Source organism: Neovison vison, chromosome 2 (assembly GCF_020171115.1).
Source record: "Neovison vison isolate M4711 chromosome 2, ASM_NN_V1, whole genome shotgun sequence".
NCBI classification, from domain to species: Eukaryota; Metazoa; Chordata; class Mammalia; order Carnivora; family Mustelidae; genus Neogale; species Neogale vison.
Window position 1 is genome coordinate 121168854 of NC_058092.1, and position 144179 is coordinate 121313032.

Below are 144179 nucleotides of genomic sequence, written 5' to 3' on the forward strand. Positions count from 1 at the left end.
AGCACAGGGTTTTCCATCTGGATTGTGTGTCCAGTATGGGTTGGGAATGCAGGTGTGGTCTCATTGGTCCATGGGAGACTTTTCCTCTCTAAGGATCCTGGTGGCTCTCCATAGATTGTTGTCTTTTTCGGAGAAGGGAAGAGTGCTCTTTTCCATCTTAGGGGTGCCGCAAAACAGGGATTCCTGAGACGGGCTCTGGGTCTGGGCTCCTGCAAAATCCCACCATATGTTAGGATTTGGGCCTAGGGCGTACCAGGCAAGCAAAGCAGGATCCCGGTAGTGCAACTGAGAGGGCTTGTTTGAAAGCATGCTCAGGTTGAGGGTCACAATGCCTGTTTGTGCCCAGGCCAGCCCTCAAGAGTGTGTGTGGTCTTATTGTCCATGCAGCTTTCTCCCACTTGGAGAGTTGGACGCCCATCCCAACAGCCAGGCTTCCTGCCATGGGAAAGAAGAGTTCTCTATTGTTCTTCAGGTACCCTCATTGGCAGTGTTTCCAGCGAAGGTCTGGGGACAGGTGCCTGAATACCAAGGATGTGTAGAGATGACGGACTTGGGCCATGGCCTGTCTCACATGCTGGAAATGGGACCCACTCTCAGTGTGGCTGACACTATTTCGGGGCTCATGCTCTGTCAGACACAGCACTAGTGGCAAGGGCACCCTTTTAATTGGGGTTCCCTCGAGGGCCAATCAGATGATCCTCATGTGGGGTTTCTGGGTAGATTCACCAGGCACTTCTTTCTATAGGGCAGGCAGAATGTTACGTTGTTGCTAAAGAATTCCCTATCAAGAGGGCTAGGGGACCAGTAGGGTGAGGATGGATGTGTAAACACAAGCTACAGTTCAATTCAGTGCCATGCGGAATCCACTTCCAATGTGCAGCGGCTTATTGCAGATATCCAGCAGCCGAGTAAGGGCGGATGTCAGATGTTTGCTTCCACTGGAGTTTGTGTCTATGATGACCATCAAAAGAGGGGTGGCGTCATTAACCCATGTAGGATTTCCCACACCAAGGCCTGTGATATGCTTCAAACTGCAAGGTCCTTCTCCTTGAAAGGTGGAGTCCAGTTTCTTTGCTCCAGGGTCACGCAAGTGGAAAGTATGGGTAGCAGAGTTCTCCCACATGGATGCCTGGAAAGCATACCTTCATTGACCTTTGAAGCTGAGGAACATGACAGGTTCATTCTGGTGGCGCTGGGGCGAAGATCCAAGGCCTTGAGTTGACATGGAATCTCTTGCAGAGGGGTCACAATGCTGGATCGTTAGCAGGGAGATCATAGAATGTGCTGGTGGCTAAGGTGCTGTGCAGGATTCTCCTACCCTGAGGGTTTGCAAAGGTCAAAGATCATGGTTTCTTTCTGGGGACAGGAGATGTTCTGGGGTGTGGCTCAGAGAAAATCTGTTGTATTCCAGAACAGGCCTCTGAGGACAGATGCCTGAACACCTAATCTAGGGTTCCAATGAGGTCCTGGGGGTATATCACTTTCAATCCTCTAAGGACCATTGATTTGGTTGTCTGCCTGGATGTACGTAAGCAGGGTGATTCAAACTACACATTTGCATCCAGAGTGGCCAACAATATTGGGGAGGGTTCAAGCGCCTTGCAGGTTTCTCCTAATTTGGAATGTTTGGGCAACTGTGACGGGCACAGTTTCCTTGGGAATGGCAGGCAAAGTACTGTGGTCTGGCTCCAGGGACCCTATCCTGGAGGGCATGTGAGCCATGGTTTTGAGAGCGAAGTCTGTAAACAAAAATTCAGTTTAGGGTTAGTGGTGAGGTGATCACAGGCCCAATACATAGACATGGAAGGCATCTTGTCAGGAATTGTAAATCGGATGACTCAAAGATGGTAGCACAGGCTTTTGTATCTGAATTGTGTGTCCAGGATGGCCTTGGAATGCAGGTGTGGACTCGGATCCATGGGAGATTTTTCTGCTCTAAAGATCATGGCACCTCCCATTTTTTGGTGGCTTTCTTAGGAAAGGGAAGAGTGCTGTTTTCCATCTTACAGGTGCCCCAGAACAGGGATTCATGGAAGGGCTCTGGGTCTGGGCCCTTGGAAAATCTCACCACGTGTTAGGATTTGGGCCAATGGGCATACCAGGCCTACAATGCAGGGTCCTGAAGGTGCAACAGAGACCGTTTGTATGAAAGCATGCTCAGGCTTCGGGTCAAAATGCCTGTTTGTGCCCAGAGCGGCCCTCGTCAGTGGGCGTGGTCTCATTGGCCATGCAGTGGCTCCCACTCAAAGGGTTGGACACCCTTCCCAACAGTTAGGATTCATGCCATGGGGAAGAAGGAGTTCTCTATTGGACTTCAGGTTCCCCCATTGGCAGGGATTCTGGCAAAGGTCTGGTGACAGATGACTGAATACCAAAGATGGGTAGAGGTGATGGTGTAGGGCCATGGCCAGTCCCACATGATAGATATGGGTCCCGCTGTCTGGGTGGCTGAGACTAGGTCGGGGCTCAAGCTCTGTCCGACACAGCACTAGTGGCCAGGGAATCCTTTAGGCTGGGGTTCCCTCTAGGTCTGAACAGATTGATCCTCATGTGGGGTTTCTTGGCAGACTCACCAGGCACTTCTTCTTTCATGGGGAAGGAAGAATGCTGAATTGTGGCTATAGAATTCCCTTTCAAAAGGCCTTTGGTACCAGTAGGGTGAGGATGAAATTGTAAACACATGCTATGGTTCAACTCAGTGCTAAGCCGAAGGCAGTTCCAATGTGCAGCAGCTTATTCGAGATATCCAGCACCTAAGTAAGGGTGGCTGTCAGATATATGCTCACACTGGAGTTTGTGTCTATGATGAGTGAGAAATGGAGGGGTGGCGTCAAGAGGTCATGGAGGATTTCCCATGCCGAGGCTTGTGAGATGCTCCAAACAGCAAGGTCCTTCTCCTGGACAGGTGGAGTCTGGTTTGTTTGCTCCAGTGTCCCCCATGTGGAAAGTATTGGTAGGAGAGCTCTCCCATACAGATGCCTGGAAAGCACACCTCCATTGTCCTTTGCCGATGAGGAACATGACAGGTATGCTATGATGGCTCTGGGGTGATGGACCAAGGACTTGAGTTGACATGGAATCTCTTGCAGATGGGTCACAATGCTGGTTTGTTACCAGGGTGTTTTTAGAATGTGTTGGTGGCTAAGGTGCCTTGCAGGATTCTCCTACCCTTAGGGTTTGGCACAGGTCAAAGAGCACAGTGTCCTTCTGGGGAAAGGAAATGTTCTGTTGTGTGGCCCAGGGACAACATGTTGTATCCTAAATTGGTATTCCAGAAAAGACCACTGAGAACAGATGTTTTAAATCTTAATCTAGGGTTCCAGTGCTTTCCTAGGGGCACGTCAGTTTCAATTTTCTGACTCAGTACCATTGACATGGGTGTCAGTCTGGATGTAGGTCATCAGGTTGTTTCAGACTATGCATTTGCTTCCAGAGCGGCTGCCAATATTGGGGTGGGCTCAGGGCTCTTGCAGGTTTCTCATAATCTGGAAGGTTTGGGCAACTGTGACATGCACAGTGTCCTTGGGGATGGCAGCAGTCCTATGGTGTGGCTTCAGAGACCCCATCCTGGAGGGCATATGAGCCATGGGTTTTGGAGAGAAATCTGCAATCTCAAATTCCGGTTAAGGTTAGTGTCGTGGAGGTCGCAGGCCCAATGCATAGACCTGGAGGGGATCTCCTCAGGATCTGTAATTAGGGTGATGGGAAGGTGGTAGGACAGGCTTTTCTATCTGGATTGTGTGTCCAGGATGGCCTCGGTATGCAGGTGTGGTCTCATGGGTCCATGGGACACTTTTCCTCTCTAAGGATCCTGGTGGCTCCCCATAGTTTTGTGGCTTTTTCAGCGAAGGGAAGAATGCTGTTTTCCATCTTAGGGGTCGCGCAAAACAGGGAATCCAGAGACTGGCTGTGGATCTAACTCAGAATTCTGCATGCCCCACAGAAAGAAGAATTGTGTGGTAAGACTGCCCAGAAACCCCACATGGGGATCCACCCTCATGGCCCTCGATGGCACCCTAATATGATAGGCCGCCACGAGCACTCAGGCTCTGTCTGACACAGCCTGAGACACGACCTATAGTCTGGCATGTGGTCAGTGGGCCCCATAACCTGCTGGTGGGACCTGCCTTGTCCCGATGCCATCACATCTACTCAACCTGGATATTCAGGTATCTCTCCCCAGACCGTAGCTCAAATTCCTGAGTATGGGGGAAGCTGATGCACAAGAGTACTACTCATTCCAGATGGCAGGAAACCTGGTGGTTGAGATGGGTGTTCAATCCTCAGAGTGGGAAACAGCTGCATGGCCCATGAGACCATGGCCACTCTTGGTAGCCACCCTAGGCACAGACATTGTGACCCTCAGTGTTTGCCTGCTGTCAAACAGATGAGATCGGGCGCGTTCAGGGTGGTATGGCCGTCGACTGCCTGCTGTCAAACAAATGCCCTCAGTAGCTAGACCAGGATCCTGCCAAACGTTCCTGCAAGGTCCCTAGAGCCAAATCCTCACCCTCGTTTGTGTTTCATGGCACCCAGACCCCGAAAATGTCTCTGGAATCCCACATTTGGGTATTCCCTGAGACGGAAACAGCAATCTTCCCTTCCACTAGAGACACCAAAGTCTTAGGAGCTGGGCAGAATCCCCATAGACAAAAAATCTCCCATGGCATCATGAAGCCACCCCTACCATGTGCGACCATCCTGGACATAAAATCCAGACAGAAAAGCCAGAACTACTGCCTCCAAGACACAGTAGTTTCAGTACACTATGCACTGCCCTCAGGGCCTGCATATTGGGCCTGTGATCACCTTGGCCCTCACCCTAACCATAGTTCGCATTTTCAGATTTCTGTCCCCAAAGCCCTGGCCCACATGACCTCCAGGATGGGGACTCTGGAGCCACACCAGACAACTGTGCCTAACCTCCCGAAGGAAATTCTGCCCTTCACTGTTGCCCAAATCCTGAAGATTAGGAGCAATGTACAAAGCCCCTGAGCCCGCCACATTTGCGAGAAAAATTCTGAACCGAAATGTGCATTCTGGCACAGCATGAGCACCTGCCTCCAGGCAGACATCCATGTGAAAGGCCTTGAGTCAGAAGATTGACCCTGACATGCCCCGAGGACTTCATCAATACCATAGATTAGATTTTCAGGCACCTGTCCCCAAACGCTTTTTCTCCAATACCAACTTATATTCTAACATGTGGTCCATGAGCCACACAAAAGAACCTCTTCTGTCCCCAGTAGGATAGCTTGCTCTTTGTAGTTTTGTCCAAGACTCAGTGTAGGAGAATCCTGCATGGCCCCTGAGCACCCCAACATTCTAACGTTTCCCTGGATACAAACCATCCTTATGATCCAACAGTATGAAACACCATGTCACCTCAGGCCACTTGGAACTTCGCCCCAGAGCCTCGAGATCGACCCTGCCATGTTCCTCAACTGCAATGGTCTGGAAGTGTGCTTTCCAGGCATCCATTTTAGGGAGATCTGCTACCCAAACTGTCCATACGGGGACCCTGGACCAAATAAACCAGACTCACCCTGTCCAGTACAAGGAATCCTTGCTGTTTGGAGCATCTCACAAGCCCCAGCGTGGGAAATCCTCCATGGCCTCGTGACGCCACCCCTCCATTTGGTGATCATCATAGACACAAAGTCCACTGTGAGCAAGCATCTGACATCCGCCCTTACTCAGGTGCTGGTATTTCGAATCAGCCGGTGCACACTGGCTGCCTTCCACTTGGCACTGAATTTAACCGTAACTTGTGATTACAATTCCATCCTCACCCTCCTGGTCACCAAGCACTCTTGACAGGGAATTCTGGACTAAAAACAAAGCATTCTGCTTACCCCAAATACAGAAGACATGCCTAGTGAGTCTGCCCAGAAAACCCACATAAGGACCCACCTGCACAGCCCTTGGTGGCACCCTAATATCATAAGCCGTCATGGGCACTCAGGCTCTGTCTGACACAGCCTGAGCCATGACCTCCAGACAGCCACGCAGAGAGTGGGCCCCATATCCTGCAGGTGGGACCTACCATGGCCTGAAGCTGTCAGCTCTACTCAACATGGGTATTCAGGCATCTGTTCCCAGAACGAAGATCAAATCCCTGCCTAAGGGGGAACTTGAATCACCAGAGTACTCCTCCTTCCCAAAAGCAGGAAACCTGGCTGTTGAGATGGGTGTCCAACCCTCAGAGTGGGAACAAGTTGCATTGCCCATTAGACCACAGACACTCATGGGAGCCGTCCTGGGCCCAAACAGGCATTGTTACCCTCAGTGTGAGCCTGCTTTCAAAAAATCCCCTCGGTAGCTGGACCAGGAGCCCGCCAAGCAGGCCTGCCATATCCCAAGGGCCAAATTCTCACACTTGTTCGTGATTTCCTGGTGCCAAGTCCAAGAACTTGTCTTTGGGTTCCCTCTTTTGGGGCTCCCTCTTTTGGGGGTCCCCTGAGACGGAAAACAGCAGTCTTCCCTTCCCCCAGAGACACCAAACTCTTGGGAGCTGGGCAGTATCCACAGAGACAAAGAATCTCCCATGGACCCATGAAAACTCCCCTATGTTTTATGGCCGTCCTGGACACACACTCAGAAAAAAAAAAAAAAAAAAAAAAAAAAAAAAAGTGTGTGCTACCGCCTCCATGACATCTTAATTTCAGTATACTATGAGCTGCAATCACGGCCTGCAGTTCGGGCCTGTGATCACCTCAGCCCTCACCCTAACCCAGGTTTGCGTTTGCAGATTTCTGTCCCCAACGCCCTGGCCCAAATGCCATCCAGATGGGGCCTCTGGTTCAACAACGAGTGAACCTACCCTCCTGAAGAATACTCTGCCCTTCACTGTTGCCCAAACCATGAAGATTAGGAGCAAAGTACAAAGCCCTTGAGCTGACCTCAATTTCAAAGAACGCTCTGGACCCAAATGTGTGCTCTGACACACAATGAGCACCTGAGTCCAGGCAGATATCTAAGTCAAAGGCCCTGAGTCAGAAGATTGGAACTGACAGGCTTCTAGGACATCACTGATAGCCTAGTTTATGTTTTCAGGCACCTGTCCCCAGAGGCCTGTTCTCCAATACCAACTTATATTCCAACATGTGGTTTCTAAGCCACACAACAGAACCAAACCTGTCCCCAGAAGGATACCTTGTTCTTGGTAGCTGTGTCCAAGACACGGTTTAGGAGAATCCAACATGGACCCCTGACTACACCAGCATTCTCACATGGATACCAACATACATGCATGGTATCCATGCATGTATCCATGGATACATGCATGGATATCAACCAGCATTTTGATCCAACAGCATGAAACTCCATGTCAATTCAGGCCGCTTGGAACTTCACTCCAGAGCCACCATATTGAACCTGCCATGTTCCTCAGCTGCAATGATCAATGGAGTTGTGCTTTCCAGGCATCGATAAGGGGGAGCTCTGCTACCCTAACTTTCCTTATGGGGGACCCTGGAGCAAACAAACCAGACTCCCCTTGTCGAGTAGAAAGAAACCTTGCTGCTTGGAGCATCTCACAAGCCCCAGTGTGGGAAATCCTCTATGGCCTCATGACGCCACCCCTCCATTTGGTGGTCATCAGAGACACAAACTCCAGTGTGTGCAAACATCTGACATCCTCCCTTACTCAGGTACAGGATATTTCGAATAAGCCACTGTACCCTGAAACTGCCTTCCGCTTGGCACTGAATAACCGTAGCTTGTGTTTACAATTCCATCTTCACCCTCCTGGTCACCAGATCCTCTTGATATAGATTTCTGGAGTAATGACACAAAATTTGCCTGTCCAACAAAAAGAAGAAGTGCCTGGTGAGTCTGCCCAAATACCCTACATGAGGATCCACCAGCATGGCCCTCGATGGCACCCTAATATCATAGGCCACCGTGGGCACTCAGGCCCTGTCTGACAAAGCCTGAACCATGACTTCCAGTCAGCCATGCAGACAGTGGGCCCCATTTCCAGCAAGTGGGAGCTGCCTTGGCCTGAAGCCATCACATCTACTCAACCTGGATATTCAGGCATCTCTCCTTAGACCGTAGCTCAAATCACTGCTTATGGTGGAGCCTGAAGCACAGGAGTATTCCTCTTTCCCAATGGCAGGAAACCTGGCTGTTGAGATGGGTGTCCAACCCTCAGAGTGGGAACCAGCTGCCTGGCCCATGAGACTACTGTCACTCATGGGAGCCTCCCTGGGCACAAACAAGCATTGTTACCCTCAGCGTGAGCCTGCTTTCAAACAAACCCCCTTGGTAGCTGGACCAGGAGCCTGCAGAATGGAACTGCCATGTCCCTAGGTCCATATCCTCACCTGCGTTCGTGTTTTCTAGTCTTCCACACCCAGAACCTATCTCTGGAATCCCTCTTTTGGGGGTCTCCTGAGACGGAAATTAGCAGTCTTCCCTTCCCCCAGAGACACAAACTCGGGATCTGGGCAAAATCCCCAGAGACGAAGAATCTCCCATGGCACCATGAAGACTTCCCTACATTTTGTGACCGTCCTAGACACACAATCCAGACAGAAAAGCCTGCACTACTGCCTGCATGACACCTTAATTTCAGTACTCTATGAGCTGCCCACAGGGCCTGCAGATCAGGCCTGTAATCACCATGTCCCTTACCCTAACCCTAGTTTGCTTTTGCAGATTTCAGTACCCCACATACCCTCTAGGTTGTGGCCTCACTGGATGACTATCCCTACGTTCCCAAAGGAAATTCTGCCCTTCACAGTTGCCCAAACCCTGATGATTTGGTGCAAATTCAAAGCCCCTGCGCCCAGCTCAATTTTGAAGAATGCCCTGGCCCTAATGCACATCCTGACACACAATGAACACCTGTCTCCAGGCAGACATCCAAATCAAAGTCTCTGAGTCAGAAGATTGAAACTGACATGCCTCGAGGACTTCATCAATAAACTAGTTGAGATTTTCGGGTGCCTGTCCCCAGAGGCCTTTTGTCCAAAACCAACTTATATTCCAACATGTGGTCCCTCCGCCACACTACAGAACCTCCTCCAGAACCCAGAAGCATTCCTTGCTCTTGGTAGCTGTATCCAAGACTCAGTGTAGGAGAAACATGCAGGGCTCCCTGACCACGCCAACATTCTAACGTCTCCCTGGATAACAACCAGCATTGTGATCCAATAGCATGGAACTCCATGTCAACTCAGGCCACTTGGAACTTCACCCCAGAGACACCAGATCGACCCTGTCATGTTCCTCAGCTACAATGGTCAATGGAGTTGTGCTTTCCAGACATACATGAGGGAGAGCTCTGCTACCCAAAGTTTCCATATGGAGGAACCTGGAACAAACAAACCAGACTCCCCTGTCCAATAGAAGGAAATCTTGCTGTTTGGAGCATCTCACAAGCCCCAGGGTGGGAAATCCTCAATGGCCTCTTGACGCCCTCCTTCCAATTGGCAGTCATCATAGACAAAGTCTCCAGTGTGAGCAAACATATGACATCCACCCTTACCCAGGTGCTGGATATCTCAAATCAACCACTGCACACTGGAACTGCCTTCTGCTTGTCACTGAATTGAACTGTAGCTTGTGTTTACAATTCCATCCTCACCCTTCTTGTCCCCAAGCCCTCTTGATAGGGAATTCTTGACCCACAACACAGCATTCTGCCTCCCACATAGAAGAAGTGCCTGGTGAGTCTGCACAGAAAACCCTCATGAGGATCCACCTGCATGGCCCTCGATGGCACCCTAATATCATACGCCACCATGGGCACTGAGGCTCTGTCTGACACAGACTGGGCCACAACCTCCAGACAGCCACTTAGGCAGTGGACCCCGTATCCTGCAGGAGGGACCTGCCGTGGAACAAAGCCGTCACATCTACTCAACCTGGATATTCAGGCATCTCTCCCCAGACTGTAGCTCAAATCCATGCCTATGGGGGAACCTGAAGCCCAGGGGTACTACTCCTTCCTGATGGCAGGAAACCTGGATGATGAGATGGGAGTCCAACCCTCAGAGTGGAACCAGCTGCATGGGCCATAAGACCACGGTCACTCATGAGAGCCGCCTGGGCACAAACAAGCTTTGTGACCTTCAGCATGAGCCTGCTTTCAAACAAATCCCCAAAGTAGCTGAGCCAGGAGCCCACAGAGCAGGCCTCCCAGGTTCCTAGGGCCAAATACTCACCATCTTTTTTTATTTCCATGCTCCGACCCAGAACCTGTCTCTGGTATTCTCTTTTGGGGGTCCCCTGAGACTGAAACCAGCAGTCTTCCCTTCCCGCAGAGAAACCAAACTCTTGTGAACCGAGCAGAATCCCCTGAGACGAAGAATCTCCCATGGCCCCATGATCCACCCCTGCATTTTGCGACCGTCCTGGACACACAATCCTGACAGAAAAGCCTGTGCTACTGCCTCTGTGACAGCTTAATTTCAGTACAATATGAGCTGCACTCAGGGCCTGCAGATCAGGCCTGTGATCACCTCGGCACTCACCCTAACCCTAGTTCACGTTTGCAGATTTCTGTCCCCACATGCCCTCAGGATGGGGCCTCTAGACCCACACTGGATAACTGTGCCTATCCTCCCGAAGGAAACTCTGCCCTTCACTGTTGCCCAAACTCTGAAGAGTAGGAGCAAAGAACAAAGTCCCTGAGCCCACCTCCATACTGAAAACCTTCTGGACCCAAGTGCGCATTCTGACACACAATGAGCACCTGCCTCAAAACAGACATTAAAGTCAAAGGCCCTGAGTCAGAAGATTGAACCTGACATTCTTCTAGGTCTTCAATGACACCCAAGCTTAGGTTTTCAGGTGCCTGTCCACAGGAGCCTGTTCCCCAATACCAACTTATATTCCAACATGTGGTCCCTGAGTCACACTAAAGAACCCCTCCTGTCACCAGTAGGATACCTTGCTCTTGGTAGCTGTATCCCAGATACAGTGTAGGAGAACCATGCATGGCCTTCTGATCAATCAACATTCTAATTTCTCCATGGATATCAACCAGCATTGTGATCCAACAGCATGGAACTCCATGTCAGCTCAGGCTGCTTGGAATTTATCCCCAGAGCCACCAGATCGAATCTACCATGTTACTGAGCTGAAATGGACCATGGAGGTGTGCTTTCCAGGCATTCATCTGGGCGAATTCTACTACCTAACTTATCACATGGGGGACCCTGGAGCAAACACACCAGACTCCAACTGTCCAGTAGAAGGAAACCTTGCTGTTTGGAGCATCTCACAAACCCCAGTGTTGGAAATCCTCCATGGCCTCCTGAAGCCACCTCTCCATTTGTCAGTCATCATAGACACAGACTCAAGTGTGAGCCAACATCTGCCATCCTCCCTTACTCAGGTGCTGAATATCTCACATAATCCGCTGCAGATGGGGACAGCCTTCCACCGTGCACTGAATTTAGCTGAAGCTTGTGTTTACAATTCCATTCTTACCCTACTGGTCCCCAAGCCCTCTGGATACAGAATTCCAGAGTCAACATGGTATTCTGCCTTCCCCATTGAAGGAAGAAGTGCCTGTTAAGTCTGCCCAGATAACCCACATGAGGGTTAATATGAGAGGCCCCCGAGGGAACTCCAATTTATAGGCTGCCCTGGCCTCTCAAACAGTGTCTGTCAGAGCCTGAGCCCCAACCTAGTGTCAGCAACCCAGAGAACGGGACCTGTATCTAGCACGTGGGACTGATCATGGCCTTACTCCATCATCTCTACTCATCCTTGGTATTCAGGCATCTGTCCTCAGACATTTGCTGGAAACCCTGCCAATGGGGGAACCTGAAGCACAGCAGAGAACTCCACCTTTTCCATGGAAAAATCCTGACTGTTGGGATGGGTGCCAACTCTCAGAGTTGGAACCAGCTGCATGGCCAATGAGACCACAACCACACATGTGGGTCACCTAGGACCCAAACAGGCATTGTGACCCTCAGCCTGAGCATGCTTTCAAATAAGCCCTCTCAGTTGCACCACCAGGATCCCGGTTTGTAGGCCAGGGACACCATAGGCCCATATCTAACCCTTGGTGGGATATTCAAAGCATTCAGACCCAGAGCCCGTCTCTGGAATTCCTGTTTTGGGGCTCCTGTAAGATGGAAAACAGCACTCTTTCTTTCCCCGAGAAACCCACCAAACTATTGGGAGACGCCAGGATGCTTAGAGAGTAAAATCTCCCATGGACTCATGGGACCACACCTGCATTCCGAGGCCATCCTGGATACAGGATCCAGATATAAAACCCTGTGTTACTGCCTTTTCATCGCCCTAATTACAGTTCCTGATGAGCTGCCCTCCAGGTCTACGCATTGGGACTGTGATAACCTCGCCATTATCCCTAACCCGAGTTTGTGTTGCAGACTTCTCTACATAACCATGGCTCACATGCCCTACAGGGTGGGGTCTTGGAATCACACCACAGCACTGTGCATGCCAACCCCTAGGAAACTGTACACGTCACAGTTTCCCAAACCTCCAGATTCGGAGAAACCTGCAAATCCCCTGAGCACACCGCAATATTGGAGGCCGCTCTGGACGCAAATGCACAGTCTGAAACACTCTGATCACCTACATCTAGGCAGACACCCAAGTCAACTGTCCTGAGTCTGAAGATTGAACCTGACATGCCCCAAAAACTTCATTGGAACCCTTGATCAGGTTTTCAGGCATCCGTCCTGTTTTGGAGGCCTGTTCTGGAATATGAACTTATGATACAACATGTGTTCCCCGAGCCACGCAACTACATCACCTGTCCCAGAAGGGGACACAGCTCTTCGACCTGTGTTAAATCTTAAGGGTAGGAGAATCCTGCATGGCACCTTAGCTACCAGCACATTCTAAGAGCTCCCTGGTAACAAACCAGCATTGTGACCCATCTTCAAGAGATTCAATGTCAACTCAAGGCCTTGGTACTTCGCCCCAGAGCCACCAGAAGGAACCTGTCATGTTCCTCAGCTGCAGTGGATATTTGGGGTGTGCTTTCCAGGTATCCATGTGGAAGAGGTCTGCTATCCATACTTTCCACTTGGGGGACTCTGGAGCAAACAAACCAGACTCCACCTGTCAGTAGAAAAAACAACCTTGCTGTTTGGAGCATCTCACAAGCATCTGCATGGGGAAACCTCCATGGCCTCTTGACGCCACCTCTCCATTTGTTGGTCATCATAGAAACAACCTCCAGGGTGAGCAAACATCATTCATCTGCCCTTATTCAGGTGCTGGATATCTTGTTCATTGACCATCATAGATACAAACTCCAGCGTGAGCAGACATCTGACCTCGCCCATACTCAGGTGCTTGAGATCTCGAAGAAACCACTGCACATTGGAACGGCAATGTGCTCGGCACTGAGCTTAAATGTAGCTTGTTTATTCTGACTTCTGTCCTCACACTCCTTGCTTATATGCCACAATGCAGCCTTCTGCCTGCCCACCAGAAAGAAGAAGTGCCCTATGGGTCTGCACAGAAAATCCACATGAGATTCCACCTGCATGTCCTTCTATGGCACCCCAATATAATAGGCCACCCTGTGCACTAATGCTCTGTCTGACATAGCCCAAGCCCCGACCACCTGGCAGCCACACAGATAGCAGCCCCCATATCCTACAGGTGTGAGCTGCCTTGACATGAGCCTTTCATCTCAAACCAGCCTGGGTATTCAGGTACCTGTTCCAGAACATAGCTCAAATTCCTGCCCATAGGGGACCCTGAAGCACAAAAGAGTACTCCTCCTTCCCCATGGCAGAAAAACTAAATGTTGAGATGGATGTCCAACCCTCAGATTGAGATCCAGGTGCATGGAGCAAGATACAGCACCCACTCAGGATGGGGATCTGGGAACAAATAAGCATTTTGACCCTCACCCCATGACCCATTTCCAACAAGCATTAGCGGGAGCTGAACCACGACCCCACAGAGTGGGACTGTCAGGCCCCTAGGCCCAAATCCTAAGCGTTGGTGGGGTTACCCAGGCACCAGGACCCAGAACCCATCTCTGGAATCCATGTTTTGACAGGAACCCTGACACGGTAAAATGCTGTCTCCCCTTCCCCAGTAAGACACCAAACTCTTGGGTGCCAGGCAGAAACCCCAGATAGGAAGAAAGACCCATCGGCACATGAGGACACCCACCCATTCCGTGGGCATCCTAGACACAACCCAGACAGAAAAGCCTATGCTTCTGCCTCCCAGCCGCGCAAATTTCAAATCCGAGGAGCTGCCCTAAGGGTCTGCAGATCAGGCCTGCCACCACCTCTCCCCTAACTCGTACCCAATTTTGTGTCTGAAGATTTTGGTCCGAGAGCCCTGAACCACATGCCCTCCAGGATGGGGCCTCCAGAACCACAGCACATCACTGGGCCTGCTCTCCATAGGAAAATCTGCCCTTCTCAGTTGCCCAAACACTCCACATTAGGAGAAACCTGCGAGGCCCCTGAGCTCACCCCAATTTAATAGGCTGCTCTGGAAAAAATGCATTGTCTGACACAGCCTCAGCACCTACCTCCAGGAAGACACACACGCAGGTCAATGGTGCTGAGTCCGAAGATTGAATCTGCCATGCCCCTAGGACCTCAGCAGAACCCTAGCTTAGGTTTTCAGGCCTCTGTCCCTAGAGGTCTGTTCTGGAAAACCTATATGTGGTCCATTCTGTGTTCCGTGAGCCATACAAGAGAACCCCTCCTGTCCCGAGAAGGAAACCTTTCTCCTGGGAACTGGGTCTAACACTTAAGATAGAAGAATCCAGCATGGGCCCAGGGCCTCCGCCACATTCTAAGGTCTCCCTGTTCACGAAGCTGCATTTGGACCCATTAGACTGAGAACTTCCGTCAACTCAGATCACTTGGAACTTGGAACCAAAGACAGTGGATCAAGCCTGCCCTGTTCCTCGGCTGTAACGGTAACTCGAGGTGGGCCTCCCAGGCCTCCATTCAGAGACCTGTGCTATCAAATATTCCATATGGGGGAACCTGGAGCCTTCTAATAGGACTTCCCCTGTCCTGAAGTAGGACACCTTGCTGATTGGAGCAGCTCACAAACTCCAGCATGGGAAAACCTCCAAGGCCTCTTGAGAAAACCCCACCATTTGTTGGCCCTCATGGATACAAAATCCAGCGTGAGCAGACATCTGGCTCTTGACCATACTCAGGTGCTGAAGAACTCGAAACAGCCACTGTACATTGGAATGGCCATGTGCTCGGCACTGAGTTTAAACATAGCTTGTGTTTTCAGGCTTCTGTCCTCACAGTCCTCGCCTGCAAGCCCTCCATATTGGGAATTTTGGAGCCACAATGCAGCCTACTGCCTGCCCACCAGAAAGAAGAAGTGCCCTAGGGGTCTGCACAGAAACCCCACATGAGGATCCAGTTGCACAGCTCTCAATGGCACCCCAAAATCATAGGCTGCCCTGTGCCCAAATGCTCTGTCTGACACAGCTCGAGCCCCAACCTCCAGTCAGCCTCCCAGACAGCGGGCCCCATATCCAGCAGGTGGGTTCTGCCTTGGCCCGAAACTGTGATCTTGAAGCAACCTCGGTAATCACGTACCTGTCCCAGAACTTAGCTCAAATTCCTGCCCATGGGGGACCCTGAAGCAGAAATGAGTCCTACTTCTTCCCCATGGCAGGAAATCTGAATGCTGAGATGACAGTCCAACCCTCAGAGTGGGAGCAGGGTGCATGGCCCATGAGAACATGCCGACTCAGGATGGGCAGCTGGGCACAAACAGGCATTGTGACCCTCACCCTAAGACCCTTTCCCACAAGCCCCCTCTCGAGCTGGACCAGGAGCCCACAGAGCGGGCCAGTCATGCTCCTAGTCCCAAATCCTAAGCCTTGGTGGGGTTATCGAGGAGCCTGGACACAGAACCAATCTCTGGAATGCCTGTTTGGAGGGGAGCCCTGAGATTGAAAACCGCACTCTTCCCTTCCTTCAGAGAGACACCAAACTCTGGGGTCCCAGGCAGAATCCCCAGAGAGGTAGAATCTCCTATGGAACCATTAGGACACCCCTCCATTTCCTGGCCATTTTAGACACACATTCCAGATAGAAAAGCCTGTGCTCCTGCCTCCCAGCCATCCGAATTTCAAATCCTGAGCAGCTGCCCTCAGGGTCTGCAGATCAGACCTGCCATCACCTCCTCCCTAACTCTTACCTGAGTATGTGTCTGAAGACTTTGGTCCCAAAGTCTTGACCTACATGTACTCCAGGATGGGGCCTCCAGAACCACATCACATCACTGGGCCTGCTCTTCTGAGGAAACTCTGCCTGTCTCAGTTTCCCAAGCCCTCCAGATTAGCAGAAACCTGCAAGTCCCCTAAGCCCACTCCAATTTCATAGGCCGCTCTGGAAAAATGCACAGTCTGACACAGCCTCATAACATACCTCCAGGAAGACATGCAGGTCAATGGGAAGGGATGAATGCCCTAATACCATGGTGGGGTGATGGTGCCTGGTGTGTGGCTAACTGTGTCAATATCTGTTGGAAGGTCTGGGCTCAGGCTATGTAAGACAGAGCATTAGTGCTTAGGGTTGCCTATGCAATTGGGGTGTTGCCGAGGGCTGAGCAGGTTGATCCACCTTTTGTGTTTCTGGGCAACGCCAGAGACAATATATTTCTTCCAGTGGTCAGGCAGAGTGCTTTGTTTTGGCCCCAGTATTCCCAATCAGGAGGGCTTGGGGGCCAGGAGTGTGAGGACGAAAGTCTGAAAACAAGCTAGGGTGCGGTTTGGGGCCAAGGGCACGGCAAGTGCACTCTGCAGAGGCTGAATTGAGATCTCCTGCATCTGAAGCCATGGTTAGGATCAAACATTGGCTGAGGCTGGAGTTTGTGTCCATCATGGCCCCTTCATGAAGCGGGGGCCTGATGAGCTAAGGAGGTTTTCCCACGCTGAGTTTGTGAGTTGCTCCAAACCACAAGGTTTCCTTCTGCAGGACAGTCGAGTCATGTTGGATGGTTCCAGGACGTCCCATAAGGAAGGACTGGAGAGCAGGGTTTGAAGGTTGGATGCCTGTACAGCATACATCATATTCCCATTGCTCTTTGCAACAAGACATGTTTGAACTGCTGGCTCTGGGTCGAGCTACCCAGGGGGCTGAGTTGAAATGGACTCTCCTGAGGATGGGTCATAATGTGGGTCCATGGAGACCTTAGAATGTGCTGGTGGCTCAGGGGCCCTGCAGAATTCGCATGCCTGAAGGGTTTGGTACAGCTCCAGTAAGAAATCACCCCATGTGGAGATGAGAGAGGTTCTGTTTGGTGCCTCAGAAAAGCACCATATGCTGGACTTCGAAACCAGTCCTCAGAGGAGTCTCGACTCTCGAAAAGACTCGAGAGCAGGGGTCTAAGCATGGATGCCTGGAAACACCACCTCATATTACCATTGACTGGTCGGGATAAGGCAGGCTCAATCTGCGTGATCTTGGGCGAGCTACCCAGAGGGCTGACTTTTAATGGACTCTCCTAAGGATGGGTCATAATGTGGGTTGATGGCCATGGAGACTATGGAATGTGGTGGTGACTCAGTGTCTTTGCAGGATTCTCCAACCCAAAGGGTTTGACACAGATCCAACGGGGAAGCTTCCCATGTGGAGAAGAGAGCTGTTCTGTTTGGTGCCTCAAGAAAGCCCCATATGCTGGTCTTAGATCCCAGGTCTCTGAGGAGTGACACCTGGATACCAAAGCAAGAGTTCAGATTAGGGCCTAGGGGCCTGTCCGGTTCGATCTTCTGTCTTTTTGGACATCTGTCTGCGTGTCTGCATGGAGGTAGTTGCTCAGCTTGTGTCAGAATGCCCCTGTGTGTCCAGGGTGGCTTATAGTAGCGGGATGTCCTCGGGGACCTTGAGGTTTCTCGTATTCTGTAGGGTTGTGGCCAATGGAATGGGTACAGTTTCCTAGGAGAGAGCAAGCACAGTCCTGTGTTGTGGCTCCAGAGACCCCAGCCTGGAGGCTGTGTGTGCCAGGACTGTGGGGACAGACGTCCAAAAACACAAACTCGGTTCAGATTTGGGACCGAGGTTATGACAGGCCTCATCTACAGTCCGTGAATGGATCACCTCGGGATATAAAAGGGGGGCGAGTGGGAGGCGGTCACTCACAGTTTTGTCTCTGGATGTTGTGTCAACGATGGCCGTTTAATGTAGGGGTGTCTTCATTTGCCGAGGAAGAATATTCACTCTCTGTTGATTTGCCCAGCTCCCTAGCGTTTGAGGTCATTCTATGGGAAGGGAAGAGTCCTGTATTCTGCCTCAGGTGTCCCCCCAATAGAGGGATTTTAGAGCAGAGCAGTGGGTACTGAAAACTACACTACCTGCCCTCTGGTAAGGCCTGGGGGCCTATGTGCATGGCAAGCCCCATATGCGGGCTCTTGGTCCAGCAACTGAGAGGTGTTACATGAATACGGGAGTAATGCTGAGGGTACAATGCGTGTCTGTGCCCAAGGCGGACCTCAAACACTGGCGTGGCCTCTTGGACCATGCAGGTTTTCCTACACTGAACATTGGACAACATGCCAACCACAGGTTTCTTGCCATGAAGAAGGAGGAGTTCTGATTTTGCATCATGTTCACCCCTGGGAAGGGATTGGAGATAAGGTTTAGGTTCTGAAGCCTGAAAACCGAGGTTGGGAAGAGATAACAACCTATGGCCATGGCTGGTCCAATGTGTTCAGTTTGGGACCAGCTGTCTGGAGGTCGTTTGGGATATCTGGTCTCAGGCTGTGCCAGACAGGGCATTAGTACACAGGGTAGGCTCTATAATTGCTTTACAGTCGAATGGTATGCATAAGATAATCATTTCGGGTTTCTTATTAGCAGCATAGGGCAAAGTTTTTCTACTGGAAGGTAGGCAGAGTGCTGCACTGTGGCTCCAGAATTCCCAAACTGGAGGGCTGGTGAGCCAGAAGAGTGAGGGTGGAAGTCTGAGAACACAAGCTAGGCTTAGGTTTTGGTGCAAGGGCACAGAAGGTACACTCTGCAGAGCTGAATCGAGATCTCATGCATCTGAAATCAGGGCAAGGATCAGACATTGGCTCAGGTTGAAGTTTCTGTCCATGTTGGCCCGTTCATGAAGGTGGGAGGGTTCATTATGATGCCATGGAGGTTTTCTCATGATGGGAGATGTGAGATGCTCCAAACCGCAAGGATTCCTTCTGTGGGACAATTAAGACCTGTTGGATGGCTCCAGGATGTCCCATAAAGAAGTTCTCCAGAGCAATGTTCTAAGGATGGATGCCTGGGCAGCCGGCCTCACATTCCATTTGTCTCCTAGCGACAAGACATGTTTCATCTGCTGGCTCTGTGGTAGCAACCGAGGGGGATGGGTTGAAATGGACTCTCCTGAGGATGGGTCATAATGTGGGTTTGAGTCCATGGAGACCTTGGAATGGGGCAGTGGCACCAGGGCCCTGAAGGATTCTTCTAACCAGAGGTTTTGACACAGCTCCAACGAGCAAGTTTTCCATGGGGAAATGAGATATGTTCTTATTTGTGCCTCAGGAAACCACCTATGCTGGTATTGGGAACCAGGCCTCTGAGGAGAGATGCCTGGAAACCAAAGCAATGGATCGGGTTAGCGCCTAGGGGCCTGTCTGGTTCAATCTTCTTCTCTGGGACATCTGTCAATGGGTCTGATTGGAGCTGCTCATCTGGTGTCTGATCACCCCTGTTTGTCCTGGGCGGCCTACACTATTGGGATGGCCTTGGAGACTTTGGAGGTTTCTCCTAATTTGCAAGGTTGTGGCCAATGGAGTGGGAAGAATTCCCTTAGAGAGGGAAGGCACAGTCCTGAGGTGTGGCTCCAGGGACCCTAGCGTGGAATGTGTGCATGTCAGGGACAGAATTCTGAAAACACAAACTCCACTTGGGTTTGGGGACGTAGGTATGTCAGGCCCGATCTATAGACCGTGAGGAGAACTATTTGGGATATAAACAAAGGAAGAGTGTGAGGCACTTGCTCAGGCTTTTGTCTCTGGATTATGTGCCACTGATGGCCATCGAATGTCGGGGTGGCCTCATGGGCCATGGACGATTCTCCCTCTCTGGGAATTTTGCATGATCACAAGAGTTTTGGGTCTTTCTGTGGGAAGTGAGGAGGCCTTTCTGTGTTTTACCTCAGGTGTTCCACCAAAAGAGGGATTCCAGAGCAGAGTCCTGGCAAGGGTCGTCTGGACAACCTGAACTCTGGTTAACATTGGGGAACTAGGGGCATGGCAAGCCCCATATGCGGGCTCTTGGTCCAGACACTGAGATGGCTTCTTTGAGGATAGGGATCACCAATGCATATTTCTGCCCAAGGAGTCCCTCAAGCCTGGACGGGGCCTAATGGACCATGCTTTTTTCTCCTACACTGAACATTGCACAACATGCCAACCACAAGGTTTCTGGCCATGGGGAAGTAGGAGTTCTGATTTCTGCATCACGTTCATCCCTAGACAGTGATTGGAGTTAAGGTCTAGGTTCTGAAGCCTGAAAACGAAGGTTGGGATGACATGAAGACCTAAGGCCATGGCGTGTCCAATGTGCTCCATGTTCAGCCAGCTGTTGAGTGTGGGTCAGGAGTTGCGGGCTCAGGCTGTGGCAGACAGGGAATTAGTGCCCAGGCTAGACTGTATCATTGGGGTGTAGTCGAGTTTCGTGCAGGTTGATGCACATTTGTGGTTACCGGGTAGCCCCAGAGAGAAACGTTTTTCTTCTGGAGGGCAGGCACAGTGCCACAATGTGGCTCCAGAATTCCCAAACTGGAGGGCTTGTGGGCCAAGAGTGTGAGAAATTCTGAGAACACAAGCGAGACTTAGGTTTCAGGGCGAGTGCACGGCAGGCACTCTGCAGAGATGCCTCTGCAGAGATGATTCAAGATCTGGTGCACCTGAACACAGAATTAGGATCAGACGTTGACTCAGGTTGGAGTTTCTGTCCATGACGGCCCCTTCATGAAGGGGAGGGTCTCAAGAGGCCATGGAGGTTTCCCCACGATGGGAGTTGTGAGATGGTCCAAACCGCAAGGATTCCTTCTGTGGGACAGTCAAGACCTGTTGGATGGCTCCAGGACGCCCCATAAGAAAGTCCTCCAGAGCAGGGTTCTAAGGATGGATGCCTGGGTAGCCCGCCTCACATTCCAGCTTTCTCCTAGCAATAAGGCAAGTTTGATCTGCTGGCTCTGGGGGAGCAACCGAGGGGGATGAGTTGAAATGGACTCTCCTGAGGATAGGTCATAATGTGCGTTTGTGTCCATGGAGACCTTGGAATGGGGTGGTAGATTCGGGTGGCTGAAGGATGTTCATAACTGGAGGTTTTGATGGAGCTCCAAGGAGTACTTTTCCTATTAGGAGATGAGAATTGTTTTGATGAGTGCCGAAGGAATATCCCATATGCTGGTATTGGAAACCAGGCCTCTGAGGAGAGATGCCTGGAAACAAAAGCAGTGGATCTGAATAGGGCCTAAGTGCCTTTCCAGTTCAATCTTCTTCTCTGGGGATATCTGTCTACGGGTCTGAGGGGAGGTAGTTGCTCAGCTTGTGTCAGATCGCCCCTGTTTGTCCTGGGCTGCCTATAATATTGGGATGGCCTCGGGACTTTGGAGTTTCTCCTATCTGTAGGGTTGTGGCCAATGGAATGTGCAGTATTCCCCTGGTGAGGGCAGGCACAGTCCTGAGCTGTGGCTCTAGGGGCCCCAGCCTGGAGGGTGTGTGGCTAGGCCTTTGGGAACAGAAGTCTAAAAACACAAACTCTGCTTAGGATTTGGGACATAGGTAGGGCACGCCCAATCTACAGACTCTGAGGAGAGCTCCTCAGGATATGAAAAGGGTGAGTGTGAGGTGTTTGCTCCGGTTTTTTCTATGTATTTGTGTCAACAAAGTGGGTGGAATGTTAGTGTGGCCTCTTGGGTCATGGACATTTTTCCTTCTCTGAGGATTTGGCCCGATCCCAAGAGTTTGGTACATTCTGTGGGATGGGAGGAGTCCTTTCTGTTTTTTTTTTTTTCTTTTTTTTAGTCCTGTGTCCCACCAAGAGGGATTCCATAGCAGAGCCTTTGGAGGGGCAACTGGACAACTCTGGTTACGTTTGGGGGCCTAGGGGCATAGCAAGTCCCATATGCGAGCTCTTGGTCCAGACACTGAAAGGCCTTCCTTGAGGACAAAGCTCCTGCTGAGGGTCACAATGCCTATTTTTGCCAAACAAGACCCTCAAGCATGGGTGAGGCCTCATGGGTCACCCTGGTTTCTTCTACACTGAACCTCGGAGAACATGACAACCACAAGGTTTCTGCCCATGGGAAAGAAGGAGTTCTGATTTCTGCATCACGTTCACCCTTAGACAGTGATTGGAGTTTAGGTCTAGGTTTTGAAGCCTGAAAACCGAGGTTGCGAAGTGATGAAGACCTAAGGACCTGGCATGTCAGATGAGCTCAATGTGCGGCCAGCTGTTGAGTGTAGGTCTGGAGGTGCAGACTCAGGCTGTGTCAGACAAGGCATTAGACAGGGTAGACTGTTTAATTGGGGTGCAGTTGAGTGGCGTTCAGGTTGATCCTCTTTTGGGGTTTCTGGGTACCTCCATAGGGCAACGTTTTTATTCTGGAGGGCAGGGAGAGTGCGGCATTGTGTCTCTAGAATTCCCAAACTGGAGGGCTTGTGGGCCAGAAGTGTGAGGACAGAAGTCTGAGAACAGAAGCTAGGCTTAGGGTTCCGGGGCAAGGGCACGGCAGGCACACTCTGCAGAGTTGAATCGAGATCTCATAGGGCGAATATCAGACGTTTGCTCAGGTTGGAGTTTCTGTCCATGACGGCCCCTTTATAAAGTTGAGCGTCTCATGAGGCCATGGAAGTTTTCCCATGATGGGAGTTGTGAGATGCTCCAAACCACAAAGATTCCTTCTGTGGGACACTCGAGACCTGTTGGATGGCTCCAGGTTGTCCCATATGGAACGACTCCAGAGCAGGGTTCTAAGGATGGATGCCTGGGTAGCCTGCCTCCCATTCCAGTTGTCTCCTAGCAACAAGGCATGTTCGATCTGCTGGCTCTGGGGAGAAACCAAGGGGATTGAGTTGAAATGGACTCTCCTGAGGATGTGTCATAATGTGGGTTTGTATCCATGGAGACCTTGGAATGGTGTGTTTGATCTGGGGCCCGTAAATATTCTCCTAATTGGTGGTTTTGAATGAGCTCCAAAGAATACGTTTCCTATATGGAGACGAGATTTTTCTGATGAGTGTCTCAGTAATCCCCCATATGCTGGTATTAGAAACCAAGCCTCTGAGGACAGATGCCTGGAAACAAAAGCAATGGATCCGATTAGGGCCTAGGTGCCTGTCTGGTTCAATCTTATTCTATGGGGATATCTCTCTGAGTCTAAGTGAAGGTAGTTGCTTAGCTTGTGACAGATCAACCCTGTTTGTCCTGGGTGGCCAAGACTATACGGATGGCCTCGGGGAGTTTGGAGATTTCTCCTAATCTGTAAGGATGTGGCCAATGGAATTGGCAGAATTCCCCTAGAGAGGGCAGGCATGGTTCTGAGGTGTGGCTCCTGGGGCCCAAGCTTCGAGGTTGTGTGGGCCAGGACTGTGGGGAAAGAAGTCTGAAAACACAAACTTCGCTTAGGTTTGGGGATGTTTGTAAGAAAGGCCTGATCTACAGACCGTGAGGAGAATTTTTCAGGCTATGAACAAAGGGCGAGTGTGAACCCCTTGCTCAGGATTTTTTCTCTGGATTTTGTGACAAGGGTGGCCGTGGAATATCGGGGTGGCCTCAAGAGCCATGGACAAGTCTTTCTGTCTAGGGATTTGGCCCGATCCCAAGTGGCTGGGGTCATTCTGTAGATGGGAGGAGTCCTTTCTGTATTTATTTATTTATTTATTTATTTATTTTACCTCAGGCATCCCACCAAAGAGGGATTCCAGAGCAGAGCCCTGAGTAGGGGTGACTAGACATCTCAAAATATGGTTGATATTGGGGGAACAGGGACTTGGCAAGCCCCATATGCGGGCTCTTATTCCAGTCACTGAGAGGTTTTACTTGAGCACAGGGCTCACTCTGAGGGTCGCAATTTGTGTTTGTACAAATTGTGACCCTCAGGGATAGGCGGGACCTCATGGGCCACACTGCTTCTCCTAGGTTCGACAACATGCCAACTACAATGTTTCTGGCCATGGGGAAGGAGGAGTTCTGATTTCTGCATCACGTTCACTCCTGGGCAGTCAATGGAGATAATGTCTAGGTTCTGAAGCCTGAAAACCAACGTTGGGTAGAGATGATGACCTAAAGTCATTGTGCATGCAATGGGCTCAGAGTACGGCCAGCTGTGTGGGTGTCGGATGGGAGGTCTGGGCTCAGGCTGTGTTAGACAGGGCTTTAGTGCACAGGCTAGACTGTATAATTGGGGTAATGTCGAGTGGAATGCAGGTTGTTCCTCATTTGGCGTTTCCGGTTAGCCCTATAGAGCAATGTTTTTCTTCTGGAGGGCAGGCAGAGTACTGCATTGTGTCTCCAGAATTGCCATACTGGAGGGCTTGTGGTCAGGATTGTGAGGATGGAAGTCTGAGAAAAAAAGCTAAGCTTAGGTTTCGGGGCGAGGACACGGCAGGCACACTCTGCAGAGCTGAATTGAGATCTCTTCTGAATTCAGGGCGAGGATCAGACTTTGGCTGAGGATGGAGTTTCTGTCCATGATGGCCCGTTTATGAAGGTGGGGGGGCATCATGAGGCAATGGAGGTTTTCCCATGGTGGGATTGTGTGATACTCCAAACAGCAATGATTCATTGTGCGGGACAGTCGAGACCTGTTGGATGGATCCCGGACGTCCCATAAGGAAGTTCTACAGAGCATGGCTCTAAGGATGGATGCCTGGGTAGACCACCTCGCATTCCAATGTCTCCTAGCGACCAGGCAGGTTTGATCTGCTGTCTCTAGGGGAGCAACTGAGGGGGCTGAGTTGAAATGGACTTTCCTGAGGATCGGTAATAATGTAGGTTTGTGTCCATGGAGACCTTGGAATGGGGCCGTGGCGCCAGTGCCCTGAAGGATTCTCTTAACTTGAGGTTTTCACACAGCTCGAAAGAGCAAGATTCCCACATGGAGACGAGATTTGTTCTGATTAGTGTCTCAGGAACCCCTATAAGCTGGTTTTGGCAACCAGGCATCGAGGAGAAATGCCTGGAATCCAAAGCAATAGATCCGATTTACACCTAGGGGCCTGTCTGCTTCAATCTTCTCTGGGCAAATCTGTCTATGGTTCTCAGTGGAGGGCATTGCTTAGCTTGTGTCAGATAGTCCCTGTTTGTCCCGGGTGGACTACACTACTTGGATGGTCTCAGGGAATTTGGAGGTTTCTCCTAATCTGTAGGATTGTTTCCATTGGAATAGGCAGAATTCACATATGAGAGGGCAGTCACAGTCCTGAGGTGTGACCCTAGCTGTCTGGGTGTCGGTCAGGAGTTCCGGGCTCAGGCTGTCTCAGACAGGGCATTAGTGCCCAGGATAGACTGTATATTTGGGGTACAGTCGAGAGGCATGCAGTCTGATCTTCATTTGGCATTTCTGGGTAGCCCCGTAGGGCAAACTTTTTCTTCTGTTAGGGCAGGTGGAGTGGTCCATGGTGGCTCCGGAATTCCCAAACTGTAGGGCTTGTTGGCCAAGAGTTTGAGGATGGAAGTCTGAGAGCACAAGCTAGGCTTGTGTTTCTGGGCGAGGACACGGCAGGCACACTCTGCAGAGCTGAGTCAAGATTTCGTGTATCTGAAGTCAGGGTGAGGATGAGACGTTGGCCCAGGCTGGAATTTCTGTCCATGATGGCCCATTCATGAAGGTGGGGGGGGCATCACGAGGCCATGGAGGTTTTAACGTTCAGAGTAGGAGAAACCAGGATGGCCCATGTTGCCCCGCCCATGCTTGAGAGCTGCATTGGGCACAAACACGCATTGTGAAACTCAGCGTGAGTCCTGTCCTCAAGTAAGGCCTGTAAATGGCTGTACCAAGAGCCCGCATATGGGGTGTACCATGCCCCTATGCCCACATTCTTAATCAGAGGTTGGTTTGTCCATTCGCCCCTCCCCAGGGCTATGATCAGGTATCCCTCTTTTGGTGGGACACCTGAGGTAAAAAAAACAGAATGGACTCCTCCCATCCCACAGAATCACCCCAGACTCCTGGGATTGGATCAAATATCCAGAGAGGGAGACTCATCCATGGCCCTTGAGGAGACCTCGACATTCCACGGCCACTGGTGACACAAAGTCCAGAGACAAAAGCCTGAGCAAGCTCCTCACTCTCACCCTTTGTTCATATCCCAAAGAGTTCTCTTCACGGTCTGTAGATTCGACCTGCCATACCTACGTCCCCAAACCTATGCCAAGTTTGTGTTTTCAGACTTCTGTCCCTACAGTCCTAGCCCATACACTCTCCCGGCTGGGGTCCCTGGAGTGACACCTCAGGACTGTGCATGCCTTCTTCAAGGGTATTCTGCCCATTGCATTGGCTACAACCATACAAATTAGGAGAAACCTCCAAAGTGCCTGAGGCTATCCCAATAGTGTTGGTAACCCAAGACAAACAGGGGTGATCTGATAACAGCTGAGGAATTACCTCCACTCAGACCCATAGAGAGATGTCCCCTGTGAAGAAGATTGAACAAGACAGGCCCCTAGGTTCTAATCGGACCCATTGCTTTGGTTTCCAGGCATCTCCACAGAGGACTGGTTTCCAATACCAGCATGTGGGGGATTCCTGAGGCTCTGATCAGAACACATCTTGTCTCCACATGGGAAACTTGCTTGTTGGGGCTGTGTCAAATCCTCAGGTTAGGAGAATCTTTCAGGGCCCTAGTGCCACCGCCCCATTCCAAGGTCTCGAGGGAAACAAATCCATATTATGACCCATCCACAGGAGAGTCCATTTCAACACATTTCCCCTCGGTTGCTCCTCCAGAGCCAGCAGATTGAACTTCTCTTATCCCAAGGAGACAATTGGAATATGAAGAGGGCTGCCCAGGCATCAAATTTTAGAACACTGTTCTGGAGTTGTTCAGTATGGGACGTCCTTAAGCCATCCAAGATGTCTCAATTGTCCCGCAGAAGGAATTCTAGCAGTTTGGAACATCTCAAAACTCCCACCAAGGGAAAAACTCTATGGCCTCGTGTTGCCCCACCCCCAATTCCTGAAGGGGCCATCATGGACAGAAACTCCAACCTTCCAACATATGATCCTCGCCCTGACCTCAGATGCACGAGATCTCGATTCACCTCTGTAGAGTGTGCCTTCAGTGTCCCCACCCAAACCTATGCCTAGCTTGTGTTCTCAGACTTCAGTCCTCACACGCTGGACCCACAAGCCTTCCAGTTTGGCAATTCTGGAGCCATTATGCAGCACTCTGCCTGCCCTCCAGAAGAAAAACATTGCCCTATGAGGCTACCCAGAGACCCCATATGAGGATCAACCTGCACACCACTCGACTATACCCCAATTACATAGTCCACCCTGGGCACTAATGCCCTGCCAGACACAGCTTGTCCCTGGACCTCCCGACCGACACCCAGACAGCTGGCCGCACAGTAAGCACATCAGACCCACCATGGCCTTATGTTGTCATCTCTTCCCAACTTCGGTTTTCAGGCTTCAGAATCTATATCTTATCTTATCTATATCTTATCTCCAGTCACTGCCCAGGGGTGAACTTGATGCAGAAATCATAACTCCTCCTTCCTCATGGCAAGAAAACTTCTGTTTGTTATGTAGTCTAATGTTCAGTGTAGAAGAAACCAGCGTGGCCCTTGAGGCTTCACCCATGCTAGAAGGCAGTGTTAGGAACAAACATGCATTGTGACTTTCAGCGTGAGCCCTGTCCTCAAGTAAGGTCTCTCAGTGATTGTTCCAATAGCCCACATATGGGGCTTGCCATGCCCCTAGGCCCCCAATCTTAACTAGAGCTTGGGTTGTCCAGTTGCTCCACTCAGGGCCCTGACACAAAATCCAGAGACAAAAGCCTGAACAAGTGCCTCACACTTTCCCTTTGTTTATATCTGAAAGAGTTCTTCGGACAGTCTGTATATCAAGCCTGCCAAACCTATGTCCTTCTGTCCCTCACTGCCCTTGCCCACACACCCTCCATCCACACCACAGGACTGTGCCTGCCCTCTCCAAGGGAATTCTCCCTATTCCATTGGCCAAAACCATATAAATTAGGAGAAATATCCAAAATCCCCGAGGCCATCCCAGTCTATGCCACCCCAGATGGCATCCCATCTAGGCTGCCCAGGACAAACAGAGGCGATCTGACACCAGCTGAACAACTACCTCCACTCAGACCCATAGACAGAAGTCCCCGGAGAAGAAGATTGAACCGGACAGGTCCCTAGGCCCTAATCAGATCCATTGCCTTGGTTTCCAGGCATATCTCCCCAGAGGCTGTTTCCAATATCAGCATATGGGGTTTTCCAGAGGGCCCCATCAGAACACATCTCATCTCCACATGGGAAACGTGCTCGTTGGAGCTGTGTAGAAACCTCTGGTTAGGTGAATCATTCAGGGCCCCGGTGCCACCGCACAATTCCAAGGTCTCCATGGAAACAAACCCACATTGCAACCCACTGCAGGATGCTCGGTTACTCCCCCATAGCCAGCCGATCAAACCTGTCTTGTGGCAAGTAGACAATTGGAATGTGATGCATGCTGCCCAGTTATCCATCCTTAGAACTCTCCTCTGGTGTCCTTCCATATGAGAGGTCCTAGAGCCATTCAACAGGTCTCAATTGTCCCGAACAAGGAATCCTTGCAGCTTGGAGCATCTCACAACCCCCATCGTGGGAAAACCTCCTTTGCCCCGTGATGCCCCATCCCCTTCATGAAAGGGCCATCATGGATAGAAATTCCAACCTGACCCACGTCTGATCCTCGCCCTGATTCAGATGCATGAGATCTCGATTCAGCTCTGCAGAGTGTGTATGCCATGCCCCTTCCCTGAAACATAAGCCTAGCTTCTGTTCTCAGACTTCCATCCTCACACTCCTGGCCCAGAAACCCTCCAGTTTGGCAATACCGGAGCCACAATGCAGCACCCTGTCTGCCATCCAGAAGAAAAATGTTGCTCTATGGGGCTAACCAGAAACTCTAAGTGAGGATCAACCTGCACGCAACACGACTAGTCCCCAATTATACAGTCTACCCTGGGCACTAATGTCCTGACTGACACAGCCTGAGCCCGGACCTCCCGACCGACACCCAGATAGCTGGCTGCCCACTGAGCACATCAGACCCACCATGGCCTTAAGTCTTCATCACTTCCAACCTCGTTTTCCAGGCTTCAGAACCTAGACCTTATCTCCAATCACTGCCCAGGGGTGAATGTGATTTAGAAATCGGAACTCTTCCTTCACTATGGCAATAAATCTTGTGGTTGGCTTGTTGTCCAATGTTCCGAGTAGGAGAAACCAGTGTGGCCCATGAGGCCCCTCCCATGCTTGAGGGCTGTATTGGGCACAAAAACGCATTGTGACCCTCAGCGTGTGTCCTGTCCTCAAGTAGGCATGACAGTGGCTGTACCAAGAGCCCGCATATGGTGCTACCATGCCCCTAGCCCACATTTTTTAATCAGAGGTCTGTTTGTCCATTCGCCACTCCCCAGGGGTCTGCTCAGGAATCCGTCTTTTGGTGGGACACCTGAGGTAAAAACAAACAAACAAAAACAGAACGGATCCCTCCCATCACACAGAATGATCCCAAATTCTGGGGTTCGGGACAAATCCCCAGAAAGGGACACTCGTCCATTGCCCATGAGGCCACCCCGACATTCCACGGCCATCAATGACACAAAATACAGAGAACAAAGCCTGAGCAAGTGTCTCACATTTGGCCTTTGTTCATATCCTGAAGAGTTTTCCTCACGGTCTGTAGATCAGGCCTGCCATGCCTACGTCCCCAAACCTAAGCCGAGTTTGTGTTTTCAGACTTCTGTCCCCACAGCCCTGGACCACACACCCTCCAGGATGGGGTCCCAGGAGTGACACCTCAGGACTGTGCCTGTCTTCTCCAAAGAAATTCTGCCCATTCCATTGGCCAAACCGTACAAATTATGAGAAACCTCAAAAGTCCCCAAGGCTATCCCAATAGTGTAGGCCACCCGGGACAAAAAGTGTCGATCTGATACCAGCTAAGCACCTACCTCCACTCAGACCCATAGACAGATGTCCCCCGTGAAGAAGATTGAACCGGACAGGCCCCTAGGCCCTAATCAGATCCATTGCTTTGGTTTCCAGGCATTTCTCCACAGAGGCCTGGTTTACAATATCAGCATACGGAGGTTTCCTGAGGCACCGATTGGCACAAATCTTGTCTCCACAGGGAAACTTGCTCGTTGGAGCTGTGTCAAAACCTCTAGTTAGGAGAATCCTTCAGGGCCCCAGTGCCACTGCTGCATTCCAAGGTCTCCATGGACACAATTCCACATTATGACCCATCCACAGGAGAGTCCATTTCAACACAGCCCTCTCAGTCGCTCCCCCAGAGCCAGCATCAAACTTCTCTTGTCACTAGGAGACAATTGGAATATAAATAGGGCTAACCAGGCATCAAAATTTAGAACACTGTTCTGGAGTCGTTCCATATGGGACGTCCTTTAGCCATCCAACAGGGCTCAATTTTCCTGCGGAAGGAATCCTTGTGGTTTGGAGCATCTCAAAACTCCGATCAAGTGAAAAAACTCCATGGCTTCCTGTTTCCCAACCCCCCTCCATGACGGGGCCTTCATGGACAGAAACTCCAACTTGAGCCAAAGTCTGATCCTCTCCCTGACTTCAAATGCACGAGATCTCGATTCAGCTCTGCAGAGTGTGCCTGCCTTACCCTCGCCCTGAAACCGAAGTTTAGCTTGTGTTCTCAGACTTCCATCGTCACACTCCTGGCCCACAAGCACTCCAGTTTGGCAATTCTGGACCCATAATGCAGCACTCTGCCTGCCCTCCAGAAGAAAAACTTTGCCCTATTGGGCTACCCAGAAACACCAAAGGATTATCAACCTGCATGCCACTCAACTTTACCCCAATTATACAGTCTACACTGGGCACTAATGCCCTGTCTGACACAGCTTGAGCACAAACCTCCCGACCGACACCAGACTGCTGAGAACACACTGAGCCACCATGGCCTTAGGTCGTCATCTCTTTCCAACCTAGCTTTTCAGGCTTCAGAACCTAGACCTTAACTGCAATCACTGTCAAGGGGTGAACATGATGCAGAAATCAGAACTCTTCCTTCCCCATGGAAAGAAACCTTGTGCTTGGCATATTGTCCAAAGTTCAGTGTAGGAGAAACTGGCGTGGACCATGAGGCCCCGCCCATGCTTGAGCACTGGGAGGGCACAAACACACAGTGTGACCCTCAGTGTGAGTCCTGTCCTCAAGTAAGGCCTCTCAGTGGCTGGACCAAGAAACAGCAAATTGGGCTTGCATAGCCCCTAGGCCCCAATTTTTAACCAGAGTTCGGGTTGTTCAGTCGCCCATTCCCAGGGCTCTGCTCTGGAATTCTTCTTTTGGTGAGACACCTCAGGTAACAAAACAGAAAGGACTCCTCCCATCCCTCAGACTGACCCAAAACTCTTGGGATCGGGCCAAATCCAGAGAGGGGAAGACTCGTCCATGGACCATGAGGCCTCCCCGACATTCCATGGCCATCGTTGACACAAAATCCAGAGACAAAAGCCTGAGCAAGTGCCTCACTCTCGCCCTTTATACATATTCCAGAGTGCTCCTCACGGTCTGTAGATTGGGCCTGCCATACCTACGTCCCCAAACCTAAGCTGAGTTTGTGTTTTCAGACTTCTGTCCCCACAGTCCTGGTCCACACACCCTGCAGGCTGGGCCCCCTGGAGCCACACATCAGGACTGTGCATGCCCACTCCAGGGGAATTCTGCCCATTCCATTGTCCACAATTGTACAAATTAGGAAAAGCCTCCAAAGTCCCCGGGTACATCTCAATAGTGTAGACTGCCCGGGACAAACAGGGATGGTGTGACACCAGCTGAGAAACTACCTCCATTCATACCGTAGACAGATGTCCCCAGAGAAGAAGATTGAACCAGACAGGCCCCTAGGCCCTAATTGGATCCATTGCTTTGGTTTCCAGGCATCTCTCTTCAGAGTCCTGGTTTCCAATACCAGACTATGGCTGTTTCTTGAGGCACCCATCAGAACAAATCTCTTCTCTGCATGGGAAACTTGCTCTATGCAGCTGTCTCAAAACCTCAGATTAGGAGAATCCTTAAGAGACCCAGTGCCACTGCCCCATTCCAGGGCCCCATGGACACAAACCCACATTAGGACCCATCTGCAGGAGATTCCATTTCAACTCAGCCCCGTCAGTTGATCCCCCAGTGCCATCAGATCGAACATGTCTTGTCGCCAGTAGACAATTGGAATGCGAGGCGGGCTCCTCAGGCATCCAACCTTAGAACCCTGCTCTGGCGTCATTCTGTATGGGACATCCTGGAGCCATCCAACAGGTCTCAATTGTCATGCAGAGGAATCCTTGTGTTTTGGAGTATCTCACAGCTCCCAACGTGGAAAAACCTCGAAGGTGTCATGATGCTGCCCCCTTCATGAAGGGGCCATCATGGACAGGAACTCCAACCTGAGCCTATGTCTGATCTTCGTCCTGACTTCAGATGCACAAGATCTTGATTCAACTCTGCAGAGTGTGCCTGCCTTGCCCTCTCCCTGAAACCTAAGTCTAGCTTGTGTTCTCAGACTTCTGTTCTCACATTCCTGGCCCCCAAGCCCTCCAGTTTGTCAATTCCGGACACACAATGCAGCACTCTACCTGCCCTCCACAAGAAAAATGTTGCCCTCTGGAGCTACCTAGACACCCCAAATGAGGATAAACCTACACGGCACTCAATTGTACCCAAAATATATAGTCTAACCTGGGCACTAATGCACTGTCTGACATAGCGTGAGCCCGGACCTCATAACCAACACCCAGACAGCTGACCACACACTGAGCACATCCGACCCTCCATGGCCTTAGGTCGTCATCTCTTCCCATCCTAGCTTTTCAGGCCTCAGAACCTAGACTTTATCTCCAATCACTGCCCAGGGGTGAACGTGATACAGAGAACAGAACTCCTCCTTCCCCATGGCAAGAAATCTTATGGTTGGCATGCTGTCCAAGGTTCAGTGTAGGAGAAACCAGCGTGACCCTTGAGGCCCCGCTCATGCTTGAGAGCTGTGTTGGTCACAAGGACGCATTGTGGCCCTCAGCATGAGTCCTGTCCTCAAGAAAGGCCTCTCAGTGGCTGGGACAAGAGCCCACATATGGTGCTTGCCATGCCCCTAGGCCCCTAATCTTAACCAGAGTTCGGGATGTCGAGTCATGCCTACCCAGTGCTCTGCTCTGGAATCCCTCTTTTGGTGACACACTTGAGGTATAAAAACAGAAAGGTCTGATCCTATCCCACAGAAGGACCCCAAACTCTTGGGATCGGGCCAAATCCCCAGGCAGGGATACTCGTTTATGGCCCCTGAGGCCACCCGGACATTCACTGCCACAAACTCCAGAGACAAAAGTCTGAGCAAGTGCCTCACACTCGCCCTTTGTTTAGATCCCGGAGAGTTTTCGCCATGGTTGGTAGGTAGATCAGGTCTGCCATACCTATGGCCCAAAACCCAAGACAAATTTGTGTTTTCAGAAAACAGTCCCCATATCCCTGGCCCAAACATCATACAGACTGGGGCCACTGGAGCCACACCTCATGACTGTGCGTGCCCTCTCCAAGGTAATTCTGCCCATTCCATTGGCCAAAGCCATACAAATAGGAGAAACCTCCAAAGTCCCCAAGGCCATCCCAAAAGTGTAGACCACCCAGGACAAACAGGGGCGATCTGGCATCAGATGAGCAACTACCTCCACTCATACCCATAGACAGATGTCCCCAGAAGAAGATTCAACCAGACAGGCCCCTAGGCCATTGTAAGATCCATTGCTTTGCTTTCCAGGTATCTCTTCTCAGAGGCCTGCTTTACAATACTAGCAGATGTGGGTTTCCGGAGGCACCCATCAGAACAATTCTCGTCTCCACATGGGCAATGTGCACATTGGAGCTGTGCCAAAACCTCCAGTTAGGAGAATCCTCCAGGGCCCCGGTGCCACCACCCCATTCCAAGGACCTCATGGACACAAACCCACATTAGGAACCATCCTCAGGTGAGTCCATTTCAACTCAGCCCCCTCGGTTGCTCTTGCAGAGCCAGCAGATTGAACCTGTCTTGTCGCTAGGAGACGATAGGAATGCGAGGCTGGTTGCCCAGGAATCCTTCCTTAGAATTGTTCTCTGGAGTCATTCCATATGGGACATCCTGGAGCCATCCGACAGGGCTCAATTGCCCATCAGTAGGAATCCTTGCATTCTGGAGCATCTCACAACTGCCATTGTGGGAAAATCTTCATGGCCCCTTCATGAAGGGGTCATCATCGACAGAAACTCCAACCTGAGTCTACATCTGATCCTCTCCCTGACTTCAGATGCATGAGATTTCGATTCAGATCTGCAGAAGGTGCCTGCAGTGCCCTGGCCCCGAAACCTATGCCTAACTTGTGTTCTCAGACTTCCGTCCTCACACTCCTCATCCACAAACCATCCAGTTTGGGAATTCCAGAGCCACAATGCAGCACTCTGCCTGCCCTCCAGAAGAAAAACGTTGCCCTATGGGGCTACCCAGAAACGCCAAATGAGGATCAACCTGCACGGCACTCAACTGTACCCCCAATTATCTAATTTACATTGGGAAACTAATGCCCTGTATGACACAGCCTGAGCCCAGAACTCCCGACCAACACCCAGACAGCTGGCTTCACACTAAGCACATCGAACCTGACATGGCCTTAGGTCGTCATCTCTTCCCAAACTCAGTTTTCAGACTTCAGAACCTAGATATTATCTCCAATCACTGCCCAGCATCGAATGAGATGCAGATCAGAACTCTTGCTTCCCCATGGCAAGAGAACTTGTGGCTGGCATGTTCTCCAACGTCTAGGAGAAGCCGTCGTGGCACATGAGGCCAGGCCCATGCTTGAGGGCCACATTGGGCACAAACATGCACTGTGCCCCTAAGCAAGAGACCTGTCCTAAAGTAAGGCCTCTCAGTGGTTGGACCGAGAGCCCACAAAAGGGGCTTGCTATGCCCCTAGGCCCCCATTCCTAACCAGAGTTTGGTTGTCCAGTCTCCCGTCCCCAGGGCATTGCTCTGGAATCCCTCTTTTGGTGGGACACCTGAGGGTGTTTTTATAAAAACAGAAAGGTCTGCTCCTATCCCACAGAATGACCCCAAACTCTTGGGATCGGGGTAAATCCAGATAGAGAGAGACACGTCAATGGCCCATGAGGCTACCCCGACATTCCACGGCCATTGTTGACACAAAATCAAAAGGCAAAAGCCTCAGCAAGTGCCGCACACTCGCCCTTTGTTCATATCCCTAAGAGTTTTACTCACGGTCTGTAGATCGGGCCTGCCATACCTCCATCCCCAAACCTAAGCTGAGTTTGTGTTTTCAGACTTCGTTATTCATAGCCCTGGACCACACACTCTCCAGGCTAGGGCACCTGGTGCCACATCTCCGGTCTTTGTCTGTCCTCTCCAAGGGAATTCTGCCCATTCCATTGGCCACAACCGTACAAATTAGGAGAAAGCTCCAAAGTCTCCGAGGCCATCCCAATAGTGTAGACCACCCAGGATAAACAGGGGCGATCTGACACCAGCTGAGGAACTACCTCCACTCAGACACATAGACAGATGTCCACAGAGAAGTTTGAAGTGGTCAGGCCCTAGGCCCTAAATGGATCCATTGCTTTTGTTTCCAGGCATCTTTCCTCAGAGGCCTGGTTTCCAATACCAGCCTATGGGGGTATCCTGAGGCACCCATCATAACACATCTCATCTTCACATTGGAAACTTGCTTGTTGGAGCTATGTCAAAACCTCTGGTTAGGGGACGCCTGGGTGGCTCATTTGGTTAAGCAGCTGCCTTCGGCTCAGGTCATGATCCCAGCATCCTGGGATTGAGTCCCCACATCGGGCTCCTTGCTTGGCAGGGAGCCTGCTTCTCCCTCTGCCTGCCATTCTGTCTGCCTGTGCTCACTCTCCCTCTCTCTCTCTGATAAATAAATAAGATCTTAAAAAAAAAAAAAAAAAAAAAAAAAAAAAAAAAAAAAAAAAAAAAAAAAACCTCCGGTTAGGAGAATCCTTAAGAGCCCCGATGCCACCGCCCAATTCCAAGGTCTCCATGTACACATAGCCATATTAGGACCCATTTGCAGGGCAGTCCATTTCAACTTAACCCCTTCGCTTTCTCCACAAGAGGCAGCCGATCGAAATTGTCTTGTCACTAGGAAACAATTGGAATCCGAGGCATGATGCCTAGGCATCCATCCTTAGAACCCTGCTCTGGAGGCTTTCCATATGGGACGTCCTGGAGCCATCCAACAGGTCTCAATTGTCCCACAGAAGGAATCCTTGAAGTTTGGAGCATCTCACAACTCCTAACATGGGAAAACCTCCACGGCCTCAGGATGCCCCACTCTCTTCATAAAGGGGTCATCATAGACAGAAACTCCAACCTGAGGCAACGTCTGATCCTCGCCCTGACTTCAGATGCATGGGATCTCGATTCAGCTATGCAAAGTATGCCTGCCTTGCCCTTGCCACAAACATACTTCTAGCTTGTGTTATCAGATTTTCGTCCTCACACTCCTGGCTCACAAGCCCCCCAGTCTGGCAATTCTGGACCCACACTGCAGCACTCTGCCTGCCCTCCAGATGAAAAGCTTTGCCCTATGGGGCTGCCCAGATACACCAAAGGATTATCAACCTGCACACCACTCGACTATACCCTAATTATACAGTCTACCCTGGGCACTAATGCCCTGTCTCACACAGCCTTAGCACAGACCTCCCAACCAACACCCAGACAGCTGAGAGCACACTGAGCACATCAGATCCACCATGGCCGTAGGTCGTCATTTCTTCCCAACCTAGCTTTTCAGGCTTCAGATCCTAGACCTTAACTGCAATCACTGCCAAGGGGTGAACATGATGCAGAAATCAGAACTCTTCCTTCCCCATGGCAAGAATCCTTGTGGTTGGCATGTTGTCCAACGTTCAGTGTAGGAGAAACCAGCGTCGTCCATGAGGCCCCGCACATGCTTGAGTGCCACAAGGGCATAAACACACATTGTGACCCTCAGCGTGAGCCCAGTCCTCAAGTAAGGCCTCTCAGTGGCTGGACCAAGAGACGGCATATTGGGCTTGCCATGCCCCAGGCCCCAATTTTTAACCAGAGTTCGGGTTGTCCAGTCGCCCCTCCCCAGGACTCTGCTCTGGAATCCCTCTTTTGGTGGGACACCGCAGGTAACAAAACAGAAAGGACTACTCCCATCCCACAGATTGACCCAAAACTCTTGGGATCGGGCCAAATCCACAGAGAGGAAGACTCCTCCATGGCCCATGAGACCTCCCCGACATTCCATGGCCATCGTTGCACAAAACTCAGTGACAAGAGCCTGAGCAAGCACCTCACACTCACCCTTTTCTCATATCCCAAAGAGTGCTCCTCACGGTCTGTAGATCGGGCCTGCCATACCTACGTCCCCAAACGTAAGCTGAGTTTGTGTTCTCAGACTTCTGTCCCCACAGTCCTGGCCCACATATCCTGCAGGCTGGGGCCCCTGGAACCACACATCAGGACTGTACATGCTCATTCCAGGGAAATTCTGCCCATTCCATTGTCCACAATTTTTCAATTAAGTAGAAACCACCAAAGTCCCCGAGGCCATCCCAATAGTGTAGGCCACCTGGGACAAACAGGGACGGTATGACACCAGCTGAGAAACTACCTCCACTCGTACCATAGACAGATGTCCCCAGAGAAGAAGATTGAATCAGACAGGCCCCTAGGCACTAATCGGATCCATTGCTTTGGTTTCCAGGGATCTCTCCTCAGTGGTCTGGTTTCCAATACCAGCATATTGGGGTTTCCTGAAGCATCAATGAGAACAAATCTCGTCTCCCCATGGGAAACTTGCTTGTTGGAATTGTGTCAAAATATCCAGTTAGGAGAATTCTTCAGGGTCCCATGCCACTGCCCTATTTCAAGGTCTCCATGGACAAAAAACCTACATTATGGCCCATCCTCAGGAGAGTCCATTTCAACTCAGCCCAATCAGTTGGCATGCCAGAGTCAGCAGATCAAATGTGTCTTTTTGCTAGGAGACAATTGGAACATGAGGCAGGCTGCCCAGGCATCCATCCTTAGAATCCTGCTCTGGAGTCATTCTATATGGGACATCCTCGAGCCATCCAACAGTTTTCAGTTGTCCCACAGAAAATCCTTGTGGTTTGGAGCATCTCACAATAACCATCAATGGAAAAACTCCACGGCCTCGTGATGACCCCCCTTTTTGAAGGGGCCATCATGGACAGAAACTCCAATCTGAGCCTACGTCAAATCCTCGCCCTGAATTCAGATGCATGAGAACTCAATTCAGCTCTGCAGAGTGTGCCTGCCGTGCCCTGGCCCTGAAGCCTAAGCCTAACTTGTGTTCTCAGACTTCCGTCCTCACACTCCTGGCCCAAAAGCCTTCCAGTTTGGCAATTCAGTAGCCAGAATGCAGCACTCTGCCTGACCTCCATAAAAAAAATTGTGCCCAATGGAGCTACCCACACACCCCAAATGGTTATCTTCTGCATGCCACTCGACTATACCCCAATTATAAAGCCTATCTGGGCACTAATTCTTTGTCTGGCACAGCCTGAGCCCATACCTCCTGAACTACACCCAGAAAGCTGGCCACAAACTGAACACATAGAATCAGCCAAGGCGTTAGGTCGTCATCTCTTCCCAACCTCGATTTTCAGGCTTCAGAACCTAGACCTTATCTCCAATCACTGCCCAGGGGTCAGCGTGATGCAGAAATGAGAATTCCTCCTTCCCCGTGGCAAGAAATCTTGTGGTTGGCATGTTGTCCAACATTCAGTGTAGGAGAAACCTGCATGGTCAATGAGGCCAAGCCCATGCTTGAGGGGAGCTTGGGCAGAAACACACATTGTGACCCTCAGCGTGAGTCACCTATTCAAGTAAGGCCTCTCAGTGGCTGGACCAAGAGCCCGAATATGGGGCTTGCCATGCCCATAGTTACCCAGGCCTAACCAGAGGGCAGGTATTCCAGATGCCAGTACCCAATGCTCTGCTCTAGAATCCTTTAATTGGGGGGACCCCTGAGGTAGAAAATAGGACTCCTCCCTTCCCACAGAATGACCACAAACTCTTGGGAGCTGGGCAAGTCACCAGAGTGGGAGACTCTTCCACGGCCCATGAGGCCACCCGTACATTAAACGACTATTGTGGGCACAACATCCAGAGACAAAAGCCTGAACGACCGCGTCCCACTCACCCTCCTTCATATCGCGAGGAGCTCCCCTCACAGATTTTAGATCAGGCCTGCCGTAGCCTCGGCCCCAAATCACAGCCGAGTTTGTGTTTTTGGACGTCTGTTCCCACATCCCTAGCCCACACAGCCTCCAGGCCAGGGCCTCTGGAGCAACACCACAGGACTTCCCTGCCCTCTCCTAGGAGATTGTGCCTATTCCATTGTCACTACCCTACAGAATAGGAGAAACCTCAAGCCCCCCAAGGACATTCCACTACTGTATGCCACCCTGGACAAACAGGGGCATTCTGACACAAGCTGAGCAACTACCTCCATGCGGACATGCAAACAGATGTCCAAAGAGACAGAAGATTGAACCAGACAGGCCCCTAGGCCCCATCTGAACTCTTGCTTTGGTTTCCACATGTCACTCCTCAGAGAAGTGGGTTCGAAGACCAGCATATGGCGCTTTCCTGAGGCACAAACAGGATACCTCTCATCTAGACATGGGAGGCTTCCTTGTTGGAGTTGTGTCAAACCCTTTGGGTTGGAGAATACTGCAGAGTCCCTGAGCCGCCACCACATTCCAAGGCCTCCATGGCCAACAACGCACATTATGACGCATCCCACAGGAGAGTCCATTTCAACTCAGTCCTCTGGGTAGCTCGTCCAAGAGCCCGCAGATTGAGCTTGCCTCATCCTGACCATCCAATGAGAATGTGAGGTGGCGTTTCCAGGCATCCATGCTTAGAGCCCTGCTCTCCCGTCTTCACGTATGGGGCGTCTTGGAACCAACCAATAGGAATCAACTGTCCTGCAGAAGGAAACCTTGAAGTTTGGAGAAGCTCACAACCTCCAGCGTAGGAAACATCCCTGGGCTCATCATGCCCCCACCCCCTTCAGGAAGGGGTCATCATGGACATAAACTCCAGCCTGAGGCAATGTCTGATACTCGCCCTGACTTCAGATACAGGAGATCTCGATTCAGCCTCTGCAGAGTGGGCCTGCCGTGCCCTTGGCCCCAAACCTAATGCTAGCTTGTGTTTTCAGACTTCCTTCCTCACACTCCTGGCAAACAAACCCTCCAGACTGGGAATTCCGGAACCACAACACAGCCCTCTGTCTCCCCACCAGAAGAAAAACGTTGCCCTGTAGGGCTTTTCAGAAACCCCAAATGAGGATCAACCTGCTCGGGCCTCGACCGCACCCCAGTTGGATAGTCTTCCCTGGGCACTAATGCTCTGTCTGACACAACATGAGGCCAGACGTCCCGACAGACAAGAAGACAGCTGGCCGCACACCCAGTACTTCGGACACGCTATGGCCTTAGGCTGTCATCTCTTCCCAACCTGGGTTTTCAGCCATCTGAACCTACACATTATATCAAATCCCCGAACAGGAGGGTACCTGAGGCACAAATCAGAACTCTTCCTTCCCCATGACTGTAAATCTTGCTGTTGGCATGGAGTCACACTTGCAGGGTAGGAAAAACCTTCATGAACCCTGATGCCACGCCCAAACTTGGGTTCAGCCCTGTGCACAAACTCGCATTTTGACCTTCAGTGTGTCCCCCATGTCGAAGTAAGGCCTCTTAGGGCCTGGACTAAGAGCCCGCATATGGGGCTTGCCTAGCCCCTATGCTCCCAAACCTCACCAGAGTTCGAGTTTCCAGTTGCCTGTATGCAGGGCTGTGATCTGGAGTCCCTCTCTTGGAGAGACACCTGAGACAGACTACAGGATTCCACCCTTCCCAAAAAACGACCCCAATCTCTTGGAAGCTGGGCCAAATCCCCAGAGAGGTAGACTCTTCCATAGCCCCTGAGGCCACACCTACATTCCATGGCTATCCTGGACACAACATCCAGATACAAAACCCTGAGGGACCGCCTCCCACTCGTTTTTCTTTCATAACCTGAGGAGCTCCCCTTAGGGTCTGTGCATCCAGCCTGCCATACCCTCGGAGCCACACCTAAGCCGAGTTTTTGTTTTCAGACTTCTGTGCCCATAGCCCAGACCCACACACTCTCAGGCTAGGGCCTCTGGACATACAACAAAGGACCTGTCCTCTCTAAGGAAACTGTGCCCAATCCTTTGGCCACAAAACTACAGATTAGGAGAAATCTCCAAGGGATCCGGTGCCATCCCAATATTGTAGGCCGCCCTGGACTAAGAAGGGCACTCCTACACCATCTGAGCAACTATCTCCACTTAGAAACTCAGACAGTGTCCCCAGAGACAGAAGATTGAAATGGACAGGCCACTAGGCCCTAATCTGAACCTAGGTTTGGTTTCAAGGTTTCTCTCCTCAGAGGAATGGTTTCAAAGACCAACATCTGGGGCTTTTCTGAGGCACCGAACAGAACCTCTCTCATCTCCACATGGGGAGCTTTCTTTTTTTTTTTTTTTTTTTTTTTTCAAGCCCGGCTATAACCTTGAGAATTGTCATTTTGAACTCTAGATCTGACATATTACCAATGTCTGTATTGATTAGGTCCCTAGCCTTCGGTACTGCCTCTTGTTCTTTTTTTTGTTGTGAATTTTTCCGCCTTTTCATTTTGTCCAGCTAAGAGTATATGAAGGAGCAAGTAAAATACTAAAAGGGTGGCAACAATCCCAGGAAAATATGCTTTAACCAAATCAGAAGAGATCCCCAATCGTGAGGGGATCTCTCCCCCCTCACGATTGGGTGAGGGATCTCCTCTGATTGGGATCTCCTTTGATTGGGATCTCCCAATCTCTTCTGATTGGGATCTCTTCTGATTTGGGGATAAAAAGAGGTTCAAAAAGAAAGAAAGAAAAAAAAGAAAAAAAGAATTAAAAAAAAGAGATTGAATTAAAAATTCAATCAAGAATTTAAAAAAGAATTAAGAAAAAAAGATTGAAGAGATTAGGATCTCTTCTGATTTGGGGATAAAAAAAGGTTCAAAAAGAAAGAAAGAAAAAAAAGAAAAAGAATTTTAAAAAAAGAAAATGAATAAACAAAAGTATAAAAAAGAAATATATATATATATTAGATAATCTAGTTAAAAAACGTTAAAAGAGAAAAGGGTAAAAGTTATAAAAAATTTTAGCAGAAGAAGAGAAAAAAAATGAAAAAGAAAAAAATTAAATTAACTGCAAGACTGAAAAATCACAGGCAGAAAGCCATGAGTTCCGTGGTTTGCTTTCTCCTCCTCTGGAATTCTGCTGCTCTCTCCTTGGTATTGAAACTGCACTCCTTGGTAGGTGAACTTGGTCTTGCCTGGATTTCTTGTTGATCTTCTGGGGGAGGGGCCTGGTGTAGTGATTCTCAAGTGTCTTTGCCCCAAGCGGAATTACACCGCCCTTACCAGGGGCCGGTGATCTGCTCGGCTTTGCTTTCAGGAGCTTTTGTTCCCTGAGCGCTTTCCGTAGAGTTCCAGAGGACGGGAATACAAATGGCGGCCTCCTGGTCTCCGGCCCGGAGGAGCCGAGAGTCCACATGGGGAGCTTTCTTATTGGAGCTGTATCATCTCTTCAGGTGGGCGAATTCTGCAAGGCCCCTGAGCCACCAGCACATTCCAAGGTCCCCATGGACACAAACCCACATACGACCCATCCTCAGGAGAGTCCATTTCAACACAGCCCTCTGGATAGCTCACTCCAGAGTCAGTAGATCAAACATATCTTGTCACTAAAAGCCAATGGTAATGTGAGGTATGCTGTACAGGCAACCATCCTTCGAACCCTTCTATCCAGTCCTTCTGTATGGGACATCCTGCAGCTGTCCAACAGGACTCGACTGTCCTGCAGAAGGAAACCTTGTGGTTTGGAGAAACTCACAAACTCAGTGTATGTGCTGGTGTGTAAGGTGCTGTGCAGGATTCTCCTATGGTGACGGTTAGGCACAGGTCGCAGGACACGGTTTCCTTCAGGGGACAGGAGATGTTCTGTTATGTGGCTCAGGGACCACATGTTGTATCCTAAGTTGGTATTTCCGAACAGTGCCCTGAGGACTGATGCCTGAAAAGCTAATCCGGGGTTCCAATGTCAGGTTCAATCTTCTGACTCAGGACCACTGAATTGCGTGTCTGCCTGGATGTAGGTGGTCAGGGTGTTTCAGACTGTGCATTTGCATCCAGTGCTCCCGACAATATTGAGGTGGGCTTAGGGACCTTGCAGATTTCTCCAAATCTGGATGGTTTTGGCAACTTTGATGGGCACAGTTTCCTGTGGTGTGGATCCAGAGACCCTATCCTGGAGAGCATGTGAGTCAATGTTTTGTGAGATAAGTCTGCAAACACAAATGTGGGTTAGCGTTAGTGGCGAGGTGATTGCAGGCCCAATGCGTAGACCTGGAGTGCAGCTTGTCAGGAACTGTTATTAGAGTGACTGGAAGGCGGTAGCACAGGCTTTTCTATCTGGATTGTGTGTCCAGGATGGACACTGAATGCAGGTGTGGTCTCCTGGGTCCATGGGAGACGTTACCTCACTTAGGATCCTGCTGGCTCTCCATAGTTTGTTGGCTTTTTCGGGGAAGGGAAGGGTGCTGTTTTCCATCTTATATGTGCCCCAAAACAGATTCCAGAGATATCTCTGGTTATGGGTGCCTGGAAAATCCCACTAAGGATTAAGATTTGGGCCTAAGGGCTTACCAGGACTGCCATGTGCGATCCTCATGGTGCAACTTGGAGGGCTTGTTTGAAAGCATGATCAGGCTGAGAGTCACAATGCCTGTTTGTGCCCAGGGTGGCCCTCAGGAGTGGCCGTGGTCTCATTGGCCATGCAGCTTTTTTCTCCCACTTTGAGGGTTGGACACCCATTCCAACAGTCAGGTTTCCTGCCATATGGAAGGAGGATTTCTCTATTGTGCTTCAGGTTCCCCCATTGGCAGGGATTCCAGCAAAGGTCTGGCACAGATGCCTGAATACCAAGGATGCATAATGATGGCGGACTTGGGCCATTGCCGGTCTCACATGCTGGAAATGGGACCCCCTGTCTGGGTGGCTGACACGAGGTAGGGGTTCAGGCTCTTTCAGACACAGCACACGTGGCCAGGGCTGCCTAAAAATCAGGTTTCCCTAGAAGGCTGAGCAGATTGATCCTCATGTGGGGTTTTTGGGAAGAATCACCAGGCACTTCTTCTTTCTATGGGGAAGGCAGAATGCTGTGTCGTGCCTCCAGAATCCCTTATCAAGAGGGTTTGGGGACCAATCTGGTGAAGATGTAATAGTATACACAAGCTTTGGTTTAATTCAGTGCCAAGCAGAAGGCAGTTCCAATGTACAGCTACTGCATTGAGACATCCAGCACCTGAATAAGGGCAGATGTCAGATGTTTGTTCACACTGCAATTTGTGTCTACAATGACCGACAAATGGAGTGGTGATGTCCAAAGGCCATGGAGGATTTCCCACGCTGAGTCTTGTGAGATGCTCCAAATAACAAGGTTTCCTTCTTCTGGACAGGTGGAGTCTGCTTGGTTTGCTCCGGGGTCCCTCATGTGCAGTTTTGGTAGCAGAGCTCTCCCGCATGGATGTCTGGAAAGCACAACTCCATTGACCATTGCAGCTGAAGAACATGGCAGGTTCCTTCTGGTGGCTCTTGGGGGACGTGCCAAGGCATTGAGTTGACTTGGAATCTCTTATCCATCGGTCACAGTGCTGGTTTGTTACCAGGGAGATCTAAGAATGTGATGTTGGCTAAGGGGCCATGCAGGATTCTCCAACCCTGTGGATTTGGCACAGATCAAAGAGCCCCGTTTCCTTCTGGGGATAGGAGATGTTCTGTTGTGTGGCTCAGGGACCACATGTTGTATCATAAATTTCAGAACAGACCTCTGAGGACAGATGCCTAAAAACCTAATCTACTGTTACAATGAGGTCCTAGGGGCATGTCAGGTTCAGTCATCTGATTCAGGACCATTAGTTTGGCTGTCTGCCTGGGTGTAGGTGATCAGGGTGTTTCCGACTGTGCATTTGCATCCAGAGCAGCCGCCAGTATTGGGGTGGGCTCTGGGGACTTTCATGTTTATCCTAATCTGGAAGGTTTGGGCAACTGTGAAGGGCACAGTTTCCTTGGGGATGGCAATCACAGTCCTGTGATGTGTCTCCAGAGACTCCATCCTGGAGGGCATGTGACACATGGTTTTGGGAAAGAAGTCTGCAAACACAAACTCGGGATAGTGTTAGTGGCTAGGTGATCTTAGGCGCAGAGTAAACCTGGAGGGAGGGTCAAAAGGAACTGTAATTAAGGTGAGTGGAAGGTGGTAGCACAGGCTTTTCTATCTGGATAGTGTGTCTAGGATGGCTTTGGTATACTGGTGTGGTCTCATTATCCCATGGGAGAATTTTCCTCTCTAAGGATCCTGGTGGCTCCCAATAGTTTGGTGGCTTTTTCGTGGAGGGGAAGAGTGCTGTTTTACATCTTAGGGGTGCCCCAAAACAGGGATTCTGGAGACGGGCTCTGGGTCTGGGTGCCAAGAAATTCCCACCAAGGGTTATTTTTTGGGCTGAGTGTCATACCAGGCATGCAATGCGGGATCCTGGTGGTGCAGCTGAGAGGGATTATTTGGAAGCATGCTCAGGCTGAGGGTCACAATGCCCGTTTGTGCACAGGGAGGCCCTCACATGTGGGTGTGACCTAATTTTCCATACAGCTGGCGCCCACTCTGACGGTTGGACAACCATCCAAACAGCCAGGTTTTCTGCCATGGGGAAGGAACAGTTCTCTCTTCTACTTCAGGTTCCCCATTAGCAGGGATTCCAGCAAAGGTCTGCAGACAGATGCCTGAATACCAAGGATGGGCAGAGAGGACAGACATGGGACATGGCTGGTCTCACATGTTGGTTATGGGACCTGCTTTCTGGGAGGCGGTCATGAGGATGGGTCTCAGGATCTGTCAAACACAGTACCAGTGGCCAGGGTAGCCTAAAAAATTGAGGTTCCATCGAGGTGTGAGCAGACTGATCCTCATGTGGGGATTTTTGGGCAGATTCAGCAGGCACTTCTTCTTTCTATGGGGAAGGCAGAATGCTGAATCGTGGCTCCCGAATTCCCTATCAAGAGTGCTAGTGGACCATTTGGGTGAGGATGGAATTGTAAACACAAGCAACGGTTAAATTCAGTGCAGAGCAAAAGGAAGTTCCAGTGTGCAGCGGCTTACTCGAGACATCCAGCACCTGAGTAAGCCTGGATGTCAGATGTTTGCTCACAATGGGGTTTGTTTCTATCATGACTGGCAAATGGAGAGGTGGCATCAAGAGGCCATGGAGGATTTCCTGAGCTGAGGCTTGTGAGATGATCCAAATAGCAAGGTTTCCTTCTACTGGACAGGTGGAGTCTGGATTCTTTGCTCCAAGGTTCCACATGTGGAAAGTTTGGGTAGCAGAGCTCCTCCGCATGGATGCCTGGAAAGCACACCTCCATTGACCATTGTAGCTGAAGGACATGGCAGGTTTGTCCCGTTGCCTCTTGGACCAAGTGCCAAGGCCTTGAGTTGACATGGAATCTTTTACCGATGGGTCACAGTGTTGTTTTGTTACAAGGGAGATCTTACAATGTGCTGGTGGCTATGGTGCCATGCAGGATTCTCCTACCCTGAGGGTTTGACACAGGTCCAAAAGCATGGTTTCTGTCTGGGAACAGGAGATGTTCTGTTGTGTGGCTCAGGGACCACATGTTGTATCATAAGTTGGTATTCCGGAACAGGTATATGAGGACAAATGCCTGAAACCTAATAAAGGGTTCCAATGACATCTTAGGGTCATGACAGGTTCAATCATCTAACTCAGGACAATTGACTTGGGTGTCTGCCTGGATGTAGGTGATCAGGGTGTTTCAAACGGCACATTTACGTCCAGAGTGGCCTCCAATAGTGGAGTGGGCTCAGGGGCCTTTCAGGTTTCTCCTACTCTGGAGGGTTTGGGCAACTGTGACAGGCACAATTTCCTTAGGGTTGGCAAACCCAGTCCTGTGGTGAGGATCGAGGGAACTCATCTGGGAAGGCATATGAGCCATGGTTTTGGGTGAGAAACCTGCAAACACAAACTCGGGTTAGGGTTAGTGGCAAGGTGATCCCAGGCCCAATGCATAGCCCTGGAGGGCAGCATGTCAGGAGCTGTAATCTGGGAGACATGAATGTGGTAGCAAAGGCTTTGTATTTGGATTATCTGTCCAGGATGACCTCGGGATGCAGGTGTGGTTCTTGGGTCCAGGGGAGATTTTTTCACTCTAAGGATTCTGGCGGCTCCCAATTGTTTGGTGGCTTTCTCGGGGAAGCGAAGAGTGCTGATTTCCATCTTAGGGGAGCCCTAAAACAGGAATTCTGGAGACGGGCTCTTGGTCTGGGTGCCACAAAATTACCCCCAAGGGTTATGACTTGGGCCTAGGGGCGTACCAGGCCTGCAATGCGGGATCCTGGTGATGCAACTGAGAGGGCTTTTTGAAAGCATGCGCAGGCTGAGGGTCACAATGTCTGTTTGTGCCCTAGGCAGCCCTCAAGTGTGGGCATGGTCTCAATGGTCATGCAGCTGTCTTCCACTCCGAGTGCTGGACACCCATGCCAAAAGCCAGGTTTCCTGACATGGGTAAGCAGGAGTTCTCTATTGTAATTCAGGTTCCCCCATTGGCAGGGATTCCAGCAAAGGACTGGGGACAGGTGCCTGAATGTCAAGGATGCATAGAGATGACGGACTTGGGCCGTGGCCAGTCTCACATGCTGGATATGGGACCTCCTCTCTGGGTGGCTGACACGAGGTCGGGGTTCAGGCTCTGTCAGACACAGCACAAGTGGCCCGGGCAGCCTATAAATTGGGATTCCATTGAGGGATGAGCAGATTGATTCTCATGTGGGTTTTTTTTTTGCAGACTCACCAGGGACTTCTTCTTTCTATGGAGAAGGCAGAATGTTGTGTCGTGGCTCCAGAATCCCCTATCAAGAAGGTTTGGGGACCAGTAATGTGAGGATGGAATTGTAAACACAATCTACGGTTAAACTCAGTGCCAAGCAGAAGACAGTTCCAATGTGCAGCGGCTTATTCGAGACATCCAGCACCTGAGTAAGGGTGGATGTCAGATATTTGCTCACGCTGGAGTTTGTGTCTATGATGACCGACAAATGGAGAGGTGGCATCAATACGCCATGAAGGATTTCCCTTGCTGATGCTTGAAAGTTGCTCCAAATAGCAAGGGTTCCTTGTGCTGGGCAGGTGGAGTCTGGTTTGTATGCTCCGGGGTCCCCATGTGGAAGTTTTGGTAGCAGAGCGCTCCCGCATGGTTGCCTGGAAAGCACACCTCCATTGATCACTGCAGCTGAGGAACATGGCAAGTTTGTTCTGGTGGATCTTGGGTGAAGTACGAAGGCCTTGAGTTGTCTTGGAATCTCTTGCACATGGGTCACAATGCCGGTTTGTTAACAGAGAGATCTTACAATGTGCTGGTGGCAAAGGTGCCATGCAGGATTATCCTAACCTGAGGGTTTGACACAGGGTCAAGAACATGGTTTCCTTCTATGTACAGGAGATGATCTTTTGTGTGGCTCAGGGACCACATGTTGTATCATAAGTTGGTATTCCAGAATAGGCCTCTGATGACAGATACCTGAAAACCTAATAGGGTTCCAAAGAGGTCCTAGGGGCATGTCAGTTTCAATCTTCTTACCCAGGAAGATTGACTTGGCTGTCTGTCTGGATGTAGGTGATCAGGGTGTTTCAGTCTGCACATTTGCATCCAGAGCAGCCTCTAATAGAGGTTTGGGCTCAGGGGCCTTACGGGTTTCTCTTAATCTGAAGGGTTTGGCCACTGTGACGGGCAAAGTTTCCTTGGAATGGCGGGCCATGTCCCGTGTGTGGCTCCAGAGACCTCATCCTGGAGGGCATGTGAGCCATGGTTTTGTGAGAGAAGACTGCAAACACAAATTCGGGTTAGTGTCAGTGGCGAAATGATCGCAGGCGCTAAGCGTAAACTTGGAAGGCAGCTCGTCAGGAACTGTAATTAGGGTTACTCAAAGGCCAGAACACCTCTTTTTGTATCTGGATTGTGTGTCCAGGAAGGCCTCGGTATACAGGTGTGGTCTCATGGGTCCATGGGAGAATTTACCTCTCTAAGGATCCTGGTGGCTCCCAATAGTTTGGTGGCTTTTTCGGGGAAGGGAAGAGTGCTGTTTACATCTTAGGTGTGCCCCAAAACAGGGATTCTGGAGATGGGTTCTGGGTCTGGGCGCCAAGAAATTCCCACCAAGGATTATTTTTTTGAGCCGAGGGTCATACCAGGCCTGCCATGTGGTATCCTGGTGGTGCAACTGAGAGGGATTATTTGAAAGCATGCTCAGGCTGAGGGTCACAATGCCTGTTTGTGCCTAGGGAGGCCTTCAAGAGGGGGCATTGTCTCATTGGCCATGGAGCTTTCTCCTATTCTGGGGGTTGGACACCTATCCCAACAGCCAGGATTCTGGCCATGGGGAAAGAGCAGTTTTCTATTGTGCTTCAGGTTCCCCCATTGGCAGGGATTCCAGCAAAGGTCTGGGGACAGATGACTGCATACCAAGGATAGGCAGAGAGGACCGACTTGGGACATGGCTGGTCTCACATGCTGGATATGGGACCCGCTCTCTGGGTGGCTGTCAAGACGACGGGGCTCAGGCTCTGTAAAACACAGTACTAGTGACCTGGGTAGCCTATAAATCGGGGTTCCATCGACGGACGAGCAGAGTGATCCTCAAACAGGGTTTTTCTGCAGACTCAACAGGGCCTTCTTCTTTCTATGGGGAAGGCAGAATGCTGCGTTGTGCACCATTCCGGTGAGGATGGAATTGTAACCACAAGCGATGGTTAAATTCAGAGCAGAGGGAAAGGCAGTTCCAGTGTGCAGCGGCTTATTCGAGACATCCAGCACCTGAGTAAGGTGGATGTCAGATATTTGTTCACAATGGAGTTTGTTTTTATGATGAACTTCAAATGGAGAGGTGGTGTCAAGAGGCCACCGAGGCTTGTGAGATGCTCCAAATAGCAATGTTTCCTTCTACTGGACAGTTTGAGCCTGGTTTGTTCACTCCAGGGTCCCCCATGTGGAAAGTTTGGGTAGCAGAGCTCTCCCTCATGAATGCCTGGAAAGCACACCTACATTGACTATTACAGCTGAGGAACCTGGCAGGTTTGTTCTGGTGTCTCTTGGGCGAAGTACCAAGGCCTTGATTTGACTTGGAATCTCTTGCTCATGGGTCACATGTGGTTTGTTACCAGGGAAATCTTAGAATGTCTGGTGGCTAGGTTACATGCAGGATAGTCCTATCCTAAGGGTTTTACACAGGTCCAGGAGCACGGTTTCCTTCTGGGAACAGGAGATGTTCTGTTGTGTGACTCAGGGACCACATGTTGTGTCATAAGTTGGTATTCCAGACAGGCCTCTGAGGACAAATGCCTGAAAACCTAATATAAGGTTCCAATGAGGTCCTAGGGGCATGTCAGTTTCAATCTTCTGATGCAAGACCACTAACTTGGCTGTCTGCCTGCATGTAGGTGATCAGGGTGTTTCAGACTGCACATTTGCGTCCAGAGAGGCCTCCAATAGAGGGGTGGGCTCAGGGGACTTGCAGGTTTCTCCTATTCTGGAGGGTTTGGGCAACTGTGACACACACAGTTTCCTTGGAGATGGGAAGCTCAGTCTGTGGTGTGGCTCCAAAGACCCCATCCTGGAGGGCATGTGAGCCATGGTTTTGGGAGAGAATTCTCTAGACACAAACTCGGTTTAGAGTTAGTGGCGAGGTGATAGCTGTCCCACAGCGTACACCTGGATAGCAGCTCCTCAAGAACTGTAATTAGGGTGATCTGAAGGCGGTAGCATAGGCTTATGAATCTGGATTGTGTGTACAGGATGGCCTCAGAATGCAGGTGGGGTCTCATGGGTCCATGGGTGATTTTTTCCTCTCTAAGGATCCTGCTTGTTCCAAATAGTGTGGTGGCTTTTCCGGGGAAGTGAAGAATGCTTCTTTCTGTCTTAATGGTACCCCAAAACAGTGATTCCAGAGGCGGTCTGGGTCTGGGCACCAAGAAATTCCCACCAAGTGTTAGGATTTGGGCCTAGGGGCATACCAGGCCTGCAATGCGGTATCCTGGTGGTGCGACTCAGAGGGCTTGTTTGCTCAGGCTTAGGGTCACAATGATTGTTTGTGCCCAGGGCGGCCTTCAGGAATGGGCCTGGTCTCATTGGCCATGCAGCTGTCTTCCACTCTGAGGTTTGGATACCCATCACAACAGCCAGGATTCCTGCCATGGGGAAGGAGGAGTTCTCTGTTTTGCTTCAGGTTCCCCCATTTGCATGGAATCCATCAAAGTTCTGGGGACAGATGCCTGAATGCCAAAAATGGGTAGAGAGGACAGACTTGGGTCATAGCTGGTCTCACATGCTGGATATGGGCCCCGCTCTCTGGGTGGCGGACACGAGGCCAGGGCTCAGTCTCTGTCAGACACAGCACTAGTGGCTAGGGAAGCCTATAAATTGGGTTACCCTCGAAGCCCAGCAGATTGATACACATGTGGGGTTTTATGCAGACTCATCAGGCACTTCTTCTTTCTATGGGGAAGGCAGAATGCTGTGTTGTGGCTCCATAATTCCCAATCAAATGGGCTTGGGGACTAGTTGGGTGATAATGGAATTGTAATCACAAGCTACAGTTCAATTCAGTGCCAAGCAGAAGGAAATTCCAATGGGCAGCAGCTTATTTGAGAACTCCAGCACCTGAGTAAGGGCAGATGTCAGGTATTTGCTCACACTGGAGTTTGTGTCTATCATGACCTACAAATGGAGAGGTGGCCTCAAGGCCATGGAGGATTTCCCACGCTGAGGCTTGTAAGATGCTCCAAATAGCAAGGTTTCCTTCTCCTGGACAGGTCGAGTCTGGTTTCTTTGCTCCGGGGTGGAGCATACCCCATGTGGAATGTTTGGGTAGCAGAGCTCTGCTGCATGGATGCCTGGAATGCACACCTCCACTGACCATTGCAGCATAAGAACATGGCATGTTCATTCTGGTGGCTCCCACTCCTGAGCGCCACCCTGGGCACAAGCAGGCATGGTGACCCTCAGGCTGAGCATGCTTTCAAACAAATGCTTTCAGTTGCACCTCCAGGATCCTGCGTTGCAGGCCTGCTATGCCCCTAGGTCCAAATCCTAAACCTTGGTGGGATGTTCCATGTGCCCAGATCCACAGGCCACCTCTGGGATTCCTGTTTGGGGGCACCCCTAAGATGGAAAACAGTACTCATCCCTTCCACTAGAAAGCCCCCATACTATAGGGAAACTCCAGGATACTTGAGAGAAAAAATCTCACATGGACTCATGAGACCACACCTACATTTCGAGGCCACCATGGATATGCAATCCAGATACAAAAGCCTGTGCTACCTCCTTTGAGTCACCTGATTTACAGTTCCGGACGAGATGCCATCCATGTCTATGCATTGTGTCTGTGATCACCTCGCCACTAACCCTAACTCAAGTTTGTGTTTTCAGACTTCTCTCCCAAAACCATGGCTCACATCCCTCCAGGATGGTCTATCTGGAGCCACAGCACAGGACTGTGCCTGTCGTCCCCATGGAAACTGTGCCCATCACATTTGCAAACCCCTCTAGATTAGGAGAAACCTGCAAGGACCCTGAGCCAAACCCAAGATTGGAGGCTTCTCTGGATGCAAATGTACATTCTGACATACCCTGATCACCTCCATCCTGGCAGACAACGAAGTCAATAGTCCAGAGACAGAAGATTAAAACTTACATGCCCCTAGGACCTAATTGGAACCCTAGATTAGGTTTTTAGGCATCTCTCCTTAGAGGACTGTACTGGAATACCAACTTATAATACAACATATGGTCCATGAGCCCAACAAATGAACATCTCCTGTCCCCAGAAGGAAGCCGTGCTCTTGGACCTGTGTCAAACCCTCAGGGTAGATGAATCCTGCACAGCCCCTTAGCTACCAGGACATTCTATGATCTCCCTGGTAACAAACCAACATTGTGACACATCTTCATGAGATTCCATGTGAAATCAAGGCCTTGATATTTCTCACCAGAGCTACCAGAATGAACCTGCCATGTTCCTCAGCTGCAATGGTCAACGGAGGTGTGCTTTCCAGGCATCCATGAGGGAGTGCTCTGCTACCCAAACTTTCCACATGGGGGAACCTGGAGCAAACAAACTGGACTGTCCCTTTCCAGTAGAAGGAAACCATGCTGTTTGGAGCACCTCACAATTCCCATCTTTGGTCCTCCATGGCCTCTTGATGGCCTCTTGATGGCCTCATTGTTGGTCATCACAGACACAAACTCCAGCATGAGCAAACATCTGACATCCACCTTACTCGGGTGCTGGATATTCAATTCAGCTGCTGGAGACTTGAACTTACTTTCGCTTGCACTGAATTGAATCGTAACTTGTGTTTACAATTCCATCCTCACCCGACTGGTCCATACACCCTCTTGATAGGGAATTCTGGAGCCACAATGCAACATTTTGCCTTCCCCATAGAAAGAAGAAGGGCCTGGTGAGTCTGCCCAGAAACTCCACATGAGGATGAATCTACTTGACCCTCGAGGGACCCCGATTTATAGGCTTCCCTGGCCACTAGTGCTGTGTCTGACAGAGCCTGAGCCGTGACTCATGTCAGCCACCACAAGCGCGGGCCCTATACCCAGCATGTGAGACTGGCCATGGCCCAAGGCCGTCATCTCGACACATCCTTGGCATTCAGAAATATGTCCCTATACCCTTGCTGGAATCCCTACAAATGGGGGAAAGTGAAGCACAATAGAGAACTCCTTTTTCCCCATGGCAGGATTCCTGGTTGTTGGGATGGGTGTCCAACCCTCAGAGTGGGAGTCAGCTGCATGGCCAATGAGAGCACACACTCTCCTGAGTGCTTCCCTGGACAAAAGCAGGCATAGTACCCTCATCCTGAGCATGCTTTCAAAGAAACGCTCTCAGTTGTACCTCCAGGATCCCACATTGGAGGCCTGACACGCCCCTAAACCTAAATCCTAACCCTTGGTGGGATTTTCCAGGCACCGAGACCCTGAGCCCCTCTATGGGATTCCCCTTTGGGGCCACCCCTAAGATGGAAAACAGCACTCTTCCCCTCCCTGAGAAAGCCACCAAACTATTGGGAGCCTCCAGGTTCCTTAGAGAGGAAAAATCTCCCATGGACCCATGAGACCACACCTGCATTGCGAGGCCATCCTGGACACACAATCCTGATAGAAAAGCCTTTGATATCGCCTTTGAGTCTCCTGATTTACAGTTCCTGAGGAGCTGCCTTCCATGTATGTGTATTGGGCTTGCAAACACCCTGCCACTAACCCTAACCTGAGTTTGTGTTTGCAGACTTCTCTCCCAAAACAATGGCTCACATGCCCTCCAGGATGTGGTATCTGGACCCACACTGCAGGAATGGGCTTGCCATTCCCAAGGGAACTGTGCCAGTCACAGTTGCCCAAACCCTCCATATTACGAGAAACCTGCAAGGTCCCTGAGCCCACCCCAATACTGGAGGATATTCTGGATGCAAATGCACAGTCTGAAACACTCTGATCACCTCCATCCAGTCAGACAAGGAAGACAATGATCCTGAGTCAGAAGATTGAGCCTGACATGCCCCTAGGACTTCATTGAAACCCTAGATTAGGTTTTCAGGCATCTGTCTACAGAGGCCTGTTCTGGGATACCAACTTATGATACAACATGTGGTCCTTGAGCCACACAACAGAACACCTGTCCCCAGAAGGAAGCCATACTCTTGGACCTGTGACAAACCCTCAGGGTAGATAAATCCTGCACAGCCTGTTAGCCATCAGTACATTCTAAGATCTCCCTGGTAACAAACCAGCATTGTGACCCATCTTCATGAGAATCTATGTCAACTCAAGGCCTTGGTACATCGCCCCAGAGCCACCAGAATAAAGCTGTCATGTTATTCAACTGCAATAGTCAATGGAGGTGTGCTTTCCAGGCATCCATGCAGGGGTGCTCTGTTACCCATAGTTTCTGCATGGGGGAACCAGGAGCAAAAAATCCAGACTTCCCCTGTCCGGTAGAAGGAAACCATGCTGTTTGTAGCATCTCACAAGCCCCAACGTGGGAAATCCTCCATGGCCTCTTGACGCCTCCCCTCTATTTGTCAGTCATCATAGACAAAATGTCCAGTGAGAGCAAACATCTGACATGTGCCCTTGACCAGGTGCCAGATATCTCGAATTAGATGCTGTACACTGGAACTGCCTTCTGCTTGTCACTGAATATAACCACAGCTTGGGTTTACAATTCCATCCTCACCCTACTGATACCCAAGCCCTCTTGATAGGGAATTCTAGAACCACAACACAACATTCCACCTTCCCAATAGAAAGAAGAAGGGCTTGGTGAGTCCTCCCAGGCACCACACATGAGGATGAATCTGCTGAGCCCTCAAGGGAACCATGATATATAGGCTTCCCTGGCCACTAGTGCTGTGTCTGACAGAGCCTGGGACCCGACCTCGTGTCAGCCACCCTTAGTGCGGGCCCCATATCCAGCATGTGAGACCGGACTTGCCCAGGTCTGTCATCTCTAACGATCCTTTGAATTCAGGCATCTGTCCTCGGACCTTTGCTGGAATCCTTACCAATGGGGGAACCTGAAGCACAATAGAGAACTGCTCCTTCCACATGGCAGGAATCCTAGCTGTTGGGATGGCTGCTGCATGGCCAATGAGACCACACCCCCTCCTGTAGGCCACCTTATGCACTAGCAGGCATTGTGACCGTCAGCCAGAGCAAGCTTCAAACAATCTCTCTCAGTTGCACCTCCAGGATCCCGCAATGGATGACTGGTACGCCCCTAGGCCCAAATCTTAACCCTTGGTGGGATTTTCCAGGTTCCGAGTCCCAGAGCACATCTCTGGAATCCCTGTTTGAGGGCACACCTAAACATGGAAAACAGCACTCTTCCATTCCCCGAGAAAGCCACCAAACTATTGGGAGCCACCAGGATGCTTATGAAAAATCTCCCATGAACCCATGAGACCACATCTGCATTGCAAGGCCATTCTGGTCACACAATCCAGATAGAAATGCCTGTGCTACCGCCTTCAATTCACCCAATTTATGGTTCCTGACGAGCTGCCCTCCAGGTCTATGCATTGGGCTTGCGAATACATGGCCACTAACCCTAACCCGAGTTTGTGTTTGCAGACTTCTCTCCTAAAACCATGGCTCAGATGCCCTCCAGGATGGTGTCTCTGGAGCCACACCACAGGAATGTGCCTGCCATCACCAAGGAAACTGTGCCCGTCACAGTTGCCCAAAGCCTCCAGATTAGGAGAAAGCTGCAAGGACTCTGAGCCAACCCCAAAACAAGAGGTCGCTCTGGATGCAATTGTGCAGTCTGAAACACCCTGATCACCTCCATCCAGGCACACACCCAAGACATTGGTCTTGAGTCAGAAGACTGAACCTGAATTAACTCTTGGGCTTCACTGGAACCCTTGATTAGGTTTTCAGGCATCTGTCCTCAGTAGCCTGTTCTGGGAAACCAAATTATGATACCAACATGTGGTCCCTGAGCCACACAACAGAACATCTCCTGTCCCCAGAAGGAAACCATGCTCTTGGACCTGTGTCAAACCCTCAGGGTAGATGAATCCTGCATGGGCCCATAGCCAGCAGTGCATTCTAAGTACTCTCTGGTAACAAACCAACGTTGTGACTCATCTTCATGAGACTCCATGTCAACTCATGGCCTTGATTCTTCGCCCCAGAGCCACCAGAATGAACCTGCCATGTTCCTCAGCTGCAATGGTCAATGGAGGTGTGCTTTCCAGGCATCCATGCGAGAGTGTTCTAATACCCAATCTTTCCTCATGGGGGACCCTGGAACAAACAAACCAGACTCCATCTGTCCAGTAGAAGGAAACCTTGCTGCTTGGAGCATCTCACAAGCCAAAGTGTGGGAAATCCTCCATGGCCTCTTGACGCAACCCCTCCATTTGTTGGTCAACATAGACACAAACTCCATCATTAGCAAATATCTGATATACCCCTTACTCAGGTGCTGGATATTCAAATCAGCCACTGCACACTGAATCTGCCTTTAGCTTGGCACTGAATTTAACCATAGCTTGGATTTACAATTCCATCCTCACCCTACTGCTCCACAAGCCCTCTTGATAGGGAATTCTGGAACCACAATGCGGAATTCTGGAGCCACAATTCAGAATTCTGCCTTCCCCATAGACAGAAGTAGGGCCTGATGAGTCTGCCAAGAAACTGCACATGAGGATGAATCTACTCGGCCCTCGAGGGAAGCCAGATTTAGAGGCTGCCCTGGCCACTAGTGTTGTGTCTGACAGAACCTGAACCCTGAACTAGTGTCAGCCACCAGAGGGCGGGCCCCATATTCAGTATGTGAGACCGGGCATGTCCAGGGCAGTCAACTTTACCCATCCTTGGTATTCAGGGATCTGTCCACAGACCTTTGCTGGAATCCCTACCAATGGGGGAACCTGAAGCACAATAGAGATCTCCTCCTTCTCCATGGCAGGAAACCTGGGTTTTGGGATGGCTGTCCAACCCTCAGAGTGGGAGCCAGCTGCATGGCCAATGAGAACACTCCCACTCATCAGGGCCGCCCTGGGCACAAGCAGGCATTGTGATCCTCAGTCTGAGCATACTTTCAAACAAATGCTCTCAGTTGAACCTCCAGGATCCCGCATTGCAGGCCTGTTATGCCCCTAGGCCCAGATCCTAACCCTTGGTGGGATTTTCCAGGCGCCATGAACTAGAGCCTGTCTCTGGAATCCCTGGTTTGGCTCACCCTTAAGATGGAAAACAGCACTCTTCCCTTCTTCGAGAAAGCCACCAAACTACAGGGAGCCACCAGGATCCTTATGAAAAATCTCCCATGGACCCATGAGAACACACCTGCATTGTGAGGCCATCTTGGACACACAATCCAGATAGAAAAGCCTGTGATACGGCCTTCGAGTCACCTGATTAACAGTTCGGGTTAATCGAGCTGCCCTCCACGTCTTTGCATTGGGCCTGTGATCACATAGCCACTAACCCTAACCCGAGTTTGTGTTTGCAGACTTCTCTCCAAAAACCATGGCTCACATAACCTTGGGATGGGGTCTCTGGAGCCACTACACAGGACTGGGCCTTCCATCTTCAAGGAAACTGTGCAGGTCACAGTTGCCCAAACCCTCCAGAATAGGAGAAACCTACAAGGACCTTGAGCCCACCCCATTATTGGAGGCCGCTCTGGACGCAAATACGCAGTTTGAAACACCCTGATCACCTACATTCAGGCAGACACTCAAGTCAATGGTCCTGTGTCAGAAGATTGAACCTGACATGCCCCCAGGACTCAAAGGAACACTAGATTATGTTTTCAGGCATATGTTCTCAGAGGCCTGTTCTGCAATGCCAACTTATGATACATCATGTGGTCCCCGAGCCACACAAGAAAACAGCTCCTGTTCCCAGAGGGAAACCGTGCTCTTGGACCTGTGTCAAACCCTCAGGGTAGATGAATCCTGCACAGCCCCTTAACCACCAGCACATTCTATGATCTCGTTGGTAACCAACCAGTATTGTGACATCTTCATGAGACTCCATGTCAACTCAAGGACTTGGTACTTTGCAGCAGAGCCACCCGAATGAACCTGCCATATTCCTCATCTGCAATGGTCAGTGGAAGTGTATTTCCAGGCAATCATACGGGAGAGCTCTGCTACCCAAACTTTCCACATTAGGAACTCTGGTGCAAACAAACCAGACTCCCCCTGTCCAATAGAAGGAAACCTTGCTGTTTGGAGCATCTCACACGCCCCAGCTTTGGAAATCCTCATGACTTCTTGAAGCCACCCATCCATTTGTTGGTCATCATAGACGCAAACTCCAGAGTGAGATAAGTCTGACATCCATCCTTACTCAGGTGCTGGATATCTCAAATCAGCCACTGCACACTGTAACAGCCTTTCGTTTGGCACTGAATTTAACCATAACTTGGGTTTACAATTCCATCCTCAACCTACTAGTCTGCAAGCCCACTTCACTTTACAGGGAATTCTGGAGCCACATCACAGCATTCTGCCTTCCCCTTAGAAAGAATAAGGTCCTGGTGAGTCTGCCCAGAAAATACAAATGAGGATAGATCTTCTTGGCCCTCAAGGGAACCACGATTTATAACCTGCCCTGGACACTAGAGCTGTGTCTGACAGCCTGTGCCCCGACCTCGTGTGAGTCATCCAGAGAGCGGCACCCATATCCAGCATTTGAGACCGGCCTGGCCCAGGTACATCATCTCTAACCATCCTTGTAATTCAGGCATCTGTCCCCAGACCTTTTCTGGAATCCCTGTCAATGTGGGAAACTGAATCACAATAGAGAACTGCTCCTTCCACATGGCAGCAATCCTTGCTGTTGGGATAGCTGTGCAACCCTCAGAGTGGGAGCCAGCTGCATGGCCAAAGAGACCACACCAACTCCTGTGAGATTCCCTGGGCATAAGCAGGCATTGCGACCCTCTTCCAGAGCATGCTTTCAAACAAGACATCTCAGTTGCACCTCCAGGATCCCACATTGCACAACTGGTACACACCCAACCCAAATCCTAACCTTTGGTGGGATTTTCCAGGCCCTGAGGCCCAGAACCCATCTCTGGAATCCCTGTTTTGGGGCACCCCTAAGATGGAAAACAGCACTCTACCCTTCTCCAAGAAAGCCAGCAAACTATTGGGAGCCGCCAGGACCCTTATGAAAAATCTCCCATGGACCCATGAGACCACACCTGCATTCTGAGACCATCCTGGACACACAATCCAGATATAAAAGCCTGTGCTACCACCTGATTTACAGTTCGAGTTACCTAATTTATAGTTCCTGATGAGCTGCCCTCCAGATCTCTGCATTGGGTCTGTCTGAGAACCCAGGTAGGGAAGACATGTTGGCCTAAGGCCATGTGGTGACCAATGTGCTGGGTGTGTGGTCCACTGTCTCCTTGTCTGTCGGGACGTTTGGCTTAAGGCTGTGTCAGACAGAGCAATAGTGCCCAGGCAGCCTATCTAATTGGGGTGTGGTCGAGGCCTGAGCAGGTTGATCCTCATTTGGGGTTTCTGGAGAGTCCCATAGGGCAAGGTTTTTCTTCTGGTGGGCAGGCAGAGGGCAGCATTATGGCTCCGGAATTCCCAGTCTGGAGGTCTTGTTTGTCAGGAGTGTGAGGAAGGAAGTCTGAAAACAAAAGCTAGCATTAAGTTTGGGACCGAGGGCACGGCAGGCCCACTCTGTAGAGGCTGAATCGAGATCTCCTGCATCTGAGGTCAGGGCGAGTATCAGACGTTGCCTCAGGCTGGAGTTTGTGTCCATAATCGCCCCTTCTTGAAGGGGGTGGGGGCGTTATGAGGTCAGGGAGGTTTCCCTACGCTGGGAGTAGTGAGCTGCTCCAAACTCAATGTTTCCTTCTGCAGGATAGTCGAGTCCTATTGGATGGTTCCAGGACGCCCCATACGGAAAGATTAGAGAGCAGGAGTCTAAGCATGGATGCCTGGAAACGCCACCTCACATTCCCATTGGCTGGCCGATCCAAGGCAGGTTCAATCTGCGGGCTCTTGGAAAAGCTACCCAGAGGGCTGAGTTGGAATGGACTCTCCTGAGGACATGTCATAATGTGGGTAGTTGGCCATGGAGACCTTGGCATGTGGCGGTAGCTCAGGGACTCTGCAGTATTCTCCAACCCAAAGGGTTTGACACAGCTCCAACAAGGAAGCTATCCATGTGGAGACGAGAGGTGTTCTGTTTTGTGCCTCAGGAAAGCCCATATGCTGGTTTTCGAACCCAGGCCTCTGAGGAGTGACACCTGGAAACTAAGGCAAGAGTTCAGATTAGGGACTAGGGGACTGTCCAGTTCAATCTTCTGTATCTGTGGACATCTCTCTGTGTGCCTGCATGGAGGTAGTTGCTCAGCTTGTGTCAGAATGGCCCTGTTTGTCCAGGGCGGCATACAGTAGTGGGATGTTCTCAGGGGCTTTGAGATTGCTCCTATTCTGTAGGGTTGTGGCCAATGGAATGGGCACAGTTTCCTAGGAGAGAGCAGTCACAGTCCTGTGGTATGGCTCCAGAGGACCTATCCTGGAAGCTGTGTTTGCCAGGGCTGTGGGGATAAATGTCCGAAAACACAAACTTGGCTCAGGTTTGGGGCCGAGACTATGGCAGGCCTGATCCCCAGTCCGTGAGGGGAGCACCTCTGGATATGAAAGGAGGGTGAGTGGGAGGGGGTCGCTCAGGCTTTTGTCTCTGGATTTTGTGTCCACGATGGTCGTTTAATGTAGGGGTTTCCTCATGGGCCACGGTAGAGTCTCCCTCTTTGGTGATTTGCCCAGCTTCCGAGATTAGGATTATTCTGTGGGAAGGGAGGAGTCCTGTTTTCTGCCTCAGGTTTCCCACAGTAGAGTGATTTGAGAGGAGAACAGTGGGTACTGACAACTGGAATTCCCACCATCTCGTTAGGTCTGGGGCCCTATGGGCATAGCAAGCCCCATATGTGGGCTCCTGGTCCAGCCACAGAGAGGTGTTACTTGAATACGGGACTCACGCGATGGTCACAATGCATGTTTGTGCCCAAGGCTGCCCTCAGGCATGGACATGTTCTAATGGGCCATGCAGGTTTCCCCTATACTGAAGGTTTGACTCCCTGCCAACAGCAAGTTCCTGCCTGGGGAACGTGGAGTTCTGACTTGTGCATCAGGTTCACCCCTGTGCAGGGATTGGAGATAACGTCTATGTTCCAATGCCTGAAAACCCATGTTAGGAAGGGATGATAGCCTAAGGCCACGGGGGGTCTGATGTGCTGGGTGTTCGGCCAGCTGTTTCGGTGTCTGTAGGAAGGTCTGGGCTTAGGCTATGTAAGACAGAGCATTTGTGCTTAGGGTAGCCTATGTAATTGGGGTGTTGCCGAGGGCCGAACAGGTTGGTCCTCATTTGCGGTTTCTGGGCAATGCCATAGACAACGCTTTACTTCTGGTGGCAGGCAGAGTGCTTTGTTGTGGCCCCAGAACCCAATTGGGAGGGATTGTGTGACAGGAGTGTGAGGACGGAAGTCTGATAACAAAAGCTAAGGTGAGGTTTGGGGCCAAGGGCACGGAGGCCCAATCTGTAGAGGCAGAATCGAGATCTCCTGCATCGAGATCACCCTGAAGTCAGGGTGACGATCAGACATTGGCTGAGGCTGGAGTTTTTGTCCATGACGGCCCCTTCCTGAAGCGGGGGCCTCATGAGGCCAAGGAGGTTTTCCTATGCTGAGTTTAAGAGTTGCTCCAAATCACAAGGTTTCCTTCTGCCGGACAGTTGAGTCCTGTTGGATGGCTCCAGGATGTCCCATTCGGAAGGACTGAAGAGCAGGGTTTGAAGGATGGATGCTTGTACAGCATGCCTCACATTCCCATTGGCTATTAGCCACAAGACATCTTTGATATGCTGGCTCTGGGGCAAGCTACCCAGGGGGCTGAGTTGAAATGGACTCTCCTGAGGATGCGTCATAATGTGGGTTTTTGTCTGTGGAGACCTAGCAATGTGCTCAGGGGCCCTGCAGAATTCGCCTGCCTGAAGGGTTTGATACAGCTCCAATAAGAAAGCTCCCCATGTGGAGATGAGAGAGGTTCTGTTTGGTGCCTCAGAAAAGCCCCATATACTTTTCTTTGAAACCAGTCCTCTGAGGAGAGACACCTGAAAATCAAAGCTTGGGTTCAGATTAGGACCTAGGGGCCTGTTGTTTCAATCTTCTGTCTCTGAGGACACAGCCTGAATGTCTAAGTGGAGATAGTTGCTCAGCTAGTGTCAGAGGGTCCTTCCTAGTCCTGGGCAGCATACACTATTGGGATGGCCTCGGGGGCCTTGGAGGTTTCTCCTAATCTTTCGGGCTGTGGTTAGTGGATTAGGCATAGTTTTCTTTGAGAGGACAGGAACAGTCTTTCGGTGTGGGTCCAGAGGTCCTAGCCTGCGGGGTTTGTGGGTCTGCACTGTGGGCACAGAAGTCTGAAAGCACAAACTTGCCTTAGGTGTGGCGCCGAGGGTATGGTAGGCCAGATCTACAGACCGTGAGGGGAGCTCCTCAGCTTATGAAAGAAGGGCGAGTAGGAGGCTTTCCCTCAGGCTTTTGTCTCTGGATGTTGTGTCCAGGATAGCCGTGGATTGTAGGGGTGGCCTCAGGGGCTATGGACGAGTATCCCTTTCTGGGGATTTGGCCCAGCTCCCAAGAGTATTGGGACACTTTGTGGGAAGGGTGGAGTCCTGTTGTCTGGCTCAGGTGTATCTCCAAGAGAGAGATTCCAGAGCAGAGTCCCAGGTATGGGAGACTTGAAAATTCGAACTCTGGTGAGGATTGGGAGCATAGGGGCTTGGCAAGCCCCATATGTGGGCTCTTGGTCCAGGCCATAAGAGGCCTTACTTCGACATGGGGCTCACGCTGAGGGTCATAATGCGAGTTTGTGCCCAAGTTCGGCACTCAAGTTTGGGCATGGCCTCAGGGGCCATGAAGGTTTCTCCTACACTGAAGGTGTGACTCCATGCCAACTGCAAGCTTTACAGCCATAGGCAAGGCAGAGTTCTGATTTTTGCCTCAGGTACCGAACTGTGTGGGGATTTGATATAATGTCTAGGTTCAGATGTCTGAAAACCCAGGTAGGGAAGAGATGTCGGCCGAAGGGCATGGCATGACCAATGTGCTGGGTGTGCAGCCCACTGTCTCCTTGTCTGTTGGGACATCTGGCCTCAGGCTGTGTCATACAGAGCATTTGTGCCCGGGGCTGCCTATCCAATTGGGGTGCGGTCGAGGCCGGAACAGTGTGATCCTCTTTTGAGGTTTCTGCAGAGCCCCATAGGGAAACGTTTTTCTTCTGGTGGGCAGGCAGAGGGCTGTGTTGTGGTTCTGGAATTCCCAGTCTGGAAGGCTTGTTTGTCAGGAGTGTGAGGAAGGAAGTCTGAAAACACAAGCTAGCATTAGGTTTGGGGCCGAGTGCACTGCAGCCCCACTCTGTAGAGGCTGAATAGGAATCTCCTGCAACTGAGGTCAGGGTAAGTGTCAGATGGTGTCTCAGACTGGAGTTTGTGTCCATGATGGCCCCTTGCTGAAGGGGGTGCATGCGTCAGGAGGCCAGGGAGGTTTCCCTACGCTGGTAGTTGTGAGCTGCTCCAAAGTTTCCTTCTGCAGGACAGTCGAGTCCTATTGGATGGTTCAAGGATGTCCCATATGGAAAGACTCGAGAGCAGGAGTCTAAGCATGGATGCCTGGGAATGCCACATCACATTCCCATTGGCTGGTTGGTCCAAGGCAGGTTCAATCTGCGGGTTCTTGGACGAACTACCCAGAGGGCTGAGTTGAAATAGACTCTCCTGTGGATGCGTCATAATGTGCTTTGGTGGCCATGGAGGCCTTGGAATGTGGCGGTGGCTCAGGGAGTCTGCAGGATTCTCCAAACTGAAGGGTTTGACACAGTTCCAACAAGAAAGCTTTCCATGTGGAGACAAGAGTGTTTAGTCTGGTGCCTCAGGAAAGCCCCTTATGTTGGTTTTTGAACCCAGGACTCTGAGGAGTGACACCTGGAAACCGAAGTAAGTGTTCAGATTAGGGGCCTAGGGGCCTGTCTGTTTCAATATTCTGTCTCTGCAGACATCTGTCTGTGTGTCTGCATGGAGGTAGTTGCTCAGCTTGTGTCAGAACGCCCTTGTTTGTGCAGGGATTCTTACAGTAGTGGGATGTCCTCGGGGGCCTTGAGGTTTCTCCTATTCTGTTGGGTTGTGGCCAATTGAATGGGCATAGTTTACTAGGAAAGAGCAGGCAGAGTCCTGTGGTGTGGCTCCAGAGGACCCAGCCTGGAGGTGTGTGGTCAGGGCTGTGGGGACAGACGTCCAAAAACATAAACTCAGCCCAGGTTTGGGGCCGAGTTTATGGCAGGCCAGATCTACAGTCCATGAAGAGAGCTCCCCTGGATATGAAAGGAGGGTGACTGGGACGAGGTCGTTCAGGCTTTGGTCTCTGGATGTTGTGTCCAGGATGGCCGTTTAATGAAGGGGTTTCCTCATGGGCCGAGGAAGAGTGTTCTCAGACACAAATCCTCTCTGTGAATTTGCCAGCCCTATAGAGATTGGGTTCATTCTGTGAGAAAGGATGAGTTCTGTTTTCTGCCTCAGGTGTACCCCCAATAGAGGGATGCTAGAGCGGAGTAGTGGGTACTGACACCTGCAATACCTGCCCTCTTGTAAGGCCTGAGGGCCTATGGCATGGCAAGCCCCATATGCGGGGTCTTGGTCCAGCCACTAAGAGGCATTACTTGAATATAGGACCCACGTTGAGGGTCACAATGTGTGTCTGTGCCCAAGCCAGCCCTCATGCACTGACATGGCCTCACAGACCATGCAGGTTTCTCCTACACTGAATGTTGCACAACATGCCAACCACAAGATTTCTTGCCATGGGGAAAAAGGAATTCTGATTTCTGCAACACGTTCACTCCTGGGCAGTGATTGGAGATAAGGTCTAGGCTCTGAAGCCTGAAAACCAAAGTGGGAAGAGATGACAACCTGAGGCCATGGCGGGTCCCATGTGTTCAGTTTGGGGCCAGCTCTCTAAGAGGTGTCGTTTTGGAGGTCTGGTCTCAGGCTGTGCCAGACAGGGCATTAGTACACAGAGTAGGCTGTATATTTGCGGTACAGTTGAGTGGCGTTTCTTAGATAATCATTTGGGGTTTCTCATTTGCAGCATAGGGCAATTTTTTTCTTCTGGAGGGCAACTGAGAGGGATTGTTTGAAATCATGCTCAGGCTGAGGGTCACAATGCCTGTTTGTGTCCAGGGCGACCCTCAGGAGTGGGCGTGGTCTCATTTGCGATGCAGCTGTCTCCCACTCTGAGGGTTGGACACCTATCTCAACAGCCAAGTTTCCTGCCAAGGGGAAGGAGCAGTTCTCTATTGTGCTTCAGGTTCTCCCATTGGCAGGGATTCCAGCAAAGGTCTGGGGACAGAATCCTGAATACCAAGGATGGATAGAGAGGAGGGACTTGGGCCATGGCTGGTCTCACATGCTGCATATGGTCCCAGCTCTCTAGGTGTCTGACATGAGGTCGGGGCTCAGGGTCTATCAGACACAGCACTAGTGTCCAGGGCAGTTTGTAAATCGGGGTACCATCAAGGGCCAAGCAGATTGATACTCATGTGTGATTACTGGGCAACAAACCAGGCACTTCTTCTTTCTATGGGGAAGGCAGAATGCTGTGTTGTGGCTCCAGACTTCCCTATCAAGAGTGCTTGGGGACATGTCGGGTGAGGATGGAATTGTAATCACAAGCTATGGTTAAATTCAGTGCGAAGCAGAAAGGAGTTCCAATGCACAGTGGCTTATTTGAGACATCCAGCACCTGAGTAAGGGCAGATGTCAGACATTTGCTCACACTGGATTTTCTGTCTCTGATGACCTACAAATGGTGAGGTGACATCAAGAGGCCATGGAGTATATCCCACGCTGAGGCCTGTGAGATGTTCCAAATAGAAAGGATTCCTTCTACTGGATAAGAGGAGTCTGGTTTGTTGTTCTGGTGTCCCCATTGTGGAAAGATTGGGTAGCAGAGCTCTCCTGCATGGAAGACGGGAAAGCACAGCTCCATTGATCATTGCAGCTGAAGATCATGGCAGGTTCGTTCTGGTGGCTCTTGGGCGAAATAACAAGGCTTTGAGTTGACTTGGAATCTCTTGCACATGGGTCACAATGCTGGTGTTACTAGGGAGATATTAGAATGTGCATGAGGCTAAGGTGCCATGTAGGATTCACCTACTCTGAAGGTTTGACAGAGGTCGAAGAGAACGGTTTCCTTCTGGGGACAGGAGATGTTCTGCTGTGTGGCTCATGGACCACATGTTGTATCATAAGTTGGTATTGCAAAACAGCCTTTGAGGAAAGATGCCTGAAAATCTAACCTAGGTTTCCAATGATGTCCAAGGGGCACGTCAGGCTCAAAGTTCTGACTCAGAATCATTGACTTGGCTGTCTGCCTAGATTTAGGTGATCAGGGTGTTTCAGACTGTACATTTGCATCCAGAGTAGCCTCCAGTTGTGGGGTGGGTTCAGGGGCCTTGCAGGTTTCTCCTAATCTGGAGGGTTTGGCGCCAATATGACGGGCACATTTTCCATGGTGATGGCAGGCACAGTACTGTGGTGTGGCACCAGAAACCACATCCTTGAGGGCATATGAGCCATGGTTTTGGGAGAGAAGTCTGAAAACCAAACTTGGGTTAGGGTTAGTGGCGAGGTGATCACAGGCCCAATGTGTAGACCTGTAGGGCAGCTCCACAGGAATAGTAATTAGTGGGTCTCGAAGGCGGAAGCACAGGCTTTTATATCTGGATTGTGTGTCTAGGATGGCCTTGAATGCAGGTGTGGTCTCATGGATGCATGAGAGATTTTTCCTCTCTAAGGATCTTGGAGGCTACCAATAGTTGGGTGGTTTTGGGGGGAAGGGAAGAGTGCTGTTTTCCATCTTAGGGGTGCCCCAAAACAGGAATTCCAGAGACGGGCTCTGGGTCTGGGCACCGGGAATATCCCACCAAGTGTTAGGATTTGGGCCTAGGGGCGTGCCAGGCCTCCAATGTGGTATCATGGTGGTGCAACTGAGAGGGCTTGTTTGAAAACATGCTCAGGCTGAGGGTCACAAGGCCTATTGTGGCAGGGCAGACCTCAGGGTTGGGCATTGTCTCATTGGCCATGAAGCTGGATCACAGTTTGAGGATTTGGCATTCATCCCAACAGCCAGGTTTCCTCCCATGGAGAAGGAGGAGTTCTCTACAGTACTTCATGTTCCCCCTATGACACGATTTCCAGACAAAGTCTGGGGACAGGTGTCTGAATACCAAGATTGGGTAGAGATGACGTACTTGGGCCATGGCCAGACCCAGTGCTGGATATGCGGCCCGCTCTCTGGATGGCTGACACTAAGTCGGGTCTCAGGCTCTGTCAGACACAGCACTAGTGGCCAGGGTAGCCTTTAAACTGGGGTTCTCTCAAGGTCTGAGCAGAGTGATCCTCATGTGAGGTTTCAGGGCAGACTCACCAGGCACTTCTTCTTTCTATGAGGAAAGCATAATGCAGCGTGTGTTTCCAGAATTCCCTCTCAAGAGGGCTTGGGGACCAGTAGTGTGTGGATGGAATTGTAAACACAAGTTACGGTTTAATTCAATGCCTAGCGAAAGGCAGTTCCAATGTGCAGTGGCTTATTTGAGACATTCAGCACCTGAGTAAGGGAGGATGTCAGATGTTTGCTCACACTGGAGTTTCTGTCTATGAAGACCGACAATTGGAGGGGTGGCATCAAGAGGCCATGGAGGATTTCCCACGCTGAGGCTTTTGAGCTGCTCCAAAAAGCAACGTTTCCTTCTACTGGATAGGTGGAGTCTGATTTGTTTGATCCAGGGTCCCTATGTGGAATGTTTGGGTAGCAAAGCTCTCCTGCATGGATACATGGAAAGCACACCTCTGTTGTCCATTGCAGCCAAGGAACATGGTAGGTTGGTTCTGCTGGCTCTGGGGAAAAGTACTAAGGCCTTGAGTTGACATCGAGTTCTCAAATTCTTGCAGATGGGCCAAATTGCTAGTTTGTTACCAGGATATCTTACAATGTGCTGGTGGTTAAGGTGCCTTGCAAAGTTCTCCTACCCTGAGAGTTTGGCGCGGGTCGAGGAGCCCGGTTTCCTTCTGGGGACAGGGGATGTTCTGTTGTGTTGCTCAGGGACCACATGTTGTATCATAATTTGGTATTCCATACCAGGCCGCTGAGGGCAGATGCCTGAAAACCTAATCTAGTGTTTCAGGGAAGTCCTACAGGCCTATCAGGTTCAATCTTCTGACTCAGGACCATTGACTTGGCTGTGTGCCTGGATGTAGGTGATCAGGATGTTTCAGTCTGCACATTTTTATCCAGAGCAGCTGGAAGTACTGGAGTGGGCTCAGGGCCTTGCAGCTTTCTCCTAATCTGAAAGGTTTGGGCAACTTTGACGGGCACAATTTCCTTGGGGATGGCAGGCACAGTCCTGTGGTTTGGATCCACAGACCCCATCCTTGAGGTCATGTGAGCCATTGTATGGGAGAAAAGTCTGCAAAAACAAATTCAGTTTAGGTTTAATGGCGAGGTGAATGCAGGCCCAATGCGTAGACCTGAAGGGCAGCTCATCAGGAACTGTAATTAAGGTGATTGGAAGGCGGTAGAACAGGCTTTTCTATGTGGATTTTTTGTCCACAATGGCCTCGAAATGCAGGAGTGACCTCATGGGTCCATGGGAGATTCTTCCTCTTTAATGATAACTGGCTGCTCCCCATACTTCGGTGGCTTTTTGGGCAAGGGAAGAGTGCTATTTTCCATCTTAGGGGTGCCCCAAAAAGGGATTCCAGAGACAAGCTCTGGGTCTGGGAGCCTGGAAAATCCCACCAAGTTTTATTAGTAGGTACTAGGGGTGTACCAGGCCTGCAATGCGAGATTCTGGTGGTGCAACTACAAGGGATTGTTTGAAAGCATGTTCAGGCTGAGGTTCACATAGCCTGTTTGTGCCCAGAGCGGCACTCAGAAGTGGGCGTGGTCTCATTGGCCATGCAGCTGGCTCCCACATTCAGGGTTGAACAACCATCCCAACATCCAGGTTTCCTTCCATGGGAAAGGAGGAATTCTCTATTGTGCTTCAGGTTCCCCCACTGGCAGGGATTCCAGCAACGGTATGGGGACAGATGTCTGAATACCAAGGATGGGAAGAGATGACAGACTTGGTCATTGGGTGGCCCCACATGCTGGATATGGGTCCCACTCTCTCTTTGGCTGACATTAGGTCGGGCTCAGGTTCTGTCAGACACAGCACTAGTGTCCATGGCAGCCTATAAATCAGGGTTCCCTCAAGGGCCGAACAGACTGATTCTCATGTGGGGTTTCTGGGCAGACTCACCAGGCACTTCTTCTTTCTATGGGGAAAGCAGAATGCTGCGTTGTGGCTCCAGAATTCCCTATGAAGAGAGCTTGGGGACCAGTAGGATGAGGATGGAATTGTAAACCGAAGCTGTGGTTCATTTCAGTGCCAAGCAGAATGCAGTTCCAATGTGCAGCGGCTTATTCAAAATATCCAGTACCTGATTAAGGCTGGATATCAGGTATTTGCTCACACTGGAGTTAGTATCTCTGATGACTGACAAATGGAGGGGTGGCATCAAGAGGCCATGGAGGTGTATACACTTTGAGCTTGTGAGCTGCTCCAAACAGCAAGATTTCATTCTACTGGAAAGGTGAATCTGGTTTATTTGCTCCAGGGTCCCCCATGTGGTAATTTGGGTAGCAGAGCTCTAACACATGGATGTCTGGAAAGCTCAACTCCATTGATCATTGCAACTGAGGAACATGGCAGGTTCGTTCTGGTGTTTCTTGGGGGAAGTACCAAGTCCTTGAGTTGACATGTAATTTCTTGCAGATGGGCCACAATGCTGGTTTGTTACCAGGGAGATCATAGAATATGCTGGTTGCTAAGGGGCCAGATTCATCTACGCTGAGGTTTTGACACAGGTCCAAGAGCACGCCTTCTGTCTGGGGACAGGAGATATTCCATTGTGGGGCCCAGGGGCCACATGTTGTATCATAAGTTGGTAATCCAAAACAGACCCAGCACCTTAATAAGGGCAGATGTCAGATGTTTGCTCACACTGAAGTTTTTGTCTATGATGACTGAGAAATGGAGGGGTGGCATCAAAAGGCCATAGAGGATTTCCCATGCTCAGGCTTGTGAGATGCTCCAAACAACACGGTTTCCGTCTAATGGACAGGTGGATTCCAGTTTGTTTGATCCGGGCCCCCATGTGGAAAGTTTGGGTAGCAGAGCTCTCACGCATGGAAGCCTGAAAAGCACACCTCCATTGACCATTGCAGCTGAGGAACATGGCAGGTTCGTTTTGGTGGTTCTGAGGTTTAGGGCCAAGTCCTTGAGTTGACATGGAATATCACGCAGATGGGCCACAATGCTGGTTTGTTACCAGGGAGATCTTAGAATGTGCTGGTGGCTAAGGTGTCATGCAGGATTCTCCTACCCTGAGAGTTTGACACAGATCCAAGAGCACGGTTTCCTTCTGGGGACAGGAGATTTTCTGTTGTGTGTCTCAGGGACCACCTGTTGTATCATAAATTGGGATTCCAGAACAATCCCGAGGACAGATGCCTGAAATCTTAATCTGGGGTTCCAATCTGGTCTTAGGGGCATGTCAATTTCAATCTTCTGACTCAGGGACATTGAGTTGGCTGCCTTCCAGGATGTAGGTCATCAGGGTGTTTCAGACTGTACTTTTGCTTCCAGTGCGGCTGCCAATATTGGGGTGGGCTGAGGGGCCCTGCAGATCTCTCCTAATCTGGAAGGTTTGGGCCACTGTGACGGGCACAGTTTCCTTGGGGATGGCAGGTACATTCCTGTGGTGTTGATCCAGAGACCCCATCCTGTAAGGTATGTGAGCCATGGTTTTGGGCGAGAAGTCTGCAAACACAAGTTCAGGTTAGGGTTAGTGGCGAGGTGATTGCAGGCCATATGCCTAGACCTGGAGGTTAGCTCGTCAGGAACTGTAATTAGGTTTACTGGAAAGTGGTAGCACAGGCTTTTCTATCTGGATTGTGTGTCCAGGATGGCCTCGGATTGCAGATGTGGTCTAATGGGTCCATGGGAGACTTTTCCTCTCTAAGGATCCTGGTGGCTACCTATAGTTTGGTGGCTTTTTGGGGGAAGGGAAGAGTGCTGTTTTCTATATTAGTGGTGCCCCAAAACAGGAATTCCAGAGACGGGCTGTGTGTCAGGGTGCCTGGAAAATCCCACCAAGGGTTAGGATTTGGGCTTCGGGGTGTTCCAGACCTGTAGTGCAGGATCCTGGTGGTGCAACTGAGACGGTTTGTTTGAAAGCATGCTCATGCTGAGGTTCACAATGCCTGTTTGTGCCCAGGGCGGCCCTCAGGAGTGGGCATGGTCTCATTGGCCATGCAGGTGACTTCCATTTTGAGCATTGAACAGTCATCCCAACAGCCAGGTCTCCTGCCATGGGGAAGGAAGGATTCTCTATTGTGCTTCAGATTCCCCCATTGGTAGTGATTGCAGCAAAGTTCTGGGAACAGGTGCCTGAATACCAAGAATGGGTAGAGTTGACGAACTTGAGGCATGGCTGGTCTCACATGCTGGATATGGGGCCCATTCTGTGGGTGGCTGACACTAGGTTGTGGCTCAGGCTGTCAGACACAGTACTAGTGGCCAGGGCACCTATATATTGGGGTTCCCTCGAGGTCTGAGAAGATTGATCCTTATGTGGCGTTTCTAGGCTGACTCACAAGGCACTTCTTTCTTTCGAAAAGCAGTATGCTGCGCTGTGTCCCCAGAGTTCCCTATCCAGAGGGCTTCAGGACCAGTAAGGTGAGGATAGAATTGTAAACACAAGCTACACTTTAATTCTATGCCAAGTGAGAGGCAGGTCCCATATGCAGTGGCTTATTTGAGATATCCAGCACCTGAATAAGGGCCGATGTCAGATGTTTGCTCACACTGGAGATTGTGTCTGTGATGACCGACAAATGGAGGGGTGGAGTCAAGAGGTCATGGAGGACTTCCCACACTGAAGTTTGTGAGATGCTCCAAACAGCAATTTTTCCTTCTACTGGACAGGTGGAATCTGGTTTGTTTTCTCCAGGTGCCCCATGTGAGAAGTCTGGGTAGAAGATCTCTCCAGCATGGATGCCAGGACAGCACACCTCTATTGACCATTGCAGCTGAAGAACATGGCAGGTTCATTCTGTTGGTTCTTGGGCGAAGTACCAAGGCCTTGAGTTGACATGGGATCTCATGAAGGTGGGTCACAGTGCTGGCTTGTTACCAGGGAGATCTAAGAATGTGCTGGTGGCTAAGGTGCCATGCAGGATTCTCCTACCCTGAGGTTTTGGCACAGGTCGAAGAGCACGTTTTCCTTCTGGGCAGTATATGTTCTGTTGTGTGGCCTAGGGACCACATGTTGTATTCTAAGTTGGTATTCCAGAAAAGGCTCCTGAGGACAGATACCTGCAATATTAATCTAGGGTTCCAATGCAGTCCTAGGTGCATGACAGGATCAATCTTCTGACTCAGGTCGATTGACTTGGCTCTCTGCCTAGATGGAGGTGATCAGGTTGTTTCAGACTTTGCATTTGCTTTCAGAGTAGCCGACAATATTGGGGTGGGCTCAGGGGCCTTGCAAATTTCTCCTAATCTGGAAGATTTAGGCCAATGTGACCGGCACAATTTCCTTGGTGATGGCAGCACAGTCCTGTTGAGTGGCTCCAGACACCCCATCCTGGACGGCATGTGAGCCATGGTTTTGGGAGAGAAGTCTGGAAACACAAATTTGGGTTAGGGTTAGTGGCGAGGTGATCGCAGTCCAATGCCTAGACCTGGAGGGCAGCTCGTCAGGAACTGTAATTAGGACAGGTGCCTGAAAACCTAATCTAGTGTTCCAATGAAGTCCTAGGGGCATGTTACGAACAATGATCTGACTCAGGACCATTGACTTGGCTGTCTGCCTGGATGTAGGTGATCAGGATATTTCAGACTGCTCATTTTTGTCCAGAGCGGTCGCCAGTATTGGGGTGGTCTCAGGGGCCTTGCAGGTTTCTCCTAATCTGGAAGGTTTGGGCACCTGTGATGGGCACAGTTTCCTTGTGATGGCAGACACAGTCCTGTGGTGTAGTTCCACAGACCCCATTGGAGGGCATGTGAGCCATGGTTTGGGGGAGAAGTCTGCAAACACAAACTTGATTTAGGTTTAATGGCGAGGTGATCACAGGACCAATGCATAGACCTGGAGGGCAGCTTGTCAGGAACTGTAATTAGCGTGACTGAAAGACCGAAGCACAGGCTTTTCTATGTGGATTGTGTGTCCAGGATGGCCTCATAATGCAGGTGTGGTCTCATGTGTCCATGGTAGTCTTTTCCTTTCTAAGGATCCTGGCTGCCCCCCATAGTTTGGCGGCTTTTTCAGGGAAGGGAAGAGTGCTGTTTCCCATCTTAACCGTGTCCCATAACGGATTGCAGAGACGGGATCTTGTCTGGGTGCCTGGAAAATCCCACCAAGATTTAGGATTTGGGTCCAGGGGACTACTAGGACTGCAATGCAGGATCCTGGTAGTGCAACTGAGAGGGCTTGTTGAAAGCATGCTTAGGCTGAGAGGGCTTGTTGAAAGCATGATGAAGCTGAGGGTTACAATTCCTGTTTGTGCCCAGGGCAGCCCTCCGGAGTGGACATGGTCTCATTGGCCATGCAGCTAGCTCTCACTTTGAGGGATGGACACCCATCCCAACAGTCAGGTTTCCTGCCATAGGGAAGTAGGTGTTCTCTATTGTGCTTCAGGTTCCCGCATTGGTAGGGATCCAGTAAAGGTCTGGGGACAGATGCCTGAATACCAAGGATGGGTAGAGATGATGGCTCTGGTACATGGCTGGTCTCACATGCTGGATACGGGCCCCTCTTTCTGGGCGGCTGACACAAGGTCGGGGCTCAGGGTCTTTCAGACACAGCTCTAGTGTCCAGGTCAGCCTATAAATTGGGGCTCCCTCGAGCGCCAAGCAGATTGATCCTCATGTGGAGTTTCTGGGAAGACTCACCAGGCCCTTTTTCTTTATATGGGGAAGGCTAAATGTGGCATTGTGGCTCCAGATTCCCTATCAAGAGGTGTTGTGGATCAGGAGGATGAGGATGGAATTGTAATCCCAAGCTATGGTTCTGTCAGGAACTGTAGTTAGGGTGACTGGAAGTTGGTAGCACAGGCTTTTCTATATGGATTTTGTGTCCAGGATGGCCTCTGAATGCAGATGTGGTCTCATGGGACCATGGGAGACTTTTCCTCCCTAAGGATCCTGGCAGCTCCCCATAGTTTGGTGGCTTTTTAGAGGAAGGGAAGTGTGATGTTTTCCATCTTAGGGGTTCCCCAAAACAGGGATTCCAGAGACGGGTTCTGGGTCTGGGTGCCTGGAAAATCTCACCAAGGGTTATATTTTGGGCCTAGGGGTATACCAGATGTGTAATGTGGGATTCTGGTAGTGCAACGGAGAGGGCTTGTTTGAAAGCATGCTCAGACTGAGGGTCACAATGGCCAGTTTGTGCCCAAGGTGTCCCTCAGGACTGGGCGTGGTCTCATTGGCCTTGCAGCTGGCTCCCACTTTGAGGGTTGGACACCCATCCCAGCAGCCAGGTTTCCTGCCATGTGGGAGGAGGAGTTCTTTATTGTGCTTCAGATTCCCCCATTGGCAGGGATTCCAGCAAAGGTCTGGGGACAGGTGCCTGAATACCAAGGATGGGTAGAGATGACGGACTTGGGAAATGGCTGGTCCCACATGCTAGATATGGGGCCCGCTCTCTGTGTGGCTGACACTAGATTGGGTCTCAGGCTCTGTCAGACACAGCACTAGTGGCCAGGGCAGCCTATAAATCGGGGTTCCCTTGAGGGCTGAGCAGATTGATCGTCATGTGGGGTTTCTGGGCAGACTCACCAGGCACTTTTTCTTTCTATGGGGAAGTCAGAATGCTGCGTTGTGGCTCCAGAATTCCCTATCAGGAGGGCTTTGGGACCATTCGGCTGAGGATGGAATTGTAAACATGAGCTATGGTATAATACAGTGCCTAGCAGAGGGCAGTTCCAATGTGCAGGAGCTTAATCGAGATATCCTACACCTGAGTAAGGCAGAATCAGATGTTTGCTCACACTGGAGTTTGTGTCTATAATGACCGATGAATGGAGGGGATGCGTCAAGTGGCCATGGAGGATTTCCCATGCTGAGGCTTGTGAGATGCTCCAAACAGCAAGATTTCCTTCTACTGGACAGGTGGAGTCTGGGTTGTTTGCCTCAGGTCCCCCATGTGGAAAATTTGGGTAGCAGAGCTCTCCCGCATGGATGCCTGTAAAGCACCCTTCCTTTGAGGACATGGTAGGATCATTCTGATGGCTCTGGGGCGAGGTACCAAGGCCTTGAGTTGACATGGAATCTCTTGCAGTTGGGACACAATGCTGACGTTTTACCAGGGAGATCATAGAATGTGGTAGTGTCTAATGTGCCAAGCATGATTCTCCTACCTTGAGGGTTTGCAAAGGTCGAAGATCACGGTTTCCTTCTGGGGACTGGAGATGTTTTGGGGTGTGGCTCAGGGACCACCAGTTGTGTCATAAGTTGGTATTTCAGAAGAGACCTCTGAGGCCAGATGCCTGATCACCTAATCTAGTGTTCCAATGAGGTCCTAGGGGTATGTCAGTTTCAATCTTCTGTCTTAGGACCATTGATTTGGCTGTCTTCCTGGATGTAGGTGATCAGGGTGATTCAGACTGCACATTTGCATCCTCAGCGTCCGACAATATTGGGGAGGGCTCAGGGGCCTTGCAGGTTTCTCCTAATTTGGAATGTTTGGGCAACTGTGACAGGCACAGTTTCCTTGGGGATGGCAGGCACAGTCCTGTGGTGTGGCTCCAGAGACTCTATTCCGGAGGACATGTGAGCCATGGTTTTGAGAGCGAAGTCTGTAAACACAAATTCAGATTAGGGTTAGTGGTGAGGTGATCGCAGGCCCAATGCATAGACATAGAAGGCTGCTCGTCAGGAAATGTAAATAGGATTACTCAAAGATTTTTGCAAAGGCTTTTGTATCTGGATGGTGTGTCCAGGATGCCCTTGGAATGCAGTAGTGGTCTCATGGGTCCATAGCAGATTTTTCCTCTCTAAGTTTTCTGGCAGCTCCCAATAGTTTGGTAGCTTTCTTGGGGTAGGGAAGAGTGCTGTTTTCCATCTTAGGGGTGCCCCAGGACAGGGATTCAAGAGATGGGATCCGGGTCTGGGCCCCTGGAATATCCCACCACGTGTTAGGATTTGGGCCTAGGGGCATACCAGGGCTGCAATGCGGGATCCTGTAGGTGCAACCGAGAGCATGTGATTGAAATCATGCTCAGGCTGAGGGTCACAATGCCTGCTTGTGCCCAGGGCGGCCCTCATGAGTGGGTGTGGTCTCCTTGGCCATGCAGCTGGCTCCCACTTTGAGGGTTGAAATCCCATCCCAAAAGCTAGGATTCATGCCATGGGGAAGGAGGAGTTCTCTATTGGGCTTCAGGTTTCCCCATTGGCAGGGATTCCAGCAAAGGTCTGGGGACAGGTGCCTGAATACCAAGGTTGGGTAGAGGTGATGGAGTAGGGCCATGGCCCGTCCCACATGCTATATATGGGTCCCACTCTCTCGGTGGCTGACACTATGTCTGGGCTCAGGCTCTGTCAAACAAAGCACCAGTGGCCATGGAAGCCTATAAATTAGGGTTCCCTCGAGGTCCGAGCTGATGGATCCTCATGTGGGGTTTCGGCACAGATTCACCAGGCACTTCTTCTTTCATGGGGAAGTCAGAATGCTGTGTTGTGGCTCTAGAATTCCCTATTAAGAGGCCTTGGGACCAGTAGGGTGAGGATGGAATTGTAAACACATTCTATGGTTCAATTCAGTGTAAAGCCGAAGGCAGTTCCAATGTGCAGCAGCTTATTCGAGATATCCAGCACCTGAGTAAGGGCAGCTGTCAGATATTTGCTCACACTGGAGTTTGTGTCTATGATGACTGAGAAATGGAAGGGTTGCATCAAGAGGTCATGGAGGATATCCCACACCAAGGTTTGGGAGATGCTCCAAACAGCAAGGTCCTTCTCCTAGACAGGTGGAGTCTGGTTTGTTTGTTCCAGTGTCCCCAATGTGGAAAGTATGGGCATCAGAGCTCTCCAATGTGGATGCCTGGAAAGCACACCTCCACTGACCTTTGCAGCTGACGAACATGACAGGTATGTTATGATGGCTCTGGGCGATGGACCAAGGCCTTGAGTTGACTAGAATCTCTTGCAGATGGGTCACAATGCTGGTTTGTTACCAAGGAGATCTTATAATATGCTGGTGGGTAAGGTGCCTTGCAGGATTCTCCCACCCTTAGGGTTTGGCACTGGTCAAACAGCATGGTGTCCTTCTGGGGACAGGAGATGTTCTGTTTTGTGGCCCAGGGACAACATGTTGTATCCTAAATTGGTATTCCAGAAAACACCACTGAGGAAAGAGGTCTTAAATCCTAATCTAGAGTTCCAGTACATTCCTAGGGTCATTTCAGGTTCAATCTTCTGACTCAGTACCATTGACATGGGTGAATGTCTGGTTGTAGGTGATCAGGTTTTTTCAGACTGTGCATTTGCTTCCAGAGAAGCCACTATATTGGGGTGGGCTCAGGGGACTTGCAGGTTTCTCATAATCTGGAAGGTTTGGGCAACTCTGATGGGCACAGTGTCCTTGGGGATGGCAGCACAGTCCTATGGTGTGGCTCCAGAGACTCCATCCCGGAGGGCATGTGAGCCATGGTTTTTGGAGAGAAATCTGAAAACACAAATTCGGGTTAGGGTTAGTGGCATGGAGGTCGCAGGCCCAATGCATAGACCTCAAGGGGAGTTCATCTGGAACTGTAATTAGGGTGAAAGGAATGTGGTAGCACAGTCTTTTCTATCTGGAATGTGTGTACAGGATGGCCTCGGTATGGAGGTGTGGTCTCATGGGTCCATGGGACACTTTTCCTCTCTAAGGATCCTGGTTTCTCCCCATAGTTTTGTGGCTTTTTGGAGGAAGGGATGAATGCTGTTATGCATCTTAGGGGTACCCCAAAACAGGGGTTCCAGAGACGGGCTCTGGGTCTGGGCCCCTGGAAATTCTACCATATATTAGGATTTGGGCATAGGGGCGTACATGTACGGCAATGCATAATCCTGGTGGTGCAACTGAGAGTGTTGTTTGAAATCATGCTCATGCTGAGGGTCACTATTCCTGTTTGTGCCCAGGGCGTCCCTCATGAGTGGGTGTGGTCTCTTTGGCCATGTAGCTGGCTCCCACTTTGAGGGTTGGAAACCCTTCCCAACAGCCCATTTCCATGCCATGGAGAAGGAGGAGTTCTCTATTGGGCTTCAGGTTCCCCCATGGCAGGGATTCCGACAACGGTCTGGGGAAAGATACCTGAATACCAAGGATAGGTAGAGATAAGGAAGTAGGGACATGGCCCATCCCATATGTAGATATGGGTCCAGCTCTGTGCGTGGCTGACACGAGGTCATTGCTCAGGTTCTGTCAGACACAGCATTAGTGTTAGGGCAGCCTATAAATCGGGGTTCCCTCGAGGGTCGAGCAGATTGATCCTCATGTGGGGTTTCTAGGCAGACTCACCAGGCACTTCTTCTTTCTATAGGGAAGGCAGAGTGCTGCATTGTGGCTCCAGAATTCCCTATCAAGAGGCCATGGGGACCAGTAGAGTGAGGATGGTATAGTAAACCCAATCTATGGTTCAATTCAGTGTGAAGCTGGAAGGCAGTTCCAATGTGCAGTGGCTATTTCTAGATATCCAACACCTGAGTAAGGGCAGATGTCAGATATATGCTCACACTGGAGTTTGTGTCTATGATGAATGACAAATGGAAGGATGGCGTCAAGAGGCCATGGAGGATTTCCCATGATGAGGATCCTTAGAGAGAAATGTCTCCCATGGACCCATGAGACCACACCTGTATTCCGAGGCCATCCGGGATACACAATCCAGATAGAAAAATCTGTGCTACCGCCTTCCCATCACGCTAACTAAAGTTCCTGATGAGCTGCCCTCCAGGTCTATGCATTGGGCCTGCGACCCCCACGCCATTAACCCTATCCTGAGTTTGTGTTTGCATATTTCTCTCCAAAATCCATGGCTCACATGCCCTCCAAGATATGGGTCTCTGGATCCACACCACAGGACTGTGCCGGTCATCCCCAAGGAACCTGTAGCCGTCACAGTTGCCCAAACCTCCCAGATTAGGAGAAACCTGCAAGGCCCCTGAGCCCACCCCAATACTCTTGGCTGCTTTGGATGCAGTCTGAAAATTCCTGATCACCTACATCCAGGAAGACAGCTAAGACAATGATCCTGAGTCAGATGATTGAGACTGACATGCCTCTAGGACCTCATTTGAACCCTAGATTAGGTTTTCAGGCATCTGTCCTCAGGGTTCTGTTCTGAAATATCAACTTATGATACAACAGGTTGTCCCTGAGAGACACAACAGAACATCTTCTGTCCCCAGAAGAAAACCTTGATCTTCGACCTGTGCCAAATCCTCAGGTTAGCAGATTCTTGCACGGCACATTAGCCACAGGCACATAAGATTTCTCGGGAGCTGGACAGAATCTCCAGAGTCGAAGAATCTCCCAAGGCCTCATGAAGCCACCGCTATCATTAGCAACCATCCTGGAAATACAATCCCAACAGAAGAGCCTGCACTACTGCCTCCAAGTCACCTTAAGTTCAGTACACTATGAGCTGCCCTCAGGGCCTGCATTTTGGGCCTGTGATCACCTCGGTCCTCACACTAACCCTAATTCCCATTTACAGATTTCTTTCCCTAAAGCCCTGGCCCACAAGCCATCCAGGAAGGGGCCTCTGTAGTCATACCAGACGACTGTGCCTAACTTCCCAAAGGAGACTCTGTACTTCACTTTTGCCCAAACCCTGAAGATTAATTGCAATGTACAAAGCCCCTGAGCCCACCTCAATTGAGAGGAAAACTCTGGACTGAAATGCACATTCTGGCACACCATGAGCACCTGACTCCAGGCAGACATCCAAGTCAAAGGCCCTGAGTCAGAAGATTGTACCTGACATGCCCCAAGGACTTTATTGAAACCATAGATTAGATTTTCAGGCGCCTCTCCCCAGAGGCCTTTTCTCCAATACCAACTTATATTCCAATATGTGGTCCATGAGCCATACTATAGAACACCTCCTGTCCCCAGTAGGATAGCTTGCTCTTGGTAGCTATGTCCAAGACTTAGTGTAGCAGAATCCTGCATGGGCCGTGACCACCCCAACACTCTAACGTCTCCCTGGATACAAACCATCATTATGATCCAACAGCATGAAACTCCAAGTCAACTCAGGCCGTTTGGAACTTGCCCCAGAGCAACGAGATCAAACCTGCCATGTTCCTCAGCTGCAATGGTCAGTGGAAGTGTGCTTTCCACGCATCCATATGGGAGAGCTACCCAAACTTTCCATATGGGGACCCTGGAGGCAACAAACCAGACTCACCCAGTCCAGCACAAGGAATCCTTGCTGTTTGGAGCATATCACAAGCCCCAGTGTGAGAAATCCTCCATGGCCTCGTGACGCCCACCCTTCATTTGGTAGTCATCATGGACACAAAGTCCAGTATGAGCAAGCATCTGACATCCTCCCTTACTCAGGTGCTGGTATCTCGAATCAGCCGCTGCAAACTGGAACTGCCTTCTGCTTTGCACTGAATTTAACTGTAGCCTGTGTTTACAATTTTATCCTCACTCTCCTGGTCACCAAGCCCTCTTGACAGGGTTTCTGGAGCCAAAATGCAGCATTCTGGCTACGCCACAACAGAAGCCATGCCTGGTGAGTCTACCCAGAAACCCCACATGAGGATCCACCTGCATGGCCCTTGATGGCACCCTAATATCATAGGCCGCCATGGGCACTCAGGCTCAGTCTGACACAGCCTGAGCCTCGACCTCTAGTCAGACAGACACACAGTTTGCCCCATATCCTGCAGGTGGGACCTGCCATGGCCCAAAGCCGTCACATCTACTCAACCTGGATATTCAGGCACTCTCCCCAGACTATAGCTCAAATCCCTGCCTATGGGGGAACCTAAAAAACAGGAGTACTCCTCCTACATGATGGCAGGAATCCTGGCTGTTTATGTGGGTGTCAAACCCTCAGTGTGGGAACCAGCATCATGGCTTATGAGACCACAGCCATTCATGGGAGCGGCTCTGGGCACAAACAGGTGTTGTGACCCTCAGCGTGAGCCTGCTTTCAAACAAACCGCCTTTTTAGCTTGACCAGGAACACACAGGGCAGACCTGCCAAGTACCTAGGGCCAAATCCTCACCCTCGTTAGTGTTTTTCAGGTGCCTAGACCCGTAAACTGTCTCTGGAATCCCTCTATTGGGTGTCCCCTGAGATGGAAAACAGCAGTCTCCCCTTCCCCCAGAGACACCAAACTCTAGGGAGCTGGGCAGAATCCCCAGAGACGAGAAATCTCCCTTGGACCCATGAAGACTTCCCTACATTTTGCGACTGTCCTAGACACAAAATCCAGACAGAAAAGCCTGCACTACCATCTTCATGACACCTTAATTTCAGTACATATGAGGTGCACTCACGCCTCACAGATTTGGCCTGTGATCACACTGGCCCTCACCCTAACCCTAGTTTGTGTTTGCAGATTTCTGTCCCCAAGTCCCTCCCCCACATGCCCACCAGGATGGGGCCTCTGGTGTCACAACAGACAAGTGTGCCTACCCTCCTGAAGAAAACTCTTCTCTTCATGGTTGCCAAAACCATGAATATTAGGAGCAAAGTACAAAGCCCCTGAGCTCAGCTAAATTTCGAAGAATGTTCTGGATCCAAGTGCATATTCTGACACACAATGAGCACCTGCCTCCAGACAGACATCCAAGTAAAAGGCTGTGAGTCAGAAGATTGAACCTGACATGGCTCTAGGACTTCATCCATACCCTAGCTTAGGATTTTAGGCTCCTGTACTCAGAGGCCTGTTCTCCAATACCAACTTATATTCCCTGAGCCACACAACAGAACCCCTCCTTTCGCCATAAGGACACCTTGCTCTTGCTAGCTGTGTCCAAGATTCACTGCAAGAGAATCCTGCATGGCCCCGTGACCACCCCAAAATCTAACATCTCCCTGGATAACAACAAGCATTGTAACCCAAAAGCATGAAACTCCCTGTCAACACAGGCCTCTTGGAACATCGACTCAGAGGCACCAGATCGAACATGACATGTTCCTCAGCTGCAATGGTCAATGAAGTTGTGCTTTCAGGCATTCATGAGGGAGAGCTCTGCTACACAAACTTTCCATAATTGTGACTCTGGAGCAAACAAACCAGACTCCAGTGGAAGTAAACATTGCTGTTTGGAGTATCACACAAGTTACAGCATAGGAAATACTCCAAGACATCGTGACACCACCCTTCTATTTGTCAGTCATCATAGACACAAACTCCAGTGTGAGAAAACATCTGATATCCACCCTTACCCCGGTGCTGGATATCTCAAATCAGCCGCTGCACACTGGAACTGCCTTCCGCTTGTCACTGCATTTAACCGTAGCTTCTGTTTACAATTCCATCCTCACCCTCCTTTTGCCCATGCCCTCTTGATAGGGGATTATTGAGCCACAATGCAACATTCTGCCTGCCCCAGAGAAAGAGGAATTGCCTGGTGAGTCTGCCCAGAAACCCCTCATGAGGATCCACCAGCATGGCCCTCGATGGGACCCTAATAACTTAGGCCTCCATGTGCCCTCAGGCTATGTCTGACACAGCCTGAGCCATGATCTCCAGTCAGCCACACAGACAGTGGTCCTCATATCCTTCAGGTGGGACCTGCTGTGGCCCGAAGCCGTCACATCTGCTCAACCTGGATATTCAGGCATCTCTCCCCAGACCGTAACTCAAACCCCTGTCTATGGGGGAAAGTGAAGCACAGGAGTACTCCTCCTTCCCAATGGCAGGAAACCTGGCTGTTGAGATGGGTGTCCAACCCTCAGAGTGGGAGAAGCTGCATGGCCCATGGCACCATGGTCGCTCATGGGAGCCGCACTGGGTACAAACAGGCATTGTGATCCTCAGTGTGAGCCTGCTTTTAAACAAACTCCCTCGGTAGCTGTACTAGGAGCCTGCAGTGAGGGCCTGCCAATTCCCTAGGGCCAAAGCCTCACACTCGCTCATGCTTTCCAGGAGCCCAGACCCAGTACCTGTATCTGGAATCCCTCTTTTGGCGGTCCGCTGAAAAGGAAAACAGCAGTCTTCCCTCCGCCAGAGACACCAAACTCTTGGGATCTGATCAGAATCCCCAGAGACGTAGAATCTCCTATGGCCTCATTAAGTCAACACTACCATTTGCGACTGTACTGGACATACAATCTCGACAGAAAAGCTTGCACTACCGCCTCCAAGACACCTAAATTTCAGTACAATATGAACTGCCCTCAGGGCTTGCAGTTCGGGCCTGTGATCACCTCAGCCCTCACCCTAACCCTAGTTTGTGTTTGCAGATTTCTGTCCCCAAATCCCTGGCCCACATGCCCTCCAGGATGGGGCCTCTAGAGACACACCAGACGACTGTGTCTAACCTCCTGAAGGAAACTCTGCCCTTCACTGTTGCCCAATCATGAAGATTAGGAGCAATGTACAAAGCCCTTGAGCCCACCTCAATTGTGAGGAAAACTCTGGACCGAAATGTGCATTCTGGCACACCATGAGCACCTGCCTCCAGGCAGACATCCAAGTCAAAGGCCCTGAGTCAGAAGAGTGTACCTGACATGCCCCTAGGACTTCATCGATACCATAGATTAGATTTTCAGGCACCTGTCCCCAGAGGCCTTTTCTCCAATACCAATTTATATTCCAATAAGTGGTCCATGAGCCACACAATAGAACCCCACCTGTCCCCAGTAGGATAGCTTGCTCTTGGTAGCTATGTCCAAGATTCAATGTAGCAGAATCCTGCATGGCCCCTGACCACCCCAACATTGTAACGTCTCCCTGGATACAAACCATCATTATGATCCAACAGCATGAAACACCATGTCAACTCAGGCTGCTTGGTACCTCGCCCGAAGGCCACGAGATTGAACCTGCCATGTTCCTCAGCTGCAATGGTCAATGGAAGAGTGCTTTCCCCCATCCATACGGGAGAGCTCTGCTACCCAAACTTTCCATATGGGGACTCTGGAGGCAACAAACCAGACTCACCCCATCCAGTACAAGGAAACCTTGCTGTTTGGAGCATCTCACAAGCCCCAGCATGGGAAATCCTCCATGACCTCGTGACGCCCCCCCTTCATTTGGTGGTCATCATAGACACAAAGTCCATTGTGAGCAAGCATCTGACATCCGCCCTTACTCAGGTGCTGGTATCTCGAATCAGCCGGTGCACACTGGCTGCCTTCCACTTGGCACTGAATTTAACCGTAACTTGTGATTACAATTCCATCCTCACCCTCCTGGTCACCAGGCACTCTTGACAGGGAATTCTGGACTAAAAATACAACATTCTGCCTACTCCAGAGACAGAAGAGGTGCCTAGTGAGTCTTCCCAGAAACACCACAAGAGGATCCACCTTCATGTCCCTTAATGGCACTCTAATATCAAAGGCCGCCATGGGCACTCAGGCTCTGATACAGCCTGAGCCATGACCTCCAGGCAGCCATGCAGACAGTGGGCCCCATATCCTGCAGGTAGGACCTACCATGGGCTGAAGCCATCATCTGTACTCAAAATAGGTATTCAGGCATCTGTTCCCAGTCAGAAGATCAAATCCCTGCCAAGGGGGTACCTGAAGCACAGGAGTACACCTCCTTCCCAAAGGCAGGAAACCTGGCTGTTGAGATGGGTGTCCAACTTTCAGTGGGAACAAGCTGCATTGTCCATTAGACCACGGCCACTAGTGGGAGCCATCCTGGGCACAAACAGGCATTGTGACCCTCAGTGTGAGCCTGCTTTCAAAAAAAAAAAAAAAAGAAAGAAAGAAAGAAAGAAAAACCCTTGATAGCTGGACCAGGAGCCCACCAAGTGGGTCTGCCATGTCCCAAGGGCCGAATTCTCACCCTTATTCATGTTTTCCTGGCACCAAGACCAAAAATCTGTCTTTGGGTTCCCTCTTTTGGGGGTCCCCTAGGATGAAAAACAGCAGTCTTCCCTTCCCCCAGAGACACCAAACTCTTGAGAGCTGGGTAGTAACCACAGAGACGAAGAATCACCCATGGAATCATGAAGCCGACCCTGCGTTTTGCGACCAAACTGAACACAGTCCAGACAGAAAAGCCTGAGCTATTGATTCCATGACACCTTAATTTCAGTACACTATGAGCTGCTCTCAGGACCTGCAGATCGGGCCTGTGATCACCTCGGCCCTCACCCTAACCCTAGTTTGCATTCTCAGATTTCTGTTGCCAAAGCCCAGGCACACATGCTCTCCATGATGGGGCCTCTGGTGCAACACCAGATGATTGTGCCAACCCTCCTGAAGGAGTCTCTACACTTCAATGTTGCCCAAACCCTGAAGATTAAAAGCAAAGTAAAATCCCCTGAGCCCACATCAGTTTCGAAGGATGCTCTGCACTGAAAAGCATATTCTGACACACAATGAGAACCTGCCTCCAGGCAGAATTCCAAGTCAAAGGCCCAGAATCAGAAGATTAACCTGATATGCCTCTAGGACTTCATCGACACCCTAACATAGGTTTTCAGGTGCCTGTCTCCAGAGACCTGTTCTACAATACCAACTTATATTCCTACATGTGGTCCCTGAGCCACACAACAGAACCCTTGCTGTCCCTAGAAGGATACCTTGCTCTTGGTAACTGTGTCCAAGACTCAGTGTAGGAGAATCCTGCATTGACCCTGACCACCCCAACATTCTAACATCCCCCTGGATACACACCAGCATTATGTTGTAAAACCATGAAACTCCATGTCAACTCAGGCCACAAGGAACTTCGCCCCAGAGCCACCAGATCAAACCTGCCATGTTCTTCAGCTACAATGATCAATGGAGGTGTGCTTTCCAGGCATCCATGCGAGAGACATCTGCTATGCAAACTTTCCATATGGGGGATGGTGGAGCAAACAAGCCAGACTCGCACTGTCCAGTAAAAGGAAACTTTGCTGTTTGGAGCATCTCATAAGCCTCAGCTTGGGAAATCCTCCATGACCTCTTGACACCACCCCTCCATTTGTCCATCATTATAGACACAAATTCCAGTATGTGCAAACATCTGACAACCGCCCTTACTCAGGTGATGCCTATCTAGAATAAGATGCTACACATTGGAACTCCCTTCTGCTTGGCACTGAATTGAAACGAAGCTTGTGTTTACAATTCCATACTCACCCTACTGGTCCCCAAGCCCTCTTGATAGAGAATTCTGATACCATGATGCCACATTCTGCATTCCCCATAGAAAGGAGAAATGCCTGGTGAGTCTGCCCAGAAACAACACATGACGATCAATCTGTTTGGCCCTTGAGAGAACCCCGATTTATTGCCTGCCCTGGCCATTAGTGCTATGTCTGACAGAGCCTGAGCCCCGACCTAGTGTCATCCACCCAGAGAGCAGACCCATTATCCAGCATGTTAGTTCAGCCATGGCCCAAGTCCGTCCTCTCTACACATCCTTTTTACTCAGGCACCTGTCCTGAGACCTTTGCTGGAATCCCTGCCAAAGTGGGAACCTGAAGCACAATAGAGAACTCTTCCTTCCACATGGCAGGAAACCTGGCTGTTGGGATGGGTGTCCAACCCGCAATGTGGGAGCAAGCTGCATGGCCAATGAGACCACGTCCTCTCATGAGGGCCACACTGGGCAGGAATAGGCAATGTCACCCTCAGCCTGCTTTCCAACAAGCCCTCCGAGTTGCACCACCAGGATCCCACATTGCAGGTCTGGTATGTCCCTAAGCCCAAATCCTAACCCTTGGTGGGATTTTCCAGGCGCCCAGACCCAGAGCCCGTCTCTGAAATCCTTGTTATGGGGCACCCCAAAATTGGAAAACAGCACTTTCCCCTTACACGAAAAAGCCACCAAACTATGAGGACCTACCAGGATCTTTAGAGAGGAAAAGTCTCCCATGGATCCATGACACCTGCAATCCAAGGTCATCCTGGACACACAATCCAGATAGAAAAGCCTGTTCAAGCGTCTTCCAGACCCCCTAATTACAGTTCTTGATGAGCTGCCCACCAGGTCTATGCATTGGGCCTGCAATTACCTTGCCACACACCCTAACCCAAATTTGGGTTTGCAGACTTCTCTCCCAAAATCATGGGTCAAAGCCCTACAGGATGGGGTCTGTAGATCCACACTCCAGGATTGTGCCTCCCATCCCCAAGGACACTGTGCCCGTCATAGTTGCCCAAACCTTCCAGATTAGGAGAAACCTGGAAGAAACGTGAGCTCAACCCAATACTGGTGGCCGATCTCTACGAAAATGCACAGTCTGAAACATCCTGATCACTTACATTAAGGCAGACAGCCAAGTCAATGGAACTGAGTCAGAAGATTGAATCTGATATGCCCCTAGGACCACAATGGTCCTAATCTAGGTTTTCAGGCATCTCTCCTCAGGGTTCTGTTCTAGAATACCAACTTATGATACAACATGTGGCGCCTGAGCCACACAACAGAACAACTCCTGTCCCCAGAATGAAACCGTGCACTTCTATCTGAGCCAAACCCCCATGGTAGGAGAATCCAGCACGGCACCTTAGCCACCAGCACATTCTAAGATCTCCCTCGTAACAAACCAGCATTGTGACCCATCTGCAAGAGATTCCCTGTCACCTCAAGGCCTTGGTCTTTCGCCCCAGAGCCACCAGAATGAATTTATGTTCCTCAGCTGCAATGGTCAATGGAGGTGTGCTTCCCAGGCATCCATGCCTGAGAGGTCTGCTACCTAGACTTTCCACATGGGGGAACCTAGAGCAAACAAACCAGATCCCACCTGTCCAGTAGAAGGAAACCTTGCTTTTTGGAGCATCTCACAAGCCTCAGCTTGGGAAATCCTCCATGGCCTCGTGACGCCAGCCCTCGATTTGTCCATCATCATAGACACAAACTCCAATGTGTGCAAACATCTGACAACAGCCCTTACTCAGGTGATGGATATCTAGATAAGCTGCTGCACATTGGAACACCCTTTCGCTTGACACTGACTTGAACAAAAGCTTGTGTTTACAATTCCATCCTCACCTACTGGTCCCCAAGCCCTCTTGAAAGGGAATTCTGGAGCCATGATGCGACATTCTGCATTCCCCATGGAAAGGAGAAGTGCCTGGTGAGTCTGCCCAGAGACCCCACATGGCAATCAATCTGTTCGGCCCTCGAAGGAACCCCGATTTATTGGCTGCCCTGGCCATTAGTGCTGTGTCTGACAGCCTGAGCCCTGACCTATTGTCAGCCACGCAAGAGCGGGCTAATTATCCAGCATGTTAGTTTGGCCATGGCCCAAGTCCATTCTCTCCACCCATCCTTTGTATTCAGGTACCTGCCTTGAGACCTTTGATGGAATCCCCATGGCCCAAGTTTGTCCTCTCTACCCATCCTTTGTATTCAGACACTTGTCCCGAGACCTTTGCTGGAATCCTTGCCAAGGGGGAAACCTGAAGCACAATAGAGAACACTTCCTGCCACCTGGCAGGAAATCTGGCTGTTGAGATGGGTGTCCAACCCTCAAAGTGGGGGCAAGCTGCATGTCAATGAGACCACGACCACTCATAACGGCCACACTGGGCACAAACAGGCAATGTGACCCTCAGCCTGAGCAGGTTTTCAAACAAACCCTCTCATTTGCAATACCAGGAACCCGCATTGCATGTCTCTTATGCACCTAGGCCCAAATCCTAACCCTTGGAGGGATTTTCTAGGCACCTAGACCCAGAGCCTGCCTCTGGATTCACTGTTTTGGGGCACCCCTAAAATGGAAAACAGCACTCTTCCCTTCCACGAAAAAGCCACCAAACTATGGGGAGTTTCCAGAATCCTTAGCCAGGAAAAGTCTCCCATGGATCTATGAGAACTCATCTGCATTCCGAGGCCATCCTGGACACACAATCCAGATACAAAAGGCTGTGCTGTCGCCTTGGAGTGACCTGATTTCCATTTCCTGATATGCTGCCCTCCAGGTCTATGCACTGGGCTTGTGATATCCTCGCAACTAACCCTAACCAGTGTTTGGGTTTGCAGACTTCTCTCCATAGCCATGACTCATATTACCCTCCAGGATGGGGTCTCTGGAGCCACACCACAGGACTGTGCCTGCTGTCCCCAAAGAAACTGAGCCTGTCAGAGCTGACCAAGCACTCATTATAAGGAGAAATCAGCAAGGCTCCTGAGCCCACCCAAATATTGGAGGCCACTCTGGACGCAAATGCACAGTCTGAAAAACCCTGATCACCTACATCCAGGCAGACACCCAAGTTAATGGTCCAGAGTCAGAGATTGAAACTGACAATCCCCTAGGACCTCATTGCAACCCTAGATTAGGTTTTAAGGCATCTGTCCTCAGGGTTCTGTTCTAGAATACCAATTTATGATACAACATGTGGCCCCTGAGCCACAAAACAGAACATCTCCTCTCCCAAGAAGGAAACTGTGCACTTATATCTGAGCCAATCCCTCAGGGTAGTAGAATCCTGCATAGCACCTTAGCCACCGGCACATTCTAAGATCTCCCTAGTAACAAACCAGCACTGCGACCATCTGCAAAAGATTTCATGTCACTCAAAACCTTGGTACTTTGCCCCAGAGCCACCAGAATGAACCTGCCATGCTCCTCATCTCCATTGTCAATAAAGGTGTGCTTTCCAGGCATCCAAGCCACTGAATTCTACTATCCAAACTTATCACATGGGGGACACTCGAGCAAACAACTCAGACTCCACCTGTCCAGTTGAAGGAAACCTTGCTGTTTGGAGCATCTCACAAGCCCCAGCGTGTGAAATCCTCCATGGCCTTTTGACGCCACCCCTCCATTTGTCGGTCATCATAGACACAAACTCCAGTGTGAGCAAAAGTCTGACATCCGCCCTTATTCAGGTTTTGGATATCTCTAATAAACCGCTACATATTGGGACTGCCTTTCACTTGTGTTTACAATTCCTTCCTCAACTACCTGGTCCCAATGCGCTCTTGATAGGGAAATCTGGAACCACAACACAGCATTCTGAATTCGCCATAAAAAGAAGAAGTTTCTGGTCAGCCTGCCCAGAATGTCACATGAGGATACATCTGCTCTTCCCTCGATGGGACCCCAATTGATAGACTGCCCTGGCCACTAGTGCTGTGTCCAAGAGAGCCTGAGTTTCATCCTAGTGTCATCCACCCAGATAGAGAGTCCCATATCCTGCATGTGAGACTGGCCATGGCCCAATTCCATCATATCTACCCATCCTTGGTATTCAGGCAACTTTCCCCAGACCTTTGGTGGAATCCCTGCCAATGGGGGAACCTGAAGCACAATAGCGAACTCCTCCTTCCCCATGGCATGAAACCTAGCTGTTGGGATGGGTGTCCAATTCTCAGAGGGGAAACCAACAGAATGGCAATGAGATCACGCCCACTCATGAGGGCCACCCTTGGCACAAAAAGGCATTGTGTCCCTCAGCCTGAGCATGCTTTCAAAGAAGCACACTCAGGTGCACCACCAGAATCCCGCATTGTATCCCAGTATGCCCTTAGGTCCAAATCCTAACAGTTGGTAGGATTTCCAGGCAACTGGACCAGAGTATGACTCTGGGATCCCTGTTTTGGGGCACCCCTCTGATGGAAAACAGCATTTTTCCAATCCCTGAAAAAGCCACCTAACTGTTGGGATCCCCCAGGATCCACAGGGAAGAAAAATATCCCCTGGAGCCATGAGACCACAACTGCATTTAGAGGCCTTCCTGGACACACAATCCAGTTATAAAATCCTGTACAACCATCTTCGAGTCACCCTAATTACAGTTCCTGACGAGCTTCCCTCCAGGTCCACGCTTTGGGCCTGTGATCACCTCACCACTAACCCTAACCCGAGTTTGTGTTTGCAGACTTCTCTCTAATAACCATAACTCACATGTCCTCTAGGATTGGGTCTCTGGAGCCACACCACACGATTGTGCCTACCATTCCTAAGGAAATTTTGCCTGTCACAGTTGTACAAACCCCCCACATGAGGAGAAACCTGCAAGGCCACTGAGCCCACCCCAATATTGGAAGCCATTGTGGATGCAAATGCACAGTCTGAAACACACTGATTACCTACATCCAGGACGACACCAAGTTAACAGTCCTGAGTCAGAAGATTGAAACTGACATGCCCCGAGGACCTCATTTCAACCCTAGACTAGGTTCTCATGAATCTGCCCTCAGAGGCCTATTCTGTAATACCAACGTATGATACAACATGTGGTCCCTGAGCCACACAACAGAACATCTCCTGTCCCCAGAAGTAAAATGTGCTCCTCACCTGTGTCAAAACCTCAGGGTATGAGAATCCTGCATGACCCATTACTGACCAGCACATTGTAAGAATTCCCTGGTAACAAACCTGCATTGTGACCCATCTGCAAGAGAATCCATGTTAACTCAAGGCCTTGGTACTTCTCCCAAGAGCCACGAGAAGGATCCTGCAATGTTCCTCAGCTGCAATGGTCAAAGGAGTATGCTTTCCAGACATCCATCCGGGCGAACTCTACTACCTAACTTATCACATGCGGGGCCCTGGAGCAAACAAACCAGACTCCACCTGTCCAGTTGAAGGAAAGCTTGCTCTTTAGAGCATCTCACAAGCCCTAGCATTGGAAATCCTCCATGGCCTCTTGACGCCACCTCTCCATTTGTCAGTCATCATAGACACAGACTCCAGTGTGAACAATTATCTGACATCCACCCTTACTCATAGACTGGATATCTCGAAGAAGCCGCTGCAGGTGGAAGCAGCCTTCCACTTGGCACTGAATTTAACCATAGCTTGTCTTTACAATTCTATTCTCACCCTACTGGACCACAAGCCTTTTGGATAGGGAATTCTAGAGTCACAACACAGCATTCTGCCTTCCCCATAGAGTGAAGAAGTGCCTGTTGAGTCTGACAAGAAAACCCACATGAGGATCAATCTGCGAGGCCCTCGAGGGAACCCCAATTTATAGGTTTCCCTGGCCTCTTGTATAGTGTCTGTCAGAGCCTGAGCCCCGACCTACTGTCAGCATCCCAGAGAGCGGGACCCATATCTAACATGTGGGACCAAACATGGTCTTACTCCATCATCTCTACTCATCCTTGGTATTCAGGCATCTGTTCCCAGATCTTTGCTGGAATTCCTGCCAATGGGGGAACCTGAAGCACAACAGAGAACTCCTGCTTTTCCATGACAGGAATCCTAACTGTTGGTATCGGTGTCCAACTCTCAGAGTTGGAGCAAGCTACATGGCCAATGAGACCACACCCACATGTGAGGGCCGCCTAGGGCACAAACAGGCATTGTGACCCTCAGCCTGAGCATACTTTCAAACAAGCACTGTCAGTTGTACCACCAGTATCCCGCGTTGAAGGCCTGGTAGGCCCCTAGGCCCAAATCCTAATTCACCTGTGGGAATTTCCAGGTGCCCAGACCCAGAGACCGTCTCTCGAATTCCTGTTTTGGGGCACCCGTAAGATTGAAAGCAGTACTCTTCCATTCCTTGAAAACGACACCAAAGTATTGGGAGGCCCCAGGATCCTGAGAGAGAAAAAATCTCCCAAGGACCCATGAGACCACACCTGCATTCTGAGGCCATTCTGGACACAAAATCCAGTTGTAAAAGCCTGTGCTACCACCTTCGAGTCACCCTAATTAAAGGTAATGTCTAGGTACAGATGCTTGAAAACCCAGGTTGGGAAGAGATGATGGCCTAAGTCTATGGCATGTCCAATGTGCTGGGTGTGCAGCCATCTGTCTTCATGTCTGTTGGGACGTCTGGCCTCAGGCTGTGTCAGACAGAGCATTAGTGCCCAGGGCAGCCTATCCAATTGGGGTGCGGTTGAGGACCGAGCAGGTTGATCCTCATTTGGGGTTTCTGGAGAGCCTCATAGGGAAAGGTTTTTCTTCTGGTCGGCAGGTAGAGGGCTGCATTGTGGTTCTGGAATTCCCATTCTGGAGGGCCTGTTTTCCAGGAATGTGAGGAAGGAAGTCTGAAAACACAAGCTAGCATTAGGTTTGGGGCCGAGGGCACGGCTGGCCCACTCTGTAGAGGCTGAATCGAGATCTCCTGCATTGGAGGTCTGGGCGAGTATCAGATGTTGCCTCAGGCTGGAGTTTGTGTCCATGATGGCCCCTTCCTGAAGGAGGAAGGGGCATCATGAGGTGAGGGAGTTTTACCTACGCTGCAGTTTGTGTGCTTCTCCAAACCTCAAGGTTTCCTTCTGCAGGACAGTCGAGTCCTATTGGATGGTTCCAAGAAGCCCCATACGGAAAGACTCGAGAGTGGGGCTCTAAGCATGAATTCATCGACACGCCATGTCACATTCTCATTAGATGGCCGGGACGAGGACGGCACAATCTCCGTGCTCTGGGCGAGCTACCGAGAGGACTGAGTTGAAATGGACTCTCCTGAGGATGCGTCATAATGTGGGTTGGTGGCCACGGAGGCCTTGGAATGCGGCGGAGGCTCAGGGACTCTGCAGGATTCTCCAAGCTGAAGGGTTTGACACAGCTCCAACAAGGAAGCTTCCCATGTGGAACGAGAGGTGTTTTGTTTGGTGCCTCAGGAAAGCCACATCAGCTGGTCTTCGAACCCAGGCCTCTGAGCAGTGACACCTGGAATTCAAAGCAAGAGTTCAGATTAGGGCCCAGAGGCCTGTCTGATGCAATCTTCTGTCTCTGCGGACATCTGTCTTTGTGTCTGCGTGTCTGCATGTCTGTGTGGAGGTAGTTGCTCAGCTTGTGTCAGAATGCCCCTGTTTGTCCAGGGTGGCTTACAGTAGTGGGATGTCTTCGGGGACCTTGAGGTTTCTTCTATTCTGTAGGGTTGTGGCCAATGGAATGGGCACAGTTTCCTAGGAGAGAGAAGGCACAGTGTTGTGGTGTCGTTCCAGAGGACCCAGCCTGGAGTGTGTTTGGGCCAGGGCTATGGGGACAGATGTCCGAAAACACAAACTCGGCTCAGGTTTAGGGCCGAGGGTATGGCAAGCCTGATCTAAAGTCCGTGAGGGGGTCTCCTCGGGATATGAAAGGAGGGCGAGTGGGAGGCGGACATTCAGGCTTTTGTCTCTGGATGTTGTGTCCACGATGGCTGTTTAATGGAGGTGTGGCCTCATGGGCCTGAGAAGATTCTCCCTCTCTGGTGATTCGCCCAGCTCCCAAGAGTTTGGGGTCATTCTGTGGGAAGGGAAGAGTCCTGTTTTCTCCCTCAGGTGCCACCCACCTAGAGGGATTCTAGAGCAGAACAGTGGGTACTGACAACTGGAATACCCGCCCTCTGGTTTGGTCTGGGGGCCTATGGGCATAGCAAGGCCCATATACGGGCTCTTGGTCCAGCCAATGAGAGGCGTTACTTGAATATGGGACTCACACTTATGGTCACAATGCGTGTTTGTGCCCAAGGCTGCCCTCAAGCATGGGCGTGGCCTCTTGGACCTTGAAGGTTTCTCCTACATTGAAGGTTTGACTCCATGCCAACAGCAAGGTTTCTTGCCTGGGAAAGGTGAAGTTCTGACTTGTGGGTCAGGTTCCCACCTGTGCAGTGATTGGAGATAAGGTCTAGGTTCCAATGGCTGAAAACCCAGGTTGGGAAGGGATTATGGCCTAAGGCCCTGGGGGGTCCGATATGCCGGGTGTGTGGTCAGCCTTCTCGGTGTCTGTCAGAAGGTCTGGGCTCAGGCTATGTAAGACAAAGCGTTAGTTCTAAGGGTAGCCTATGCAATTGGTGTGTTGCCAAGGGCCGAGCAGGTTGATCCTCATTTGGGGTTTCTGGGCAACGCCATAGACAGTGTTTTTATTCTGATGGGCAGGCAGAGTGCTTCATTGTGGCCCCAGAATCCCCAATCGGGAGGGCTTGTGGGTCAGGAGTGTGAGGATGGAAGTCTGAAAACACAAGTTAGGGTGAGGTTTCAGGCCAAGGCACGGCAGGCCCACTCTGCAGAGGTTGAATCAAGATCTCCTGCATCTGAAGTCAGGGTGATGATCAGACGGTGGCTGAGGCTGGAGTTAGTGTCTATGATGGGCCCTTCCTGAAGGGGGTGTGGGCAGGGAGGCTTCCATACTCTGGAGGTTGTGAGCTTCTCCAAACCGCAAGGTTTGGCAGGCCCACTATGCAGAGGCTGAATCGAGATCTCCTGCATCTGAAGTCAGGGTGACGATCAGACGGTGGCTGAGGCTGGAGTTTGTGTCCATGATGGCCCCTTCATGAAGCAGGGCCTCAGGAGGCCAAGGAGGTTTTCCTACTCTGAGTTTTTGACTTGCTCTAAACCAAAAGGCTTCCTTCTTTGGGACAGCCGAGTCCTGTTGGATGGCTTCAGGATGTCCCAAATAGAAGGACTGGAGAGCAGGGTTTGAAGCATGGATGCCTGTATAGCATACCTCACATTCCCCATGGCTATTAGCGACAAGTCATCTTTAATCTGCTGACTCCAGGACGAGCTACCCAGGGCCCGAGTTGAAATGGACTCTCCTGAGGATGGGTCCGAATGTGGGTTTGTGTCCATGGAGACCTCGGAATGTGCTGTTAGCTTAGGGGCTCTACAGAATTCGCGTACTCGAAGGGTTTGATACTGCTCCAGTAAGAAAGCTCCCCATGTGGAGATGAGAGAGGATCTCTTTGGTGCCTCAGAAAAGCCCCATGTGCTAGTTTTTGAAACCAGTCCTCTGAGGAGAGACACCTGGATATCAAAGCCAGGGCTCAGATTACGTCCTATAGGCCTGTCCCTTTTAATCTTCTGTCTCTGTGGACACTGTCTGAGTGTCTAAGTGGAGATAGTTGCTCAGCTGGTTTCAGAGTACCCTTCTTAGTCCAGGGATGCCTACACTATGGGGATGTCCTCAGGGACCTCGGAGGTCTCTCCTAATCGATAGGGTTGTGGCCAATGGATTGGGCACAGATTCCTTGCAGAGGACAGGCACAGTGCTTCAGTGTGGGTCCAGAGGCCCTAGCCTGGAAGGTGTGTGGGTCCGGGCTGTGAGCACAGAAGTCCGAAAACACAAACTCGGCTTAGGTGTGGTGCCGAGGGTATGGTAGCCCGGATCTACAAACCGTGAGGGGATCTCCTCGGCTTATGAAAAAAGGACCAGTGGGAGGTGGTCCCTCAGGCTTTTTTCTCTGGATGTTGTGTCCAGGATAGCTGTGGATTGGAGGGTTGAGGTAACGGGCTATGGTCAAGTCTACCTCTCTGGGGATTGGGCCCAGGTCCCAAGAGTTTGAGGTCATTTTGTGGGAATGGTTGAGTCCTGTCGTCTGGCTCAGATGTGTCTCCAAAAGAGGGATTCCAGAGCAGAGCCTCAGATACGGGTGACTTGAAATCTCAAACTTTGGTGAGGTTTTGGAGCATAGGGGGTTGCAAGCCCCCTATGCAGGCTCTTGGTCCAGGCCCTGAGAGGCCTTACTTCGACATGGGGCTCACGCTGAGGGTCACAACACATGGTTGTGCCCAAGTCAGCACTCAAGTTTGGGCGTGTCCTCGGTGGCCATGAAGATTTCTCCTACCCTGAAGGTGTGACTCCATGCCAACAGGAAGATTTACAGCTATGGGGAAGGAGGAGTTATGATTTGTGCTTCTGGTGTCCACCTGTGTGGGGATTTCATATAATGTCTAGGTTCAGATGTTTGAAAACCCAGGTTAGGAAGAGATGATGGCCTAAGGCAATGGTGTGTCCAATGTACTGGGTTTTCGGCCCGCCGTCTCCTTGTCTGTCGGGACGTCTGGCCTCAGCTGTGTCAGATAGAGCTGTGTCAGCCTATCAAATTGGGGTGCGGTCGAGGACCGAGCAGGTAGATCCTCATTTGTGGTGTCTGGAGAGCCCCATAGGGCAAAGTTTTTCTTCTGTTGGACAGGCAGAAAGCTGCATTGTGTTTCCGGAATTCCCAGTCTGGAGGGCTTGTTTGTTAGGAGTGTGAGGAAGGAAGTCTGAAAACATAAGCTAGCAACAGGTTTTGGGCCGAGGCCAGGCAGGCCCAGTCTGCAGAGGCTGAATCGAGATCTCCTGCATCTGAAGTCAGGGCGAGTATCAGATGTTGCCTCAGGCTGGAGTTGGTGTCCATGATGGCCCCTTCCTGAAGGAGGTGCGGGCATCATGAGGCCCGGGAGGTTTCCCTACACTGGAGGTTTTGAGCTTTTCCAAATCTCAAGCTTTCCTTCTGCAGGACAGTCGAGTCCTATTGGATGGTTCCAAGACGCCCCATACCGAAAGACTCGAGAGAAGGGATCTAAGCATGGATGCCTGGAAATGTCACCTCACATTCTCATTGGACGGTCTGGACAAGGCAGGTTAAATCTGCGGGCTCTTGGGCAAGCTATCCAGAGGGCTGAGTTGAAATGGACTCTCGTGAGGATGTGTCATAATGTGGGTTGGTGGCCATGGAGGCCTTGAAATGTGGCGGAGGCTCAGGAACTCTGCAGGATTCTCCAAGCCAAAGGGTTTGACAAAGCTCCAACAAGGAAGCTTCCCATGTGGAGATGAGAGTTGTTTTGTTTGGTGCCTCAGGAAAGCCCCATCTGCTAGTCTTCGAACCCAGACCTCTGAGGAGTGACACGTGGAAACCAAAGTAAGAGTTCAGATTATGCCCCAGGGGCCTGTTTGGTGCAATCTTCTGTCTCTGCTGACCTCTGTCTGTGTGTCTGTGTGTCTGTATGGAGGTAGTTGCTCAGCTTGTGTCAGAATGCCCCTGTGTGTCCAGAGCAGCTTACAGTAGTGGGATGACCTTGGGGGCCTTGAGGTTTCTCCTATTCTGTAGGGTTGTGGCCAATGGAATGAGCACGATTTCCTAGGAGACAGCAGGCACAGTCCTGTGGTGTGGCTCCAGACGACCCAGCCTGGAGTGTGTGTGGGCCAGGGCTATGGGGACAGATGTCCAAAAACACAAACTCAGAGGTTATGGCAGGCCTGATCTACAGTCCGTGAGGTGATCCCCTCGGGATATGAAAGGAGGGAGAGTGGGAGGCGTTATCTCAGGCTTTTTTCTCTCGATGTTGTTTCCACAATGGCCATTTAATGTAGGTGTGGCCTCATGGGCAGAGGAAGAGTATTCCCTCTGGTGATTTGCCCAGCTTCCTAGAGTTTGGGGTCATTCTGTGGGAGGGGAGGAGTCCTGTTTTCTCCCTCTGCTGTCCCTCCAATAGAGGGATTCTAACGTGGAGCAGTGGGTGTTGACAGCTGGAATACTTCCCCTCTGGTTAGGCCTGTGGTTTATGGGTATGGCAAGCCCCATATGTAGGCTCTAGGTCCAGCCACTGAGAGGCGGTACTTGAAATAGGGACTCACGCTGAGGGTCACAATGCATGTCTATGCCCAAAGGGGCCCTCAAGCACTGGTATGGCCTCACGGACCATGTAGGTTTCTCCTACACTCAACGTTGGACAACATGCAAACCACAAGGTTTCTTGCCATGGAGAAGGAGGAATTCTGATTTCTGCATCACGTTCACCCCTGGGCAATAATTGAAACACAAACTCGGCTTAGGTTTGGGGACATAGGTATGGCAGGCCCAATCTATAGTCCTTGAGGAGAACTCTTTGGGATATGAAGAGAGGGCGAGTGTTAGGCGCTTATTCAGACCTTTCTCTTTGGATTTTGTGTGAACGATGGTCGTGGAATGTAGAGGTGGCCTAACGAGGTATGGATGAGTCTTCCTTTCTGGGGATTTGGCCCAATCCTGAGTTTGGATTCATTCTGTGGGATCGGAGGAGACTTTTCTGTTTTTTATCTCAGGTGTACCACCAAAAGAGGGATGGGCGAGTGGACAACCCGAACTCTTGTTAAGATTGGTGGCCTAGGGTCATGACCAGCCCCATAAGCGGGCTATTGGCCCATCCTCTTAGAGGCCTTACTTGAGGACATGGCTCACACTGAGAGTCACAATGCATGTTTGTACCCTCACGGCACTCAACATGGGCGGGACATAATGGGCCACGCTGGTTTCTCCTACACTGAACATTGGACAACATGCCAACCACAAGGTTACTGGCCATGGAGAAGGAGGAGTTCTGATTTCTGCATCATGTTCACTCCTGGGCAGTGATTGGAGGTAAGGTCTAGGTTCTGAAGCCTGAATACCAAGGTTGGGAAGAGATGACGATCTAAGGTCCTGGCAGTTCCAATGTGCTAAGTGTGTGGCTAGCTCTCTGGGTGTCGGACGGGAGGTGTAGTCTCAGGCTGTGCCAGACAGGGCATTAGTGCCCCGGGTAGAATGTGTCATTGGGGTACAGTCGAGTGGGGTATAGGTTGATCCTCATTTGGCGTTTCTGGGTAGCCCCATAGGGCAATGTTTTTCTTCTGGAGGTCAGGCAGAGTGCTGCATTGTGGCTCCAGAATTCCCAAACTGGAGGGCTTTTGTGCCAGGAGTGTGAGGACGGAAGTCTGAGAACACAAGCTAGGCTTAGGTTTCAGGGTGAGGGCATGGCAGGACCACTCTGCAGAGCTAAATCGAGAACTTGTGCATTTGAAGACAGTGGGAGTATCAGACGTTGGGCTGGTTGGAGCTTCTGTTCATGATGGCCCCTTCATTAAGGTGGAGGGTCTCACAAGGTCATGGAGGTTTTCCCACGATGGGAGTTGTGAGATGTTCGAAACTGCAAGGATTCCTTCAGTGGGACAGTCGAGTCCTGTTGGATGGCTCCAGGACGTCACTTATGGAACGACTTTAGAAAAAGGTTCAAAGGATGGATGCTTGGGCAGGCTGCCTCCCATTCTAGACGTCTTCTAGTGACAAGGCAGGTTCTATCTGCTGGCTCTAGATGAGCAACCAAGGGGGCTGAGTTGAATTGGACTCTCCCGAGAATGGGTCATCATGTGGGTTTGAGTCCATGGAGACCTAAGAATGGGGCGGTGGCACTGGGGTACTGAAGGATTCTCTTAACCTGAGGTTTTGACACAGCTCTAATGGGCAAGTTTCCCATGTGGAGATGACATTTTTTTCCCCAATTTATTTATTTTCAGAAAAACAGTATTCATTATTTTTTCACCACACCCAGTGCTCCATGCAAGCTGTGCCCTCTATAATACTCACCACCTGGTACCTCAACCTCCCACACCCCACGCCACTTCAAACACCTCAGATTGTTTTTCAGAGTTTATAGTCTCTCATGGTTCACCTCCCCTTCCAATTTACCCAAAATCACATACCCTCCCCAGTGTCCATAACCCTACCCCCCTTCTCCCAACCCCCTCTCCCCAGCAGCCCACAGTTTGTTTCGTGAGATTAAGAGTCACTTATGGTTTGTCTCCCTCCCTATCCCATCTTGTTTCATGGATTCTTCTCCTACCCACTTAAGCCCCCATGTTGCATCACCACTTCCTCTTATCAGGGAGATCATATGATAGTTGTCTTTCTCCGCTTGACTTATTTCGCTAAGCATGATATGCTCTAGTTCCATCCATGTTATCACAAATGGCAAGATTTCGTTTCTTTTGATGGCTGCATAGTATTCCATTGTGTATATATACCACATCTTCTTGATCCATTCATCTGTTGATGGACATCTAGGTTCTTTCCATAGTATGGCTATTGTGGACATTGCTGCTATAAACATTCGGGTGCACATGCCCCTTTGGATCACTACGTTTGTATCTTTAGGGTAAATTCCCAGTAGTGCAATTGCTGGGTCATAGAGCAGTTCTATGTTCAACATTTTGAGGAACCTCCATGCTGTTTCCAGAGTGGTTGCATTCCCACCAACAGTGTAGGAGGGTTCCCCTTTCTCCGCATACTCGCCAGCATCTGTCATTTCCTGACTTGTTGATTTTAGCCATTCTGACTGGTGTGAGGTGATATCTCATTGTGGTTTTGATTTGTATTTCCCTGATGCCAAGTGATGTGGAGCACTTTTTCATGTGTCTGTTGGCCATCTGGATGTCTTCTTTGCAGAAACGTCTGTTCATGTACTCTGCCCATTTCTTGATTGGATTATTTGTTCTTTGGGTGTTGAGTTTGTTAAGTTCTTTATAGATTTTGGACACTAGGCCTTTATCTGATATGTCGTTTGCAAATATCTTCTCCCATTCTGTCAGTTGTCTTTTGGTTTTGTTAACTGTTTCCTTTGCTGTGCAAAAGCTTTTGATCTTGATGAAATCCCAACAGTTCATTTTTGCCTTTGCTTCCCTTGCCTTTGGCGATGTTCCTAGGAAGATGTTGCTGCAGCTGAGGTCGAAGAGGTTGCTGCCTGTGTTCTCCTCAAGGATTTTGATGGATTCCTTTCTCACATTGAGGTCCTTAATCCATTTTGAGTTTATTTTTGTGTGTGGTGTAAGGAAATGGTCCAATTTCATTTTTCTGCATGTGGTTATCCAATTTTCCCAACACCATTTATTAAAGAGGCTGTCTTTTTTCCATTGGACATACTTTCCTACTTTGTCAAAGATTAGTTGGCCATAGAGTTGAGGGTCTATTTCTGGGATCTCTATTCTGTTCCATTGATCTATGTGTCTGTTTTTGTGCCAGTACCATGCTGTCTTGATGATGACAGCTTTATAGTAGAGCTTGAAGTCCGGAATTGTGATGCCACCAATTTTGGCTTTCTTTTTCAATATCCCTTTGGCTATTCGAGGTCTTTTCTGGTTCCATATAAATTTTAAAATTATTTGTTCCATTTCTTTGAAAAAGATGGATGGTACTTTGATAGGAATTGCATTAAATGTGTAAATTGCTTTAGGTAGCATACACATTTTCACAATATTTATTCTTCCAATCCAGGAGCATGGAACATTTTTCCATTTCTTTGTGTCTTCCTCAATTTCTTTCATGAGTACTTTATAGTTTTCTGAGTATAGATTCTTAGCCTCTTTAGTTAGGTTTATTCCTAGGTATCTTATGGTTTGGGGTGCAATTATAAATGGGATTGCCTCCTTAATTTCTCTTTCTTCTATCATGTTGTTGGTGTAGAGAAATGCAACTGATTTCTGTGCATTGATCTTATATCCTGACACTTTACTGAATTCTAGTACAAGTTCTAGCAGTTTTGGAGTGGAGTCTTTTGGGTTTTCCACATAGAGTATCATATCATCTGCGAAGAATGATAATTTGACTTCTTTGCCGATTTGGATGCCTTAAATTTCCTTTTGTTGTCTGATTGCTGAGGCTAGGACTTCTAGTACTATGTTGAATAGCAGTGGTGATAATGGATGAGATGACATTTTTTATGTTTGTGGCCTCCAGAAACCCCCATATGGTGGTATTGGAAACCAGTCCTCTGAGGAGAGATGTGTGAAAAAAAAAATAAATGGATAAGACTCGGGTCTAGGGGCCTGTCCATTTCAATCTGCTTCTCTGCGGACATCTGTCTACTGGTCTGAGTGGAGGTAGTTGCTCAGCTTATGTCAGATTACCCTTGTTAGTCCCGGCTGCCCTACACTATAAGGATGGCCTCGTCGACTTTGGAGGTTTCTCGTAATCTGTAGGGTTGTGGCCAATGGAATGGGCAGAATTTCCTTGGAGAGGGAAGGCACATTCCTGAGTCGTGGCTCCAGGGCCCCCAGTCTTGAGGGTGTGTGGGCCAGGGCTGTTGGGACAGAAGTCTGAAAACACAAACTTGGCTTCGGTTTGGGGACGTAGGTATGGCAGGCCTGATCTACAGACCACGAGGAGAACCCTTCGAGATATGAACAAAGGGTGAGTGTTAATTGCTTGCTCAGGCTTTTCTCTTTAGATTTTGTGTGAACGATGGCCATGGAATGTAGGAGTGGCCTAATGGGCCCCGGATGAGTCTCCCTCTCTGGGGATTTGGCTCGATCCCAAGAGTTTGGGGTCATTCTATGGGATGGGAGGAGTCCTCTCTGATTTTTTACCTCAGGTGTCCCACCAAAAAAGGTATTCCAGAGCAGATCCGTGTGGATGTGCCGCAGGACAACCCGACCTGTTGTTAAGATTGGAGCCTAGGGGCATGGCAAGACTCTTATGCTTGCTCCTCGTCCAGCCTCTGAGAGACCTTCACTGAGGACAGTGCTCACGCTGAGGGTCACGAAGTGTGTTTGTGCCCAACGCGGCCCTCAACATGGGCAGGGCCTAAAGGATCATGCTGGTTTCTCCTACACTGAGTGGTGGACAACATGCCAACCACAAGGTTTCTGGCCATGGGAAAGGAGGAGTTCTAATTTCTGGATCACGTTCACCCCTGTGCAGTGATTAAAGATAATGTCTAGGTTCTGAAGTCCGACAACCGAGGTTGGGATGAGATGAAGACCTAAGGCCCTGGCAGGTCTGATGTGCTTAGTGCGTGGCCAGCTGTCTGTGTTTTGGTCAGGACATCCGGGCGCAGTCTGTGTCATACAGGGCATTAGTGCCCAAGATAGAATTTGTAATTTGGGTACAGTCCAGTGGCATGCAGGTAATCCTCATTTGGTATTTCTGGGTATCCCCATAGGACAACGTTTTTCTTCTGGAGGGCAGGGAGAATGCTGCATTGTGGCTCTGGAATTCCCAAACTGGAGGGCTTGTGTGCCAGGAGTGTGAGGACAGAGGTCTGAGAACACAAGCTAGGCTTAGGTGGGAGGATCTCACAAGGCTATGGAGGTTTTCCCACAATGGGATTTGTGAGATGCTCCAAACCGCAAGGATTCCTACTGCGGGACAGTCGAGACTTGTTGGTTGGCTCCAGGATGTCCCATATGGAACGACTCAGAGTGGGGATCGAAGGATGAATGCCTGAGCAGTCCCCCTCGCATTCTAGTGTCTCCTAGAGTCAAGGCAGGTTCGATCTGCTGGCTCTGTGGGAGCAAGCGAGGGGTCTGAGTTGAAATCGACTCTCCTGAGAATGGGTCATAATGTGGGTTTGAGTCCATGGAGACCTTGTAATGGGGATGGACTATGGGACCCTGAAGGATTCTCCTAACCGGAGGTTTTGTCACAGCCCCGACGAGCATGTTTCCCATGTGGAGACATTTTTTTTCTGATTGGTGCCTCCGGAAACGCCCATATGCTGGTATTGGAAACCAGACCTCTGAGGAGGCATGACTGGAAACCAAAGAAATGGATCTGATTAGGGCCTAGGTTTCTGTCTGTTTCAATCTGATTCTGTGAGGACATCTGTCTACGTGTTTCATTGGAGGAAGATGCCCAGCTTGTGTCAGATCGCCCCTGTTTTTCCAGGGCTGCCTACACTATTGGGATGGCCTCAGGGACATTGGAGGATTCTCCTAATCTGTATGGTTGAGGCCAATGGAATGGGCAGAATTCGCTTGGAGAGGGCAGGCACAGTCCTGAGGTGTGGCTTCAGCGGCCCCAGTATGGAGGGTGTTTGGGCCAGGGCTCTGGGGACAGACGTCTGAAACCACATACTCGGCTTAGGTTTGGGGACGTAGGTATGGCATGCCCAACCTACAGACCATGAGGAGAACCCTTCAGGATATGAACAAAGGGTGATTTTGAGGCACTTGCTCAGGCTTTTGTCTCTGGATTTTGTGTCAACAATGGCCGTGGAATGTTGGTGTGTCCTCATGGGCCATGTACCAGTCTCCCTTTCTGAGGTTTTGGCCCTATCCCAAGAGGTTGGGTACATTCTGTGGGATGGGAGGACAATTTTCTGTTTTTTTTGTTTGTTTGTTTGTTTGTTTTGTTTTGTTTTGTTTTGTTTTCCTCAGGTGTCCTACCAAAAGAGGGATTCCAGAGCAGATCCCTGGGGAGGGTTGACTGCACAACCCGACCCGTGGTTAATATTGGGGGCCTAGGTGCATGGCGAGCCTCATATATGGGCTCTTCTTCCAGCCACTGAGAGGCCTTAAATGAGGACAGGGCTCACACCGTGGATAACAACGTGTGTTTGTGCCCAACAAGGTCCTCAAGCCTTGTCGGGGTCTCATGGGCCACGCTGGTTACTCCTACACTGAATGCTGGACAACATGCCAACCTCCAGGTTTCTGGCCATGGTGAAAAAGGAGTTCTAATTTCTGCATCACATTCACCCCTGGGCAGTGTTGGAGATAAGGTCTAAATACTGAAGCCTGAAAACCGATGTTGGGAAGACATGAAGACCTAAGGACCTGGTGGGTCCAATGTACTCAGTGTGCAGCCAGCTGTCTGGATGTCGGTTGGGAGTTGCGAGCTCAGGCTGTTTCAGACAGCGCATTAGTGCCCCGGGAAGACTGTATCATTGAGGTACAGTTGAGTGGCGTGCAGGTTGATCCTCATTTGGCGTTTCTAGGTAGCCACATAGGGCAACGTTTTACTTCTGGAAGACAGGCAGAATGTTGCATTGTGACTCCAGAATTCCCAAACTGGAGGTCTTGTGGGCCAGGAGTATGAGGACAGAAGTCTGAGAACACAAGATAGGCTTAGGTTTTGCGGCGAGGGCACAGTAGGCACACTCTGCAGAGCTGAATTGAGATCTCCTAAAATTGAAGTCAGGGTGAGGATCAGACGTTGAGCTGGTTGGAGCTTCTGTCCATGCCGGCTCCTTGATGAAGTGGGAGTGTCTCACCTGGCCATGGAGGTTTTCCCATGATGGGAGTTGCGAGATGCTCCAAACAGCAAGGATTCCTTCAGCTGGACATTTGGGACCTGTTGGATGGGTCCAGGATGTCCCATTAGGAACGGATCCAGAGCACTTTTCTAAGGATAGATGCCTGGGAAGCCCGCCTCCCATTACAGTTGTCTCTTAGCGACAAGGCAGATTTGATCTTCTGATTCTGGGGGAGCAACTGAGAGGGCTGAGTTGAAATGGACTCTCCTTAGGATGGTTCATAATCTGAGTTTGAGTCCATGAAGACCTTGGAATGGGGCGGTGGCACCGGGGCCATGAAAGATTCTCCTAACTGCAGGTTTTGACACAACTCCGATGAGCAAGTTTCCCATGTGGAGATGACATTTGTTATAATTGGTGCCTCAGAAAACCCCCATATGTTGGTATTAGAAACCAGGCCCCTGAGTAGAGATGCCCGGAAACCAAAGCAATGGATCCAATTAGGGCCTAGGGGTCTGTTCGCTTCAATCTGCATCACTGGGGACATCTGTCTACATGTCTGAGTGGAGGTAGGTGCTCAGCTTGTGTCAGATCGCCCCTGTTAGGCCCTGGTGTCCTACACTATTGGCATGGCCTCTTCGAGTTTGGAGGTTTCTCCTAATCTGTAGGGTTGTTGCCAATGGAATGGGCTTAATTCCCTTGGAGAGGGCAGGCACAGTCCTGAGGTGTGGCTCCAGGGTCCCCAGCCTGGATGGTCTGTGGGACAGGGCTGTGGGGACAAAAGTCTCAGAACACAAAGTCCAGTTAGGTTTGGGGACGTAAGTATGGCAGACCCGATCTACAGACCATGAGGAGCTCTCTTCAGGATATGAACAAAGGCAAGTGTGAGGAAATTGCTCAGGCTTTTGTCTCTGGATTTTGTGTGAAGGATGGCCGTGGAATGTAGGGGTGGCCTAATGGGCCATGGATGAGTCTCCCTCTCTGAGGATTTGTCCCAATCCCAAGAGTTTGGGTACATTCTGTGGGAAGGGAGGAGTCCTATTTTTTTTTTTTTTTACCATAGATGTACCACCAAAAGATTGATTCCAGAGCAGAGCCCTGGGGATGGGCGACTGGACAACCCGACATCAGGTTCAGATTGGGGGCCTTGGGCATGGCAAGCCCCATAGGCCGGCTTGGTCCAGCCACTGAGAGGCTTTCCTTGAGGACAGGGCTCATGCTGAGGGTTGTAAAGCGGGTTTATGCCCAATACAGCCCTCAACATGGGCAGGGCCTCATGGGCCATTCTGGTTTCTCCTACACTGAACGTTGGACAACATGCCAACCACAAGGTTTCTGACGATGGGGAAGGAGGAGTTCTGATTTCGGCATCACGTTCAACCCTGGACAGTAATTGGAGATAAGGTCTAGGTTCTGAAGTCAGAAAACCGAATTGGGAAGAGATGACGACCTGAGGCCCTGGCGGGGCTGATGTGCTCAGGGTGCAGCCAGCTCTCTGGGTGTCGTTCAGGAGGTCTGGGCTCATGCTGTGTAAAACAGTGCATTAGTGCACATGGTAGATTGTAGCATTGGAGTACAGTCGAGTGGAATGCAGTTTGATCCTCATTTAGGGATTCTGGGTATCCCCATAGGGCAAGGTTTTACTTCCGGAGGACAGGCAGAATACTGCATTGTTGCTCAGTATTCCCAAACTGGAGGGCTTGTGGGCCAGGAGTGTGAGGACAGAAGTCTGAGAACACAAACAAGGCTTATGTTTCAGGGCGAGGGCATGGCAGGCACACTCTGCAGAGCTGATAGAAGAACTCGTGCATCTGCAATCAGGGCGAGGATCAGACATTGGGCTGGTTGGAGTTTCTGTTCATGATGTCCCCTATGAACGGGAATGGTCTTATGAAGCCATGGATGTTTTCCCACGATAGAAGATGTGAGATGCTCCAAACCACAAGGATTCCTTCTGAGAGACAGTTGAGACCTGTTGGATGGCTCCGGGACATCCAATAAGTAAGCCCGCATCCCATTCAAGTTGTCTTCTAGTGACAAGGCAGGTTCTATCTGCTGGCTCTGGGGGAGAAACCAAGGGTGCTGAGTTGAAAAGGAGTCTCCTGAGAATGGGTCATAATGTGGGTTTTTAGTCCATGGAGACCGGGGGTGGGGCGGTGGCTACGAGACCCTGAAGGATTCTCCTAAGTGGATGTTTTGACACAGCTCTGAATAGCAAGTTTCCCATGTAGAGATGACATTTGTTCTGATTGTTGCCTCAGGAAACCCCCATATGCTGATATTGGAAATCAGACTTCTGAGGAGAGATGCCTGGAAACCAATGCAATGGATCCAATTAGGGCCTAGGGTCCTGTCCTGTTCAATCTACTTCTCTGGGGACATCTGTCTACGGATCTGATTAAAGGTAGTTGCTCAGGTTGTGTCAGATTGCCCCTATTTGCCCCGGGTGGCCTACACTATTGGGATGGCCTAGGGGACATTGGAGGTTACTCCTAATCTGTAGGGTTGTGGCCAAAGTAATGGGTAGAATTCCCTTGGAGAAGGCAGGCATAGTCCTGAGGTGTGGCTGCAGGAGCCCCAGCCTAGAGGGTGTGCGGGCCAGGGTTGTGGGGACAGAAGTCTGAAAACACATACTCAGCTTTGGTTTGGGGACGTAGGTATGGTATGCCTGATCTACAGACCGTGAAGAGATCTCTTTGGGATATGAAGAAAGGACAATTGTGAGGCGCTTGCTCAGGCTTTTGTCTCTGGATTTTGTGTCAACAATGGCCGTGGAATGCTGGGGTGGCCTCATGGTCCATGGACGAGTCCCCTCTGTGGGGATTTGGCCCGATCCCAAGAGTTTGTGTACATTCTGTAGGAAGGGAAGAGTATTTTCTGTTTTTTGTTTTGTTTTTGTTTTGTTTTACCTCATGTGTCCCACCAAAAGATGGATTCCAGAGAAGAGACCTGGAAAGGGGCGGCTGCACAACCTGACCTCTGGTTAAGATTGTGGGACTAGGGGCATGGCAAGCCCCATATGTGGGTTCTTGTTCTAGGCAGTGAGAGGCCTTAATTAGGGACAGGGCTCACGCTGAGAGTCACAACGCCTGTTTGTGCCCATTGCGGCCCTCAGGCATGGGCGGTGCCCATTTGCCACGCTGGTTTCTCCTACACTGATCGTTGGACAACATGCCAACCACACAGTTTCTGGCCAAAGGGGTTCTGATTTCTGCATCACGTTCAGCCCTCGGCAGAGCTTGGGGATATCTACATTCAGAAGCCTGAAGACCGAGGTTGGGAAATGATGACGACCTAAGGCCTTGGCGGTTCCGATGTGCTCAGTGTGAGGTCAGCCGTCTGGGTGTTGTTTGGGACATCTGGCCTCAGGCTTGTCGGACAGGGAATTAGTGCCCAGGGTAGACTCTATCATTGGGGTACCGTGAAGTGGCATGCAGGTTGATCCTCATTTGGGGTGTCTGGGTATCCCCATAGGACAAGGTTTTACTTTGGGAGGACAGGCAGAATACGGCATTGTGGCCCAGAATTCTCAAACTGGAGGGCCTGAGCGACAGGAGTTTGAGGACGGAAGTCTGAGAACAGAAGCTAAGCTTAGGTTTTGGGATGAGGGCACGGCAGGCACACTCTGCAGAGCTGAAAGGAGAACTCGTGTATCTGAAGTCAGGGCAAGGATCAGACATTGTGTAGGTTGGAGTTTCTGTCCACGATGGCCTCTTCATGAAGGCCATCATGAGGCCATCGATGTTTTCCCACGGTGGGAGTTGTGAGATGCTCCAAACCCCTATGATTCCTTCTGTGGGACACTCGAGACCAGTTGGATGGCTTCAGGATGTCCCATATGGAACGAATCCAGAGCAGGTTTTTAAGGATGGATGCCTGGGAAGCCCACCGCCTATTCTAGTTGTCTCCTAGTGACAAGGCTGGTTCAATCTACTGGTTCTGGGGGAGCAACAGAGGGGGCTGAGTTGAAATAGACTCTCATGAGGATGGGTAATAATATGGGTTGTGTTCATGGAGACATAGGAAAGGGGTTGTGGCTATGGGGCCTTGAAGGATTCTCCTAACCAGAGCTTTTGACACAACTCTGAGGAGCAATTTTCCCATGTGGAGAGGACATTTATTCTGATTGGTGCCTCAGGAAACCCCCATATGCTGGTATTGGAAACCAGTCCTCTGAGGAGAGATGCCTGGAAACTAAAGCAATGGATCTGATTAGGGCCTAGGTCCCTGTCCAGTTCAATCTGATTCTCTGGAGACATCTGTCTACTGTTCTGACTGGAGGTAGTTGCTCATGTTTTGTCAGATTGCCCCTGGTTGTCCCGGATGGCCTAATATAGTGGCATGGCCTTGGGGACATTGGAGGTTTCTCCTAATCTGTAGGGATGTGGCCAAAGTAGTGGGTAGAATTCCCTTGGAGAGGGGAGGAACAGTCCTGAGGTGTGGGCTCCTGCCTGGAATGTGTGCGGGCCAGGGCTGTGGGGACAGAAGTGTGAAAACACCTACTCATCTCAGGTTTGGGGACATAGGTATGGCAGGTCCGATATGCAGACCGTGAGGAGAACTCGTTGGGATATGAAAAAAGGGTGAGTGTCAGGCGCTTGCTCAGGCTTTTGTCTCTGGATTTTGTGTCAACAATGGCCTTGGAATGTCTGAGTGTCCTCATGGGCGATGGAAGGGACTCCTTCTCTGGAGATTTGACATGATCACAAGAGTTTGGGTGCATTCTGTGGGATGGGAATAGTCCTTTCTGATTTTATACCTCACGTGTCCCACCAGAAGAGGGATTTCAGGGCTAGTTCTTCGGAGGGGTAACTGGACAACCCGAATTCTGGATAAGATTGGGGGCCCATGGGCATGGCAAGCCCCATATACGGGCTCTTGGTCCAGCCATTAAGAGCCCTTCCTTGAGTATAGGGCTCACACTGAGGTTCACAATGCATGTTTGTGCCCAACGCGGCCCTCAACATGGGCGGGGCCTCATGGGCCATGCTGGTTTCTCCTACACTGAACGGTGAAAAAATTGCTAACCACAAGATTTCTGGCCATGGGTAAGGAGGAGTTCTGATTTCGACATCACATTCGGCACCTTCACACCTGAACAGTGATTGGAATTAAAGTCTGGGTTCTGAAGCCTGAAAACTGAGGTTGGGAAGTGATGAAGACCTAAGGCCATGGCATGTCCAATGTGATCAGTGTGCGGCCAGCTGTCTGGTTGTCAGTGGGGAGGTCAGGGCTCAGGCGGTGTCAGACAGGACATTAGTGCCCAGGGTAGACTGTATAATTGGAGTGCAGTCAAGTGGAATGCATGTTGATCCTCATTTGGGGTTTCTGGGTAGCTCCAAAGGCCGAAGTTTTTCTTCATGAGGGCAGGCAGAGCGCTTCATTGTGTTCCAGAATTCCCAAACTAGAGTACTTGTGAGCCAGGAGTGTGAGGATGGAAGTCTGAGAACAGAAGCTAGGCTTTGGTTACGGGGTGAGGGCATGGCAGGCACACTTTTCAGATCTGAATCGAGATCTCATGCACCTGAAGCCAGGCGAGGATCAGACGATGGCTCTGGTTGGAGTTTCTGTCCATGACAGCCCTTCATGAAAGGGAGGGTCTCAGGAGGCCATGGATGTTTTCCCTTGACTAAAGTGTGAGATGCTCCAAACCGCAACAATTCCTTCTGTGGGACACTCGAGACCTGTTGGATGGCTCCCAGAAGTCCCATATGGAACGACTCTAGAGCAGGTTTCTAAGGATGGATGCCTGGGCAACCCACCTCCCATTACAGCTGACTCCTAGCTACAAGGCAGGTCGATCTGTTGGCTCTGGGGGAGCAACCGAGTGGGTTGAGTTGAAATGGACTCTCCTGGGGGGCGCCTGTGTGGCTCAGCGGGTTAAGCCGCTGCCTTCGGCTCGGGTCATGATCTCTGAGTCCTGGGATCGAGTCCCGCATCGGGCTCTCTGCTCAGCAGGGAGCCTGCTTCCCTCTCTCTCTCTCTCTGCCTGCCTCTCTGCCTGCTTGTGATTTCTCTCTGTCAAATAAATAAATAAAATCTTAAAAAAAAAAAAGAAATGGGCTCTCCTAAGGATGGGTCATAGTGTGCGTTTATGTCCATGGAAACCTTGGAATGGGGCAGTGAATCTGGGGCCCTGAAGGTTCTCCTAACCGGAGGGTTTGACAGAGCTCCAAAGAGTACATTTCCTATGTGGAGAGGAGATTTTCTGATGAGTGCCTCAGGAATCCCCCATATGCTGGTATTGGAGACCAGGCCTCTGAGGAGAGATGCGTGGATACAAAATCAATTGATCAGATTAGAGCCTAGGTGACTGTCTAGTTCAATTTTCTTCTCTAGGGATATCTGTCTACGGGTCTGAGGGGAGATACTTTCTCCACGTGTTTCAGATAGCCTCTGTTTGTCCTTGGCTGCCTACACTATTGGGATGGCCTTGGGGACTTTGGAGGTTTCTCCTAATCTGTATGGTTGTGGCCAGTGGAATGGGCAGAATTCCCTTGGAAAGGGCAGACACAGTTCTGAGGTGTGGCTCCAGGGGCCTCAGCCTGGAGGTTGTGTGTGCCATGGCAGTGGGTATAGAAGTCTGAAAACACATATTTGGCTTAGGATGGGGACGTAGGTATGGCAGGCCCGATCTGCAGACCGTGAGGAGAACTCTTTGGGATATGAAGAAAGGGCGAGTGTGAGGCGCTTGTTCAGGCTTTTGTCTCTGGATTTTTTGGTCAACAATGGCCATGGAATGTTGGGATAGCCTCATGGTCCATGGATGAGTCTCCCTTCTGGGGATTTGTCCCGATCCCAAGATTTTGGGTACATTCTGTGGGATGGGAGGAGTATTTTCTGTTTTTTTACCTCACCAGTCCCACCAAAAATGGGATTCCAGAGCAAGCCCTGGGGAGGGGCACCTGGACGACCCAACCTCTTGTTAAGTTTGGGAGCCTAGGGGCATGGCAAGCCCTATATGCGGGCTCTTGGTCCAGCCACTGAGAAGCCTTACTTGAGGACAGGGCTCATGCTGAGGGTCACAAAGCAAGTTTGTGTTCACTGAGGGCCCCAAGCATGGGCGGGGCCTCATGGGCCATGCAGGTTTCTTTTAACTGAACGTTGGACAACTTGCCAACCATAAGGTTTCTTGCCATGGGAAAAGAGGAGTTCTAATTTCTGCATCATGTTCACAGCAGGGCAGTGATTGGAGATAAGGTCTATACTCTTAAGCCTGAAAACCGAGGTTGGGAAGAGATGAAGACCTAAGGCCCTGGCGTGTCCAATGTGCTCAGTGTGTGGCCAGATGTCTGTGTGTCGGTCAGGAGGTGCGGGCTCAGGCTGTGTCAGACAAGGCATTAGTGTTCATGGTATACTGTACAATTGGGGGACAGTTAAGTGGAATGCTGTTTGATCCTCATTTGGCATTTCTGGGTAGCCCCAAAGGGCAAAGTTTTTCTTCTGGAGGGCAGGCAGAATGCTGCATTGTGGCTCCGGAATTCCCAAACTGGAGGGCTTGTGGACGAGGAGTGGGAGGACAGAAGTCTGAGAACACAAGCTAGGCTTAGGTTTCACGGCGAGGACATAGCAGTCCCACTCTGCAGAGCTGAATCGAAAACTCGTGCATCTGAAGTCAGGGGAAGTATCAGACATTGGGCTGGTTGGAGGTTTTTTCCATGATGTCCTCCTCATGAAGGGGGATGGTTTCATGAGGACCATGGGGGCTCATCATGAGACCATGGATGTTTTCCCACAGTGGGAATGTATGAGGCTCCAATCTGCAAGGATTCCTTCTGCAGGACATTCGAGACCTGTTGGATGGCTCCAGGATGTACCATACAGAATGACGCCGCAGCAGGGTTCTAAGGATGGATTCTTTTTTTTTCCAATTTATTTATTTTCATAAAAACAGTATTCATTATTTTTTCACCACACCCAGTGCTCCATGCAAGCCGTGCCCTTTATAATACCCACCACCTGGTACCAACCTACCACCCCTCCGCCACTTCAAACCCCTCAGATTGTTTTTCAGAGTCCATAGTCTCTCATGGATCACCACCCCTTCCAATTTACCCAAAAGCACATATCCTCCCCAATGTCCATAACCTTACCCTCCTTCTCCCAACCCCCCTCCCCCCAGCAACCCACAGTTTGTTTCGTGAGATTAAGAGTCACTTATGGTGTGTCTCCCTCCCTATCCCATCTTGTTTCATGGATTCTTCTCCTACCCACTTAAGCCCCCATGTTGCATCACTACTTCCTCATATAAGGGAGATCATATGATAGCTGCCTTTCTCCGCTTGACTTATTTCGCTAAGCATGATACGCTCTAGTTCCATCCATGTTGTCGCAAATGGCAAGATTTCGTTTCTTTTGATGGCTGCATGGTATTCCATTGTGTATATAAACCACATCTTCTTGATCCATTCATCTGTTGATGGACATCTAGGTTCTTTCCATAGTTTGGCTATTGTGGACATTGCTGCTATAAACATTCGGGTGCACGTGCCCCTTTGGATCACTACGTTTGTATCTTTAGGGTAAATACACAGTAGTGCAATTGCTGGATCATAGGGCAGTTCTATTTTCAACATTTTGAGGAACCTCCATGCTGTTTTCCAGAGGGGTTGCACCAGCTTGCATTCCCACCAACAGTGTAGGAGGGTTCCCCTTTCTCCACATCCTCGCCAGCATCTGTCATTTCCTGACTTGTTGATTTTAGCCATTCTGACTGGTGTGAGGTGATATCTCATTGTGGTTTTGATTTGTATTTCCCTGTTGCCAAGTGATATGGAGCACTTTTTCATGTGTCTGTTGGCCATCTGGATATCTTCTTTGCAGAAACGTCTGTTCATGTCCTCTGCCCATTTCTTGATTGGATTATTTGTTCTTTGGGTGTTGAGTTTGTTAAGTTCTTTATAGATTTTGGACACTAGTCCTTTATCTGATATATCATTTGCAAATATCTTCTCCCATTCTGTCAGTTGTCTTTTGATTTTGTTAACTGTTTTCTTTGCTGTGCAAAAGTTTTTGATCTTGATGAAATCCCAACAGTTCATTTTTGCCTTTGCTTCCCTTGCCTTTGGCGATGTTCCTAGGAAGATGTTGCTGTGGCTGAGGTCGAAGAGGTTGCTGCCTGTGTTCTCCTCAAGGATTTTGATGGATTCCTTTCTCACATTGAGGTCCTTAATCCATTTTGAGTTTATTTTTGTGTGTGGTGTAAGGAAATGGTCCAATTTCATTTTTCTGCACGTGGCTGTCCAACTTTCCCAACACCATTTATTAAAGAGGCTGTCTTTTTTCCATTGGACATTCTTTCCTGCTTTGTCAAAGATTAGTTGATCATAGAGTTGAGGATCTATTTCTGGGCTCTCTATTCTGTTCCATTGATCTATGTGTCTGTTTTTGTGCCAGTACCATGCTGTCTTGATGATGTCAGCTTTATAATAGAGCTTGAAGTCTGGAATTGTGATGCCACCAACTTTGGCTTTCTTTTTCAATATCCCTTTGGCTATTCGAGGTCTTTTCTGGTTCCATATAAATTTTAAAATTATTTGTTCCATTTCTTTGAAAAAGATGGATGGTACTTTGATAGGAATTGCATTAAATGTGTAGATTGCTTTAGGTAGCATAGACATTTTCACAATATTTATTCTTCCAATCCAGGAGCATGGAACATTTTTCCATTTCTTTGTGTCTTCCTCAATTTCTTTTATGAGTACTTTATAGTTTTCTGAGTATAGATTCTTAGCCTCTTTGGTTAGGTTTATTCCTAGGTATCTTATGGTTTGGGGTGCAATGGTAAATGGGATTGACTCCTTAATTTCTCTTTCTTCTGTCTTGTTGTTTGTGTAGAGAAATGCAACTGATTTCTGTGCATTGATCTTATATCCTGACAAGTTCCTGAATTCCTGTACAAGTTCTAGCAGTTTTGGAGTGGAGTCTTTTGGGTTTTCCACATAGAGTATCATATCATCTGCGAAGAGTGATAATTTGACTTCTTCTTTGCCGATTTGGATGCCTTAAATTTCCTTTTGTTGTCTGATTGCTGAGGCTAGGACTTCTAGTACTATGTTGAATAGCAGTGGTGATAATGGACATCCCTGCCGTGTTCCTGACCTTAGCGGAAATGCTTTCAGTTTTTCTCCATTGAGAATGATATTTGCGGTGGGATTTCCATAGATGGCTTTGATGATATTGAGGTATGTGCCCTCTATCCCTACACTTTGAAGAGTTTTGATCAGGAAGAGATGCTGTACTTTGTCAAATGCTTTCTCAGCATCTATTGAGAGTATCATATGGTTCTTGTTCTTTCTTTTATTGATGTGTTGTATCACATTGACTGATTTGCGGATGTTGAACCAACCTTGCAGCCCTGGGATAAATCCCACTTGGTCGTGGTGAATAATCCTTTTAATGTACTGTTGAATCCTATTGGCTAGTATTTTGGTGAGAATTTTCGCATCTGTGTTCATCAAGGATATTGGTCTATAGCTCTCTTTTTTGATGGAATCCTTGTCTGGTTTTGGGATCAAGGTGATGTTGGCCTCATAAAATGAGTTTGGAAGTTTTCCTTCCATTTCTATTTTTTGGAACAGTTTCAGGAGAATAGGAATTAGTTCTTCTTTAAATGTTTGGTAGAATTCCCCCAGGAATCCGTCTGGCCCTGTGCTTTTGTTTGTTTGGAGATTTTTAATGACTGTTTCAATCTCCTTTGTGGTTATGGGTCTGTTCAGGCTTTCTATTTCTTCCTGGTTCAATTTTGGTAGTTTATATGTTTCTAGGAATGCATCCATTTCTTCCAGATTGTCAAATTTGTTGGCATAGAGTTGCTCATAGTATGTTCTTATAATAGTTTGTATTTCTTTGGTGTTAGTTGTGATCTCTCCTCTTTCATTCATGATTTTATTTATTTGGGTCCTTTCTCTTTTCTATTTGATAAGTCTTGCCAGGCGTTTATCAATCTTATTAATTCTTTCAAAGAACCAGCTCCTAGTTTCATTGATTTGTTCTATTGTGATTTTTTTGGTTTCTATTTCATTGATTTCTGCTCTGATCTTTATGATTTCTCTTCTCCTGCTGGGCTTAGGGTTTCTTTCTTGTTCTTTCTCCAGCTCCTTTAGGTGTAGGGTTAAGTTGTGTACCTGAGAACTTTCTTGTTTCTTGAGAAAAGCTTGTACCGCTATATATTTTCCACTAAGGACTGCTTTTGTTGTGTCCCAGAGATTTTGAACCGTTGTATTTTCATTATCATTTGTTTCTATGATTTTTTTCAATTCTTCTTTAATTTCCCGGTTGAGCCATTCATTCTTTAGAAGGATGCTGTTTAGTCTCCATGTATTTGGGTTCCTTCCAAACTTCCTCTTGCGGTTAAGTTCTCGCTTCAGAGCATTGAGGTCTGAAAATATGCAGGGTATGATCCCAATCTTTTGATACCGGTTGAGTCCTGATTTAGGACCGAGGATGTGATCTATTCTGGAGAATGTTCCATGTGCACTAGAGAAGAATGTGTATTCTGTTGCTTTGGGATGAAATGTTCTGAATATATCTGTGATGTCCATCTCATCCAGTGTATCATTTAAGGCCTTTATTTCCCTGTTGATCTTTTGCTTGGATGATCTGTCCATTTCAGTGAGGGGAGTGTTAATGTCCCCTACTATTATTGTATTATTGTTGATGTGTTTCTTTGATTTTGTTATTAATTGGTTTATATAGTTGGCTGCTCCCACATTGGGGGCATAGATATTTAAAATTGTTAGATCTACTTGTTGGACAGACCCTTTGAGTATGATATAGTGTCCCTCCTCATCTCTTATTATAGTCTCTGGCTTAAAATCTAATTGATCTGATATAAGGATTGCCACTCCTGCTTTTTTCTGATGTCCATTAGCATGGTAAATTCTTTTCCACCCCCTCAGTTTAAATCTGGAGGTGTCTTCGGGCTTAAAATGATTTTCCTGTAGGCAACATATAGATGGGTTTTGTTTTTTATCCATTCTGATACCCTGTGTCTTTTTATTGGGGCATTTAACCCATTAACATTCAGGGTAACTATTGAGAGATATGATTTTAGTGCCATTTTATTGCCTGTAAGGTGACTGTTACTGTAAATTGTCTCTGTTCCTTTCTGATCTACCACTTGTAGGCTCTCTCTTTGCTTAGAGGACCCCTTTCAGTATTTCCTGTAGAGCTGGTTTGGTGTTTGCAAATTCTTTCAGGTTTTGTTTGTCCTGGAAGCTTTTTTTTTTTTTCCAATTTATTTATTTTCAGAAAAACAGTATTCATTATTTTTTCACCACACCCAGTGCTCCATGCAAGCTGTGCCCTCTATAATACCCACCACCTGGTAACCCAACCTCCCACCCCCCGCCACTTCAAACCCCTCAGACTGTTTTTCAGAGTCCATAGTCTCTCATGGTTCATCTCCCCTTCCAATTTACCCAAAAGCACATACCCTCCCCAATGTCCATAACCTTCCCCCTTCTCCCAACCCCCCTCCCCCCAGCAACCCACAGTTTGTTTCGTGAGATTAAGAGTCACTTATGGTTTGTCTCCCTCCCTATCCCATCTTGTTTCATGGATTCTTCTCCTACCCACTTAAGCCCCCATGTTGCATCACCACTCCCTCATATCAGGGAGATCATATGATAGTTGTCTTTCTCCGCTTGACTGATTTCGCTAAGCATGATACGCTCTAGTTCCATCCATGTTGTCGCAAATGGCAAGATTTCGTTTCTTTTGATGGCTGCATAGTATTCCATTGTGTATATATACCACATCTTCTTGATCCATTCATCTGTTGATGGACATCTAGGTTCTTTCCATAGTTTGGCTATTGTGGACATTGCTGCTATAAACATTCGGGTGCACGTGCCCCTTTGGATCACTACGTTTGTATCTTTAGGGTAAATTCCCAGTAGTGCAATTGCTGGGTCATAGGGCAGTTCTATTTTCAACATTTTGAGGAATCTCCATGCTGTTTTCCAGAGTGGTTGCACCAGCTTGCATTCCCACCAACAGTGTAGGAGGGTTCCCCTTTCTCCGCATCCTCGCCAGCATCTGTCATTTCCTGACTTGTTGATTTTAGCCATTCTGACTGGTGTGAGGTGATATCTCATTGTGGTTTTGATTTGTATTTCCCTGATGCCGAGTGATATGGAGCACTTTTTCATGTGTCTGTTGGCCATCTGGATGTCTTCTTGGCAGAAACTTCTGTTCATGTCCTCTGCCCATTTCTTGATTGGATTATTTGTTCTTTGGGTGTTGAGTTTGTTAAGTTCTTTATAGATTTTGGACACTAGTCCTTTATCTGATATGTCGTTTGCAAATATCTTCTCCCATTCTGTCAGTTGTCTTTTGATTTTGTTAACTGTTTCCTTTGCTGTGCAAAAGCTTTTGATCTTGATGAAATCCCAAAAGTTCATTTTTGCCCTTGCTTCCCTTGCCTTTGGCGATGTTCCTAGGAAGATGTTGCTGCGGCTGAGGTCGAAGAGGTTGCTGCCTGTGTTCTCCTCAAGGATTTTGATGGATTCCTTTCTCACATTGAGGTCCTTAATCCATTTTGAATCTATTTTTGTGTGTGGTGTAAGGAAATGGTCCAATTTCATTTTTCTGCACGTGGCTGTCCAATTTTCCCAACACAATTTATTGAAGAGGCTGTCTTTTTTCCATTGGACATTCTTTCCTGCTTTGTCGAAGATTAGTTGACCATAGAGTTGAGGGTCTATTTCTGGGCTCTCTATTCTGTTCCATTGGTCTATGTGTCTGTTTTTGTGCCAGTACCATGCTGTCTTGATGATGACAGCTTTGTAATAGAGCTTGAAGTCCGGAATTGTGATGCCTCCAACTTTGGCTTTCTTTTTCAATATCGCTTTGGCTATTCGAGGTCTTTTCTGGTTCCATATAAATTTTAAAATTATTTGTTCCATTTCTTTGAAAAAGATGGATGGTACTTTGATAGGAATTGCATTAAATGTGTAGATTGCTTTAGGTAGCATAGACATTTTCACAATATTTATTCTTCCAATCCAGGAGCATGGAACATTTTTCCATTTCTTTGTGTCTTCCTCAATTTCTATCATGAGTACTTTATAGTTTTCTGAGTATAGATTCTTAGCCTCTTTGGTTAGGTTTATTCCTAGGTATCTTATGGTTTGGGGTGCAATTGTAAATGGGATTGACTCCTTAATTTCTCTTTCTTCTGTCTTGTTGTTGGTGTAGAGAAATGCAACTGATTTCTGTGCATGGATCTTATATCCTGACACTTTACTGAATTCCTGTACAAGTTCTAGCAGTTTTGGAGTGGAGTCTTTTGGGTTTTCCACATAGAGTATCATATCATCTGCGAAGAGTGATAATTTGACTTCTTCTTTGCCGATTTGGATGCCTTTAATTTCCTTTTGTTGTCTGATTGCTGAGGCTAGGACTTCTAGTACTATGTTGAATAGCAGTGGTGATAATGGACATCCCTGCCGTGTTCCTGACCTTAGTGGAAAAGCTTTCAGTTTTTCTCCATTGAGAATGATATTTGCAGTGGGTTTTTCATAGATGGCTTTGATGATATTGAGGTATGTGCCCTCTATCCCTACACTTTGAAGGGTTTTGATCAGGAAGGGATGCTGTACTTTGTCAAATGCTTTTTCAGCATCTATTGAGAGTATCATATGGTTCTTGTTCTTTCTTTTATTGATGTGTTGTATCACATTGACTGATTTGCGGATGTTGAACCAACCTTGCAGCCCTGGAATAAATCCCACTTGGTCGTGGTGAATAATCCTTTTAATGTACTGTTGAATCCTATTGGCTAGTATTTTGGTGAGAATATTTTCATCTGTGTTCATCAAGGATATTGGTCTATAGCTCTCTTTTTTGATGGGATCCTTGTCTGGTTTTGGGATCAAGGTGATGCTGGCCTCATAAAATGAGTTTGGGAGTTTTCCTTCCATTTCTATTTTTTGGAACAGTTTCAGGAGAATAGGAATTAGTTCCTCTTTAAATGTTTGGTAGAATTCCCCCGGGAAGCCATCTGGCCCTGGGCTTTTGTTTGTTTGGAGATTTTTAATGACTGTTTCAATCTCCTTACTGGTTATGGGTCTGTTCAGGCTTTCTATTTCTTCCTGGTTCAATTTTGGTAGTTTATATGTTTCTAGGAATGCATCCATTTCTTCCAGATTGTCAAATTTGTTGGCGTAGAGTTGCTCATAGTATATTCTTATAATAGTTTGTATTTCTTTGGTGTTGGTTGTGATCTCTCCTCTTTCATTCATGATTTTATTTATTTGGGTCCTTTCTCTTTTCTTTTTGATAAGTCTGGCCAAGGGTTTATCAATTTTATTAATTCTTTCAAAGAACCAGCTCCTAGTTTGGTTGATTTGTTCTATTGTTTTTTTGGTTTCTATTTCATTGATTTCTGCTCTGATCTTTATGATTTCTCTTCTCCTGCTGGGCTTAGGGTTTCTTTCTTGTTCTTTCTCCAGCTCCTTTAGGTGTAGGGTTAGGTTGTGTACCTGAGACCTTTCTTGTTTCTTGAGAAAAGCTTGTACCGCTATATATTTTCCTCTCAGGACTGCCTTTGTTGTGTCCCACAGATTTTGAACCGTTGTATTTTCATTATCATTTGTTTCCATGATTTTTTTCAATTCTTCTTTAATTTCCCGGTTGACCCATTCATTCTTTAGAAGGATGCTGTTTAGTCTCCATGTATTTGGGTTCTTTCCAAACTTCCTCTTGTGGTTGAGTTCTAGCTTCAGAGCATTGTGGTCTGAAAATATGCAGGGAATGATCCCAATCTTTTGATACCGGTTGAGTCCTGATTTAGGACCGAGGCTGTGATCTATTCTGGAGAATGTTCCATGTGCACTAGAGAAGAATGTGTATTCTGTTGCTTTGGGATGAAATGTTCTGAATATATCTGTGATGTCCATCTCATCCAGTGTATCATTTAAGGCCTTTATTTCCCTGTTGATCTTTTCTTGGATGATCTGTCCATTTCAGTGAGGGGAGTGTTAAAATCCCCTACTATTATTGTATTATTGTTGATGTGTTTCTTTGATTTTGTTATTAATTGGTTTATATAGTTGGCTGCGCCCACATTGGGGGCATAGATATTTAAAATTGTTAGATCTTCTTGTTGGACAGACCCTTTGAGTATGATATAGTGTCCTTCCTCATCTCTTATTATAGTCTTTGCCTTAAAATCTAATTGATCTGATATAAGGATTGCCACTCCTGCTTTTTTCTGATGTCCATTAGCATGGTAAATTCTTTTCCACCCCCTCACTTTAAGTCTGGAGGTGTCTTCGGGTTTAAAATGAGTTTCTTGGAGGCAACATATAGATGGGTTTTGTTTTTTTATCCATTCTGATACCCTGTGTCTTTTGATTGGGGCATTTAGCCCATTAACATTCAGGGTAACTATTGAGAGATATGATTTTAGTGCCATTGTATTGCCTGTAAGGTGACTGTTACTCTATATTGTCTCTGTTCCTTTCTGATCTACCACTTGTAGGCTCTCTCTTTGCTTAGAGGACCCCTTTCAGTATTTCCTGTAGAGCTGGTTTGGTGTTTGCAAATTCTTTCAGTTTTTGTTTGTCCTGGAAGCTTTTAATCTCTCCTTCTATTTTCAATGATAGCCTAGCTGGATATAGTATTCTTGGCTGCATGTTTTTCTCGTTTAGTGCTCTGAAAATGTCATGCCAGCTCTTTCTGGCCTGCCAGGTCTCTGTGGATAAGTCAGCTGCCAATCTAATACTTTTACCATTGTATGTTACAGACTTTTTTCCCGGGCTGCTTTCAGGATTTTCTCTTTGTCACTAAGGCTTGTAAATTTTACTATTAGGTGACGGGGTGTGGGCCTATTCTTATTGATTTTGAGGGGCGTTCTCTGAACCTCCTGAATTTTGATACTCGTTCCCTTTGCCATATTGGGGAAATTCTCCCCAATAATTCTCTCCAGTATACCTTCTGCTCCCCTCTCTCTTTCTTCTTCTTCTGGAATCCCAATTATTCTAATGTTGTTTCGTCTTATGGTGTCACTTATCTCTCGAATTCTCCCCTCATGGTCCAGTAGCTGTTTGTCCCTCTTTTGCTCAGCTCCTTTATTCTCTGTCATTTGGTCTTCTATATCGCTAATTCTTTCTTCTGCCTCATTTATCCTAGCAGTGAGAGCCTCCATTTTTGATTGAACTTCATTAATAGCTTTTTTGATTTCAACTTGGTTAGATTTTAGTTCTTTTATTTCTCCAGAAAGGGCTTTTATATCTCTGGAGAGGGTTTCTCTAATATCTTCCATGATTTTTCAAGCCCGGCTATAACCTTGAGAATTGTCATTTTGAACTCTAGATCTGACATATTACCAATGTCTGTATTGATTAGGTCCCTAGCCTTCGGTACTGCCTCTTGTTCTTTTTTTTGTTGTGAATTTTTCCGCCTTGTCATTTTGTCCAGCTAAGAGTATATGAAGGAGCAAGTAAAATACTAAAAGGGTGGCAACAATCCCAGGAAAATATGCTTTAACCAAATCAGAAGAGATCCCAAATCGTGAGGGGGACTTTCTCCCCCCTCACGATTGGGTGAGGGATCTCCTCTGATTGGGATCTCCTTTGATTGGGATCTCCCAATCTCTTCTGATTGGGATCTCCCAATCTCTTCTGATTGGGATCTCCCAATCTCTTCTGATTGGGATCACTTCTGATTTTGGGATAAAAAGAGGTTCAAAAAGAAAGAAAGAAAAAAAAAAAGAATTAAAAAAAAGAGATTGAATTAAAAATTCAATCAAGAATTTAAAAAAGAATTAAGAAAAAAAAAGATTGAAGAGATTAGGATCTCTTCTGATTTGGGGATAAAAAAAGGTTCAAAAAGAAAGAAAGAAAAAAAGAAAAAAAAGAATTAAAAAAAAAGAAAATGAATAAACAAAAGTATAAAAAAGAAAAATATATATATTAGATAATCTAGTTAAAAAACGTTAAAAGAGAAAAGGGTAAAAGTTACAAAAAATTTTAGCAGAAGAAGAGAAAAAAAATGAAAAAGAAAAAAATTAAATTAACTGCAAAACTGAAAAATCACAGGCAGAAAGCCATGAGTTCCGTGGTTTGTTTTCTCCTCCTCTGGAATTCTGCTGCTCTCTCCTTGGTATTGAAACTGCACTCCTTTGTAGGTGAACTTGGTCTTGCCTGGATTTCTTGTTGATCTTCTGGGGGAGGGGCCTGGTGTAGTGATTCTCAAGTGTCTTTGCCCCAGGCGGAATTACACCGCCCTTACCAGGGGTCGGGCTGAGTGATCTGCTCGGCTTTGCTTTCAGGAGCTTTTGTTCCCTGAGCGCTTTCCGTAGAGTTCCGGAGGACGGGAATACAAATGGCGGCCTCCTGGTCTCCGGCCTGGAGGAGCCGAGAGCCCGGGGCCCCGCTCCCCTGTGCGCCCTCAGCGAACAGCTCCTAGTAACTCGCGTCTGCCCGACCTCCGGCCGCGCCCCGAGCTCACCGAGCCTGCGACCGGTTCAAGGCAACTCCGAGCTGCGAGCTTACTGTCGGCTCTGTCTCTGCAGCCGGCTTTCCCGTTCCAATATCCGCAAGCTCTGCGACACTCGGACACCCCCGATCCTTCTGTGACCCCGCAGGACCTGAGGTCACGCCGACCCCGTGTGGGCTTCTCCCCGGTTTAGCCTCCGGAGCGATGTCCCTCAGCAGAACAGACTTTTAAAAGTCCTGATTTTGTGCTCCGTTGCTCCGCCGCTTGCCGGGAGCCGGCCCCTCCCCCCGGGGTCTATCTTCCCGTCACTTTGGATTCACTTCTCCGCCAGTCCTACCTTTCAGAAAGTGGTTGTTTTTCTGTTTCTAGAATTGCTGTTCTTCTTCTCCTCGATCTGCCGAAGGATTTGCAGGTGTTTGCAATCTTTAGATAAGCTCTCTAGCTGATCTCCTGCTAGCTGAGGTAGTCTCAGCCTGCTACTTCTCCGCCATCTTGACTCCTCCCCCTTTTCTTCCTGTCCTGGAAGCTTTTAATCTCTCCTTCTATTTTCAATGATAGCCTAGCTGGATATAGTATACTTGGCTGCATGTTTTTCTCGTTTAGTGCTCTGAAAATATCATGCCATCTCTTTCTGGCCTGCCGGGTCTCTGTGGATAAGTCAGCTGCCAATCTAATACTTTTACCATTGTATGTTACAGACTTCTTTTCCCGGGCTGCTTTCAGGATTTTCTCTTTGTCACTAAGGCTTGTAAATTTTACTATTAAGTGACGGGGTGTGGGCCTATTCTTATTGATTTTGAGGGGCGGTCTCTGAACCTCCTGTGTTTTGATGCTCATTCCCTTTGTCATATTGGGGAAATTCTCCCCAATAATTCTCTCCAGTATACCTTCTGTTCCCCTCTCTCTTTCTTCTTCTTCTGGAATCCCAATTATTCTAATGTTGTTTCGTCTAATGGTGTCAGTTATCTCTCGAATTCTCCCCTCATGGTCCAGTAGCTGTTTGTCCCTCTTTTGCTCAGCTTCTTTATTCTCTGCCATGTGGTCTTCTATATCGCTAATTCTTTCTTCTGCCTCATTTATCCTAGCAGTGAGAGCCTCCATTTTTGATTGAACCTCATTTATAGCTTTTTTGATTTCAACTTGGTTAGATTTTAGTTCTTTTATTTCTCCAGAAAGGGCTTTTATATCTATGGAGAGGGTTTCTCTAATATCTTCCATGCTTTTTTCAAGCCCGGCTATAACCTTGGGAATTGTCATTTTGAACTCTGGATCTGACATATTACCAATGTCTGCATTGATTAGGTCCCTAGCCTTCGGTACTGCCTCTTGTTATTTTTGTGTTGTGAATTTTTCCACCTTTTCATTTTGTCCAGCTAAGAGTATATGAAGGAGCAAGTAAAATACTAAAAGGGTGGCAACAATCCCAGGAAAATATGCTTTAACCAAATCAGAAGAGATCCCAAATCGTGAGGGGGGATTTCTACCCCCTCACGATTGGGTGAGGGATCTCCTCTGATTGGGATCTCTTCTGATTGGGATCTCCCAATCTCTTCTGATTGGGGTCTCTTCTGATTTGGGGATAAAAAGAGGTTCAAAAAGAAAGAAAGAAAAAAAAAGAATTAAAAAAAAGAGATTGAATTAAAAATTCAATCAAGAATTTAAAAAGTATTAAAAAAAGAGATTGAAGAGATTGGGATCTCTTCTGATTTGGGGATAAAAAGAGGTTCAAAAATAAAGAAAGAAAAACAAGAAAAAAAAAGAATTAAATAAACGAATAAAAAAGTATAAAAAAGAATAAAATATATGTATATATATTAGATAAACTAGTTAAAAACGTTAAAAAAGAAAAGGGTTAAAGTTTAAAAAAATTTTAGTAGAAGAAGAGAAAAAAAATGAAAAAGAAAAAATTAAATTAACTGCAAGACTAAAAAATCACAGGGAGAACGCCATGAGTTCTGTGGTTTTTTTCTCCTCCTCTGGAATTCTGCTGCTCTCCTTGGTATTGAAACTGCACTCCTTAGTAGGTGAACTTGGTCTTGCTTGGATTTCTTGTTGATCTTCTGGGGGAGGGGCCTGTTGTAGTGATTCTCAAGTGTCTTTGCCCCAGGCGGAATTGCACCGCCCTTACCAGCTGCCGGGCTGAGTGATCTGCTCGGCTTTGCTTTCAGGAGCTTTTGTTCCCTGAGCGCTTTCCGTAGTGTTCCGGAGGACGGGAACACAAAATGGCGGCCTCCTGGTCTCCGTCCCGGAGGATCCGAAAGCCCGGGGCCCTGCTCCCCAGTGCGCCCTCAGCGAACAGCTCCTAGTAACTCCCGTCTGCCCAACCTCCGGCCGCGCTCCGAGCTCACCGAGCCCACGACTGGCTCAAGGCAACACCGAGCTGCAAGCTTACTGTCGGCTCTGTCTCTGTAGCTGGCTTTCCCGTTCCAATATCCGCAAGCTCTGCAACACTCAAACACCCCCGATCCTTCTGTGACCCTGCAAGACCCGAGGCCACGCCGACCCCGCGTGGGCTTCGCCCCGGTTTAGCCTCTGGAGCGATGTCCCTCAGCGGCACAGACTTTTAAAAGAGCCTATTTTGTGCTCCGTTGCTCCGCCGCTTGCCAAGAGCCGGCCCCTCCCCCCGGGGTCTATCTTCCCGTCGCTTTGGATTTACTTCTCCGCCAGTCCTACCTTTCAGAAAGTGGTTGTTTTTCTGTTTCTAGAATTGCTGTTCTTCTTCTCTTCGATGTGACTATGGATTTGCAGGTGTTTGCAATCTTTAGATAAGCTCTCTTCCTGATCTCCTGCTAGCTGAAGTGGTCTCAGCCTGCTACTTCTCCGCCATTTTGACTCCTCCCCATAAGGATGGATTCCTTTTTTTTTTTTAATTTATTTATTTTTTTAACTTTTTATTTTTTTCCAATTTATTTATTTTCACAAAAACAGTATTCATTATTTTTTCACCACACCCAGTGCTCCATGCAAGCTGTGCCCTCTATAATACCCACCACCTGGTACCCAACCTCCCACCCCCCAGCACTTCAAACCCCTCAGATGGTTTTTCAGAGTCCATAGTCTCTCATGGTTCATCTCCCCTTCCAATTTACCCCAAAGCACATACCCTCCCCAATGTCCATAACCCTACCCCCTTCTCCCAACCCCCCTCCCCCCAGCAACCCACAGTTTGTTTCGTGAGATTAAGAGTCACTTATGGTTTGTCTCCCTCCCTATCCCATCTTGTTTCATGGATTCTTCTCCTACCCACTTAAGCCCCCATGTTGCAACACCACTCCCTCATATTAGGGAGATCATATGATAGTTGTCTTTCTCCGCTTGACTGATTTCGCTAAGCATGATACGCTCTAGTTCCATCCATGTTGTCGCAAATGGCAAGATTTCGTTTCTTTTGATGGCTGCATGGTATTCCATTGTGTATATAAACCACATCTTCTTGATCCATTCATCTGTTGATGGACATCTAGGTTCTTTCCATAGTATGGCTATTGTGGACATTGCTGCTATAAACATTCGGGTGCACGTGCCCCTTTGGATCACTACGTTTGTATCTTTAAGGTAAATTCCCAGTAGTGCAATTGCTGGGTCATAGGGCAGTTCTATTTTCAACATTTTGAGGAACCTCCATGCTGTTTTCCAGAGGGGTTGCACCAGCTTGCATTCCCACCAACAGTGTAGGAGGGTTCCCCTTTCTCCGCATCCTCACCAGCATCTGCCACTTCCTGACTTGTTGATTTTAGCCATTCTGACTGGTGTGAGGTGATATCTCATTGTGGTTTTGATTTGTATTTCCCTGATGCCGAGTGATATGGAGCACTTTTTCATGTGTCTGTTGGCCATCTGGATGTCTTCTTTGCAGAAACGTCTGTTCATGTCCTCTGCCCATTTCTTGATTGGATTATTTGTTCTTTGGGTGTTGAGTTTGTTAAGTTCTTTATAGATTTTGGACACTAGTCCTTTATCTGATATGTCGTTTGCAAATATCTTCTCCCATTCTGTCAGTTGTCTTTTGGTTTTGTTAACTGTTTCCTTTGCTATGCAAAAGCTTTTGATTTTGATGAAATCCCAAAAGTTCATTTTTGCCCTTGCTTCCCTTGCCTTTGGCGATGTTCCTAGGAAGATGTTGCTGCAGCTGAGGTCGAAGAGGTTGCTGCCTGTGTTCTCCTCAAGGATTTTGATGGATTCCTTTCTCACATTGAGGTCCTTAATCCATTTTGAATCTATTTTTGTGTGTGGTGTAAGGAAATGGTCCAATTTCATTTTTCTGCACGTGGCTGTCCAATTTTCCCAACACCATTAATTGAAAAGGCTGTCTTTTTTCCATTGGACATTCTTTCCTGCTTTGTCAAAGATTAGTTGACCATAGAGTTGAGGGTCTATTTCTGGGCTCTCTATTCTGTTCCATTGTTCTATGTGTCTGTTTTTGTGCCAGTACCATGCTGTCTTGATGATGACAGCTTTGTAATAAAGCTTGAAGTCCTGAATTGTGATGCCACCAACTTTGGCTTTCTTTTTCAATATCCCTTTGGCTATTCGAGGTCTTTTCTGGTTCCATATAAATTTTAAAATTATTTGTTCCATTTATAAGGATGGATTCTTGAAGAGCCTGCCTCACATTCCAGTTGTCTCCTAGCGACAAGGTAGGTTCGATCTTCTGGCTCTGGGGGAGCAACCAAGGGGACTGGGTTGAAATAAACTATTCTGAGGATGGGTCATAATGTGTATTTGAGTCCATGGAGACCTAGGAATGGGGCGATGGCTATGGGACCCTGAAGGATTCTCCTAACCAGAGGTTTTGACACATCTCCGACAAGGAAGTTTCCCATGTAGAGATGACATTCTTTCTGATTGGTGCCTCAGGACACCACCATATGGTGGTATTGGAAACAAGGCCTCTGAGGAGAGATGCCTGGAAACAAAAACAATGGATCCAATTATGGCCTAGAAGCCTGTCCGTTTCATTCTGCTTCTCTGGGCACATCTGTCTACAGGTCTGAGTGGATGTAGTTGCTCAGCTTGTGTTAAATCACCCCTGTTGTCCCGGGCAGCCTACACTATTGGGGTGGCCTCGGGGATATTTTAGGTTTCTCCTAATCTGTAGGTTTGTGGCCAATGGAATGGGCTTAAATACCTTGGAGAGGACAGGCACAGCTCTGAGTTGTGGCTTCAGTGGGACAGGGATGTGGGGACAGAAGTCTCAGAACACAAAATCCAGTTAGGTTTGGGGACGTAAGTATGGCAGGCCCATTATACAGACCATGAAGAAATCCCTTCGGGACACAAACAAAGGGCAAGTGTGAGGCGCTTGCTCAGGCTTTTCTCTTTAGATTTTATGTGAATGATGGCCGTGGAATGTAGGGGTGGCCTAATGGGCCATGGATGAGTCTCCATCACAGGGGATTTGGCCTGATTCCAATAGTTTGGGGTCATTCTGTGGGATGGGTGGAGTCTTTCTTTCTTTTCTTTTCTTTTTTTTCTTCAGGTGTCGCACCAAATGAGGAATTCCAGAACAGATTCCTGGGGATGGGCCACTGGACAACCCAACTTGTGGTTAAGTTTGGGGGCCTAAGGGAATGGCAAGCTCAATATGCGGGCTCTTGGTCCAGCTGCTGAGAGGCCTTCCTTGAGGACAGGGCTCATGCTGAGGGTCACAACATGTGTTTGTGCCCAATGCGGTCCTCAGGCATGGGCAGGGTTTTATGGACCACACCAAATGTTGGACAACTTGCCAACCTCAAGGTATCGGACCATGGGCAAGGAGGAGTTCTAATTTCTGTTTCAATTCACTCCTGGGCAGTGATTGGAGATAAGGACTAGATTCTGAAGCCTGAACACTGAGGTTGGGAAGATACAAAGACCTAAGGATCTGGCGGGTCCAATGTGCTCAGTGTGCAGCCAACTATCTGGATGTTGGTCACGAGGTTCGGGCTCAGGATGTGTCAGACAGGGCATTAGTGACCTGGGTAGACTATATCATTGGGGTACAGTCGAGTGGCATGCATTCAGGGCGAGGGCACAGCAGGCATACTCTGAAGAGCTGAATTGAGATCTCATGATTTTGAAGTCAGGGCAAGGAATAGATGTTGGTCTGGTTGGAGCTTCTGTCCATGATGGCCCCTTGATGAAGGGGGAGTGTCTCACTTGGCCATAGAATTTTTCCCACGTTGGGAGTTGTGAGATGCTCCAAACTGCAAGGATTCCTTCAGCTGGATAGTAGAGACCTGTGGGATGGATCCAGGATGTCCCATTAGGAATGACTCCAGAGCAGGTTTCTAAGGATGGATGCCTGGGCAGCCCAACTTGCATTCCAATTGTCCTCTAGCGACAAGGCAGGTTTGATCTGCTGGCTCTGGGGGAGCAAACGAGGGGGCTGAGTTGAAATGGACTCTCCTGAGAATCCGTCATAATGTGCGTTTGTGTCTATGGAGACCTTGGAATGGGGCAGTGGTGCCGGCGCCCTGAAGGATTCTCCTAAACAGAGGTTTTAAGACAGATCCAAAAAGCAAGTTTCCCACGTGGAGATGAGATTTGTTCTGATTGGTGCCTCAGGAACCACAATAAGATGGTATTGGAAACCTGGCATCTGAGGAGAGATGCCCGGAAACCAAAGCAATAGATCTGATTAGGGCCTAGGGGCCTGACCGGTTCAATCTTCTTCTCTGGGAACATCTGTCTATGGTTCTGAGTATAGGTCGTTGCTCAGCTGGTGTTAGATCGCCTCTGTTTGTCCCAGGTGGCCGACGCTAGATTAGGAGGTTTCTCCTAATCTGTATGGTTGTGGCCAATGGAATGGGCAGAATTACATTGGAGAGGGCAGGCACAGTCCTGAGGTGCGGCCCCTGCTGTCTAGATGCTGGTCGGGAGATCTGGGCTCAGGCTGTTTCAGACAGGGTATTAGTGCCCAGGCTAGTCTGTATAATTGGGGTGCAGTTGATGGCGTGCATTTTGATCCTCATTTGGGGATTCTGGGTAGCCCCATAGGACAACGTTTTTCTTCTGAAGGGCAGGCAGAGTGCTGCATTGTGGCTCCAGAATACCCAAACTGGAGAGCTTGTGGGTCAGGAGTGTGAGGACAGAAGTCTGAGATCACAAGTTAGGCCAGGTTTTGGGGGCGAGAGAACAGCAGGCACACTCTGAACAGCTGAATTGAGATCTCGTGCATCTGAAGTCAGTTCGAGGATGACGTTGGCTCAGGGTCAGTTTCTGTCCATGATCCCCCTTCATGAAGGGGGGCATCATGAGACCATGGAGGTTTTCCCACAATGGGAGTTATGAGATGCTCTAATAGGCAAGGATTATTTCTGCTGGCCCGTCGAGACCTTTCAGATGGCTCTAGAACGTTCCATATAGAACGACACCAGAGGAGTGTTTCAATGTGGATGCCTAGAGAGCTGGCCTGGCATTCCAATTGTCTCCGAGCGACAAGGGAGGTTCAATCTGCGGCTTAGGGGGAGCAACCGAGGGAGCTGAGTTGAAACGGACACTCCTGAGGATGGGTCATAATGTGGGTTTGTGTCCATGGAGACATTGTAACGGGGCGATACCTCCAGGTACCTGAAGGTTTCTCCTAACTGGAGGTTTTGAAACAGCTCCAAAGAGCAAGTTTCCCATGTGGAGACGAGATTTGTTCTGGTAGGTACCTCTGGAAACCCCCATATGCTGATATTGGAAACCAGCCTCTGAGGAGAGATGCCTGGAAACAAAAGCAATGGATCTGATTAGGGCCTAGGTGCCTGTCCGTTCAATCTTCTTCTCTGGGGATATCTGTCTATGGTTCTGAGTGGAGATCGTTGATCATCTTGTGATAGATCACCCCTGTTTGTCCTGGGCGGCCGACATTGTGGGATGACCTTGGGGACGTTTTAGGTATCACCTAATCTGTAGGGTTGTGGCCAATGGAATGGGCAGAATTCCCTTGGAGAGGGCAGGCACAGTCCTGACCTGTGGCTCCAGGGCCCCTAGCCTGGAGGGTGTGTGGGCCAGGACTGTGGGGACAGAATTCTGAAAACACATACTCGGCTTAGTTTTGGGGACATAGGTATGGCAGGCCCGATATAAAGACAGTGAGGAGAATTTTTCAGGCTATAAACAAAGTGCAAGTGTGAGGTGCTTTCTCAGGCTTTTGTCTCAGGATTTTGTGTCAACGGTGAGTATGGAATGTCGGGGTGGCCTTATGGGACATCGACGAGTATCCCTCTCTGGGGATTTAGCCCGATCCCAAGAGTTTGGGGTCATTCTTTGGGATGGGAGGAGTCCTTTCTGTTTTTTTACCTCAAGTGACCCACCAAAAGATGGATTCCAGAGGAGAGCCCTAGGTAGGGGTGACTGGACAAACCAACAACTGGTTTAGAATGGGGGCCTAGGGGCCTGGCAAGCCCCACATGCTGGCTCGTGGTCCAGCCACTGAGAGGCCTTACTTGAGGACAGGGCTCACGCTGAGGATCACAATGTGAGTTTTTACCCAATCTGGCCCTCAAGCATGGGTGGGGCCTCATGGGCCACGCTGGTTTCTCCTACTCTGAACGTGCTACAACATGCCAACCACATGGTTTCTTGCCATGAGGAAGAAGGAGTTCTGATTTCTGCATCACGTTCACTCCTGGGCAGTGATTGGAGATAAGATCTAGGTTCTGATGCCTGAAAGCCTAGGTTGGGAAGAGATGACGACCTAAGGCCATGGCAGGTCAGATGTGCTCAGTGTGTAGCCAGCTTTCTGGGTGTCGGTCGGGAGGTTCGGACTCAGGTTGTGTCAGACAGGGCATTAGTGCCCAGAATAGACTGTATAATTGGGGTACAGTTGAGTGGTGTGTAGCTTGATCCTCATTTGGGGTTTCTGGGAAGCCCCATAGGCAATGATTTTCTTATGGACGGCAGGCAGAGTGCTGCATTGTGCCTTCAGAATTGCCAGTCTGTAGGGCTTGTGGGTTAGAAGTGTGAGGTTGGAAGTCTGAGAACATAAGCTAGGCTTAGGTTTCGGGGTGAGGGCATGGCAGGCACACTCTGCAGAGCTGAATCGAGGTCATGTGCATCTGAACTCAGGGCAAGGATCAGACTTTGGCTCAGGTTGGAGTTTCTGTCCATGATGGCACCTTCATGAAGGGGGAGGGTCTCAAGAGGCCATGTAGGTATTCCCACGATGGGAATTGTGAGGTGCTCCAAACCGCAAGGATTCTTTCTGTAGGACCATTCGAGAACTGTTGGATGGTTTCCAGAGGTCCCATATGTAATGACTCTAGAGTAGGATTCTAAGAATGGATGCGTGATGTGTCCACCTCACATTTCAATTATTTCCTAGCGACAAGGCAGGTTCGATCTGTTGGCTCTTGGGGAGCAACCAGGGGGGCTGAGTTGAAATGGACTTTACCGAGGATGGGTCATATTGTGCATTTCTTTCCATGGAGACCTTGGAATGGAGCATGGATTCGGGGCCCTGAAGGATTCTCCTAACCAGAGGTTTTGACAGAGCCCCAAAGAGTACATTTCCAATATGGAGATGAGATTTGTTCTGATGAGTGCCTCAGGAATCCCCCATATGCTGGTATTGGTAACCAGGCCTCTGAGGAGAGATGTCTGGAAACCACAGCAATGGATCCAATTAGGGCCTAGGGGACTGTCCGGTTCAATCTGATTCTCTGGGGACATCCGTCTATGGGTCTTATTGGAGGCAGTTGCTCAGCTTCTGTCACATCGCCCCTGTTTGTCCTGGACAGCCTACACTATTGGGATGGCCTCGGGGTCTTTGTATGTTTCTCCTAATCTGTATGGTTTTGGCCTATGGAATGGGCAGAATTCCCTTGGAGAGAGAAGGCACAGTCCTGATGTGTGGCTCCAGGGGCCCCAGCCTGAAGTGTGTGTGGGTCAGGGCTGTGGGGACAGAAGTCTGAAAACACAAACTCGGCTTAGGTTTGGGGATGGAGGTATGGCAGGCCCGATATACAGACCGTGAGGAGAATTTTTTGGGGGCTAGTAACAAAGGGCGATGTGAGGCGCTTGCTCAGGCTTTTATCTCAGCATGTTGTGTCAACGTTGAGCGTGGAATGTCAGGGTGGCCTCATGGGCCATGGACGAGTCTTTCTCTCTGGTGAGTTGGCCCAATCCCAAGAATTTGAAGTCATTCTGTGGGATGGGAGGAGTCCTTTCTGTTTTTATACCTCAGGTGGTATAAAAATCCCACCAAAAGAGGGATTTTAGACCATAGCACTGGGGAGGGGTGATTGGAAAACCCGAAATCTGGTTAAGAATGGAAGCCTAGGGGAATAAACACCCCATATGCGGGCTCTTGGTCCATCCATGGAGAGGCCTTACTTGAGGACACGGCACATGCTGAGGGTCACAGTGCGTGTTTGTGCCCAATGCAGCTGGCAAGCATGGGTGAGGCCTCATGGGCCACTCTGGTTTCTCCCACACTGAATGTTGGACAACATGCCAACCATAAGTTTTCTGGCCATGAGGAAGCAGGAGTTCTGATTTCTGCATCACGCTCAACCCTGGGCAGTCGATGGAGATAAGGCTTCGGTTCTGAAGCCTAAAAATCGAGGTTGGGGAGGGATGACGAGCTAAGGCCATGGTGGGTCCGATATCCTCAGTGTGTGGCTGGCAATCTGGGTGTGGATCTGGAAGTCCGGGCTCAGGCTGGGTCAGACAGGGCATTAGTGATCAGTGTAAGCTGTGTAATGGGGGTACAGTCAAGAGGCCTGCAGGTTGATCCTTACTTGGGGTTTCTGGGCAGGCCCATAAAGCAACGTTTTTCCTCTGGAGGGAAGGCAGAGTGCTGCCTTCTGGCTCTGGAATTCCCAAACTAGAGGGCTGTGGGCCAGGAGTGTGAGGAAGGAAGTCTGAGAACACAATCTAGGCTTAGGTCTCGGGGCAAGGGCACAGCAGGTACACTCTGCAGAGCTGAATCAAGATCTCGTGCATCTCAAATCAGGGCGAGGATCAGATGTTGACTCAGGTTCGAGTTTCTGTCCACGATGGCCCCTTCATTGAGGGGGTCGGGCATCATGGGCCCATGGGAGTTTTCCCATTATGAGAGTTGTGAGATGCTCCAAATGGCAAGGATTCCTTCTTCGGGACAGTTAAGACCTGTTGGATGGCTCCGGGATGTCCCACATAAAACGACTCTGGAGCTGGGTTCTAAGGATGGATTCCTGGGCAGCCGGCCTCAATTTCCAATTATCTCCAACGACAATGCAGGTTCCATCTGCTGGCTCTAGTGGTGCAACCAAGGGGACTGAGTGGAAATGGACTTTCTTGCAGATGGGTAATAATGTGGATTTGTGTCAATGGAGACTTTGGAATGGGGTGTTGGCACCTGGGCCCTGAGGGATTATCCTAATTGGAAGTTTTGACACAGCTCCAAAGAGCAAGTTTCCCATTTGGGGACGAGATCTGTTCTGATTGGTGACTCAGGAAACCCTATATGGTGGTATTGGAAACCAGGCCAGGGCTTTGGGGACAGAAGTCTAAAAACACAAACTCGGCTTAGGGTTGGGGACGAAGGAATGGCCGGCCTGAAATACAGACCGTGAGGAGAACTGTTTGGGATATGATGAAAGGGCAAGTGTGAAGCGCTGTCTCATGCTTTTTTTCTGGATTTTGTGTCACTGATTGCTGTGCAATGTCAATGTGGCCTCATTGGCCATGGACGAGTCTCCCTCTCTGGGGATTTGGCCTGATCCCAAAAGTTTGGGGTCATCTGTGGGATGGGAGGAGTCCTTTCTGTTTTTTTTTTTTTTTTTGGTGTTGTTTTGTTTTGTTTTGTTTTTAACATCAGGAGTCCCACCAAAGAGGGATTCCAGAGCAGAACCCTGGGGAGGGCCGATTGGACAATCCGAAATCTGGTTAAGATTGGGGGCCTAGGGACATGGCAACCCCCATATGCTCAGGGTAGGCTGTATAATGGGGGTATAATCGAGTGGCCTGGAGGTTGATCCTCATTTGGGTTTCTGGGTAGCCCCATAGTGCAACATTTTTATTCTGGAGGGCAGGCAGAGTGCTGCATTGTGGCTCCGAAATTGCCAATATGTAGGGCTTGTGGGTTAGGAGTGTGAGGACAAAAGTCTGAGAACAGAAGCTACGCTTAGGTTTCAGGGCGAGGGCATGGCAGGCACACTCTGCAGAGCTGAATTGAGATGTCGTGCATCTCAAGTCATGAAGGAGTGGTGGGCATCACGGGGTCATGTGGGTTTTCCCATGATGAGAGTTGTGAGATGCTCCAAACAGCAAGGATTCCTTCTTCGGGACAGTCAAGACCTGTTGGATAGCTCCAGGAAGCCCCATATAAAACGACTCTGGAGCAGGGTTCTAAGGATGGATGCCTGGGCAGCCTGCTCACATTCCAATTGTCTCCTAGCAACAAGGCAGTTTGAATCTGCTGGCTCTAGGGGAGCAAACAAGGGAGCTGAGTTGAAATGGACTCTCCTGTGGATAAGTAATAATGTGGATTTGTGTCCATCGAGACCTTGGAATGGGGCGGTGGCATGAGGGCCCTGAAGGATTGTCCTAATCAGATGTTTTGATATAGCTCCAAAGAACAAGTTTCCCATGTGGGGACGAGATTTGTTGTGATTGGTGCCTCAGGAAACCCCATATGGTGGTATTGAGAACCAGATCTCTGGGGAGAGATGCCTGGAAAACAAGCAATGGATCTGATTAGGGTCTCAGGGCCCCTCCGGTTAATGTTCTTCTCTGGGGACATCTGTCTCCGGGTCCGAGTGGAGGTAGTTGCTCAGCTGGTGGCAGATCGCCCCTGATTGTCCCGGGGTGGCTACACTATTGGGATGGCCATGGGGACTTTGGAGGTTTCTCCTAACCTGTAGGGTTGTGGTCAATTGAATTGGCAGAATCCCCTTGGAGAGGGCAGGCACAGTCCTGAGGTGTGGCTCCAGGGGCTCAAACATGGAGGGTTTGTGGGCCAGGGCTTTGGGGACAGAAGTCTGAAAACATGAACTCGGCTTAGTTTGGGGATGAATGCATGGCCGGCCCTAAATACAGACCGTGTGGAGAACTCTTCGGGATATTAAGAAATGGCAAGTGTGAAGCGCTTGCTCAGGCTTTTGTCTCTGGATTTAGTGTCAAAGATAGCAGTGGAATCTCAGGGTGGCCTCATGGGCCAAGGAAGAGTCTCCCTCTTTGGGGTTTTGGCCCAATCCCAAGGGTTTAGGCTCATTCTGTGGGATGGGAGAAATGCTTTCTGTTTTATTTATTTATTTATTTATTTATTTATTTATTTATTTATTTATTTTTAGCCTAAGGTGTCCCACCAAAAGAGGGATTACAGAGCAGAGCCTTGGGGAGGGGCGACTGGAAAGCTTGACATCTGATTAAGACTAGGGGCCTTGGGGCATGGCAAGCCACATATGCGGGCTTTTGTTCCAGCCACTGAGTGGACTTCCTTGAGAACAGGGCTCACTCTTAGGGTCACGATGCATTTTTGTTCCCAACTCGGTCTTCAAGCATGGGCCGGTCCTCATGGTCCACACTGTTTTCTCCTATACTGTACGTTGGACAACATTCCAACCACAAGTTTTCTCTCCATGGGGAAGGAGGAATTCTGATTTCTGCATCAAGTTCAACCCTGGGCAGTGATTATAGATAAGGTCTAGGTTCTGAAGCCTGAAAACTGAGGGTGGGAAGAGATGACGAACTAAGGCCATGGCGGGTGCCATGTATTCAGTGTGCGGCCAGCTGTCTGGGTGTCGGTCGGGAGGTCTGGGCTCATGCTGTGTCAGGCAGAGCATTAGTACCCAGGGTAGGCTGTATAATTGGGGTACAGTTGAATGGCCTGCAGGTTGATTATCATTTGGGATTTCTGGGTAGCCCCATAAGAAAATATTTTTCTTCTGTAGGTCAGGCAGATTGCTGCATCGTGTCTCCAGAATTCCCAAATTTGAGGGCTTTTTGGACAGGAGTGTGAGGACGAAAATCTGAGAGCACTAGCTAGTTTTGGGTTTCGGGGAGAGGGCAGGGCAGGCAAACTCTGCAGAGTTGAATCGAGATCTTGTGCATCTCAAGACAGGGCGAGGAACAGACGTTGGCTCATGGTGGAGTTTCTTTCCATGATGGCCCCTTCATTAAGGAGGGGGCATCAGGAGTCCATTGAGGTTTTTCCATGATGGGAATTGTGATATGCTCCAATCTCCAAGGGTTCCATCTACGGTACATGAGACCTGTTGAATGGATCCAGGACGTCCCATAGGAAATGACTCCAGAGCAGGGTTCTAAGGATGGATGCCTGGGCAGACTGCCTCGCATTCCAATTCTCTCCCAGAAAAACACAGGTTAGATCAGCTGGCTCTGGGGGGGGGCGAACTGAGGGTGCTGTGTTGAAATGGACTCTCCTGTAGATGAGTAATATGGTGGGTTTGTGTCCATGGAGACCATGGAATGGGGCGGTGGCACTGGGGCCCTCAGGTATTTCCCTAACCGGAGGTTTGACACAGCTCCAAAGAGCACATTGAACATATGGAGACGACATTTGTTCTGATCGGTGCCTCACGAAACCCCATATGCTGGTTTGGAAACCAGGCCTCTGGGGCGAGATAATGAGAAACCAAAGCAATGGATCCGATTATGGCCTAGGGGCCTGTCGGGTTTAATGTTTTTTTTTGTTTTTTTTGTTTTTTCTCTCGTGATATCTGCCTACAGGTCTGAGTGGAGGTAGTTGTTCAGCTGGTGGCAGATCGCCCCTGTGTGTCCAGGGCGACCTACACAATTGGAATAACTCCGGGGATTTTGGAGGTTCCTATAATTTGTACGGTTGTGGCCAATAGAATGGGCAGAATACCCTTGGAGAGGGCAGGCACAGTCTTGAGTTGGGCTCTAGGGGCCCCAGCCTGGAGGGTGTGTGGGCTAGGGCTGTGGGGACGTAAGTCTGAAAACACAAACTCAAAATAGGTTTGAGGAGCTAGATTAGGCAGGCCCTATCTACAGACTGTGAGGAGAACTCTTCGGGATATGAACAGAGAGCGAGTGAGGCACTTGCTGAGGCTTTTGTCTGGATTTTGTGTCAAAGATGGCCATGGAATGTCAGGTGGCCATGGGACATGGACGTGTCTCCTTCTCTAGAAATTTGGCTGTATCCCAAGAGTTTGGGTTCATTCTGTGGGATGGGATAAGTCCTTCCTGTTTTTATACCTCAGATGTCCCACCAAAAGTGGGATTCCAGAGCAGAGCCCTGGGGAGGGGCGACTGGACAAACCAACCTCTGGTTAAGAATGGGGCCTAGGGGCATGGCAACCCCCATATGCAGACTCTTGGTCCAGCCACTTAGAGGCCTTACTTGAGGACAGAGTTTATGCTGAGGGTCACAATGCGTGTTTGTGCCAAACGCGGCCTTCAAACATGGGCGGGGCCTCATGGGCCACGCTGGTTTCTCCTACATTGAACTTTGGACAACATGCCAACCACAAGTTCTCTTGCCATGGAGAAGGAGAAGTTCTGATTTCTGCATCACGTTCATTTCTGGGCAGTGATGGGAGATAAGGTCTAGGTTCTGAAGCCTGAAAAACGAAGTTGGGAAGAGATGACGAACTAAGGCCATGGAGGGTCCAATGTGCTCAGTGTGTGGCTAGCTGTCTGGGTGTCTGTCAGGAGGTCCGGGCTCATGCTGTGTCACAGAGGGCATTAATGCCCAAGGAAGACTGTATAATTAGGGTACAGTCGAGTGGAGTGCAGGTTGATTCTCATTTGGGGTTTCTGAGTAGCCCCAAAAGCAAAGTTTTTCTTCTGGAGGGCAGGCAGAGTGCTACATTGCGGCTCCAGAATTGCCAAACAGGATGGCTTCTGGGCCAGGAGTGTGAGGACGGATGTCTGAGAACGCAAGCTAGGGTTAGGTTTCGGGCGAGGGCACGGCAGGCACACTCTGCAGAGCTGAATTGAGATGTCGTGCATCTCAAGTCAGGGCGAGGACCAGATGTTGGTTCAGGTTGGAGTTTCTGTCCATGATGGCCCCTTCATGAAGGGGGGGGGGCATCACAAGGCCATGGAGTTTTTCCTTCAATGGGAGTTGTGAGAAGCTCCAAACTGCGAAGATTCCTTCTGTGGAACAATTGATCTGTTGGATGGTTCCAGGGCCTCACATACTGAATGACTCCAGAGCAGAGTTCTAAGGATGGATGACTGGGCAGCCTGCCTGGCATTCCAATAGGTATCCTCTTGACAAGACAGGTTCGATCTGATGGCTCGTGGGGAGCAAACAAGGGGGCTGAGTTGAAATGGACTCTCCTGCAGATGGCTCATTATGTGGGTTTGTATTCATGGAGACCTTGGAATGGGGAGGTGGCACCGGGGCACTGAAGGATTCTCTTAACTGGAAGTTTTGACACAGCTCCAGTGAGCAAGTTTCCCATGTGGAGATGAGATTTGTTCTGATCGGTGCCTCAGGAAACCCTCATATGCTGGTATAGGAAACCAGGCCTCTGGGAGAGATGCCTGGAAAGTAAAGCAATGGATCCTATTTTTAGTATATGTGCTGCCGAAGCGAGCACTAAAGCAATGGATCCTATTAGGGCCTAGGGGCCTGTCCAGTTCAATCTATTTCTCTGGAAATCTGTCTCCTGTCTGAGTGGAGGTTGTTGCTCCATTGGTGTTAAATCGCCCCTGTTTCCCCCGGGCGGCCTACATTATTGGAATTGCCTCGGGGACTCTGGAGGTTTCTCCTAATCTTTAGGATTGTGGCCAATGGAATGGGCAGAATTCCCTTGGAGAGGGCAGGCACAGTCCTGAGTTGTGGCTCCAGGGGCCCCAGCCTGGAGGATGTGTGGGCCAAAGCTATGGGGACAGAAGTCTGAAAACACAAACTCGGCTTGGGCTTGGGAGATAGGTGAGGCAGGCCTGATCTACAGACCGTGAGGAGAACTCGTTGGGGTATGAAGAAAAAGCGAGTTTGAGGCGCGGGCTCAGGCTTTTGTCTATGGATTTTGTGTCATCGATAGCCAATGAATGTCGAGGTGGCTTCATTGGCCATGCATGAGTATCTATCTCTGGGGATTTAGCCCGATCCCAAGAATTTATGGTCATTCTTCTGGTTGGGAGGAGTCCTTTTTGGTTTTGTTTGTTTGTTTGTTTTTTACCTCAAGTGTCCCACCAAAAGACGGATTCCAGAAGAGAGCCCTGGGGAGGGGTGACTGGACAACCCAACCTCTGGTTAAGAATGGAGGCCTAGGGGCCTGGCAAGCCCCACGTGCTGGCTCGTGGTCTAGCCACTGAGTGGTCTTACTTGAGGACAGGGCTCACGCTGAATGTCACAATGCGAGTTTGTGCCCAACCTGGCCCTCAAGCTTGGGTGGGGCCTCATGGGCCATGCTGGTTTCTCCAACTCTCTATGTTCTACAACATGCAAACCACATGGTCTCTTGACATGTGGAAGGAGGAGTTCTGATTTCTGCATCACTTTCAGTCCTGGGCAGTGATTGGAGACAATATCTAGGTTCTGAAACCTGAAAACCGAGGTTGGGAATAGATGAAGACCTAAGGCCATGGCGGGTCCTATGTGCTCAGTGTGCAGTCAGCTGTCTGGGTGTCGGTCGGGAGATCCAGACAGTTTTTGTCAGACAGGGCATGAGTGCCCATCATAGACTGTATGATTGGGGTACAGTCGAGTGTTGTGTAAGATAATCCTCATTTGGGGTTTCTGGGCAGCCCCATAGGGCAACGTTTTTCTTCTGGAGGATATGCAGCATTGTGGCTCTGGAATTCCCCAACTGGAGGGCTTGTGGGATAGGAATGTGAGGATGGAAGTCTGATAACACAAGCTAGGCTTAGGATTGGGGGCAAAGGCATGGCAGGCACAGTCTGCAGAGCTGAATCGAGATTTCGTGCATCTGAACTCAGGGCGAGGATCAGTCTTCGGCACAGTTTGGAGTTTCTGTCCATGATTGCCCCTTCACGAAGGTGGAGGGTCTCAAGAGTCCATGTAAGTATTCCCACAAAGGGAGTTGTGAGATGCTCCAAACCTCAAGGATTTCTTCTGTAGGACCCTCGAGAATGGTTGGATGGCTTCCGGAGGTCCCATACGAAACGACTCCAGAGCAGGATTCTAAGAATGGATGCGTGGTGTGCCTGCCTCACATTCCAATTCTTTCCTAGTGACAAGGGAGGTTCGATCTGCTGGCTCGGGGGCGGGAGAGCAACCGAGGGGATTGAGTTGAAATGGACTCTCCTGAGGAAGGGTCGTATTGTGCATTGCTGTACACGGAGACCTTGGAATGGGGTGGTAGATACGGGGCGCTGAAGGATTCTCCTAACCGGAGGTTGTGACAGAGCTCCAAAGAGTACGTTTCCAATGTGGAGACGATATTTCTTCTGATGAGTGCCTCAGGAATCCCCCATATGCTGGTATTGGTAACCAGGCCTCTGACAAGTGATGTCTGGAAACCAAAGCAATGGATCCGATTAGGGCCTGGGGCCTATCTGGTTCAGTCTGATTCTCTGGGTACATCAGTCTACAGGTCTTGTTGGAGGTAGTTGTTTAGCTTGTGTGACATGGTCCCTGTTTGTCAGATCGCTCTGTTTGTCCCGGGCGGCCTACACTATTGGGATGGCCTCGGGGTCGTTGGAGGTTTTTCCTAATCTGTACCTTTGCGGCCAATGGAATGGGCAGAATTCCCTTGGAGTCAGCAGGCACAGTCCTGATGTGTGGCTCCAGGGGCCCCAGCCTGGAGGGTGTGTGGGCCAGGGCTGTGGGGGCAGAAGTCTGAAAACACAAACTCGGGCTTAGGTTTGGGGACATAGTTATGGCAGGCCTGATATACAGATCATGAGGAGAACACTTCGGGATATGAATAAAGGGCGAGTGTGAGGCACTTGCTGAGGCTTTTGTCTCTGGATTTTGAACAACAATGGCCATAGAATATGAGGGAGGCCTCATGGGCCATGGACAAGTCTTCCTCTCTGTGGATTTGGCCCGATCCCAAGAGTTTTGGGTTCATTTTGTGGGATGGTGGAGTCTTTTTTTTTTTTTTCTTTTCCTCAGGTGTCCCCACCAAAAGAGGGATTCCTGGAATATCACAACAAGGGTTATTATTTGGGACTAGGGGCATACGAGGCCTTCAATGCGGGATCCTGGTGGTGCAACTGAGAGGGGTTGTTGAAAGTATACTCAGA